The sequence below is a fragment of the Cygnus olor genome, chromosome 6 (genome assembly GCF_009769625.2).
Source record: "Cygnus olor isolate bCygOlo1 chromosome 6, bCygOlo1.pri.v2, whole genome shotgun sequence".
In the NCBI taxonomy this organism is placed as follows: domain Eukaryota; kingdom Metazoa; phylum Chordata; class Aves; order Anseriformes; family Anatidae; genus Cygnus; species Cygnus olor.
Window position 1 is genome coordinate 13,013,999 of NC_049174.1, and position 106,327 is coordinate 13,120,325.

General features: G+C 47.4%; 1 protein-coding gene and 1 long non-coding RNA gene across 9 annotated transcripts; one reads left to right on the forward strand and one right to left on the reverse strand.

Moving 5' to 3' along the window:
- Positions 1 to 36,065: 36,065 nt before the first annotated feature.
- LOC121071885 lies at positions 36,066 to 41,272 on the reverse strand. Its single transcript, XR_005820838.1, has 3 exons — positions 41,134 to 41,272; positions 36,305 to 40,117; positions 36,066 to 36,157 (listed from the first exon to the last, which is right to left on the reverse strand). It is a non-coding gene; the product is annotated as an uncharacterized LOC121071885 (long non-coding RNA).
- Positions 41,273 to 42,883: 1,611 nt separating this feature from the next.
- On the forward strand, positions 42,884 to 100,189 carry KLF7 (Kruppel like factor 7). Of its 8 annotated transcripts, none has more exons than XM_040560838.1 (5): positions 42,884 to 43,342; positions 72,732 to 73,344; positions 90,895 to 91,018; positions 97,898 to 98,292; positions 98,934 to 100,189. In XM_040560838.1, the coding sequence occupies exons 1-4, from the start codon at positions 43,145 to 43,147 to the stop codon at positions 97,947 to 97,949; spliced, it is 987 nt and encodes a 328-aa protein (XP_040416772.1). In that variant the 5' UTR covers positions 42,884 to 43,144; the 3' UTR covers positions 97,950 to 98,292; positions 98,934 to 100,189. The 8 variants fall into 8 exon arrangements, with proteins under 8 accessions (XP_040416772.1, XP_040416774.1, XP_040416771.1 ...); XM_040560836.1 differs by having other exon boundaries at positions 43,180 to 43,444; XM_040560837.1 differs by having other exon boundaries at positions 42,892 to 43,342; positions 97,898 to 100,189.
- The last annotated feature ends 6,138 nt before the right edge of the window (positions 100,190 to 106,327 follow it).

The window sequence follows — 106,327 nt, forward strand, 5'->3', positions numbered from 1 at the left end:
TCAAGATGGCACTGCGCAACAACGTTTGGAGCTCCGTTGTTTTGAGCAGCTGGCCTGGCACACGCTGTCCCCGCCAGACACCGCTGCGCGGCCGCCGCTGTCGCTCACCGACACCACCACCCTGTCACCGCGACCGGTGCTCCAAGCAGCACAGCTGCACGGCCTGCGTTACTGGGCTCCGGTCCGGTCGTGTTTTCTCAGGAAGGCTGAACAGATTTTATTCAGATATATAAATGCATCAAAAATTAAAAGAGATGCTGCAATTGCAGGTTTACTGTCTGATTGTTTTTGTTGATTACAATCATTCTAAAGTGGTCTGAAATAAACCACATTTGACATATTTAAAAAAGGCAGTTCAAGTTAGGCAGATGGTGTGTTGTTTTACTGATGGCACAAAATATGTCTTGGGCCACATCTTATTTTCCGCTTCTGTTGTGCTTTTTCCTTCTGACCTGTCTGCAAGCAGGAACTCCAAGGTTGTGAGAGCCTATGCGAGGAAATATCAATAATGAGCAGAGCAAATGTAGTCATCTGAGTGTCTCCTGTTTGATTCATGCTTTTCTTTAACTGTTTTCCCATTAATTCTTTCCTCTTTGTGTTCATGTTCGTGTTGCATCAGCTTCCTTTGCTCCCCCAGTGACCAGCATCACACATGTTGTCTACACATGCCCATTTCCCAGAACTGCCTTGCTCACCCTGGAGCAGCAAGCCTGAAGGATCATGGCAGTAAGTCCTTAAGAGAATAAACTCCAGTCCTCGAAAGGCAACTGAAAGGCACTAAGCAGACTTAAGTGAGCGGCTCCCACCAGCAACGTGGGCTGCACACTCAGCCAGAGCAGCGGGAGCGCTGCTGATGGGACCAGATCACAGCTGGTCCCCGAGCTACGCAGGCAGGCAGCTCCTTGCGTGGCTCTGATCCTGCTGCCCATTTAAGGCCAGGCCGATCCTCTGGCATCCCGCTGCCCCCCCCCAGCCCTGTGCTCACACGCAGCTCTCAGCTGTGCTCTCAGTCTCTGTCAGCTCATCCCTGAGTTTGCAAAGGGCAAAGTGCAGGGGTGGCTGCTCCAGACGGCGTAGGCTCCCCGTGTAACACACAGCCGAAGAGTGCAATTTATCTCAAACTAGAACAGATGCCTCAGATAGGTCAGATGCCTGGAGTCATTTGAGATTGCACCAATGTTATGTTTCTGTGGTATCTTCATCTCTTGCCCACGGCCGAGGCTAAGACCATATGTGGACCCGAGCTGGCTTCAGTCCGGACTCACACCGGTGCAGTGGCAGGGCTGGGTGAACATCTCGTGTGCAGCTGCTCTGAAACCTTCTGGCAGCAGTTTTGCATGTTCCTCTTTACTTTCCGGGGTTTTTGTTTTTTGCCTCTCACCAGATCTGAGCAAAATCAGGACACTAAGCAAAACTGGAACTTCTTTGGAAGTGGGAGTAAAAGTCTGAGCCTAAACAAAACCCTTCCCTCACTGGCATCCATGCATTCCTTTCACTGTGGCCTCATGGGGAATTTGAATAAAATGGGACAGTAATGATGTGCCAATTACCCACAAAGTCCAAGAGGAAGAGATTGACGTGGGGAGCAAACTGGGATGCTCAGCAGTTTTCCTCTTCATCAGCAAAACTTTGCTTGATGATGAGTGAAACCCAGCCAGATTAATTACTTTTTTTAACGGTTAAGCCTCGGGGGCAAATGAATTAGCACTGCAGCTGCCAGGCAGATTATCCTGGGCAGCGGGCTCCTTGAACATGGCATTGCAGGTTGACTGCCCGTGGCCCAGGGCCTGTAGAGGCTAATGGGTGACACAGACCCAGCAGGGCTGGCACCTGGCTGTAAGGTGCAGCAGAGCCACAGCGAGCAGAGCCGCTCAGAGCAGTCAAGGCTACTGATGCTGTTGACACACAAGACAACACTTACTGTGGAAACACAGAGATGCGTGCATTTTCAGCCTTCTGGTCTACACACTGCTGTGAAGAGAGCAACACAAAGTATTTTCTACAGGACACAGCCACATCCATGACTGATTTATAACAAAATAGTCTTTCAGGATCAAATCCTCACTGCTAATTCCTATAGGACCAGTGTGGTCTGGCAGTACAGGGGTCAGAGAGAGGGTGTTTGGTACAAGTATGGCTTAACGTACTGCACAAGTATTGCTGGGGAGGCAGGGAGGCAGAATGTGCTCCAGGGCTTCACAGCCACATTTGCTAATGGATATTCTCCCAAGGAAAGAGACAAAAGGAGAGTGTTTGCAAATAATGAATGTGGGGGTGGGCAGATGTTACATTAGGTGGTTAGCAAAGTGCCCAGCACATTTCAGTGTAACAGGTATCGCATTGCACTTTCCATCCGATGCAAATGTTGCAGCTGATTTCAAAGCAGATGCAGGGGAAGGCAGGGGGTGCCACCATGCCCCTGTGATGGACACGGCCATTCAGGAGCACTGATCCGATGACGAGTTTTGGGGCAGAAAATGAAGTTAATGAAGTAGTGCTATTCTGAAACCCAAGCAAAGACATGTCAGTCCTCCATTTTGGTCTCTGCGTCTGAGATGGATGGAGGCTTAGCTTCCAACTCCCATACAGAGCAGTCTTCTATCATTTTATAGCCTCTCAGGACCAGCTAAAACTGCTTACTCATCAGGATAAGGACAAAGCCCTACAGGTTTAGTATCTGCCAGGGAGCATAAGATTCACTGGACTCCCTGAGCACTTTATTACAGAAGTAGGTCTAAATTCACAGTTACCTCAGAACAAAGTAACCAAAAATAGAAATGGTTTTTCAACATCATCCCACTTAAAGTTAATGAACTGCAGCTCAGGTCTGCCCTCCCTGCTCTTGGACATTCATCATTGCTAAAAGTAATAAATCTTCCAGGCCAAATACAGGCTTTACAAGCAGGTAGATTGCATGCTCAATTAGCCCAGGGAAATTGTTCGCTTGGCTTAACCCCTGCCGTTTGAAATACAGAGTCCTGCCGCCACGCCGGTCACATTTCTCCCATGGATGGAGCAGCCCAGGAGGGGAAATCCGGCGTCCCCAGCCAGGGACACGTTGCTCCTTGCTATGCCTCGCAGGCTGCTCCGGCAGGACTCGTCCGCTCTGGTGGCAGCATGTCCCCGAGCTGAGTGTGGTGCCAGGGGGAGAGGTGCGGAGTGTATGCTATGCATCCCCCAGGCAGCACAGGGCAGGTCTCCAGCAGCCAGGGCCCTGGGTCGTGCAGTTCAGATACAGATGTTGCCCCGCTCTTTATCCAAATATTATGTTGCATTCCCCCACTGAGTCCCCTTTCTGCTAAGCTACGTCCTTTGCCCCCATCTCGAAGCCACTCGGTGATGTATCAAAGGTGGGATTTTGCATGGGTGCAGCAGTGGGGGTGCAGGTTCGCACCATGCCGCTGTTCTTGCCTTGGGATTTACAGATAAACGGCCCCGCAACAGCTTGGTTATCACTGTCATTGTACCTGACAGCAACTCCCTTGTGCCAGGTGTCAGCAAAACCGAGGGCTGAATATCTAAAGGTCATGGGGGCTCTGAGGAGCATCTCGTGTTTTCAAGTGACGGACTGTCACACGGAAGGAAGAGCTAAAATGAATTGCTGACCAGCGAGGGGCTTAGAAATGCTGCAAGCACATCCTCACACTCCAAACCACTGTGACATTTTTCTTGTCTATTAAGCTCTTTTATCACATATTTCATGGCTTGTGGGCATACTCAAAACCCTTCTGTTGCTTAAAGAACTAGAAAAACTGATGAACGATATTGGCAGTGCTTACTAAAGAACCAGGCATGGCAAACGTGAGGAGGATGGGTCTGCAGCTGGGACCCCGTGTGCTGGGATGTGCTTCGGGGTGAGGAAACACCAGCCCGAGGCGAGGGAGAGGAGCTGGGGCTGCCTGGGAAGCCGCCTGGACAGGAGCTTTTCCTTCCCCACAGGAACAGGATTTTATCTGCCACACAGGGAGTAAAAAGCTGTCAGAGGAGGCCTGGTGGAAGTCAAAGCTGAAATGAAAAAGCACACCAAGTCTACTGACTGCTGTTGGACTGAAATGGGGAGGAGGGGTGGAAATTTTCATGGAATAATTCTTGGAAATATCCGCTGATTTTTGGCCAGCTTTGGTCCTGAGTGCCTGCATTTTAACCTAAAGTTGGCTGCTGGGGGTTATTGCTCTGCTGGTAAACGCCGCATTTCTATCGGCACAGCCTGCTGGCTTTGAGTCAGCTCCTATCATATAGAAAACATTATTTAGAGTGACTTTCACACTTTGAAAAAATAAATCTTACACCTCCCTAGCTGTCTTTCTGCCATGCGAGAAGCTAGCAAACACTCATCTGGTGAATAATTTTGGTGGTGGCAGGAAGACGGGAGCTTGTGTGTGTGGTGTTTGGTTTTGGGATCGCTATCTCACCATCTCGCTTTAATTTAACAAATGTCTGTGTATGTTGAGCTGCTCCAGTTTTTAGCATGTCCATTCACTATAAAGTCAGGTCGCCGGAGTTGTGGGAAGGAGTGGGAGGTTGTTGGGAAATGAAATACCAGTAGGAACACTCAAAGGGTAGTGCAGGTCAATCTGAAGCAAAACAGGCAAAAACCAGGGTGGGTGGAAGAGCAGGGGAATAATTACCATTGTCTTCCTTAGTTTCCCATTACGAGCATGTGCTATCTATTTTAATGTAGCTGCACGAGGGAACCACGATTCCTTTCACACATGCCAGGGCTCTGGTCTGTCTCTCAGCCTGTAGTATCCAAACAACAAATTGGGCTCCCAGCTGGGCTGTGTTTACCAGCTCAAAAGGAACTGAATTTCTCTTCCAGCCAGAAGGAAAGCATTGTCTGACAACACAAACTGAGATCAACACGCTCTCTCAAACTCCCTGCAAGTGGGCAATCTTAAGCATCTGGGTGTCCAGGTGCCGAAGCAGCTCTGCAGGCTTTGACTGTGCCCTGCAACTAATGGCACATCCCCATTGTCCCTCACCCATCCCTGTTGTCCATCCCCATCCTCGTCATCCATCCCCATCGTCCATCACCGTTCCCATCGCCTGTCCCATCGGCAGCGTCCAGCAACACCTTTTATGCCAGCACCTTCTGCACAACCAGCTATGCTGTGACCTCTGCCCGGATGCACTGCTTTGAGTGAAGATGTCTCTGAGCTGATCTGAATCGCAATTTAAACAGGCTTGGTTTAAATAATGAGGTTTAGCCTTTTCTTGTATTTGTTCTTGCTTATTGTCTTTCAGCTCGATTCTCATGGACTGCTAACTATTAAAACGTGGTGATTTGTACAACACTTCTACTAACCTTGCTATTATGTGTAGGTGAGAATGAGATACTGTATCTAATCACAAGTATTTATTTATCCAATTACATAACTTATTTACTTGTGTGGCTATATAACATATAATTTAATTTGTTCTATTAAAATAGCGAGCTTTCCTTACTAGATTTGTGTCAAACCATCCGAACATAAATTGGAATTCAAATAAAAAAATCACATTACTTTAAAGTATTCTTATTTAACTATTGATAAAATAGCTCAAATGGGCACTGCGTAAATGACAGTAAAATTGGCGTTTACAACAGACCTATTAGACAGAGGGGAATTGGACTGAGAAAAACAAATTGATTTTTTTTCTACACTCTGCTTGATGTAAAAACTGCACATACGGAAGTGATCTGCTGATTTAGAAAATCCTAATTGAGGGACAAATGCTTGCCTTCTTCCTCCCACCTCTCCGTTTGGGGGTGATCTCCAGGAGTCTGTGGGGACACAACTTGTGGTTGCTCCCGGCGAGCTGCTGCGAGGGCTGGGGAAATGGCCGGGACCCGGGACCATCTGTGTGAAAATCCATACAAGAAAGCAGTGCCCGAAGACCAGCTCTTCAAGCACGACTTGATTACAACGCATCCTTTATTTTTTGGAAGGCTCCAGCTCCTGCAGCTGTGGCAACACACGTTCCCCCCCGGTGCACTGCTCCCCCTAGCCATGAGGCGCCTGGAGCTGGCCAAACAGAGGGCAGCTTTTGGGGCTCCGTGGGCGAGTGAGGCTGTGCCCGGCCGACGAGATGATGTGAGCTTTGCTGGTGTATAAAAGGCCGGTTCTGCTACACACTGGGAATAAAACCAAAGGGGCTGATGCTCAGCTGGTGGAAAATGTTGGTCTATTGACTTCAGATCTCTTTGTCAAGATAACTATTGATTACCCCTCTTCCCTCTCCCTTAATTGGTCAAATTTGATATAAATGAGCTGCCATGCAGAGCTATGGACAAAAGGATATTATATGATAGGGAAAAGCCAAAGCCAAGCATTTGGCTGAGTTTAGGCTGCTCTGTGCCTTTCCAAGCACGCTAAAATTGACAGCATTATCTCTGTGTGCGCGCTAGCACTTTTGGAAGGCTAACGGTGTCAAAACGGCAAAGGAAAATGAGAACAGGTTTGGGAAGACAGCAGAGCATTATCCCCAGACCAGAAGATTTGCGGTTTAATTTGAATAGCTTCAGGTTAGAAAGACTGGCTGGAGGGGAGGTTATGCTGAGAACGGAATCCTTTTGCCCGCTCCCCTCTACAGGATGAGATTAAGGAGGGCAGCAGCAAGGAAGCTGGTTGAGAGCACCACGCAGAGTCCTGAGGTTCGTTAGTAGAGAATATTTGCTCACCTCTGTTTAGCACCAGGGTGTGGGCCATCTCCAGCCCTCTGTCCACCAGACCAGCCTCTGTCTGCCCAATATATGTAGCTTGTGGCAGCATAGCAAGCAAATAAAAAACATTGCAAGGGTCTGTGGCAACAGTTTGGTTTCACTCATGGATGCTTTTAGCGGAGAGGGAGCAAATCCGACAGTGTCTACCCAGACATCTTGCTGAAAATTGGAGTTTCTTGTGTGAAACACATCCGGATGAATCTTGACTTTTGTGAAATGGAAATGGAGCAGGTGCTTTGTGGCTTGCAAAGCCACAGCCAGGTTTGGCCCCCTGCTGATGTCTCCCACCAAGGTTCTCATGGTTGGCAGCAGGCCTCAAGTTAAAGCAGGTCTTGTGCTCCTGAGTGCTGAATTTCAGCCTCTAATTCTCTGGGGTTGCCTTCAGAGCCACTTCCATCATGGCTACAGCATCAACTACAGCATGTCAAACTGCTGGAACTGGTGGAATAAATATCCCAGAGCTGCTTTTGGTTTCAGGAAGATGTAGCAAGGCTTGGCAGCCCTTACGATTACTGTGATTTGTTGGGAACAGGAGGGATCGTGAGCTACATAGCGAGAAAACACTGCAGCACGGTCCCATTTCAGTGCCAGATTTTCACGGGTTGACTGACACAAACATCTCAGCCAGGCAGAAGAGCAAGAGCCACAGAAACCCAAAAATGCAGGAGGAAGCACAATGCTGCAGCATGAACTCCTGTTTCTGTAAGCACGGCACAAGGTGTGTCAGGGCACTCCAGCCCCAGCCCAGGTGGAACAACCTCGGGTTAAAGAGCTGCAGCTTCCCCTGCAGACCTGCTCCTGTTGCAGGAGGGCAGGAGTGGGCTGGAGAGATGGAGCTGTGCAGAGGGTGAGCGCTGTGCCTGGGACAGGGCTGCTCCCCCCAGTACAGGACAGCTTCTGGGAGAGCAGGATTTTTCCTGGTTTTTATTTTTCCTTGTAAATCTTCCAAAACAAGAACTTATGTGCAGCCCAAGTGGAAAGTCCTGAGGTGGCAGCTGGCAAAAAAGAGATATAATGACTGTGTATGGTTAATGACAGATTGTACATAACCGGTGGTGTCAGCTGGATGTCTCCAGCAGACTTGATCTCGAAATGGTAGCTGCCACCCGTTATCTGCAATGAAACAAATGGAAATAACCTTTGTGTCTTTGCCTGATGCCTTTTTTATGTCTCAGATCTGGAGATTTTCCTTCTTCCTGTGGAGCAGACTGTGCTGACTAAAAGGAAACCACTTGCAGCCGACCTGTGAACTGGCTCACGTCGTGGGTGCAGCCTGGGTGCCCCTGGGATGCTTTTTAGGGGTTGCTCCAGACTTGGTGTGCTGTCAAAATGGGTGAAACCCTAAAGACAAAGACAAACTCCTCTACCTCTTCCTCCTTCCTTACTGCCTGTGCTGGCAGTGTGGTCCCAAGGGGACAGTGCTGCCCCGACGTGCTGCTTCAGCCAAATGCTGGCAACAGCAGTGCTGTAACCATGGTCAGACCAGCTTATCACTGTCCCTTTATCTGCCTTCCATCACGGGCCTTACACACCTAGGTCTGTGCTCACAAAGAAAAGAGTAATTTCTTGCTGTGTGTTTTCCCTTATGCAGTCCGTGGAGTCACATAAACAGAGCATTTTCTGACCGAGTCAGGGAAAAAGATGCAGTTCAGACCGATCCAGATCGTTCTGGCTGATACAGACCTTCACGGCTTTGATTTATCTCACCCTTTCTAAAAATAATCCATCTATATCCACTGCGACAACAAAAAAATCTGTTTTGAAGAAAAATCAGCAGACTTTGATGCTTTCCCATTTGCTCTGTCACCGTGAGTGCTGGATAGGAGTCATAAAAACACCTCAGGACTCTCGACACTCACTTCTTGGTGCTGATTTGGGAGCAGTGCCCATCTGGCACAGGTCCCTGGTCCCTGGAAAGGCGCTGGGCGCTCTCCCCGCTGCAGCCAGGATGGGATCCGGCTGCGGGAGGTTTTGGGGTTGGGGGATACCCCAGCACGGCTGTTCCACGGCTCGCGCATTATCAGGGCAGAGCTGAAGATGGCAGCAGGAATTTGGTTTCACTCCACCGCCTTGTGTCCCCTTAGGAATCGTGGCTGGGCGAGGAGGCTGCTGCAGAGCGCAGATGGGGCCAAGTGTTTCAGGATGAACACGTGGAGCAAGCACCAGTCCTGCTTGCTGGGGACTGAGGCTGGGGAGGGGGCACCGCCAGCAGCACTGGGTGCTGGGGTTGTGCCTGCTGTCACAGGCATCACAAAGCCTGCCTGTGGCCGGGCACGGGGTGAGAAGGATGCCTGGTGCTCCGCCAAGCACACAGCTGCCAGCACTTTGCTCTCGAGCCAACGAGAGAGGGGCCAAGGAAGGCAGCGGGAACTTTATTCTGCATCTTAATTTATAGATGTTTCCTTAAGCCTCTCACAGACCTCATCTGTTTGAGAAATCAGGTTCATATGTCATCCGTAATGTCTCCTTCCAGACAAATAGCACCACAGCATCTGCAATTTCCATACGTGTGTTGCACTTTGAAGACAGAGATACATGGGACACTTCAGTGTAGCTTGCTTTTAAGTGCCTTAGGATTTGCCTCATCAACATAAAGGTCTATTCACCGTTCAGCGTGCGCTGGTATTAGTTTGGAGTTGCTCAGATGCATCAAAGGCAGAAGAGCCCTTTGCTCCGGGAAGCTGCTGTCAGTTGATGCATTGCCCGGGTCCTAATTCAGAAGGCAAAAATTGAGAGGAGGACTCAAAAAAAAGAAAAAGAAGAAAAAAAAAAGCAACCCCATAAACTTTACATAATTTCCTGAGTTTCATTCATTTTGCTGTAATTTTACACATGTCTTCACATTAAGTGCTTATATTGTCAGAGGACCACTCAGGATAAGTAATGTCACTCAGTGAGTCACAAATGGAAGCCACGTCGGCTGGCATTGCAAAATGGATCTATAACTGGCTTTTTGTCCCTCGATTTGAAATGATCTAATTCGATTTCTATGATTTATGGTGAGGAGGAGGACACTCGCTGTCCTCCTGCTCCCTCCGTGCACCCTGACTCCATTTCTTCCCCTTTTCTGAATATTCAGAGTTTTGGGAGTAATTAGTCTCTGGAAGGAGACTGAACGTATTTCTTGCCTAAACTGGTCTGTATACCAATAAATGGAAGAGGGTATTTTTTTCTCCTGCCCTTGCTGACAGCCTGAAATAGCAAGTATCACTCATGCCAGTCCCGAATTCGGAGATCATAGTGAAACTGCATTTGTAAGAAAAACGAGTGAGGCATTTGGGGTGAATTATGGAGACCCACAAGAATTTACTGCCGTACCAGGGAGCTGCTGGTTTTGGTGGCTGTGCCCGGGTGCCAGCGCTGCTGTGTGAAAGCCTCCTTGCTGCATGAGCCACCCTTGCGTGGGTCTAGCACAACATCTCCCGTGCCTGGGGGTTCCCATGGGGTTGAGCAGGCTTTGGGTCAAAGTTGCGATGTATAAAAACGAACCATCTATACAATCTCACAAGCTACTGCTTGGGCAAGGAAAGAATCAGGGTTTTATGATATGAATTAGCCAAAAAGAGATGTTGCATCTCAGCATCAAATAGATTAACACTCGGATAGCTGTGCACAGACAGCACGTGGCCAACACGTTGATCTTTGTGGACGTTGTTTCTTCATGTCACTGCAGTCTGCAGTCCTCTCCCATGCCCACACCGGTTACTGCACCCTTCCATCCCTTTAAGCACGGCTGTAAGCACCCTGTTGACTTTGTGAGCCAGGACGCATGAGAAGAAAAAGCACCTGTGCTCTGTTCCCCTAAAATTTGGGCAACATGTACTGCTGGCCATCGGAGGTGGCAGGATGGACCCCGGTGGGTCGCTCTGGCTTCCTGGCACCCTCCTCCCCTTCTGCTTCTAGAGCTCAGGTCATGAATAAATGTATTAACCACATGATAGTCTTAAGCAAACATTTATCTTGCAGAGCAATGGCCGCTGCTACAGGCTGTGGGGATGGATGCTTAGGAAAACAAGTCCATTGGAGCGCGGCGCTGGAAATGAGGACGTTCTCACAATAATTTTTCTTTGGGTTAACAGTTTCCAAATAAGCAGGTGAAATGGCCTGAGGTGATTAAAGCAATAGAGAAGATTAGTTTTGTTACATATAATCACCTTTGCTTCTCTTTTATGCATGGAGCGATTTTCTCAGCAGGATATGTTATCTATTTTAGCGAATGCTTGACTTTTTTTTTTTTAAATGTAAATCAGGTTTTTAATCTTTTTGTGTCAATTTGATCGACTGTAATAGCAATTCTGCTTGGTAGTAGTTCCCCCCTCCCCCAAGCACTTCTGTGCATTTAATTGCCTTAATTGTTCTAATTTGAATAAATCTGGGATCACACCTCGGCTTCTCAAAACTTGCCGAGGACCCGAGGTGTGGGTGCGGGTCCAGGCCTCCCTGTGCCAGCTGTGATGGGCAAGGGCCTCCTGTGCCCACTCCGCCCACGAGCCCACGCCGAGTATCCCAAAGTCCCACACGGCCACCACTATGGCCTCATTGCGGCAGAAGGCTTGCGTTAAGGTTTTATCTCCACTGTTTTACTCCTGCTCCTACCAGGAGCAGACACCACTTCCTCCTTGCTGTTGCCGTTTTCTCAAAGAGGTGAGGTTTTGGGTTAAAAGAAAGTGACTCTCAAAATCTAAATGTGCTTTTTTTTGACATTTGCAACTTTTTCTACTGATCGATCCAGTGCTGGAGCGCTCGCCTCTGCAGGGCTTTCTCTCCCTGCACAGCAGCAATGACCTTTCCCAGCAGAGCTCAGCTCTGCCATCCTCTGCTCTCTCCTCATTTTGGGGATGAATGTGGCTGCCCACGAGCTGACGTTCCTGTCTGACCCCCTGTTCTGCTCGGGGCCATTGGAGCTGCAGGCCCTGATCTGCCACGCAGCTTTAGATTAAAGCCCGAAAGAAGGGAAGGTGCAATTTGGCATCCTCACGTGCTTCACTGGTGAGCCAAAAGAAGAGGAAATTGCCATTAACTTTCTTGCTGGGAACCTGAGAGGTGCAAGCAAACGTCCCCAGTAACATTTATTTTGCGATGACCACTGATCACTTTTCTGTAGAGAGCTAAAAACATTAAGGAAGATGCTGCAGCATCAGGGGACCAACATTCGGGTAGCAGCCCTGCTGATGCCCCGCAGCACAACCTGGGCGCTGGGGTTTGCCGTGGATCGGCAGCCTCCAGCAGAAGCGGCAGCGTCCCTGACCACCTCCCTTGGCTGCTTTTATAGGAAAGTTAAGTCCCAGTGTTATTGGGAAATAAAGAAGGAAAGTGCTAGATCATTATCGGGGAGGAAAAAAGGTTATAGTAAAAAAGGAATTAAGAGAAAAAATAACAAGTTGACCATTATTAGGAAGGGAGATGCAAAGAGATAAGGGACGGGGGGGGGAACAAACATCTCATACAGTATATTAGACTTCAGTGCGGATGTAAGTATAAAATGCTCCACAAGTCCTGTAATTGAGAAAATCCATCAAATGTCCTGACAGCTGTTCCAGCATTTCCAGAAGCGATAAAACTTGAATTTATTTCACTTCTGGAAAGGGGGCAGTATCACCTTCTGGCGGCTTTAATGAAATGCCATAAAATTCGAGGAAAAACTGTGCAGTAAAGTAATAAAAAAGGGCGGTCGGCCGCGGATTGTTTGCTGAAGCGCTGTCGGAGGGGAACGTGGTGTCCCCGCTTCCCACAGCACCGAAACCCCTGACCCCAGGGGGATTTTTCACACCCTGGCCCTGATCCCCACGTCTGGTGCCCCAGTGTCCCCAGTGCTAGTGGTGACCGGCTGTCCCAGAGGGTTTCTTCCAGGCAAGAGTCCCACAGCACAGAGGGAGCCCTTTGCAAAATGTCAAAAAAATTGCAAAATGCCTCCCCGCGCGCAGTAGCTGCTAGGCAGTGAGCTTGTTTTTCTATTTAATTTGTTAATTGAAATTAAATTTGTATTACAGCATTTAACTTATTTGAAGACTCCTGGACACTGTAATTTAGACCTAATTTGTTGGCAGAAGAGCACACCTTTTGCATTTATTTTTCTTTTTGGCTCGCCGTCATCTCTCCCATAATTGCTGGAACGGTTTCCTTCCACTGCCTAATTTTGTGTCGATGCCGCGGGCACCCTGGGATCCAGCGCTGCCACCCCCAGCTGCCAAGCACTGTGGGCCTGGGCAATGTGTTCAAGCAGGAACAGAAGTCAAAACAGCTGAGGGGGATGGAGCCGTGCTGGTGATGCCACACCGGCGGGCACCTCTTGGATGCACGGGGGGAAAGGGCCCATGAAATAACCGGGGGGCACCGGGGGTAGCTGGCACAGGTCTCTCCTGCGGCATCCCAGCATCTGCCAGGCTGCTCCTCTCTGCCCACAGAGAGCACCCAGAGACGTTCCAGGACTTTAAATAGGAATTATTAGAGTATCAGGAAGGGGGATTTCCCGAGACTTTGGTCATTGCACATCAGGAGCTGATATTGAAATACCCATTGACCTGCCCAGGGGCAGCACTAACCCTTGGCCGCAGGGACACGCCGCTCCCGCACGCCTGAGGGAAGGACCCTCCCGATTGACCCCAAGTCCAGCTTTCTGCGTGCAGGTTCCCATGGCAACCAGGCTGCAAAGATTAAATATTTAAAAATATGGAAGTGCTGCTGGCGTGCGAGGCGAATGCAAGTGTGGGCCGCGCTCGTGCCGAAGCCCCGGGGCCGCGCCGTGCCCCATGTGCCCGCAGCGAGGAGGTGCCCGTGTGCCGTGCCGGGTGGGGATGGGTCTGCAGGGGGGTTGCAGGGTTTGCAGCCTCCCCTCCCCAGCTCTGCCAGACACTCCTCTTTCCCCAGGCTCTTTATTCCCCCTTTTTGCTTCCCACGTCATCCGGAGACAACAATGCAGCCCCAGCCAAGCAGAGAGGAGAGGCAAGGTTTGTCCCAGGCTGGGAGCGGCAGGGCTCTGGCTCCAGAGGCCGCATCCAGCACTGCCAAACCCTCCAGAGACCTTGAACCAGAAAACCAGTAATGAAATGCTCGTGACAGTGCTTCCGCCAGCACTGATGTTCTGCTCCGTGTTCCCGCTGGAAAACACATGGTCTTTTCTCTCCCATCAAGTAAGGGTGCCACAGGGCAGGGATTAGGGATTAGAGATTAGGGATTAGGGTAGGACACCACTCAGTGTCTGGGGGACAGGGCCACATATCCTGGTTAGTGCTGCGGTGCCAGTGGGGACACCAAAGCAGGCATGTGCAGAGAGGTACAGGTGGCCCCTCTAGACACAAAGGAAGTTTAATGTGTCCAAAACTTCAGCTCATCTCTCTGGAAAAGAGATATCTCATCTCTGAAATTACTGAGAAGTTACAAAAGTTGAGTTTTTAATGGCACCCACCACACCTATATCCACGTTTAACATTTCAGCCCTGTCTCTAAGGTAAGGAGAAGTGGTGCTCATTAGAACCTTTCTTCTAATTAGCTGCTGCAAACAGATTTTCTTTTATAAATGACTGAATGTAAAGTTATTTGTGTACCTAATTTCTTTTTTATGTTACATTTATTTTTAAGTGTAATTCACTAAGGCTTAACATTTGTAATTCTTGCAGGGGCATTACAACGAACGATGCACATTTATTACAACCCCTTAAATTGCCGCATTTTATTTCCATATGCTTTTAAATTGCTATTGAGCTTGTTTTGTGCTCTTCCCACCGTTAAAGCGTATTTTTTTATTGTACATAAATGGTAAATAATTGATACCTGCCATCTGGCGCTAATCATCCTGCCAGCCCCGTGTCTCCACCCTGTCCCTTTATTCCTTGCTACGTCTCCCCCATCAGCTCTTCCCCTTTCTTCCCCAGCCAGTTTTCTGCAGCGCCCGGCTCCCCGGCGGCTTTCGAAGCGATGCCCCTGGGCACACTCGGCTCGTCCCCATGCCCAAGCGCCCACCCCGGCCGGTCCCATCACGCAGGGGCCAGGAGACCCCCCTGCAGGAGATGCTTGCCCCCAGGCACCACGGGGCTTTGCTGAGCAGCCCCTGTCTCGTTACTTTAAAATTGATGGTATCGTTGCCAGCATTTTCTACTGCGTTAGCAGCAGTGTGTACAGATCTGCATGAGATATGAACACTGAACTGCAGAGCTGGCTTTCTTGCAGTGTAGACTGTGCTGGAGGAAAGCAGCCATACATTCTGGTATTTAATGGCAGCAAACCCCAAGTCTTGGTGGCTCTGAAGGGAAGCAGTAAAGCAGAAGCCCCAGTGACAAGATGATGTGACCACTGCCTGCTCTGCCAAGGAACAAAATGAAGTCCCTCTGACTTCCTACATTGCTAAGGGGTGAGCTACAAGGGTTATGCACGCTAAAAAAAAAAAGCAAAGTGTCTAATTGCCATATTGACATAGGAAAACCCTATGTCTGACTGGAGCTAAAGTGTGGCTTGGATGAGCAAAGCAACCTCTTGCTCTTAGCCCGAATTACATCTTTCCAGAAAACAAAACAAAAAAAACCACCAAACCTTCAGAGGCAAATTCTTGGGATGGAGAATTTCTGTCTAAATGGTTAAAAGTTGAGCAACGCTGTGAGTGACCAAAAGTAAGATTTTATAATGGGAAATGCCAGGGAAAAACAGTAGCCAGAATTATTACCAGCCTAGCCCATAATAACAGCTTGTGCTGTGCAGAAATGTAACCAGCCATGCTGAGCTAATTGTTGGTAAAGCCCCAGAAGCTGCAATTAGCCCCGGCAGGACTCCATGCACGGATGGGACAAGGCAGGCACCTCCTGCTCGGGGGAGCTGGATGTGGCCAAGGGTGCAGGACACTTCAGGGCCCCTCGGGGCACGCAGGCGCTTCATTGAGGTTGGTGTAAGAGAGACGGTGTTTCAGCCCTGCCCTTCTTTCCCACATTTTCGGCAGTCTTGCTTCACCGGGGGACAAATGGTCAGTAATTACAGCAGGGGAGGAAGATCTCGTGAAGTGTCCCCTCGCTATACGATGCGTTAGCTACGTTCAGTCCCGGCTTCCCACTGCCTCCGAGGCTCGGCAGCTTGCTTGCCGTGTGGTGCTGCCCAATCTCACCGCCAAACGGAGGAGCGCGGCAAAGTGCATCAGCCCAGAGCGTGCCCCCACTCCCCCCCACAGGATCCTGTCCAGGGACTTCTTCCTGGGCTGGTGCAGGCCTCCGAAGCACTTAGCTAAATGGCGGCTGCTTCTTCGGGGGAATTTCTTTAGAGAAAAAATCCTGTACCGGAGCCAGGCACCACCAACGTGTGATTGATAGCAAGTGGTGGGGTCTGCAGGCAGCAGCAGGGGGGGAGAAACACTCTTTCACTCCCACACGTTTTTGGCACAAGCACTGGCAGCTCTTTCGAAGCTTTTCCTGAAAGCTGGCTGTCTTGCGGGATTAAAAAATAATGCTGCGTCAACAGATGTGCCTGCACTGAGCAGGTGAAGCAGCAGTGAGACAGGGAGTGAGTGAGAGCTGCAAGGAGCCGGGGCAGAGCAGAAATTAAAAGCTGTTGCCACCCAGTCATCCTTGGGCACGTAGAAGGGAAGGGAAGAGCTGTTGCAAGCTTGCTTGGGGTCCTTTCCCCTGGGTTTTCCTGCCAGAGATGATCTCTTTTTCCTTTTCCCATTCTGGAGATTAATTGGATAAAGAAGAGCTGAGAGCAGAAAAACACCCACCCCAAAAGCAAGAGGGTTTCTGTGCTCTGGGCAGCCTTCCCCATCCCTGCTTGTCCTTGTCCCCATGCCTGCCCACCCACCCACCCACCCCTGCAGCCCCCGCATCCCGGTGGGACATTGGGGATCGGCAGAGGAGGTGGCACCAGCACCACCACCAGGCCCAGCCGCTTGGCTGGGGTGGCCACTGCCCACCCCGCACTTCCTCGCGCCGCCGTGCCTGCGTCTGACGGGCTCGTTAGCGGTGACTGACGTTTCGGGGGTTTTCAGGGCACTTCGGGGGAAGCGCAGAGAGTGGGAAGAGGAATATGTTGACAACTTTTTCACATAAGCCTTTCCAGCCCCCTCATTTTTCAGTCAGCTGTGGAACGAGTCCAAATATCTGGGATTTTAATGAAATTAAAAGCAGTTGGACCCAAAACCCTTCGAAAAATGCCAGAAAATCCACAAACGGCCATTTCCCTCCCATCCTGCCCCCAAACCACATGGGACGGGTGGCCGAGAGCACGCGGGGGTGGCACGGTGTGGCTGCCCTGTCCTCACACCCAACCCCACACCGCCAGGAGTGTGGGGTTTGGGGTGAGCATCTCCCCCTCCTCCGCAGCCGGCTGCCAGGTCCTGTGGGAAGGGCGTTGAGTCCAAAGGGACTCAAGACGATTTGCCACAGGGAAATAAAGCTCTTTGTATTAATAAATAGCTAAAAATGGTAAGCTACAGGGAACAACGTTAGGACAAAGGCCCAGGAGGAACCGTTCTCCTCTCCTCTGAGCCGTGAGGCCCGGGCGCTCCCACCCGCAGTGCGTATCCACCCCTCAGCTCCGGGCTCCCATTGGCTTTAGGGCACGGGCAGACTGACAGCTAGCTCGCCTGGACCTTCACAAAGGACACATCCAGCAACAGCTATTTATCTATTTTAGCTTGATTGAACTGAAGAAAGCCATTTATGTGAGGCACGCTATAGAGGTGCAGCTGAAGGCAGTTGCGAGTTGCTGCTGGATATGGGTACAGCAGCGCTCACACGTGCAACTTCCACCTCCGCTCCTCAAAGCCTCTTGGCCTTTGCACTAGTCTAAGCATCGCTGCTGGTGGCAGCTCTGGCATTATCTGATGTACGATGCAAACCGGTGCGCAGTAAATACCTAACGAGCACACTGGATTTGCCTTGGAAACGGCAACCAAAATTACCTGCGTGGCTGGGAGTCACTCTTACATTGTCACTGCCGCGGCTGCTCACGCTGCGCAGAGCTGGCATGTCCCCGCTTCCGAAAGGCATTCTTATTTCATGCTAACACTGCAAAGGTGCAATCCAGACACAGCTGGAGCTCTGCCTCGTACGAGATATTCAAATCTCAGCCTGCAAATACATACAGCCTGTATTTTCCCTGGGTGTCCTGCTTAGCCTTTAGGCTTCCTGGGTTTTGAATTGACTCTGCCTTGAGAGTGGGAGTTTTAAGAGAGAAATAGCAGGCTGAAAGCAAAAGAGCAGGCTGCGCTGACTAACCATTTGATTTCAGAAGAATGTGGGGAGTACTGAGGGGAGAAGGCAAAGCCTCTGCTTTGTGAGCTGAGCAACAGCAGCCAGCAGCAGCACATGCTTAACATGGATCCCAATACCTACCACCCTCAATTTAAGATTATTAATGTTCCTTAACCTAAACGAGAATGGATGGGAGGATTTTCCCCCAGCACGGATTAGTCAGTCAGGAGAAAACCAAAATTCAGCAGAAATCCTCTTAGTCATTTCTATTGGGGTGAGATTTTCACATCTGAATCTCAGCTGCCAATTTGCATGGATAATCTCAGATTAGTTTTAGTCTGTGGTTTATTTTTTTGTTTTGCTGCTTTCCCCCCTGCCTAAGTAAGCGCACTTTTGCAGTCACAAAGGCGAAGAACAGTTCTTTTGGAGAACGGCTGTGACATCTAAATAACAATGATAGCAAAGTCCATCTAAACATGAGCAGCTCGGCGCTTCTGCCCCCCCTCCATCACTATGCATTATTCATAACAGGACCAAATGTGTCCACTCCCTGGGCAATTACCGGGAGAACGTACTCAAAGACATGTGCGAGTGCTTCGTAGTGAAACGAGCCGTGCAAGCACCGATTCTTTGCAAGGCACTGCTACAAAACCTGCAGGTTGGACCCCGAGGCTGCGGCTGACTTGACCCCCCAGCAGCTCTCGTTACGCATCCATCGCTGTGCAAGAGCGTGGTCATTGCTTTGTGTGCGTATAATACGCGGCTGTTTGGCACACGCTGGTGGAAAAACGTGGTTTGCATCGATTAGCCTTTCTTATAGAAATGCCTGGGACTGAATGACAGGGCATCGGCAAGGTGTTTGAGACTCCTGGTGTGTCATTCAAAGCCAGGTGTCACCGAGGTTTCCCGTACTGCCACCACAGCTGCCTTGTCCTGGTCCTTCCCATCACAGGAGCCTTGAGGAAGATCATCTGCTCGTCTGATTGCCTTCTTGATCCTTCCTGATCCTTCCTTCCATGTAGGCTGCCCTAAGCTGCAAGGATCCTTGGACTAAACCCTTTTTGCATTCATGTACATGCACACTGCTCAGACACAGACCCCACCGAGGGGGGCAGCAGACAGGTTTATCATGATGCGGAGCTTGAGGACTTTTGTGAAGCTGATAAATGCAGACGCTGGAACTTCTCTGGGTGGTGGATTGATGCTCACAGGTGCCACCAAGGAAGGGACTGAAATGAGAAGGAACAGCAAAGCCCTCGTCGTGCCTCCTGCGCTGGGCATTGGTGTGTTTTAGGCAGCCACTTGGATAAGGAAATGGCTCTGCAATTTGGTGAATGTTTGCGAAATATGCACCCTTATTTTTTAAACAACCCCACTTCCTGCATTGCTTTGGGTGGTAAGGCATCTCTTCCAGTTATCCTTGGCTGGGAGGTCTGACACGAGCAAAGATGTGGTGTGGTTTCCGTGCAGATCCTTAATGTAGACATGCTGCAGCACTGCAAAGGGAATTGACTTCAGTGCAAATTAAGGAGGGCCTTAAGTGCTTTGTTGAACAGCAGCCGAGCTCTTTGGTAATGAACAACAGTGACAAAAGAAATAAAGAAACAAGACATGATAGTCTAACGTGGCTGCAGTAGGATAACTGTTGTGATGTGTGCCGGGGTGCGAGATGACACATGAACACCATCCATTGCTGCATGTTGCTGCAGTCTTTCACCAGAGGCTAGCTTAAAAACCTTGGAAGACTTGGCAATTAAACACCTCTAATTGAAACAGAACAATGGCAGGTTTAAACACACAGGTTTAAAAGCATGTTTTAAAAATCATACAGAAATGAAGTGTGCTTTGCCTCAAGAGTGGATTGCGTAGAGGTGGATGGAATTGTTTCTGCACAGTAGTGAGGCTGTACGTAGGGGCAGCAAACACATGCTGCTTCAGTGGGCTGTGCTTGCTCTGGACACCATCGTGCTGGAAGAGAGGGGGATGAAATTCTGCACTGGGAGACGCTGGAGGTGCTGGCAGCGGTGCTGGTGTCCCCTGTGACAGGCACTCAGCTCTGTGCTGGGCAGCAGCCACTGGCAAATAGAGGATGTAATTTATTAATATACTTCCATAATTCCTTTCATTTATGAGAGCCCCAAGACACGCTGCAGCAGATAATCCTACTGATCAGCTGAATCAAAGCTTTGCAAGCAAAGATTGCACACTGCATCGGGAGCAGCGCAATACAAAATCAATGTGGTGGACAAGCGCTCGCTACATCAAGCGTCCGAGGGTGCTGCTGCTTCAGAGCCCTGGTCCTCGTCCAATTTCAAGGCAGGTGAAAACCAAAGATCAGCTGTGTTGCTGGTTTTTGTTCCTAATTAACTGCTGGTCCTGGGCTGGATGACACTTGAGGTGTAAAAGATGCAGCCTGAGCCCTGGGGAGACCCCACACGGCTGCAGCCCTGCGTGGGTCCCACCAGCACCCTTGGTCTCCCCCTCTTGCCCCACGCGGCAGCAGCGATGCTCCGTGGTGGGGAAGAGTTTTGGGGTAAGAGGCTGCACCCACTGCCGAGGCTGCAGCCTCCTGACAGAGGCTGTCGCAGATAGGAAACGTCCTGGTTTTGCTTTCAGCAAAAAAACAGGCCACTGGAGGACTTTTTTTTTAACCTGCCAAGTAAAAGCCTTATAGCTAATATTAATAGGTTTTATCTGATGAAAACATTGCATTCATCAGGCAGGGAAGGGCTTCCACCTCTCCCCACATTAAACATTTGAGGAGACGTTTTAATTTTTTTAAGCTGTCATTGATTTTTTGGAAGCAAAAACGGACATGATCAAGCAGAAATTTTCCATTTCGTTGTAAACCAATTTTCATTTGGGAAAACATTTCATCAGACAGTTCTCGGTTTGGTCTCCTAGCATGTTCCCTGCACCACTCTTCCACGGGGCAGAGCCTTACTGGAGACTGACAAACACACCAAATGAGTGAAGTTGCTTTAACAGTAATAGGAACTTTTATATTCCTTCCCAGACAGTGTCGTCCTGCCGCTTTCGTTTGTGCACCACTGCCGCAGCAGGGAGCTGTTGGTGGAAACCCACACACAGCCAGCCGGGGACCAGCAGCAGCACGGAGCGGGGAGCGATGCCCCGTCCGCCTTCCCTCCCCATCAGCTCTCCTTTTTTTGCAGCCTGCCACCAGCCCAGCGCCTCTGCCTGAATCCTTGGATGCGTTTTGCCATAGTCTCTGCTCTGTACCACCTTGAGGAAAACGGTGAAAAGGTGAGGAGCAACGAAACCGGCTCCCGCATTGTTCGCTTCCAAAGGAGATAGCGAAGCTGCTGCTCCAGTCCGCAGGGGCACCATCTGCCATGAGTCAGCAAGCAGCCAGATTTACTGCCGATTGATTAAATTAGCATTTGTTACAAGCCAGGGACGGGAGGAAGGGGGAAGAAATCCTCTTCACGGCTCTTGAATTATTTATGCCCTGGAAGCCTCCACGCGGTGCTCGGGGCAGGCACAGGCTGCAAGGTCCCCCACACGGGGACGGGCTGGGACCTTGCAGTGCCCCGTGTCCCGTGACTGAGTTCAGCCTTCGAGGTGGTTCAGTGGCCGTGGGTCCATCACATCCCATGGGAGTTGCGCCGCTCCAGAGGGCATTTTGCTCCCTTTATTTTGGCAACGGGCTCTGCTTTCCCCAACATGGCCTGATGGATGGAAGGGAAGTGCCGCTGTATTTTTAATGCCCTGCACCCACCGAGTCTTTATTTAATTGTGCGAGAGCAACTGCAGGTTCCTGTGATGAGGGGAAGGCAGCGCTGGCTTTGCTCTGCTCTGCTGGCAGGAAGCCAGGCATGGGAAAAACAAAGCCGAATTCCCACCAATTTGATGTGAGATTTTTTTTCCTAGGCACTGACGATTAATCTGGATGGAGTCAGCCGGATGCCCTGAGATTTCGGCACAGCCAGCCTCCGCATGCAGCGCCTGAGACACGAGGCGCCCAACCCAGGATGCGGTGGGTCCTCCTGCAGGGGCTGCCGGGCTTGGCTTCTGCGTGGCTGAGAGGACGAGAAAAGGCGGCGATGCCGAGAAACGTGCCGTGCGGGCAAGCTGCTGAGCGGGCGGGATGTGCTGCACGAGAAAATCTATGCAAATCTGGGTGCACAAACCGCCCCGAGAGCAAGGAGCGGGACCGCAGGTCTTTTGTTCTCGTTGCTTGTGCCTGATTTAAGAGCAAGCCAGACCTGACACAAGACAATAGCGCTGACCACAATGTCCATTTATTTGTAGAGTTGGCAGCTGGCCTGAGTAAGAAATAAGGAAACGCTTCCCTTTTTCTCCTATAGACCAATATCCTACACGAAAACACCATCAGGATGCATTTCCTTTTTGCTGGCTGACCATGTGTGTGTCCCACAGCCCCTCAGAGGGGTGAGAAGAGAGCAGAGCGCTGCTGTCCCGGGGCAGGAGACAGCCAGCAGGCCTGTCCCAGAGAATAAATTTAGGTATTTAAACTCCTTGTTACAGTCAGCCATCAGATATTCACAGCAAGAGATAAACGAGGGGAGGAGGGGCAATCCGACTGCACAAGGGCTGAAAAGGGAAATAACTTTTTACAGCCAGCCAATTAAGTTATAAATCTGGTTGCATACAGGATTTATTTAATTTGCTCTCTGGAAGTAAGCGAGGGGGAGGCTGTGGTTGCGAGTGAAGCAGGGAGGCGTGCAGCTGGCCAGGCTTTGGGAAGCAGCACTCGCATCCTGTGGGAGCAGAGCCCGGTCCTACAGGCACCTGGGGAGTGGATGGGGCACATGGGGTGACCACAGTAGTCCCTCTGTCCTCAGGTTTGCAACGAAATGGCTTCGGATTTTGCAGGGAAAATGCAAATTTCATGTCCTCGGGAGATATGAAAATATTGGCCTGGCCAAGGCAAAATCCTGGTGCAGAAGGAGGCTTTGTGAGAGCCAAGCCTGGCTGGCTGCAGGGCAGCTCCCTCCCAGGGCTGTGTGGTGACAGGGCACAGGAGCAGGCTGCGCATCTTCCAGCTGCTGCCAGCGGCTCCGGGCATCAGCAGACGTGAGGAAGGTTCCCCTGTGTCACCCCTGGTGCCCCTCATCACCCCTTCATGTCAAGGACATGGCTTTTTCCCTGCAAAGGTCACGGCGCATCTCCTCGATGCGGTGCATCCATAATGATGAACGGGTACCCGGAGCCCTTTCCGAGCCTGTCCATCCAAATTTCAGGATAACACCATATTGTCAAGCTCCAGCTTTTTGGAGTCACAAGCTGGAGGCACGCCAAGGTGAGCGCAGCTGCTGCTGAAGTTTCCAGTCATATTCTATTTTAATGTTGAGATCCTCCATTTGTTCGGTTCCTAAAGGTGTCCAACAAAGGAAAGTAAAATTTGGGGTCATGCCCAGTGTTCACTTCCCTGTGCTGAATAAAAAGACCTGGAAGTATGTATGTTTACAAAGCTACTTTTGTGCATTATAAATTTGGATCCTTGCTTAACTCAAGACCCTAGGGTGGCAAAACAACTCATAAATGGTTCAGTTACAAAAACGGTAACTATGTGAGCTGAGGGGCAGAGAGGTGACCGGAGCAGGCTGTTTACTATCTAATGTTCCTGTTTGTTTTGTTATTAACATCCACATAACCTCCACAACCAACTGACATTTTGGATAAAAAGCCTTTGTGAAAGTACCAGTATCCCTCCCCCTGCACAGCCTTCACTTCCTTGATACGTTTTCCATAGCCTCACCCTCCATCTGCTTCAGCAAAACACATTGACTATCACTTCCATGAGCTAAAACAGCAAACGGGAAAAGGCTTTAATATTTCCTTGCCACATCCCCACCTTTTCCAGCCCTTGCTGCTGGGCCAAGGCTAGTGCTGGCCCTCAAACACTTGCATCTGTGTTGGCTGTGATGGGAGCCCTGGTGTACACGGAGGACGAAAGCGGTGCAGGGGCTGAGGATGTTGCTTCGATCCAACGGTGCTGAGGCACACCACGACACAATCCTGTGAAATAAGGTGGCCAGATCCTCGCAGCAACTCCTGTAACACCCTTGTCTCCCTTTTCGGTGTCCTCCAGCCACCTGTCTCACCTGGGACAGGCAGCCTTCGTTGTGATCTGCATGCCCATCAGCCCCTTGGGCCCACAACCGAAGCTGGTGCCTATGGAAGTTACCAAAATAAATAACCATACTTCTGGTAATCATAACTGATCCTATAAATATATACATAACAAAGCAAAGGAATGAAGCCTTTCCTAGTCCTTTGCTGCCTAATTCATGCCAAATCCTGTCTCTGCTTCTTAAATACGGAACATATACAGCAGTCAGGTGCCGCTCAGGGATGAGAAGAAAATAGCAAAGGGCAGGGGGGATGCCTGGTTGGTGACCATCAGAGAGGGCAGGAGGTGCAGTTTCTGCAGGTTTGCTGAACCCACCATTTGTCCTGGGTACCCACATCTCACGGCAGAGAGGTCCTGGGAAGGCAGAGGGAGGGCAACATGTACATTAATGGGTGCTGGGGCAAGCACGGATGCTCCAGACCTTTGTTTGCATTTCATTGTCTCCCAGCTCCTTCCCACGCACACTCTGCCGTCCCAGGGCTGCTCTCTGAACCCACCAAAGGTGCTTCTTGGGTCTTAACGCTAATTTTAGCAAAGGTTCTTCCTTACACTGCGGATTTCGCTAGTGTCTCTGTCAAAGCTGCCTTTGAAAGCTTTGCCACTCATGTTCACTAATAATTTATTGCTTGGTTTCTCCTTGTCTTCCTACTGCTCTCCTGGCTCCACCAGTCTCCCTCCTAGTTCATTCTTCTTCTTCCTCACGCAGGTTTGGGAGCAGGAACCAGTTAACATTTGATTTCTTCCCCTGAAGGCCGTATCTAGGAGGCATCAGGGGATCAGAAGGAGCCCAAGTCCCGGGGCCAGGCGCAGCCCTCCCAGATGTCTCACTTGGCTGCCTTTGTGCCTCGGGACGCCCAGCCCCTCTCCCCGCCCCGCACCCACCCCCAAGGGCTGCTTTCCCTGCTGATAATCCATTATCTGCATTTAATGCCTCGCTGACGTCCTTCCCTTTGTCTGGTGGTGAAACCCTGACCAGATGTGAGGCTTCTTCTCTTACTAATGGCAAATCCTTTTGCAATAGCTGGTTGGAAAATGCGGAAACTGTTTTCATGAAGTGAAAATTGAAACACTGGAGACATTTTCCTTCTGCACGCCTCACAAAGGAGCAGTTTTTGTTTGACATTATTTCTACTTTTTTTCCAGAAAAAAATCTGTAGAACCGTGGCTGAGAAGATGGGTTTGTATTGTCAGTGCTCTCGCTGCTGAACATCTCCCCTGCTGTCCCGGCGCAGCTCCTATTTCTCTCATGTTATGTTTCGCCTCTGAAAAAAAACAACAAGCAATGGAAGGTGTTCCACCCGGACAGCACAGGTCTGAAGAATGCCCCAGGCCTTTCCTGGGCAGCTTGGGGATCAGGACAAAAGCCTGCCCTGGGGAAGGAGAGGACAGCTAGTGCAACAAGCCCCTGCCCTGCTGAGGTGTTGCTGGGGGCTTAGGTCTGGCAGTTTGGCCTTGTGTGCTGGGACCCACATCACCTTTCTTGATGAGACAGGTGGTAAAAAGAGAGCCTGGGCCACAGGAGTGCTGAGCGCTGCCAGCAAGACTGGGAAAGAACTGTCCTCCTCACCAAATGCTCGCTCCCATCACTACAGATGTGCCTATCTATGTTTTTCCTTCAGAAGCAAGCATTCATTTCTGCAGCTAGTCAGAAAGTCTGAAAAATGCCAGCCTGAAATGTGTCATCTCCTGTTCGATGAACTGTCGCTGAACCCAGAAAAAAAAAGAAAAAAAGATCTGCAAGGACATGCCTGGGTTCCTGGTGGGCCTGCCCAGAGCCAGGGTTTGAGGAGCCTCCCAGATTTATTCATGACGTTCTTCCAGTTCAGGGGAAATGCAGCTAGTTTTTAAGTTTCAGTCTAATTCAGGAGGATTTTTTGCTTTTGATTTCTGGGTACAATGACATACCCTGTGAACTGGAAAGCCCGTGCACTGGCAAAGGTTTGCGTTAGGGCTGTGGAAGTTCTTGTGTCCCGTCACTTGGGATAAAGAAGTCAGTAAACTCATCTGATACCCCAAAGATTCCAAACAATGCATAGAAAATACCAAATGCAGACACACAAGGCAGTGTGAGCCGAAGCCAAACTGTGTTGCCTGAGAGATTTAATGGGAGTTGGTACAGCAAACGCATGGGATTACGACCACGGCACAGTACAGGGAAGGAAGAGCAGGCAGACAGAAAAGCTGTGAGGGACGGCTGCCAGGAAAGCAAGGGAAGAAACAGAGCGTAAAGGTGTGGGACCATGTACCAGCAAAAGAAGTCCTGCAGCTGTGAGCAGAGAAGTTTTCTCCATGTGATTTTCCCAGGCACGAGGAAGCAGGTCTTTGGGAAAGTGGAGGTTGGCAGCAGAGAGACTTCCCCTTGCCATCATTACCCCTTCCTAACAAGAGCGGCCTGCCCAGCACTGCCTTTTCTGCTCTGTGCCACACCAAGAAGAGGCGACCATACGAGGAGCGACTGGCTTCGATGAAGCCATGCCTTTAGCTGCTGTGTGCAGTGTTTCCTCCTCACACAGTGTGTGGCAAAGCTTCTGCAACTGGCTCTGGCCAAGCTGGTATGGATGGGAAACCGGGGGATGTGAAAGGCTGAACGTACATAAAATAACCACAGGACACAGCTGACAGATAAACAAACAGCTCTCTTACACCAAGGCCTTTCTGGAGGAACAGCAGGTCTCCTGTGCTTCCAGGAGAGAGCTTATTCAGTGCTGGCTACCTTGGAGGAGATGCAGTTGTCCAGATTTTGCCAATTATTTCTCCTTGCTGCCTGTTAGCACAGCAATGCCTGCCATACCACGATCAAGCAACCTGGGCCTGCAGGAAGTTTCCTTCGCTGCCGTCCATGCAGTTGTTTCTCTTTTAATTCCTGCGTCTTCACCGTGACATTTTGTGTTTTCCAGTCCAACAACCCAAGGAGCCTCAGCTGCATCACTGGGATGCTCATCACAGCCTCTGGTGGCATTGGGATCCTGTCCTCAGCTGCTGGACCCAGCAGGGCACACACTGCGTGCAGGGGACAGCCACAGCGTTTCCCCTAGAGCCCGGACTCCACCGTCAGCATTTCACCTTCTCCACAATAAGGAGTGGGGAGAACTCTCGTGTGGGCAGCTGCCATTTTAAGCAGCCTGCCACTTGCTGCTTCACTTGGCACATGTGCTTCCCTCTGCTGTGCATGATGCAAGGGGTTTCTTGTTCTGGGAAGAAACCCTGTTATTTCCACGGAGAAAACGCCCAGGGGACCACGCTGTGTGCTCCGGGAAGTTGCCCTCTGCTCCTGCCCTCAGTGCCCAGCTCAGAGCGGCCTTGCAAAAAGTCCCAGATGCTGAGAGCTGAAATCCTTCCCATGTTTGAAGCTGAGCTCAGCAATGGGACAGGCTCCAGTGCACATGGACAAGGGTTGGAGGTTTCCAAGGGGATGCTCCAGCTCCTGCAGGTTTCCCAGCCACCAGCTGCACTTCTCTGCTTGATAATTGAAGCAAACTCCCCAGCCCAGGGCGAAGGCACTAATTGCAAACAAACACCGCCTCCATCAGAGCAGCTCCTGGGCAGAGGAACAGATATTGGGGGTCTGCATGAAGAAGGGCTGGTGCTGGCACGTGGCCATCGGGACAAGCAGCGCAGTGCTGTCAGGACGAGGGGCTGTGCTGGGGCAACTTTTTGGGGTTCCTCCTTTTCCTGTGCACTGCTCGCAAATTGCTGAGATGTGTCCAGCTGTGCCTGGCCTCTCCCCACCAGCAGGGACTTCGTTTGTTCATGGGCTGGAACCCACCAGGCGAGCAGGGGATGGATCTGGCACGGCTGGCCGGCCACGGGGAAGGATGGCATTGTCACCATGCCGGGGGAAACGCTCAGCCCACTTATCCTTCAACACGCACCTACAATTTTCCCTTTCAATCTCGCTCCAATCTGGCTGCTCCCTCGTGAGTTACTAATATAGAGCACGCAACGGGGCTTCTCCCCACCCAGCCTATGCTCATCTATTTGACTAATTAGCTCGGTTTCACTCGGGGTGGGGTGGGGGAAGTTGGGGGAAGAAGTGATGAAAGGGAAGGGAGGAGGGATCCTGTCCAAAATCTGCCTTTCTGCTCCCTAACTCCAGGCTGGTCCCAGCTCTAATGCTGTATCCAATGCTCTGCAAAACTGGAGGGCATGCTGGCCCCTTCCCTCCTGCCCTGCCAAAACACCTGCCCATGGCAGCAGCAGGTGTTTAAGCAATAGTGCCCCTGCCCTGGGGAAATCACAGCTCCCGGCCGGCCAGCGAGGCGCAGCAGAGCAAACAGCAGAGGTTTCAGATTTGTTTTCCTCCTGCTCCCTCCCGCAGCCTGTCCCTGGGGTGGGTCAGGCACAGACGAGGGGTTTTGGGGTCATCATCCCCTGGGGGGCACCCCCCAGCACCAAAAATATCCACAGCCGGACCTGCGTCATGTGAGCAGCTTTATGAGTCCTTCGGCGGGGAACGAGTGGTTAATTACCATGTGCCACTGCTGTTAACCTCTGCAAATAAGTCTAATTATCGCAGATTAATGAACAGAGCACAGGCACATCCGACAAGCCGTCGCTGAGGGTCTTGCAGGGCCACATTTCATTATCTTGCTGTGCACCACCACCCCGCCGCCCCCACGCTGTGCTCGAGCAGGTCCCTGCGAAATTCGGCCTGGCTGCCCCCAGGCTGCTGCACCCATGGAGGAGCCCCCAGCCCTGGCAGTGCACGGGCTGCTGCCAGCAGTGCTGCTTTGTGCTGTCCCTTGCTGAGAAATGGGAGGAATTCAGCAAGATCAAATTTTGAATAACAGGTTTGTATTTTCTGCCTTTCAGCGTGGGTTATCCATCTCCTCTTCTGGATCTAATGGAAAGGGAGATGCCACTTCTGCCTGGAGCCATCCGACCACACCAAGCAACCGGATTCAATATGTGTGATTGCAAATACCTGGCTGAAAAATGGGATGCGCACAGACAAAGCAGAGGGATGCCAGCACTTCAGCAGCACTGCCAAGGCAGAATGGGAACTCCTTTTTGCAGGCTGAAGACCTAGATGGGTGCAGGCATGGTCCTACAAGGACGCTCACACTTCAAGGCCATCTCCTCCCATAGTTTTATCAGTAGCCCTGTGATATTTAGGTTTTGCTTTCCCTAGAGACCCTGGCTCCTGCAGGCCAAGAATCATCTGAGAGTCCCCTGTTTCCTCTGGGAAAGAAAAAACAAAAAGCTAAAGCATGAAATTAACTCTCGTGGTTGCTGGAAAAAGCTCAAATGAGTCTCACAGACTAAGAAAGCAGACAAAGGAAAAAGAGAACACACTTCCTGGTATTTAAAAACACAAAAAAACACACAATCTTAAGAGAGCCCTGTGACAAGGAAGGCTGGAGTCCTGACACTCATGTGCTGGGGGCCAGTGCAGCAGCACCCCAGCATTGCTTGACAGAGCAGAGCTGCAGGATCGGGCCCAAAGAGGCAGAAACATCAGATGCCAGGGGGTGGTACGGGATGTAGTCTCAAAGAGAGCAGCATTAATAAATTACAAGATTTTACGACCATGTCAGGAAAGCTTACACTTCCAGGATCAAAATAAATAACTTTTTTTTTTTTGGCTATTCTGGCTTATTTTCAACAGTTGCTGAAGGGTTGAAGCTTTGTTATGGTTGCTTACCCAGCAATCAAAAATATCCTTTCAGATTTGAACCAATTATCCCACACTCACCTCGATGAGCATCACCACCACGTAAAACTGCTGTACCAAGGCTCCTGTGCCAGCAAATCAATGGAGCCTCTTCTCGTTACCCAGCCTGAATTTAAAAAGTTGCTACCCCATCTTCCCATGCTCTGAAGTCAGGAGGGATTTGCCTGCAGAGAAAGGAAATCCGCGCCCGGGGACACGCTGCCTTTGCAACCGGCCCCTTATGGCCCCACAGAAGAGCTCTAGCAGCCTCAGCTGTGCTGGATTGAACACTTCCCATCGTCTCCCTCGTGGAGATTTCACTGCTGAACAGCACAAAAACGTCTCCGGCCGTGCTTTGCGCTCCGACACGCTGCCGCATGGAAGAAACCGGCAGATGCAGAGGAAGCTGAATGGGCAAATGAATGTTAAAATAATTGGAGCCACCATTTCCGACTTGATGAATATGTTGCTCAAATTACAGCTCTGCCTTGCAAACAAAACAAAAACCCCAATGAATGTAACATTAATTTAATAATAGCAAAAGTTGTAAATAATGTAACACTCATTTAAATGGTTGCTCATGCAAGATCTCTTGAGAGGAGTGTAAGGGACGCTGTAGTTTTGGGGACGGGATGACACGTTCTGTATAATGCAGTCTTTTATTCTTCGTCCCCTAGGAGCTGAGCGGGGGCAGAGGTGCTGGCAGCAGCCCCCAGCCCTGCCCTGGGGACCCACCCTCCTGCTGCAGCACCACCAGGCCAGGGGGCAGCTTTGCTGCACCTATCTGTGAATAAATAGGGTACGCTTTTCCTCCCGCTGCGATCAACGCGACCATTCCCACAAGCCTTGTGTACAAAGCCCTCAATACCCCATTTCTCTCCTCCTCCTCCACGCTGCACACAATTAAGGTAAAATCCTGCTATTTTGTGTTCCCCAATATACCAAACATGCTTTACTTGTCTAACATACAACACGTTTAATGCACCAAACGCTGTCTCCAATTCACAACAATTAGGGTGAAATTGCCTTGCTCTATTTACTTAAGGAAGCGATCTGTTGGCTTACAGCACGCTCTGCCCCACGCATTGGCAAACCCGCATGCAGAACAATTTCTTGCAAGGAAGCCCCCTTCCTTCTGCACACATCTGTGGGACAGCGGTGAAGGCCAGCACTCAGATGAGCCATCCAAGCCGATTGGTGACAGCCACTACGGGCACAGGATGCTGCTACAGACAGCAGCAAAGCCCACAGCGGCTGCAGCCTCCCACAGGTCACATCCTCTGTGGGCAAGCTTCTCTCCGGGGCCTGACCTTCCCCTTCCTTTTCTTTTCCCTTTTTTCAGCTGTGCTGCGGGTTAAAGGCCATTTGTTTGGAAAGCTGCACGTCTTTCCCAGGACTGTCTCCCACCTCATGGGCATCCCCTGGGGCAGCACTGATGCATCCCCCACGCCCCCCCTCCCTCTGCTTTGGCATCTATTCAAATACTTCTCTCCTTCACCCTCTACCATGAGGTGGAATTGAATTCATGGAAAAACGAGAAATGCCATCCAGGGCTAAGCTCATAATTGCCATCAAACCCAGAGAAAAACAGAACAGAGACATTCGATCTGATTCTTTGTCCCTTCCATTTTTTGAAGTTGCCCTTTTTTTTTCCTTTCTTCCTTTTTTTTTTTTCTCTTTTTAAACTGCTGTAACAGCCTATTACCAGCACCTACAACTTCCTTTCACCAAGGACCTCTGGGTTTTTCCCTGCCTGCTTCCTCTGCTTTATTTATTGACATATTCAATAATTCAGAGAAATCTTATTTTAAATGCACAGGGCAGAACTCGCCCCCAGGTTTAAAAAACAAATCCTGTCACGTTTGGCAAACAGCTACACACAGAAGGCAGACATCAAACATATATATCCAAATATGCAAATTCAAAGAATCAATGGATACGGCATATTCTTTATGTTCGTTTTGCATCCGGAAATAAAGGCTGGCGCACAACATCGGCATAACACTGCTGAATCGATGTCCTTGCGGTAAGGAGCATCCTACAAAACATGCCCCGTGAATAAGCTTTCCTCCCTCGGCAAAGGTCCGCCTGCTGCCACGGGGACTGCTCCTATGCGACCAAAAATGCTCCACGGAGAACTGATCAGCAGGACTGGGCTCTAACCTAACGCGACTTCCTCCTCCTTCCAGGCATCATTTCCGTGCTGGCTGAGGAAAGCCCCAAGGTACAGGGCGCTGAGCACAACTCCCAGCCCACCGAAGCGTGCCCTGCTCCAAGACCTCACTGGGCTGGGGCATGCAGGGCTGAAGCCTCCAGATGGACGCCTGGCACTCACTTGCCCTCCGATCTGTATTGATCCTCTGCAGTAAATTTATCCTGTTCCTCTATGCTATTTGGAAGGTTACCGCTCCCTTTTCGCTGCCTGGAGTGTATTTATTTTTCACCTCTCCCATGCCCAGCACATCGCACAGCCTCACAGTTGACCAGCTCCCTCCAGCCATCACCTGCCATGTAATTGCCACGCTTTGTTTATAGATAATCAAGAAAGAAATGTAAACGCGCAGAGATGATTAAGATATACACAGCTGGTGTCACCAGAAACTGGGAAAAATGAGTATCAAGGATGCATGAGAGTAGCCTGTGCTGCTTCACAGTGACTCATCTACGAGCGTTACTCTCCGCACGATGCCAAAGGCAAAGAGGCTGTATTGCAAAACCGCTGGTTTGTGCCTCTGGGATTTTTTCATACATTATCATTTTCATCTCGCTGCTGTCAGTTCTACAATAAATGTGTACATCAATACAGTAGTGGCAAGCAGGAGTCTGTTTTGAAGAGACGTTGGCATTGTCTTATAAATGTCAGCAGCTGAACAGCACAGGGCTCCGTCACCTGCTACCGCTTCTAGCGCTTCCCTTTTATTAAAAATACATATTGACAATAAAAGCTCTGGCTAAAAAAAAAGAGCCCCTCCCCTCAGCAGAAAGACCTTGCTCTGCTTGTCTTGGAAAATCTTTAAAACGTGCCCTGAGAAGCGACCTTACACATCTTCCCACCTCCTGTGTGCGCCACTGAAGTACGCTTTTAGAATCCGGCCGTAAAAAAAGAGGCTCCTGCAAGCATTTGGATAGCAGGGCTCCTTTGAGACTCCGTAGGAGCAAACATTGGAGCTTTCCCAACTGCTGCATGTTGTCCAACCCACCCTGTGCCCACCCTGCAAGGCTGTAGCTGCAGCAGCGCTGTGTGGGCAGGAGCAGGACCAGAGCTGTTTGTCAGGGCTTTCATTTCCCTACCTGGGCACAGACAGCAAAGAGGCATCAGAGGCCAGGAGCTGGGCACATCTGGAGGGGATTTATCACACCTGGGTCAAGCGCCACAGATGGCACTGGTGTAGTTTTGCTATGACAGCAGTTTAAATGATTTTTTTCTTTTGGACATTTTTTTAAATTGAAAATTATTTTTCAATGTGGGAAACCCTTTCATTTCTAAGCAACACAGAAGAGAATTAAATTTCAAAAGCACCCTGTGAAACAAAGGGGCTTTATTTTAAGTCACTGACTACAACCTCAGTATTTGAGTTTGGCTCTTTTTCACTTCTTTTACCAGGCACCTTGGGGAAAGAGTGCTAGTGATATTTTAGGAGAAATACTCACTGTACACAGCACACAGAGTGCTCAGACTCACTCCTATCTCAGGTGCACAGTGGAGATGCTGTTAAGCAGACAGCAGTTGTGTCTTCAGCTTACACCTGTTTACACCTCTGTACCAGGGAACAGAAAGCTGCAAGTCCCAACTCCTTTGCAGAAACTCCAAGGAAAATACTTTGCTCAGAAAGATAGAAATGTAAGCACCGCCACATAAATGCCAATCACCGCGAATCTGAAACATCGGCCATTTCTAAACTATCTGACTGCAAGTCAAATTGTTTTATGGTTAGAGGAGTGTTTAATACACTATGAACAGTTTAAAGTTAGCATTTCGTATTCAGAGTGATTAATGGCACCATATTGTATTTCAATTACTATGAGATACTTCTCCGTAATAAACGATGGCAATAATATTCACATTAAGTCGATAAAAAGCATCTTCAAAGCGTGATGTATAAGTGCCATTATCACAGCATAATTTGGAAGCATCACACAACAAGTTAGCAGCACCGATAACTGAGTCCCGGCACCCAGAGGTAGGCGCTGGTCCCGACACCCAGGGAGTTCAGCTGAGCGGTCGTTTCTCCCTTCCTGACCACCAGACCTCACGTCCATGTGCCTTCAGCATCTCACAAGAGAAGCGCCAGGCCGAGGTACTGCTTGCGACAGCAAGATGCCATCACTTCTGGGTACAGCTTCATAATCACCAGACTGGGAGCTGATGAGCTGGGGACGGCGAACACGAACATCTTCGAGTCACTTCCTACGCGCTGCAGCCAGCACGAGCTACACGACAGGTCACGCAACAGCCCTTCATCCTATCTTCTTCCACACGAAACCTCATTAACTGGAAAGGGAAATTATTGCTGCCCAGATTGTTTTAACCTGCTTGCTTGCTTTTTAATTGCTAGCACTGATTTAACTCAAGTGCTCAAGAGCATACTGACTGGCAACAGAGCTGCTTTCTACAGCCTCACACCCCAGAACATAGCTGCATTCCCCATTAAGAAGTGAAAATTTAAAAAGAAGTGTTTGGTTTTTTTTTTTTGATTCAGAAACAAGAAAATATTTAATTTTAACAAACAGTGAATTGTTTTGTCTTGGCATCTTAATTTCATTTCACTAAAATAAAAAGACACTTGGTTTAGATGTCAAAACAAAACAGTATACATCAAGATTAGGTATGGTATTAAATATCGTCTAAAGATAATGATAAATTAATAGCTTATGAACAGTATATTTCTAGTTAGTAGAAAATGGAATAAAATGAGCAGGTGGAAGTAAAACATTTTTACATCACAGAAATGACAATTTTGTCTCTATCAAAACAAGACATTTTGACATTAATGAAACAAAACAGAAAAGCCCAAATGATTCACTTTGACTTTCCTGTTGAAAATTATGTTCAAATTGACACATTCTCATGAAACACTTCAATTTCAAAAAAAAAAGCTGCATGTTCTGATGAAAATTCACTTCTTCTGGAAACCTTTGCATCCAGTTCTGCTGAGGAGCTGGGAGAGAAGGTCCCTATGGTTACACGTTGGCATCTCTGCCCCTCTGGTGAGGGATTCGGACCCCCTGCCCAAGACCACACACTCCCTCTGCTCAGGACAGTCCTGTTTCTGAGGTGAAAAGCAAGCAGTTTGTCTCCTCACTCCACAAAAACCAAGGCTCACCCTTTAGTGCCACCCCCAAGAAACGACGAGCAATGCACCAGTAATAGCGGTACTTCAGAGAACTCTAAGAAGCATTTAAAAGAAAAGAAATACATATTTTTCTTTGCGGGTCAGCTTTAATGCATCCAGCGTGGGGATCACAGGAGAGCATGAGAATCTCGGAGGGAGCCATTATCTGTAGATCACTGCCACAGCAGAACATAAAGGCCTCTCCTGAGCTATTAGAGGCAATTGTTTCAATAAGCATTCGTCCTGCAATCAATGCCAAGAAAAATGGTAATGCCCTTTCAGACTCCCTCTGGTCTTGTGGGGAAGGGGTGGCCCTGGGGGGTGGGGACAGGTCCCCAGGGACATGCCGCTGGCCTCTCCACGATGTCCTGGCTGGAGCTTGGGGCCTGAGCAAGGCCTGCTCCTGCCTGGGGCCATCTGAGTACCTTTGGCACAGTTCAAAGGGTTGTGCCAACGATGACAGCTCCCTCCCTCCACAAGGACTGTGGCAATTCCACCCTCACACGTTGGTCATCCAAAGCAGGAGCAACACGTGCAGGAAAAATAGAGGCGCCGTGCACCCTGATGCACACTCTGTCCAAATCCAATATAAAGTGAAAGTTACTGGTGGAAAACAAGGAAACCTTTACAGTTTATCAGTCCTACACAATTAATGCTCATAATATAAGTTACCAATAGTATGCAGCTCTTCTACACAAATCAAACTTGTACTACCTACCGCACAGCTGAGACGGAGGCTGAAGTAGCAGTAAAACACAGGCTGAGTGTCCAGGTCAAATCAGGCTATGCCCTGACCATATAAAACTTGGAGAAGAGAGGAGCGGCATTATTCATTTCTTTAAACACATGTTCCTACTTAAGTCAATGGGAAACTTGCCATTGACTTCAAAGCAAACCGGAGCAAACTCCTGCAGCAGTGACTCTCTTTAAGGAGGATGACTGTGCATCCCCAGTTTTGGCACAGGGCTCACAGCCCTGCCCGTTTATAAAGTCACGATCACACTTAACACTGCAAAAGCTGGGGGACATTTTTTGCAGGAATATTCTGCTCAAATTCATCATGGCAACTGATGGACAACATACCCAAACGTGCACAGAATTCAACAGGTTCATAAAAATGATTAAAAATACATGCACGAAAAGGGGGAAGTCACCACTTTTCTCACCACAGGAAGACAACACCTGAAAAATGCAAGAGGGCAGAGGTTCAGCCCCTGCATTTGTGCTCCCCAGTTGGTTCCAGTAAGCCCGGGCAGCGCAGGGTGGAGGAGCCAGAGGTTGGCGAGCTGGTGGCTGAGGTTGTTCCAAGGTACCGCTGCTGTATGTCACCTCCTGTGACGTCCAGGCCTTTCGCTGTGTCCAGGCCATGCAAGCCCTTGTGACTCCCCTGTCAAAACCCCAATGTCGTCTTTCTGTGTTGCCATGGAAAAAAAGTGATGTCAGAGGCAGCCGGCGTTCACCTGCTTCCAGGAATCTGCAAGAGTTTCTGGAGAGATGCACATCTCCCTCGCTCCTTCGCTCTTCCAAGGCTCTGCCTCTCAGTTTAACTCTTGGCTTCAGAAATCAGCACAAATCCACCACACGCAACTGGCACCTGCCTTTGGCTGTACAGAGCTCCGTCAGGAAGGATTAGCCCAGCATCCTTACCCTCAGCTACCCATAAAGCAGCTCTCAAGGCAGGGGACTGCAAAACAAGGCTCAGATCTCCTCAGCTGCCACTGATCACTTGTATCACCTCTTGCTTTCTTTCCTCAGAAAGAACAACCTCCCAGCTCACCTTCTGCAGGTATTTACCTCCCATTACAGAGAAGAGAAGCTATGCTGGTGCCCTCCATTTTATAAAATGATTTCCCCCACCCCTTATAAAACAATCTCATAACATTCCCCGTGGCTTTAATAATAATAACCAATTACTCACTGGTGGCAGCAATTGCTACGGGTAGAAAGGGCAGGGATGACAAACTGCTGACTACCCTGCTGAGCACTGCCCTGGAGGAAACGACAGCTCAGCAGACCTCTCGTCTCATGAATCGACACAGGGAGCCAGGAGTTTCCTCCCATCACAGAGGGCTCCAAGGGAGCAGGTACAGCAGCTACAGGCCAGTCCCTGGGCATTAATCTGCCATTTGAGAGGATCCAGGTTTATTCTGGGATCTGACTCACTTTGTGACTTTGGACAAAGCTTTGTCTTTCTTGCATTTAACCCATGAGCTCTCGTATTGTGCAACCAACACCCCAGGATCAGTGCTGCTGCCTTTCTACCAGCAGCCAGGTATCCATCTGACCTGACCCCCTGTGCGACACGGGCCAAACGGGTATGAGATGCTCAGCAGAGCCCCATTGGTCCTCAAGGGAAATCAAAGCCAAGGAACAAAAAGCACAGTGGAAGACAGGCCAAGGACAGGCTTTCCCTCTAAACAATATCCTTCCACTTTCCTTTCAGCAGTCCACAGTTGCCTGGCTGGTGAGGGCTGAGCCCCAAGAAGAACTTGGCTGTGAGCAATTCTTCTTACGGACCACAGCTGCAGGGCTTTGGTCAAAGGTCTCTCTTCAGGTAGGGTTAGTGCTGAGAGATGGAAAAATGTGGGAAGCACAACTGGTGTTGGGATGGGAAGGGGCTGCCCAAGGGAAGAACCATTTCTGTCTCGTTTCATTCAACACCAGTCCCCAAAGAGACACTCTTTAGGGGGAGAAATGCTGCAATACTCAGGTGATGTTGAGCCAGCAGCCCGACCAACGAACCAGAGCAGGAAATTTGGCCTGGAGTTGAGCTGGGCTCTGGTCCTCACTGTTTGTACAAGGCTTGGTTGCTGTTGTGAGGTGCGTGCGGGTGCCAAGCCAGGCATTTCGTTCTTTGTGCATGGGAACAGCTGCAGCACCTGTCTGCACCCAGCACGACCCGCTCTGACAAGTGAGCTCGGAGCCTTGATTTTCATTCCCTGCACTCAGGCATTTCCTCATTAATTCACACATCCACGCTTTACTGAGAGCCACATCTTCAGCAGCTTTTTGTAAGGAACGGGACTAGAGAGAAACCCCAAGAGGCTGCGAAAACAGCACAGTAAGAGAGTCTCACAGCTTCCATCTGAAGACAAGCTTTGCTTTGAATGCATTGCGTTTCTTTCATCTGTGACAAGACTAGAAAGAAAAAAAACAGCAATGCTGCTGTAACCCCTGCTTTCTGGACAGCCTTCTCCTTTGCATAGACACCAACTGGCACAGGTATTCCCTGCAGTGCCACCAAAGAGCCACGCACAGCAAGCCCCCCGTGCTGGGTGTGCTACCTGTGCTGCAACGCCAGCTCTTCTAAAAAGAGCTCTTGCTGGCTACAGCAAATACAAACCAACACTTTGTCCAGAGTAATGTGTGTAATAACACAAGCCAGTCCCCGGTTACCAGCTGCTGAACCATTCAAGTATCCTTCTGTTTTAATGTAAGGTTTCCTATACATTTCCTGAGTGTAATCCAGCTCAGTCATTAAAAGGCCACCAGCCCGGAGATTCCACGCACAAATGCGTCTCTCTCATGTCTGGTAACAGCCGCACAGCATCTCCCATGGCACCATTTTGTATTTTCACATTGCAGTGTGCAGCAGAGGGACGAAAAGCCACAGCCTCTGCCCAGGGCTGGCACTTCTTCCCACCCAACATGTGAGGGAATGTCCTGCTGCCCTCGGCAGGACCATCAAGACAACCAAGCCACCACTACACAGGAACCCACCCCACCACACTTCCAAGCACACTTCCCTGGGCTGAGGACCACCTTTTCCTTCACACCTAGCACAAAGGGACCCTATTCCCAGGCCACTCTTTTGGCAGCATTGCTGCACTGCCAGCAACAGTGGCCCAGAAGGGTCTTCAAAGGGGATGCATCAGGTGGAAGCTGTAAGAGCCCAGCCTGAGCAGACATCCAAAACTCAGAGGTCTTCCTTGCAGCTCATTATTATTTATTATTTGTACTGTAGAAGTACCTGAGAGCCTACTAATATGATCAGAGACTGTTTATGTCAGATGCTGAACACCGGCTGAATAGCAATGATAACTGCCCTTGCAAAGAGGTTCAGGAACACAAAGATCACTTTGGGCAAGAGGCGGAGGTCTCAGCTTTGCATGTGCATGCGCTGACCTTTCTCGTCCCCAGAGGCTGGAAGCAGAGGTACAGCCAGGAACTGAGAACAACTTCACTCCTCTAGTGCCAGTCTACTCTTATACGATTTACAGATTTGTAGCAGAATCTGGAGGGTAAGGGGAGTGAGGGGAAGGTTACACAGCCACATCACTTTTCTGAGAAGGACAGACAGGCAGTTAGAGGTTCAGGACTCATACGACAGAAGAATTGGTTAGCTCCAGATGGGTTCAGAGCTCTCAGTAGGACCCAAAGGAATTCACATTTCCTCCCACTAATGCTGTGGTCATACCTACTACATGCTGCTGGAAGCTTTGACCCACCACCGTACTGCTCTGTGCACATCTACACTACTCGCCTGTACAGCACTGCTTTACTTTCTTGCTCTGCAAACTGGGAGACAGATTGATATTGATGCAAACAGCCACAGTTCTAAGATATAAGTGATAGTAAGAAATACAAAACCTTACAGCATGTGAACCAACCACAGCAGATGAAGACTCCTTCCCCAAACTGAAAACTCAATTCTGTTAAGTCCTGAGTGTGCTCAGTGTCCTTTCAGGACAATGGGGGCCAAAAGCCTCCAGGTCAGAACCAGATCAGGCCTGTCCAACTATTATCTCAACTTCCCTTAGAGCATCAGACTTCGTTTTTCAGCTCAGCCCAGAGAACTGAGCTAGCTGTGTACCACCTCTCTGCATCTTCCAAACATTTCAGCAAGTTGCAGCAATGGTGAAGTTTAGAGCTGTCCTAAAAAAATCCTTTTACCTTCCAGCTTGTTCTCTTTACCCATTTCACAACAAATTTGTGCTAGGGCTGAAATGCTGATCCTTACACTTCCCACAGGTCCAGCTTTCGCCCTTTACCTGAGTGTTGTACAATCCTTTGTGCCCTTGAGCCCAGCAGTGTAGTGGCTGTGCTCCTCCTCCACGTTTGATTGCGTTGCTCTCTGGTGGGTGGCGTGGTTGGGCCAGAGCAGGGAGAGTGGCTATCTGCCAGGAGTAAGGTCAGCACAGCCTGGAAAACAAGAGCATGGTACAAATTGCTTCCATTACCTTCGGGTTAGCACAGGTATGTGCTACCCCAGATGCTGAAGCGAGTGTTACACCCAGTGTATCACCACATTCATTTTTTGTCGAGACTTTTCTACTTCTGCACAGCAATAACCCCATTCTGCTTTTTCGGGTGACCTCCAAAGCAGAATATCCAAGACAATAAAAATGCAATGTCTGCCTGGAAACCACCCAGGCAAGCGGCCAGATCTGTAGCCCAGCTCTTCACCTCACGGCTCGCAGCCAAAATCCTGCCCTCAGACAATTCCTCCTGTAGACAGCCAGAGCAGCAGACCAGCATCTGCCCACCGGATCCGGCCATCAGTTATGGTGCAGCCTGGACACAGGCAGAGCTCTTTGCTGGGGAAAAGCAGCTGAGCTCCACCAGAGAACAACCTTCACCCCGAGGGGGGAAGAGAGGCTGCTCCTACAAGCACATGCCTTCAGCAGAAAGTTCAAGATGGACTAACAGAAAGATTTTAAGTGACAATTCAAACCAGAGCTACTTGGTGGCAAGCAGACATGACTCTTTATCACAGTAGAGGGGATTCCTGGGCCGTCTGCACACAGTAACTCATAGGTGCACAGATTTGCAACCCAAAATGACCAACCCACAGCTCACGCAGGCCACTTCTCTCACACCTGCATTAGAGCAAAGGCTTGCCAATCAGAGAGCTAATTAAATGAAAGGGTAGTATGCTTAACAAGGCCAGAATTACAGTACCAAAATGTTTTTCAACCACAGGAATCACAGAATTTGAAGATAGAAGTGTATGCTTAAGTAGCTTGCACCATAAACCTTTATTGCTTTTGTCCTGTTGCCTAGCCGAGGTCAGAAGCAGTCTCTGCATATGCATATGGCCTTATTCTAACAAGCTCTTAAGGAGCAATGCTTTTAGAAGCTTTTTCTGAAACAGGTATTTCTTGCGTAAACCTCTGGGTACAGGAGCTGTGCTACAACACCCAGGTGCTGCTTCTTACCAGCTCTGACCACCTCAGATCAGTTCTCTCCTCCGTCTTCAAGGTGTCCCAGGAACGTGTCACTGTGCCAGCCCAAGGCATGCCTGGAATCGGTAACGACCGCCTGCAGGACCTTCAGCAGCACACGCTGCGCTGACCTTCCCTCTTGCCTTCCCGCTAACATGCGCATTTCCACTTCTGTGGGTGTACTGATGAAAACGATCAGTTTATTATTCACATCCAGTCTCACACCCGGCTCTTCTGCAAAGCTGAAGGTGGGCCTGCTGGAGACAACCGACGGCTCCCGAGGCGAAGGGTGAGAAGCAGGCGTTCCTCCCACGGCCAGCTGCAGGTGAGCTGCCCCCAGATCACCCTGAGCCCTGGCCTAGGGGTCAAAACCATGCATTGACCGCCACCAGCTGCTTCCGTAACTCAAGTGTCCACACAAAAAGCATTTCTGCACAGCTGAGAACATTTAGTTGAAAAAACAGCCTCTGACCAGTCTCTCCCAATTACTGTCTTTTGTAACAGCTCCATTTCCCTCTTCCCCACCACATTTTGACTCCCCAAATGAGGGTGTGGTGCTCGCTCTTTTTATATAAAACAATGTACGAGCGGTGTCACTCAACAGCACCTTGGAGGATCTGTGGCTTGGTACAGCCACAGTGTGGGCAGCAGGAGGCTTATTCTCAGAAGCCTTCTTCAAACGCAACGTTCAAAATTGTTAACATGGGCCCAGTCTTGGAAAAGGCAATTTGTCTTCATCACCAGGAAAGAAAACATACCATGAACTAATTAACGCTGATGAGTTTTGCTGCCTCATATTTTCACATCAATCCGGGCGGGACACCTGGGACAAGCCATGAGTGCAGTAGCAGCACTGCACCAATTTGCGCCAGCTGAGGCCAGGCACTCACCGGGCTGCGGGGGTAGGCAGCGGCAAGCAGACATCTTGGTCATAGGGAGCAGGGAGAGCGTGAAGCAACCCCTGTGAAACCAGGTGGCCTGGCAGCACCTGCTGGGGAGACACCAGGCCCCGTGGGTGTTGGTAACGGTGATAGGTGCCAGACCAGCAGCCTGGTAGCAGGACACAATCATGGCCACAGGGTTGGTGCACCATAGGGCAACAAAGACAATGGATTTATGGCACTACCGAACCCATCTTTTAGACGACCACATGCTCCGTGCCCCCTCCGAACACAACGAGCCCAGCACCACAGCCGCTTTGGGAGCACCACACACCACAGCGACCACCTGAGGCCGCACGGCCAGCCCCAACCGGAACACCAAGGGGGCAGCACCCCGGGGGCAGCGTCCACGGCCCCTCACTGCTGAGGGCGCCCCCACGCCGCGGGCCCGCTTCCGCCGCGGGCGCGGAGCCCCCTCGCCGTCCACCGCCACCCGCCCCCGCCGCGCTCTGCCGCCGCCGCGCGCCCCGCCGCCCCCTTATATAGCGCCCTAAAAATAGCTCGCCGCGCGCCGCCCCGCCAGCCGCGGGCGGGAGGCGGGAGCCGCGCCGCCGCCCAATCCCAAGCCAGGCCCCGCCCCTCTCCCCGCGATCCCGCGCCGCCATTGGGCGGCAGTGACTTCAGGCGCGCCTCGGCCCCGCCCCTCCCGCCCCGCCGTTTGCCTTACATGGTCACGCGCGGCCTGAGTGGGCCGCGAGCGGGGGCGGGGCGGGGCGGCGGGGGCGGGGCCTGCTCCTCCGAGGGAACCGGCGCTGGGGGGCGATGCGGGCTCCCGACAATACGGGGGGGGGGCGCGGGAGCGCGCATGGCCGCGGCGCGGGGCTGCGCGGCGGCGGGCACGAGCACGAGCCCCGGTGCGGCGGCCGCGGGGTGCTCGGTGCTCGGTGCGCGCCCGGCCCCCGGCGCTGAGGGTCCCCCTGCCTCCCTCCCTCCCTTCCCCCCCTTTCCTTTTATTTTCCCAAAGTGTGACTGAAACACAACAAAGCCCCGGCGCCGCCGGCTCCACCATCGGCCGCTTTTCCTCTTTTTTTAAAATTTTTATTTTATTTTATTTTATTTTTTTTATGCTCGAAACCAGCCCCCCCCCCCCCCCCCCCCCCCCCAGCAGAGCGCACAAACACACACACGGGCAGAGAGCGGGGGCCGTGCTCAGCAGCAGCATGGATGTCCTGGCTAGTTACAGCATATTCCAGGAGCTGCAGCTTGTCCACGACACCGGCTACTTCTCAGCGTTGCCATCCCTGGAGGAGAACTGGCAGCAGGTGAATCCTTTGCATTGCTCGGGGGCCGCCGGGGCGCCCGGTGCCTCGCGGCCGCGTCTCCGCCGTCGTCTCAGTTCTTGTTCCTCGGTTCAGGGTTGGTCGGTTAGTATGGTTTTTTTTGTCGGTGGTTTTTTTCTTTTTTTTTTTTGGTTTTGTTATTATTTTAATTTTTTTTTTTTTTCCGCGTGGGTAGACCGTCAGCTGCCTGGGTTTGCCCCCCCCCGAGCGGCACCTGGGGGCCGCTGACACCCGCCGGGGCTTTGCTTTTGTGAGCACCGCTCTCCTCATCTCGTTTTTCGGCTTAGGTTTATTTACTGTTTTCTTTCTGTTTGGTCTTTTAAGCAAGGCTGATCACTTCCAGCCAGTGCTGACAACCGGCATAGATCGATCGTCTTGTGTTCAGGTGTTTCTGTCACCAGAAACCAGGCAGAGGTGGGCAGATGTGTGGGAGCACCAGCGAAGGCTTTAGGCTGAATCCTCCGACTAGGGGGCGAACGATTTTTTTTTTTTATTTTTCATGTTTTCCCGTTTTCTGGAAGGTGGGGAGAAGCGCACACTGGCTGTACCGTCAGACAATGCCGCCTCAGGCTGGTGCCCGTCAGCCCGCGTGCTCGGAGGCTCCGTAGGGTTAACGCGCAGGCAGAGCTGGGGGACTTCTGAAGGGGGAAATCAAGTACTGCCAACGTGTTAAAATGACGATCGGTGAACGAATAACACCCAGGAGAAGAGTAGGTGACAGAAAGGAGCTGTACAAACAAACTGTGTGCCCAAATGCCCAGACCTGTGAACAGCTCTCTGCTGGGATGCCGAGGGAAGCGACGTGCTCGCTCCCGGCCGCAGAGGCAGTGCTGGTTGCTGATGTGGTTTTCTGGCAGAGGGGATGTGTAAACTGGTGTCTCTTTAAAAGAAAAACGAAACGTGCTGGCTGGTAAGAACAGGAGTGTGGCTGGAATGACATGTGCGAGCGCGCTGCCCGGCCCCACAGCACTGTCACTTCGGGAACGAGGAGCCACTGGGCTGCGTCTTGCAGGCACTCACGGGAGTCTTGGCTAGCATAGGGGCAATGTGTGCTAGTTCTCCAGTAAGTGACAGCTTGGGACATTCATTTAATGCTCCTTGCTGGTGTGTGTGCAGGCAGAAAAGCAGACGGTCGCTCGGCAGGGGCTGTAGCTTTGTCATCTGCTGGACTGTGGCTGGGTCTTTAAAGGTTCGCCCTGGTAAAATTGTTTTGGCTCCAGCCTTGTGTGTGCACGCACACCTGTGAGAGGTTTACTGACAGCCGTGGTGTGAACACGTTTGGGATTTCATTTGCGAAATAACCGATCCAACTTTGCTTTCTCCTCCGAGGGGGTGGGGATGCTTTTTGTTATTAATATTCAGCTCGCACATCCATGGTGGTCACATCTGCTTTCCTTTTATAATTTTAACATGCTAATTAAACTGAAGAGGTTGATATAATTTCATTAAGGAAAATAATTTCATAGCATCGCTGTTGTTGGATCAGTTGCATATTAGTAACAGCCCAGGCAGTCCAAAGCGAGATAATCTGTTGACATAGCCAGCATGCTCTAGGCAGTACTGTGCGTGATACTCTGTCTCCTGCTGCCTTCTTTTATGTGTGGAAGAGCAGCAGCTTGGTTTATACCGTGCAACGTACCTACCCTAGCCCACTCTTACTGACACAGAATTTAAACTTAATACTCTCCCGGTTAAACCCCACTGACTCTCCACATATGTTTGGAAAGGAAAAGTTGGAAATAATTTATTACATTTTCCCTTATTTCCCCTCAGATCTTCCAACCAGTGCCCGATGTTTCATAATGCATCCTGTATTTGCAGTTTGATTTTCTCCCCTGTTGCTGCCCGGACCCTCCTTGCAGACAACAGGGGAGCCGACCCGGTGGATGACTAGTGGGAGCAGCCGAAGTGGCTGCACAGAGCGTACTGGCACGCAGGCTTGGCAGACCCACTGACACAGAGACCCCGATTTCAGTCTGCTGAACTGCTTGCAAACATAGCCCAGTATTAGGGATTTGTTCACTTCAGGCAAGCCATAGCAACTTGGGGACACAGGGCACACACGTGTGCATGTGTGTGTACCCGAAGGTATCCCTCAGAGCTGTCAGGGAGCGGTCAAGACCCTCGGGAAGACAGCTGGCAGGGCAGTTGCCAACCCCTGGGGGAAGCACTGGGGTAGGGAAGCAGCAGCTTTAATTCGGGGTGAAGGTGCTTGAAGGGGTCTTGCGTCCCCTCCCAGGAAAACACCTGAGCTCCTTGGAGGCTCCAGAGCAGTGCTCCTGGCAGCAGCCAAGCAGTGTCCCCCAGAGATTGCTTCAGAGTCTCTGAAATGGGGGGAAGTAGTTGTGTGGGTCAAGAGCAGGCTTCCTTGTCTGGCTGTGAGCTCAAGTTCTTTGTGATAGCAGGCTGTCTGTCCTTGATGGGGAGAGGCTGGCTCGTGCCAATTGCTGCTGCTAGGTTTGGGGGCTCTTGTGGTACCATAAATGGTGCAATTGCCCTGCTGAAAATTGTAGAGTGCCTTGGGGTGAGCGTGTTGCCACAGTCCTGTCTGTCTTCCTCTTTTCCTGAGTCAGGACCACGCTTTTGTAGCTGCTGGCCAAGGACTACCCAGCTGGGGCAGTTGCTCATGTTTCCGATTGGGAAACAGCCATCACTCACAGATGGCACTGACAGCACAGGCAGGTTGCTAAATGCTTGCGTGCGGTCAGCTGATCCTCTCTCCCTTTTTCCTTCCTACTACAAGAGAAATGTGAGCAAGTTTGGCATTTACGCTTTTACCAATCAGCACTGGAGTTGGATGAGAGCAGCCCAGCAATATGTGTAACACAAGTGGTTTTGGGGGAGGAAGAGATCGTCATCTCTTCTGTAGGTTTCCTTTTCAGGAGAAAAATACAAACAAAAGACCTCTCACTCCATCCTGGACGTAGTTTACATAGTAAAAGTGGCAATACCTGGAGTGGAAGCTGGAACTGAATCCATGATGCATTTCATGTTATTTTTAAAGCATGTGTTGGTGGGCTTGGTTTTCAGGCAACAAAAGCTTAGCTTTGCTATGTCAGCTCTGAGTGTCCTCCTTCAGGTGAAGCGCTCTGGAGGTCAGGAGGGTTTCTTCTTGCAGTGGAGAGGTCAGGATCTGATGAGTAGTCCACAGCACAGCTTCATCGGGAGGGAGAGAACTTTGTTTGGTCTTTTCCATCAGGCTCGCGCAGCCATGGCACTACGAGAGATTAAAAAAAGGGGTGGGCTGGGCATTGAAAAATCCGGCGCTTACTGTACGCCAGCTGGCTGGTGTCTCAGTATCTGTCTGCTTCTGCCTGGCGCTCCGTCCTCGCCGTGCTGTGAACCACGTGGACTGCTTGCCGTCCCCACTGCTCTCCGTCCCTGCGAGCTTGCTCGGCGATTTATAACCTGCCCAGGGGAAATCCCAGCCCCTGTGTGGCTGCGGCCGTGCAGCGTGAGGAACTGCGGTCCCACGCGCGTTGCTCAGGGGTAGGTGTCTGACAGGGTGTCCCCGGGACTGGGAGTGGGCTGCAGGGAGAGCAGCATGAGGCTGGGAAGTGCCTCGTGGCTCTGCCGAGGGCTGGTTTTGGGGGAGGTGGTTGCAGGGAGTGCAGCCCGTGCAGCTGCATGTGGTCCCACTGTCAGCGTGCCACAGAGGAGCCGGGGTGAGAGCTGGCAGGGGCTGGGCTCGGGGCTTCAGCCTGTTCCTCGTGCTGGGCCCTCACAGCATCATGTGAGGGGTCATTAAAAGATCAACAGCAGAGGGCATCTTCTGTAGTCAGATTTGTCTCTTCTAGGTGCAACACTTCAAACCGCCCCTGCTATCCCGTGCCCTTGGAGGGCTCTGTGTGTGCTCAGAGGTGTGATCAGGAGGCATCTGGGGGCTCTCCTCATTTTCTGGAGGGGCCACAGGGCAGCCTCTAGCACAGCGATCCCTGTGTTGCCAGAGCACAGCAGCACCAGGAGGAGGTAGATGCACAGGGCCGCTGTGTGTGCAGCTGATTCAGCAGAAGTATAAAATCAGCAGGGTTTAAGTGTCACGCTCTGGCTTACGCTAAAAGGCAGCCAGCCTTTCCCACATGTGTCACAGGGCAGAACAGTCCCTATTGGTGGGAATAGCCTTGTATCATTTGCTTGATAACCATTGCCCGATAACATTTCCTCTTGCCTTGGCTGACTCAGTTGCTCTCAGCTGCAGCAAGCCACGATCCTTCTAAGGGAGACGTGCATTTCCTGTAAAGCACAGGATCAAGGAAACCTTTGTTTTGCCCTTGACTGTGTGGTAGAACCTTTGTGTATTTTTAATCAGGTCTTCAGGCCTCATTTTACCCTCTTCTGAAATGACTGAGAACAACAATACAGAGGCATGGTCTTTGTGGGGCTGGGCGGCTGAAATGACCCATCCTGGCAAAGGGCTTTGAGATCCCTGTGCAGTGTGAGAGCAGAGTATCCCAGGGTGACTGATCTGGTAGAACTCTTACATCTCAATGCTGACTTCTGTTTGGGAGACAGCGTCATTTTCAGGCCTATAGGAAAAATTTCCACTGCTACTGGAAAGGCATAAATCACACTGGAGAACATTCCTGCCTGCCCATTGTCTCCATTGTTCTAGTTTAATGGCATAGTTGGCCACTACATAAACTAAACCATCTCTTTTAATATTGCTATTTCATCTTGGTTCCAGTCACAGTGTAACACATTTCTTAAGTGCTTATAGTACATCATGCCTCTTGAGAATAACTTGCAGAAATGGTTGACTTCCAAGAACAGCCACATGTGTACTGCAGCGTATTTCAGACTCTGAGCACCAGTCCATTTACCCATGCAGGCACTCCACTTGCTCCATGTGCTGAAAGCAAGCTCTTTTCACGCTATAGAAGGAGATGGAGAAAGAGAAAGTCAAACTGGAAACTGCTGCCTGTATTGTTTTGTGATTCCTTAATTGCAGAATCTGTTATAAATGATTAGTTCTTGATGTTATGAAAGTGTGGAGCCCTGCAATCCATGTTGCAAACGTTAAACAGCTGATTTTGTGTGTGATTTTTGTGTGTGGCAGGTGCTTTTGAAATAGGGTACATAGTTTTCAGCAATGCACAATCATAATGTGCGTATTAACTAGAAAATGCCTTCTTTTATTTGTTTGGGATGTTTTAACCTTCACACCCCCCAACACACCCATGTCTTCATATCCTATTAAATAGGCAGTGAATAGACTTCAGTGGGTTACATAAAAATTGTGATATATAGCAAGTCTGCAATGCGATACTTCCACGTGGAAATGGCAGAAGGTCTTCAGTACAATGCAGTAATTTCACACTTAAGCTTTCCCAGGTGGGGGAACAATATATTTTTTTTCTGGATAATGTCATATTTTTGAGGCCTTGCCAAATGACTTTCCACTGAGAAGCATCGTCTCCATTCTGCACTGGGACACGTTATAGGGAAGCAAGAAGGAAGCTGTTTGACTCTGTAGCTGCACATGCACAACCGTGATTGCAATTGTTCTTATAAAACAAAGGGGTTTTGCTCACTGGCTGAGCAACATTGGCATTCAGTATGTGAAGTGTAATAGTATACCTCACACCAAGTTCGTCACATCCTTCAGAGGGGAAAAAATACTGGAGGATATTGATCGTCACACTCAAAATGTCATAAAAAATCATTTGTGGGTATTGTAATTGGTGGGAGTTTTCCTATTTGATGGTAAAGCTGAATTCTGGAGAGTTAATAAAGTGTTTTCAAGAGTGGTGCTAAGTCCCTCTTATTTTCCTCTCTGTTTCTCGACTCTCAGGTGCCTCCTGTCCATTCTCATACGTATTCATCTACAACACCCTACTACTTCCAAACTCCCGGCATTGCTCACGAGCTGTGAGTGGCCATTTCTGTGGTTTCTTTCAGGTTCAAGTCGCAGGGATAGCCCATCTCTGAATTCCTCCTCCCCACAGGTCTTCTTTGTACTGTGTGTGACTGCTTCTGACATGGTCCAGACGAGTCTGGATTCACTTGTACTGCTGGGTTCAGCTGATTCTGCAGCAAACAAAACAAACCTGCCAGGGAAAGAGCCTCCCTTCCTCCTAAATGTTACTGGGTAGAGAACAGGTTTGGAGCATAGATCTTCCAAAGGTATATTCCCCAGCTTGATGCTGGTGTATTTGAGACCATCCCAGTTTTCTTCTCTTGACTTCATTCTCAATAGGCAGTACATGTGTTTGAGTGTCAAGAGTTTGGTACTCTCTCGGCTGTGTCTCCTTCCCAGCGTTGCCACTTTGAGTTCAAAAATCGCGTGCCTTGTTCCCAAAACACTGAGATGGTTTTTAAAGTCACAGACCTTTGTTAAGGCTTTTATATCCTTTCTACCTTTCTTGTTTCCAAGCCACTGAAGGGTAGTCTTGTTGTCCTTTATTCTTAAAAACAAAAAAGATGGGCTTTCCAGCAGTTACTTGATTCCAGCAGCATTAAGAAAGTGCTGCTATTGTATAAGCTGGAGAGCTGGCTGGAGTATGGAGATGTGTGCACATGTCAGAAGGAGCCCGCTCGTCCCTGTGCCACCCGGGCTGTGTTTGCACCCCTGGCCTGGCAGCGGCTGGTGAGGACGGCTGCGTGTCCGCTCGTGTTGGGGCTGCCTGGCGCAGCAGGGGCCACGTCTCTGTTCCCTGCTGAGAGGAAATCACCTCAGCCTTTGTGCTCCAGGGCAGTGAGACAGCTTGGATTGCATCAGGACCTTTCCAAGCCTTTCCTTCTCGGCTCTTCAGTCACGAGATCGGCCGGTAGCTCTTCCTTTCACCTGCTGGTGCTGTGAGGATCGGTGTCGGGGGCTCGGGACCTAGGGCAGGGGGACAGGCAGTGCCCCAGGCCTGGGCCATGGGGGCAGGCCCTGAAAGCGCAGGACAGCTCCCACCCTGGGTGCCCTCCATGGGTGCGGGGTTGGCTCTGTGAAATAATGAAAATGAAGAGCCAAAAGGTGGGCTTGAACTCCTTCCTGAGGTCTGCCTTGCCTTTGAGACAGCCTGTGTGTAGCACAACTTTGACCCCATCTCTGAGTTTATAGAAAATGGGTCAAACAGGGTGTAGAAAACTCGGTCAGGAAGTCCAGGATTTATTTATTTTTAATGGTTTTTACTGTGTTTGCAGAGTGCTCTGATGCTCTTAATTGTTTTCAAGCAGGTACCCTCTCTCTCTTTGTTCTCACACATGAAGGATCCTTTCCAATTCAGAGCGATTCCGCTCAGTGCAACTGTGCATTCCTCACACGTGTTGTTGTTTAGAGAACCATTAAGATGCATGTGGTATACTTTACAATGTACACTAAAGAGTCTGAGTCACTTAAGCATAAACAGCGTATTAATGCTTGCTGAAGGTCCTGCAGACATACGCATTTAAGTGTCATAATGGTTTTGAACACGGGGCTTATAGACCGTGTCTGACATGTCCTAATCCTGTTGGTTATTTCCCAGTGCTGTGGACCTGCGTGCAAAGCTAGGGCTTAAATCATACGGGGGGTGTCAACAGCTCCTGCTCGGCAAGGGGTAGAGAAATAGCTGGTGACAGAGGTGAGCTTGGGAGACAATGTGATTGACGGGGGGGCACACAAAGGAGAAGGACACCGGCTTGTGAGAGGCTTTTCTGCGAGGTTCCAATTAGTGTCCTGATTTACAAATCCTGCCCTTAAATCTGCAGCCTCCCAAGGTCAGTTTTAAAGGGACGTGGCATAGGGTTGACGTTTGACTGTGATGAAGGTTTGTAAATCAACATGTTCTGACAGAAACTGCAATCAGTGGAATTATCTCCATCTATATAATTAAAAGAAACAAAACAAGACATAAACAGGGTTTGCGTTTTTTGGACGGGATCATCTTGCCCACCTGCTGTCTGTGCAGCTCTTGCACTGCAGCATTCTTCCCGTGCATCTGAAATAAAGCAAAGTGAGAGCAACTGTTTGGACTGTGCGATGAGGAAAAGGCATGCGGCATGACAAGTAAATTAGATTTGAAAAATGCTTTCACTACTAATAGGCTACTATGCTGCTAGGCATTTGGTTTTAATCCCGATTTTTCAGTGGGCAAACTTCGTTTTCAAGCATAAGGAGAGCTCTTGGGTTTGCAAACGTTTGCGATTTGTACCCCTTGCTGACTTGTCTTGACTCCAGCCCAGGAGGGGAACCGCCATCATGCTGAGTCGCTTTGTGCTGCTGGGGATGAAGTAGGGGCCTGCCTTTAATTGCCTGCCATTATTCTCCACCAGGGCTGGATGGAAAACAAAGGTTCTAGTGAGCAAAGGCCACAGTGAAAGTGTTCGGTAGGTGGAAGAGTAGAAGAGGAGAGAGCTGCTCCTGTCTGCCTGCTTTTTATACTCAAAATGGACATTGGCCACATCGCAGCTCTTAGGTGTGCTGTGAGAGACCCAGGTTTGGATCACTTTCCTGCTTGATTTCAGGTCTGTCCTTCTAGATTACATCTTGGGTGTGTGAAACTTTAGTTGATTGTGTGGTGCTTCCAAAATCAATACATTCCAATAAAACACTTTAGATTAAACAAAAATGATTTTTTTTTTTGACTGGAGATTGTTTAGTAGAAATGTTTCAACCAGGTCTGTTTTCTAGAGGCTTCCCTCAGGGCCGGGCCTTGTTTCTGGTGTGAGAGACTTGGTTTGACTAGCACCTTTGCCTTTGTTGTCCTGCGTCCCTAAAGCTTGATTCATTTTCCCCAGGTAGTATCAGTTTGGCTAGTAAAAGATACTTAGACTCGTTGCAGCCCGTGACTCTGTCAACTTGTGAGCACTGCAGCCACAACACCTCATGGTGCCGTAAGCAATATCTGACCACTTCTGGTCCGTAACCCAGGGGCTGCTCTCCCTCCCCACGCAAGTCTGGCAAGGCGTGCAGGTGCATGAGATGCATAAGAGCAGTGCATTCACGTGCCTCCATCGGCTCCTCACAGCTGCTGGTCGCTTTTCTCCCTCCTCAGCTCCGCTTGTCCGGGACCGCTCAAAAACACTGCTGGCGAGGTGCCGTGCCATCGTCTTGGTGAGGAATCTGTGCTCGCCCTGCCTTGGCACCTCTGGCCCACGTCTGGCTCTGAGGTGCCTCGTGTCCCAGGGTGCAGGGTGAGGTGGGTGGCTTGGGGGCTTTCATCTTTACCTGTGGCTGCACAGTGCTTTAAAGGGTGACAGCTCCGCAGAGCTCGCTGCCTGCTTTGAACTAGTGAAAATAATCCTTCATAATCCTGGTTTGGGTGTTGTGTTTTTTTTTCTTTTCTTTTGGCTTCCCATGTCAGTCTGGAAAATTTATGCTGCTCTGAAGGAAACATTCCACTCATCTGCAAGCTACTACAGCTGCTGTGTGAGTAATAAAGTATGAAAGGGAGGAAGGGAGAAGGGAGAAGAAAGATGGGACCTGGTGTTTCATATGGAAAGCATCAGGCCAGAAGTGGCTTTGTTTCCGACACGTGGACAGTGGAGAGGCTGCATTTGCTGCTCAATGGAAAATCTGTGCCAGTGAAAAGAAACCTCCCTCATTAGTGAGTGACTAGATCAGATGGGGAGGAACTTCAGTGTCTCTAGCTTTTATTTTTAAATTTGTCTGCATTTCAAAATAATTAGGGAGAAACAAGGGCACTGGACTGACTGACAGAGATTACAACCAGTTTGAGCAGAATAGCTCTTTTCCGTCTCCATCTGAGATGCTCTCCCAGCCACAGACAGCCCTCCCCCAGCTGTTCATAAACTGTGCCAGCACCTCCAAATAGTTGTGAACATCTGAGAGTTGCTGTACATCAGGGAAGGTGCATGTTGTTTTTATTTGGTTTTGGTCTGTGATCTTTTGGGATAGTATAATAGTCTGTTTGTAGGCTTTCCTGCACAATCAAGGAAAACAGAAGCTTGCTTTTGGTGTTGAGAAAGGTGCTTCTGATGTAACCAGAAGCCTCTGAGTGTTGTGGCTTTAAGAAACACATGAAAGCAGGGGGGTTGCAGACAAATATTGGGAGGAAGGGGTGTTTCTGTCTGGTCAGACCAGAGGAAGGAGGCACTTAGAGTGTCAGAGGTCTCTGCTATCTTGAAAGACGAGGTAGATTGCTGTAGATTGTAAAGTGCTGACATGACCCAGTGAAAGGGATTGTAAGGTGCTTCTGTTGCAAGTCTGAGAATTTTAGAGTAAGTGGATGTCACCTGGTGTAGTACAAGCACAGCCTAGGGTGGTTTCCACCTACTATCTTAGGAAAACCTGATCGTCCAAGAGTTGAGTGCCTGTTCAACAGGACACTGGGTGGTTACCCTAGGTTGAAGACTCCTGTTCACTGGGACTGTCTTACATGGATTATCTCCATGTAGTGAGAGCTAGATCAGCTGCAAGGCCTTGAAATTTGGCATTTGGTTTGAGCAATCTGTGTCTCTCGTCAGATGTACTACTGTGATAAAATGGGAGTTTCTTTCTGCTTTCCATTTCTTTATGTTTAAGTGGAAAAGATCAAGGAAACCTTTGATATCCATTTCTGAACTGGTTTTTCTCTCTGTAAAAGGGAAGAATAGCATCCCCATCACACGGGGAAGTGCAGATCAGTCAGTGAGTCAGATCCTGGGCTGATGCAGACTGATGCAGATCTGCCAAAGTCACAGTGGTGATATGCGGATTTACGCTGGCCCAGTGTCTACAAAGTCACTTGACACCTTAGAGGAGAATGATCTATACAAATCCCAAATATTGTCAGGATGTGGAATAAATACCAGGATGTGGGCAAAAAACAGCACACCCATTTTAATGATCTGATTAAAACAATATTGCTGCTCTATGGCTCTCATAAATGTGCTTCCAATGGTGTCAGGGGAGGAGATGGTCTCAAGTGCTGTAACGAGAGGGTGCATTTTTTAAAATGTTGCGCAATAGGCTGCTAAGTCGTGCTCTGACCATATCGGCTTAGTTCTGTTTTGTAGTGAGCATGGCCTGAGGCATTGTATAAATGTCGTTTCTCCCCCCACCTTCAGCTAATAAATAATGGAAACTCTACCGGAAATAAATTTTCTTTCCATGAAAGAGTGGGAGGTCTTGAGTGGCTCCCTATAAAACAAAGGATGTAGCATGGTTTGTTTGCTTTGTTTTTTCAAATGAAGAAAACGTGGGGGTGGGAAGGGAAGAGATGTTTCTAAGCTCTAAACGTGCTCTGTGCAACGCTGCAAGGTAGTGTGGGCACTGCTTCCCCCAGAACCGTGGATACCCACCCACCTGTGAAACGAAGACAGATGAGAGAGGTCTCTGAGCAGTCTCAGTGCACAGGAAGACAGAAGGATCCTGCTCCAGTTTACCCTCAGGCTTTCATATTCAGCAGTGGAAACCAACCTGCAAGTGGGTGTAACTGAGCATCTGGAGGAGCCTTTTGTGCAATTCCATGGGCAGTTTCTTCCAGGGGTCAGATAAATGAGCAGAATGGTCTTTTTGACCTTAAAATCAGCTTCTGTAATCCACTTCAAGGCCTTCTTGTAAACGTGAGTCTGGGCTGAAGGAAGGCGCCGTGTGTGCCCGTTTCTAGAACCCATCACGCATGTGCACTGTGCCAGGTCGGAGGAGAGGCCGGATTTGTGGAGCTGGCGGCTTCCTCCCGGCTGGCTGGAATCTGAAGCAAAGCTGTGTCATCTTGTGTCGTGTCATGGACAGCCTCTGGGGCTGGAGTCTGACTGCAGGTTGGCCTCCGAGGTTGAGAAGGGTCGCAGGAGAGCCTCTGTTCAGCAGGGGGATGTGACTGGCTAATTTCGAAGGCAAATGAGGTTTGAGAGCAGGGTGCACATGATGAAAAGGCATTTTCAGCCACTGCCTTCATCCAGCAACAATAAACTGTGCATATAAGCAGATCTGGTCCAGTGCTAATGTCTGAATTTCTGAATTGCTAATTAGCAGTTCTGCTAATTCAGAAATTGCTAATTCAGAAATTAGCACAGAGAAAAAAATGCTGTTAGATCATCAAATTCTTTTGCTCAGGTGCCATTTCTTACTGTATGCCTCAGTGGAGCCTTCTGCTCTCATTGGAAATCCACCTAGCATGAGGCCCTGGAAGCCTTGAAAACATGTGCTAAAACCTCATTAAGGGGAAGAATATCTAAAAGCTTTTTTTTTTTTTTTTTTCTTACCTGAATCTAATTCCTCACACTCCTGTATTCTCTCTTTTCTTTATGAGGACCTCCATTGCTTTGTTTGAGTTTATCCAATTCATAGCTGCATAATGTGATGCTTTTTCCCATCTTTATTAACTCTTTCAAGGATTTGTATCTAACTGTGAAACGAGACCCCTGCTCATTGACTGGAGATTATAATACTGACTGTGGAGCAGACATGATAAATAGGAACAAATGTGCATGTCCCTTTCAATTTTGTCATACTTTCCATCTTCGTGTTCCCTCCAGTTTTCCTATATATCAGATGCTAAGAATGTATCCCCAAAACCACAGTGGTCTTCTCTGTGTTTTATCTGCTCAAGGTCTCTTTTCAGCCTGACTGGATCTCTGCTTTGTATTTAGTGTGCATGCTGTGTTGCTATTTTTTCCATAAATGCATTAATTTGTCTTTCTTCGAATTCAGTCTCAAGGATTTATTTCCTGCCCCTGTGTGGATTTCTTTATATACTGCCTCTCTCTGCTGGCATGACAAAAAAACTTTAGCATTTACTCCTTAAGCCCTTTTCCCTGCTTTTCTTCACAATGAAAGCTTTTTATCAGTTTCCTTAGTTTTCTGATTTGTTTTTATTAAGCATGTTTTTATACTGGGGACTGTGATCCATCAAAGTAAACGGAAACAAAAAAATGAGGCCAAGTTTTTGTTTGTTTGCTTAAGGAAACAGATCAGAACTTAAGTGGGATGAAGTCAAAACGGCGCTGATGATTTGATGTGATGGTAGCTGACTCAGAATCAGCTGGCTGTTGACAGCAGGTAGTGGAAAACCTCAGCATTTGAGGAGTCTAAAAACAAATACAGCCACGGGGCTGAAAATTGCATGGTGATAGTAGTGACGGGAAGAGTAGTGTTGCTGTGAGTTGCTGTCCTTTGTTCAGAAGACAGCATCCATGTGCTGCTGTCTGTTGAAGACCGAAGTTTTTCTTCATCACAGCTCACTTGAAACAGCGCCTTGAATTTCCATGCCCACCCAGCACGCCTCTGTCCTTCCCTTCAGCACCCTTGTGCAGATGCCGCAGCAGAGGAAGGATGCTGGCGTCGGTGCGTGGGGAGCTTGGAAGGCACCATTGGGAGCATAAATCCTGCTAGCTGTTGATGTGGGCTAGCCCTCCGAAGCCGTGGATGTGTTTCTGGGCTCTGTTTACCACTAAGAACCATTCCAGCATTTCCCCGGGCTCGCTGCACCGCCCCGAAGCCTGCAACACGGGAGCCTGGAACGGCACCGGCACCGTTTCCACCTCTCCCTGCGGCCGTGTTGCTGAGTCAGTGCTGGGCAGGCAGCTCGGCGTCGTCCCAAGGCTGCTGGAAGCGATGGAAATAATTTCCCGGGATCCAAGCGGGTTCTGGACCAGGCCCAAGAGAGGCAGGACCGGTACGTCCTGGCCCCGCTGCCTTGCAGGAGGATTTGAGGAAGCCGCTAGTGTAAGGCAGAGGAGCCTGCCTGAGCTGGGGGCAGGCGTTCCCTGCTGTGAACTGCGGGACTCGGTGTGAGCTTGGTTGGTCAGCCTGCACGCTGCACCCTCCTGCTCTGCTTGTCTGCTTTGCTGCCTTTAACCATCGCCGCTCCTTTGAGGTGGCTTGGGCTGCTTGCAAGAGGAGGCTTGCAAAGGAATAGTCTCCTGGTGTTTTGGAAGATGCGTCGTCCCCTTTCCTTCCTGCGCAGGAGGAAAGCTGCTTGCCCCATGCGGTGTCTGCTGGGGTTGTAGCAAAATAGTGGGGCCTCACTAAATAGTAATGAGCTGCACAGCTGGTTGAGGGCAGCAGAGCTGTGCTGGTTTATGCTGGGTTGTGCCTCTGTGAAAACAGTTCACAAAAACTGTAGTCTTTTCCTCTATATTCAGCAAGCCTTTAAGAGAGATTGTCTTTGAAGAGCTTCAGGCAATACAAAGTAACATCATAATCAATGCTGCTGCTAGCCTGGCCAAAGAAATAAAATCATCCTGTGGGGTAGTAACCATTTTTTTTCTTTCCAGAAGTGCACATACCAGGTGTACAAAACTGGGTCTCTAGTCGTGTGTGGGAATTAGCAGCTTTCTCAAGCACAGATGTGGTAGCAAACAGTGCACAGGTCCTGCTGTGAGCATCTTTTAGGCATGTTTGTGTGGAGCGCAAGGACTATAAAGAAATGTGTTCTGTACAATGTGCTGTTGCAGATGTTCTCACAGACCGGCATGTAAAAAGCTAAATGTTTTACCAAAAATTAGGGAGTAAAAATGAAGGAAGGACCTGCTACAATGAGGTACCACGTAGCATCATCCTTATGACTTGATGGTGTGATTGCACTCAGTGGTCCACATTGTGGGTGTATTCTTCAATTTAATAGCTTCCTGGTGGAGCTGAAAACAGAGGGATATGCAGAAAATCTGCTCTCCATCCAGGCACTAATCAATACAAAAGTCTAAGTTCAGAGATAAAATATGAATAAGAAAATGTTGGTAAAGCAGTACTCCTTGTGCGTACCTGTATTTCAATACTAGGGAACAACAGTGAGGAAGGACTTTCTCCTTTAACCACTGTGCCAGTGGATTTGTGTAGTCTGGGGCAGCAAAATTCCCTAGCTGTGCCCTGGTGAGTCAGAGACCTGACACCTGCAGTCTTGCAAGTCTTGCAAAGTTGCCTTTTTGAGGCTCAGATTTTCCAAGAGCGGTGACAGAGCTGTTTCAGCAGAGCAAAATACATATACTTTCATCCAACACCCAGTGTTTTAGAGCATTCAGATGTCTGATGTGATGGCCGAGCTTTGGACAAACAGGATGCTTCACAGCCGCTGCCCATGGAGAGCAGGGAGCTGTAGCGTGCCTGTTTTACAGGCTGGGAATCTGGGACACCCCAGTGCTCAGTTGTCACAGAGAGGGAGCCGAGAGCGGAGCCTGAAAAGGATACCCGTTCCCTGATCTCCATTTTAATTAAATTCTTTTTGCAATTGTCTTCCCTGGCAGTTTAACTGGTGGAATGTGGTCTAGCAGAGGAATTTTTGGCTGCAGATTTGACAGGAGTATTTTTCTGGGCCAGATCCTCGCTTAGTGTAAATGCAGATAACTCTACTAGCTACGATTACAGCACTAGCGATTTACTCCTCCCTCTGAGAATCTGGCCCTGGTTTGCAGACAGTGGGCAGTGTCATATAATTTGTTCTTTTTAATTTTAGTCTGTCTAGACACTTTTACAGCACCCCTTTCTGAGAGAACTCGGTGCCAGCAGCTCTGGAGCAGCACCGCACTTCTCTGGTGAGAGGAGCTTGGTAAACACAGTGTGGAGACAGTGCGGGGTGCTCAGGCTCAGCATTTCACCTTCCTTCTGTAGGATTTGGCTTTGGTCTTCGTGCTTTTGTGTTGGAGAGGTGGCAGAGGGGAATCATGGAAGGATTTCTCCCCTATGGAGGGGGAGTGAGTCTATCATTCCCCTTCCTCCTTTTTCTTTTTATTCTACGTCCAAGCTGAGTGCTGGAGAAAGACATCTGGTGCAGATGCAGCAGTTCTGGGGTGTTTTTTCTTTCCAGCAGTAGATGAAACCTTCTTTCTGTGGGCAAGAAGGCCTTTCTCCTGGCTTTAAAGGCCATTTGCTGGTCCTCCATGCATCACCTGGGGCGGTGCAGGGCAGACCGCAGGCTCCTCGTGCGGCAGGCACAGGGCCCGGCTTTGACAAGAGCCTCACATGCGCTGGCCGTGGTTAAGCAGATGATTAGCTAGGACTGTTTTTCTTCCCCTTCCATTCTCCTGCCAATTCCTGAGCTACTCGGCGGGATTGTCTGTAAACTCTGTTTGCGAGGAGCCAAACAGAAGGGCCACGGCTCTGACCGGGGCTTGGCAGCAGTAGCAATATATATATATGTATATACACCCTTTTACTACCATCCCTTCTGTGTGAATCCAAATCCACTTAGCTCAACCCCTAATCCTCGTAATATTTTTACAAGATTTGCTATTCATAAAGTCCCACCTTCTGCAGTCACATTATTGTTAACTGCCTGCATTTATGTGCCTGTCCCCAGCCCACAAAAGGAAGGGGCTTCATGGCTGCAGAAAGAAAGCCTGAAGGCAGAGATCCTAAAGCAATTAGAAGCAAAATCTCTTCAGAAAAAACCAGCACATAATGCACATGATATTTATGGGTTTCCACCTGAGCTTGATCAATACTAATGAAGCAGAGCTCTCCCAAAAAAGCAGCATGCACGGGAATGGGGAAGAGATTCTTTGTGCAGCCTGAGGATATGGAGAGACACAGCTCCCCTGTGAGCTGCTGCAGGAGTTTGCACCCCTTCCCCCACGCTCGGCAGAGCCTGGAACATACAACTGGCCACGTGCAAGGTATCGCAGTGTTAATAACGCCGCTGTATTGATCAAATTGGGCTGCTTTGTCCCCAGGGACATCTGGGGGGATTTGTTCAGGCTCTTAAGGCTGTGCCTCGTAAAGAGCATTTTCCAGTCCTTTCACTAGGCGACGGGTGTGCTGTGCTTTTTGTCCCAGGCAGCAGGAGCGATGCTTTCAAAAGATTTCATGGTGTCCCACCACCTACTGCCTCTATCTTTTCTGCTCTCACGGCTTCCACCTTATTCCCACGCAGAACTGGCCGTGTCTCAAGCTTAATGTGCAGCAAGGTCCGATTTTCTGCCCTTGGAGAGCTCCTCAAGGCTGTAAGCGCCGCTGGCTGCTGGAATGTGGATAAACACAGGGTTACGGGAACAGGAGAGGCTTCCTCTTTGCTTAGAAAGTGAGCAAAACATTGGTAAGAAAGCGGTGGAGAAGGAAAACATGTGCAGGGTGGTTTTGTTTCCCTCCCTCCGCCTCCAGGCTGATATTCATGACCTTGTTAAAAAGATTGGTCTGCTTCAGAGACTGCACGTGGTCATTTTTAAGTGTAGGGAGAAACCAAATGTGGCTTTTATTTTTCCATCTGATAAATTGCCAATTGCAGGTTTTACTTACAGAACACTCTGAGTAGTCTGAGAAGAACACGATCACCTTGATATTATATTTATGAGTAAAAATGGTATGAGGCAAAGAAAGCTCTTAGCTTGCATGTAAAGACGACTTTTAATGCAGTTTTTGCTTCCAGGAGTGCATTGTTGGTTGTGGTGGGGAAGGGACACATTAGCAGTCTTCGCAGGAGGACTGAAATGCCTCGGGGGACGCTCAGAGGCTTGCAGGGTCAATTTGACTTCATGCTTCTTTGACAGATGTTGCGCGCTCGGCGCTGCAGTGATGGGAGATCTGCAGAACAGGGATACCTGTGGTCTTGACTGGGAAGGGTTAGAGATGTAAAATGGAGGAAATCCCGCTAAGCCTTGCTCTTGCGATGGGGAGCACTATTTGGGATGTTCACACTGCCCTCTGGAACATGTCCGCGTGTTGCTAATTGCTGTGTTGACTTCTGCAGGGACGGAGGATGGCAGCAGTCAGGAGTCGTGCCTGAAATATTGTTCTCTGAACATGTAGGCTGCCGGCAGCACCAGCTAGAGCTAAAGCAGCGCATTTTGGGCCTGTTTCTTTCCCTTTCTGAGTCTTGGTTCCTGGACTGCTGGGACTGAAGCAGATCCCTCCAGCAGCTACCAGCACCAGGGACTTTGGCTCTCGCTCCGGCTCTGATATCATTGCAACTGCCTGGGAAGCAGAGCCGGTGGGAGGAGAAGCGGCAGAGGGCTCCCAAGGAATGTTCCCCACGAGGCAGAGGCTCGGCCTGCGGTCTCTTGTGCTGCTCCTCCTTGCCCAGCATAAAGGTTACCTTTGTATGTTTATAACCAAAATAAAATTGCAGCTCCTGAAAGCTGTAATTTGTACTTGGGGGAACATAATGTTTGTGTTTAGCTGTTGCAGGGATTCTGCCATAGCAGAGTGACAGAAGTCTGAAAGTGTTTGGGCTGACGATAGCTGGCAACAGACCCCGCCTTTGGGGGCTACTAAAAACAGCTTTACTTGAGCAATATTGGAGATAAACAGAATGACAGGGAGAATTGGTTGTACCATGAGGAAGAGGACACTGCTGCTGCAGCAGGAGAGGCTGTCGTTGTTCAGTGGCAGAGCACGTGTTCCTGCTCTTCCCCTTCCCACAGCGCCAGCCAAGGGAGCCTGGCCATGGTCTTCCAGGCCATGACAGTGGAGACTTCCATCCCATCTCCGAAAGACAATAGAGGGAAGGTGGGGTATGCGGCCAGCACACAAAAGCAGGCTTATTGCAGGAGGCTTAAATAGATGTGAAGAAGGAAAATCAGGGAAAAGAGGACACTTAAGGTAAACTAACTGATTTTTTTAAATGTCTGAGTGGGAAGTAAGCCAGATAACATCCACTGTTGGGATTATAATGACTACAATGTGTTTTCTCTTTTCCTTGTTGGTAAACGGGTTATGTTTGTTTCCTTTCTGAAGATGGGTGAGGGACCAGAGCTCCCTGCAGCGTGTTTGGTACTGAGTTGGAGCCATGTGTGGTGGCTTAGTCAGTAAGGCTCCAGTGCTGCGAACGTGTCATCTTCCAGTTCCCAGCATCATCAGCAGAGCCTTTTTTGTCTTGGACAAAGGCACAGTGTCGGGTTTCATCCGACTTACTCTAATAGGATACTTGAGGATGGGGCTGGGAAGCCAAAGGCCACATAAGGGCCTCTCAGCAGAGTGGCTGCTGGAAGCCATGTGGCATTGTCAGCAGAGAGATGCCGGATGCTCTCAGCTCCAGAAGGTGGTGCTGAGTGTTGTGCTCAGGGACATACCTGGAATTAATCTGGGAACTCTCCCAATTAATTTGAGGGGGACAGGTGCCAGCAAAAACTTGAGACAGGGTCTGGCGGTCTTGCGCAGTATTCTGCGATACGTTCCCAGGGAAGTTTGGCCAGGAGAAAGAGTAGGTTTAAGAGAGAGCATGAAAAGGGGCAGTGCCTTGCCTTGCCAGCTAAGCTCCTGCCAAAGTGAAGAGTGTTGCTGAGGAGATGCAGCGTGAAGGAACAAGGGAAGGAGAAGGTGCTGGTGGGAGAATAGAGACTGAGAAGAAGAGCCTCTGGGAGGTCTTTGTGTCAGACAGCTGCTTTGTCACAGCACCCAGCCTCTGCTTTTCACCAGCCTGCTTGCGGTAACACAGTACCACCCTCTGGGACTTGCGGTACTGTAAGTCTCTGCAGACTTGGGATTCGGCAGGTATCCATACAGGGCATTTCTGTGAAGGGTGTCATGATGGCTTATGGTATATTAGATCCTGTAACGAACTACAGAGTCTCACAGGAAAGTCTTGAATTGACCATGGCTGCTTGGATGCTGGGAAGTTGTTTTATCTTCCAGGAATACCAAGACATTGCATTCCTTCTAGGCTATTTTCTGGCTGCTACTGCTATTAATAACTTTGTCCTGAAATAGCACTTTCATATTGCAGCATATTAAAATCCATAACAACTGGGTGGGTGTCCACAGTCAACAGACTGAAGAAAGCGAGCCAGAACAAGAGCCTTGCTGGTGTAAGTCGGCTCACAGAGGTGTGCTGGCTCTCAGCAGCCGCTGATCGGACCTGCTGAGCTTTGCCAAGTCCACAAACAGCAGGGCTCTTGGTGGCATCTCCCGGCTGTCCAACCTGTGCTGCAGCTGCTAGCCCTACAGCCTGCTGCAAACCTCTCTGACGCAGGTATGGTCTCCTTCCTTCCGCAGGGAGGAAGCAGAGCCTGCTCTAGGTCTGACAGCGCACCTTGAGTTGCTGATGATATCCACAAAAGGCCATGCCATGTCTCCTTTTTGTTTCATCTGATGCATTTTGGCGATGCAGATCTCCTCAGATGCCTGTGGGCAGCTGCCTGTGTTACTGCTGAGTGGATAGGCCAATGCTGGCAGGCTCTTTTCCAATGTGCTCCAGCAAATTGCCTTAAAAGAGAACTGTGCTGCTTTTATCAGGGTGTGTGGCAGCCCAAGTGCACTGCCTGTGAGATTTGAGGCTGGTTCTAAGTCCCTGATGGCTAAAGTTTTGGAACAAATGCCTTGGTAGTGCAGTGTAGAAAATAAAAGCAACGGAAAAACACCCTTGGCGGTGATGGAGCACCCTTTAGAGGGCGCCTGCTTTTGAGTGAGAGGGAAGTTTACCTGCAGTGGGATGTTCAAGCATGAAGACTGTTGTTTCTGCACACTGATGATGAAAACTCTGGTACAGAAGTGGTAGTAACCAGTTTGTGAGTACCTCCAAATACACTGCTGGCCAAATTAAGAAGGAGAGAGAGAAAAAAAAAACAACAAGCATCAGGATGTCTGAAGATGGTGGTGTTTTTAAATTCTTCCATTAAATTTTTCCATTTGGGTCACATTGTTCCTAGTAAAGTAGACAAGATTTGTAATATAAAATAACCGTCTCCAGCCGTCAAAGAACATGTCAAATTCTGCTTCACGTAAGCCAGAGTTAAATGGCGCTAATCAAGAGCAGAATTTCATGGAGTTTGAGTGTTGGCAAGGTCCTCAGCTGATGTAAACAGGAACAATGAAATCAGTGCTGCTCTGTGCTGATTTACCCCAGCTGAGAATCCGGTTGTGCTTCCATCGCTTTGTTTCTGGTCTGAGGTTTTTTCTCAGTGTGACGGTGAAACTCGAGGCTGCTGTCTTCTCTTTTCCTTGCCCAGACTGGCATATTTATCACCGCAGCACATGCATCTTCTTGTTCTTGTAAGATAACACATTGCCCAAATGATTTAAAAAAAGAAAAAAGCAACAAATGGCTTTTTGTAAAAGTGATCAAACAGTTGCTGTGCTCCCATTAAAAGTTTAAATTTCTGCCAAGCAGCCCACTGCTCCCTGCATGGCTTGAGGCAGACTTTGGTCCTATATGTTTATTATGGTTTAGAAGTGCTTTAGTATGCTCTTTTATTCTTTTATTCTTTTTTTGTTCTGACCTTATTCTACAACATATTCCCCTCCTTCAGCCTGCTTCCTGTTTCCCAGACAGGTCCCCACCTCTTCCTCCCTGCAGCCAAAAATAATACAAAAGGGAACAGACAAAAGGTTTTTTGAGCCATGAGATGTGATAGTGAATGGGCATCATGTGCAGAGTAGATTCAGTAGTCCCAGCAGACACATACTGATCATACAAAGTTAAGGTGAGGAATGGCACGTATTTGGGTTAGGAATTCAATGTTATGCACACTCTTGTTTAATATGCTTTTAGGTCAGAGCAGAGGTGACTCACAACCCAGAAATCCCTCTTACGAAATGTACCGTATATCGAGCGTAGCGATGACACCTCTTCTTCAGATTCGACTTAATTGTGAAGAATTGTGATTGTGAATATGTTGTTGCTTGAGCCTGTGTACACATTTGTGTCAGCTGCTGAGGAGGAAATGTTAAGCTATCTGTGATGTTAATGAAACATCTCTAACTAGTACATTTTTTCATTCATGGTCCAATCCGGAGTAATTACAAGGGATCCAGTTCTGCTGTGTAACCCAACCGCAATACTTCATAGGGATGAATCTTAATTGAGGATCAAGACCTAAAATATTGCTCTACTTTGTACGTTTCACAGCCGTCAGCATTTGCTTTTGCATATCCATTTCCTGTGAGAAGTTTACCACACTCTGGGGCATGCTTTGAACCTGATCCTTTGATTTCAGTGGGAGCTAGAACTGGCAATTCAAGGAGCTAATTGTCCCGTTTTGCTATTTATAATGCTAAATTAAAGCTGCTTCCAAACGGGACAGCAACAGGTTAAGTACATACTTGATGAAGTTTAGAGGAAAGTTAGCAGTGAGGGACACTAGCCAACTCACTCAAAGCCATCCAAGGTTGTTATACAAATAAATGATCTCTTCAGAAAGATTTTGAAACACACTTAGGTTATTCTTTATTCTATTCTATTACATTATTATTATAATTTCTCAAATGGTTTTTGTATGGCTACCTGTGGTGTGGACTGCATGGCAGCAGACAGTGCATGCGCTGATGTGTAAGCACACATGGGTTTTATCGTATTTTGATACTAGCACAATGGACTGCCTCCACTTTTGAATTCTTGATTTGGCCGTCCTTAATCCTTTGCTGATGCTATTTTTTTGCTGTTGTGACTGGTTGCAGATATTTTTTTCTATCTTTATTAAACAGTCAAAAAACAATAAAAGCTCTCCAAAGCCCTGGTTGAGTGTTTGCAGATTTCTTTCATCCATTTTTTTATCTAGATGCCTATCAAATTCAGCCATGCTTAGCTGCAGTCCTTTGTTCAGTCTCTCACAACCAGCACACTGAAACTCTCTATGCTTAGAGCCCAAATACCACGGATTTTTAGTGAACAAATATAGCTTGTCCATTTCCAAAAATAATTGTTAGATACAATTTATTTCATTGTCACTGAGTTTGGCAACAGATCTTGATTCTGACTCCTTGGGTAGAGTTACAGGTTACTCTGTCTGAGACATTTGTTTCACTACCCATTTATGCTGGTGAAAATCGCTAATTTATGGCAAAAGTGGGTTTGATCCTTTGAGCTTCAGAGGCCGATCAAAGCCTTTGATAACCCTGGTTACACCATGCCCCAGAGCAACAGGAAAATGGCTTGTGTTTATGTGGAGGTGGTGATTCTGCTCTGTCAGTAAATCTGCAGACTTTTTACATTAAACTGTATCTTTACCGAATGTGGTTGAGGCTTCTGACTTCAGCATCTTTTATGTGCTGAAGAAAAAGGCTGTGAAGAACATGCAGGGAGAAGGCTGTCTGGGTCGTGATATGGGAGCATTCTTTGGGAGTGCTTTTGTGCATGAATAATAGTGAATGGCTTGGTTTGGCTAAATACATTTCCTTAAAAGTTGGTTATTTGTGCTGACACCAAGAGGAAAAAATGGACGTGGGTCATAATTATGTTGAAGAATTTTGCAAACAGAGCCTTGGGTCGTGCATAGCATATTCACCAGAAATCACAGAGTTCAGAGGCTTGCCTGGCCCAGACTCTGCTGGCTGCTGAGACTCAGCCAGTGTTAGAGAGGACGAGCCTGTCAGCTCGAGCATATGGTGAAGTTACCACAGGAAAACCAGGCTTTGCGTGTCAGCTGATCTTTGCTGACCATGTGTGTGCCTGCTTTTTGCTCTTGGCAAGAGCCTGTTGGGTAGCTGAGTGTATAGTTAACTTGGGTTTGCCGTGTATATATGGGGGAACGTGCATGCAGATATTTGCCGTGAGTTAGCTGTCAGCAAGTGGCTTACTGTTGTACCTGGTTTTAGCTGTCTTTTTCTTAATGAACTATATAACGTGGGTAGGATGTGCTGGCACATTACTAGGAGCTTTGTCTTAAATCCTTTGCAATAGAAATTATTTGCTATTGCCTGTCTGAAACTTTTTCTTACTACTCATTCATTTCAGACTGCGGTTTCCCCATTTTCCCAAGTGTATTTAGCAAAACTACTTATTTTAATACTAAAATTCCGTTTATTTTATGCTGTCCCAAATGTTAAGCTTCTGATGTGCTGCAGCTTTTGACAACTAGCAACTGCCCAGTAAAGGTTGCCAAGAGGAAAAGCTGTAGGTTTTGGCAGCTGGCTGGGAACAGATGACAATCTTGGAATAGATGGACAAGAATATTGGGGTTTGTTGTTGTTCAGGAAGTAATGAAGGATTTCGGCAGTGGGAGGAAGATACATCTTTCAAGCCTTGCTTTAGGGTTAAGGACAAAAATGGCATGACATTCCAGGGAAGGCAGGTGAGTTTTGGACCTCTTACTCCTCTGAACGTCAGGGCTGCCCCACAGTATCGTGTTCCATATCTGGAAACCAAAATGCAAGTGGCGCTGTAGCTCAGAGCTTTTGCTGTCCTGCTGAAGAATGACAGACTGACACCAGATGCTGGACTTGGAAGCAACCCATCGTAGTTTGGTCTGAGTGAACCATGGTGACACTCACCTTAGAATGATTCTTTTGGGGTGCTTTCAGGTTGGGGAAATTTTCTCTTCCTTTGTAATCTTGAGACTTTCACAGTTATGTTACGGATGAGGCCCCTTTTTTATGTGCCAGTGGAAAGTGATGGGGTCATGATGGAGGTTGGAATTTCACCTCAGCTATTGCATATATAATTCTGCTTCGCTCATTTCAGTTTTGCTGCTCAGAGAATCCTTTCAAGTATTGTAAACAGAGCTGGTAGATCAGACCTGCTTGTCAACCACATTTGACATTTTCATTCTCTGTCACAGCCTGATCTAAGTATCCAACTTCTTAATTAGGTTTTGGATAACTTCCAAGATCGGTGCTTGATGTCCCATTTTATCTGCAGTAAAATGGCACTTAGAAGTAACTAGCACTTCCAGATAAGAACTTCCCGATGTCTGCTGGAAAAATTCAAAATCAAGATGTTATAAAATACTTCAGCATCAATAAAACAGAGAAACCCACTGAACATGTTGATTAGGTGTCTTCCCCAGCTGACCTCAAATCATTTTAAGTGCTGGGGCTTTGTTTTACCCTTGACAGAACTTTGCTGTCACCACGCTGTTCTGTCTTTAGCTCTGCAAAATGCCCAGGAGGTTGAGTACTGTAAAGACTTTCTGCTGGCTGCAGTTAGGTGAGTGCTAACCTCTGCTGAGAATGGCACATGTGTCACGTCTTACTCTCAGAGGCATACACTGTGTTTCTCTTCTGCCGTATTTCCTAACAAGTAGAGCAGTGTTGCAGTTGTTGTCATGAAGTGTCTGAAGGATCTGGTCTTGCATGTGGAAGTGTCATGGTGGATTCTACTGCTCTACACGCCCCAGAGGCCTGAGGAGGGGAATGAAGAGATGCCATGGGTTGAAGGTGTGTAGGCAGGAGACACACAATATTTTTATTAGGTGATGAAAATGTACCTCTTCTTGGAAAGTGAATATTTTTGCAATTGTATCCAAAACTGAAAAATCCACATGCCAGACTGCCATCCTTTGGTAGCTGGCTTTCTGCAAGTACATGGGGTTTAGCAAAGTCATACGCTATTATTTGTCAGCCATGAATCATCATTTCTTTTAACTGGCTAAATTGAGGCGCAAGGTGCAAAGAGCACGACCCTTGTTAGTCAGGGCAGATGGGTTGAAGTGGTTGGGTCACTTTTTATCCCTAGCCTGCAAAAACAGCTTGACAGCGGTCAGCAGTCTTACATATTGTCTTCCTGTGTCCCTGAAGGGAGCCATCTTCCTCTTCCCATTACATTTTTTGAGGCCGTTGTCATTGCAGATCCTGTGAGCACTGGGTGAGAAAGTTTAATGCCCATCAAGTTACCCGCAACGTATCAACCTACAGTACAGTAGGACTTAGTTTGAATGTGGTGTTTATTACATCTGTTATTTCAGTCTCCCCCTCTCTTGCATGAGTGTCTGAGGAGAAACTGGACATCCGGAAGAGTTAACGATCATGACAGGAGCACCTCACTCCTGTCTTTGGTAACCTTGGGCCGCTTTCCTCCCAGGCCGGTGGTGGAAGCAGAAGATGTACAGAGGTTCCCCAGTGTCTGAATCTTGCCATGTGCGTTCATATCTCTGTGGGCAGTTGTCAACATCCTGCTGCTCCCACACAAAATTGTTAGGTTTTGCTGCACTCACTGGCAGATGACTTTGTGGGAGTGGAGACCAGAGAACCTCTTGACGGCCCATAGGGCTGGAACGGAGGCCTTGGTGGTCTCAGCCTGAGTGGTTTCACCAGCTCAGAGCTCAAGACAAGGGGGTGAGCTTACTTGGCCTAAAAATCACAGGTCTTGCCAGGACAGGAGTGAAGAAAACAAGCTGTTTTCCAAACGCTGCCTCGCCGCTCCCTGGGTGATTTGGGCCAGAGTGAGGGGAAGGTCACGTAAGGTACTTGGCACATGCCAGGGAGTGCATATGGGGAAAGAAGCTTTGTTCCTGCCTGCCATCCCTGCCCTCGGCCACGGCAGCAGCAGGTAGGGCCCTAGCAGGGAGCACAGGAGGGGCTGTGGCCTTAACCCTCATCGGGCTTTGTCTGCCATGCAGCTGAGCCGGAGGCCCTTTCTGGCTCGGCGTTGCCAGGCTTTTCCCCCCTGTTGACTTAGTGGAGGGATTGAGGGGGGCGGGAGGGAGGGACTTCATTGTATTGTTTCTTTTCCTTTGAGTTGTTTTTTTTTTTCCCCCCTCTATGGGGAGATGGGCTTGATCCACTGGTTTAGGATTTCTGAGGCAGAAGGCAAGGCATGACCAGCTGGTGTCTTGAAATGGCACAGGTGCAATGGCTGCGGGAGGGGGGAGCCAGGAATAATTACAGGTTTCTGAAGCATCAGGCTTTGCCTGAAAAGGGCTCATCGAGAAACTGCTCTTTATGGAAAATTAATGGTGAAGCTGGAAAAACTGTCAGGCCTACTATTGTTGTCATTGGGGTAGTTATGCCTTAAAGCAGCAGCACCTCCTGCTTGCCTCCACGGGCGCGTGGAGCCACAGTGCAGCTTTCTGGTCCCAGCCATTGAAATCTCTTGTCACTGTCATCACGTTTAATGGCCTTGAGTCCCTCTCTCTCTTTTTCCCTTTCTATCCCTAATTTGTGATTATGCTCACTCATCACTTTGGAAGCCTTTTATTTATTAGGCCCCTAGACCTGTTTCTGCCCCACTGGATGAAGGCTAAGTGAGCCAGAAAGCCCAAATTACACAAAGTGGGGAATTCAAAAGCATCACCTCTTTTGGTACACTTGTGGGCGTCAATCCTGAAAGATTGTGGGGCACATTTGGAAGGCTGCCCCTAAAGCCTGTTAGGATTCACCTAGGGAGAGACCAGATCCCCAGCTAAAGCCATTCCCTGGTTGCAGAACTGCCCTTTAAGCAGCAGCCAGGCTTTTTGTGTCTGTGAGAGCAGCTCTCCCTTGTTACTGTGAGCAGCCCCAGCACGGTGGCTTTCTGCTGTGCTGGTACCAAGGTTTCTGCTTGGGAGCAGTGTGAGCAGGGTCAGTAGGTGCTGGTCCCCTGGGGACAGCACTGGGGCTGTCTGTTCCCTTCTCAGGAGCCTGTTCAGAAGGACCTTCAGGGGAGAGGAGACTCGTAAATAAAGCTGAAAGCCTTGTCCCCTGTCCCTGCCCCCAGAAGGAAGTCCTTGGTACTGGGTTAAGGTGGGCTCAGGGCGAAAAGCTTCTCCTGCAGTCACACGAGCTGGCAAGGTCAGTTAACAGCAGCATGCGGTGCTGTGACACTCTGCTGGGAAGCTTAGTGCTGGTTCCCGTTGTTCCCAGCTTTCTGCTGCCTGCAGGAAGCGGGGAAGCCCTGGGGGCAGCCTGGCGGACATGTGGGCCGGTCGCATTGTTGCAGCAGGAAATAGGAACCCGTCCAGAAAAACCCAGCTGAAGGAGCGGTGGGTAAAGGAGGGAGCAGAAATAAACCGTTTCTCATGACTCCTGGAGCAGGCTGCTGGAGAAATGAGCTGGCAGCCTCCAACAGGAGCCCCAGCAGCTGGCTGCAGCCTGCTGGTACCAGCTCCCAGGCACTGCTGGTGGGGCGTGCTGGAGATCTGATTTCTGTGGCTGTACCTCCCCTTGCTGAGTGTCAGGAGCACTAAAGCTTGATGACTTCATCTCCCATGTATTTGACAAAAACAGCTCTTCAGCGATCCCGTTTGTGGTAGGTGAAGAAGTGAAGAACCCTACTAAGTTAGGGTAGGCTGGTTGTATGGTGGTTTACTTAAGGCAAAGGTGCTGATTAGTAAGTGTCCCACCTGCAGGCACATCGCATGTACAGTGTCATGTCTGTGAAAATAACCCCCGTGTCTCACTTGCATATATTGCCATTTTATTGCTTTTTGTCCAAGTCCATCTCTACAGCTCAGATCTATAATCAGCTATTATTAAAAAACAAACCAAAAAGAAACAAACAAAAAACACAGATAGCAGTCTGACAGATTACTTTTGTAACTCTGGAAGCCATCTCACCCAATTGTATCTGCAAACAGCAGTGTTGCTTCCAGGCTACATTAACAGGAATAATCTTGAGTTACACGGTAGCTCCCAGAGAGCTGTGAATGGGGCCTCTTTACACTCTTATTGACGTTTGTACCCAGAAGGCAGGAGTCTCCGTCTCACCTCCGGTGATAGGAAGTTTTTGTTTCTTGATCAGATGTTTGGCTTCCAGGTTGAGATGTAGTTGGACCATCAGCTCCCGTAGGCTGCACTGAATATTTTTGCCTAAAGTCCCTTCTTTCATATCTCTAGAAGTGTTCTCTTAGGAGTAGTTTTTAGAAGTTTCTAAAAAATCTGAGTTAGAATGTGTGTTTTTCTAAGCCCTGTAAAATTGCAGTGATGGTATTAAACCAGCTATCCTTTTGGGCAGCAAGGAATGAAAAATAGCACTAATAAACTCCATTAAATGCTCTTGAAACTACAGCTAACCATTTTCTATAAATAATAAAAGTCTATAATGTTGGTTATGGAGAACACTGCGCAGTGTGAAGGTGCCTGGAGACTTTATTGGGCCTCCGTATATGAGCTCAGTGCACCTCATACAAGGTACATTCAAGTAATAGGCTCACCCCATCCTCGTGCTGATGATCACTGCTGTGGAGGTGCAGGAATGCATTTTTATGTGGCAGCTGCTTGCCTGCATCATCACCTACTTTTTAATAAGTTGTGTGAGTGTGCTGGTGTGCAAGTGTGGTGTCCTGTATACAGGAAATCCTGCTTGACCAGATGTGCCAAAAACCCTCTAAGAAAGGCATTAGGTCCCTTTTTTCTTATCACATCTTCTCTCAGCCCTTTCAACCAAGCTATGGTGTCACTGGAAAGTTTTCTGTCTCCTCCTTCTGTTTTAAAATGATATACTTCAGAATTACGCCATTCCAGAAATAGATTGAGCCCCAGCCAGCTACGCTGGGTTAAATATGCAGTTAAATTTAATGTTTGGAAAGAAAGAGGAGGAAAATATCTGGAGAGGTGACTTTTTGTTTTTATAAGGCCAGGAGACTGGGCAGATTGAGTAGTTGCATGTGGAGGTGACAGTTGGCCAGGTTACACTTAAAATTGGAAGGGGCCTGGTGTCCATGGGACAGTGTGCAGATTTCCATGAAAATTTAGTGGATGCTTTGTTGTATCTTCACTTCTACCATAATATCTGCTACCGTACACAGATATTCCCATACCCTGTCTCTGAGCAGCTTCAAACGAGTGCAAATCCCCATGTGTGCCAAAAAGTCACCATCTCGTAAGAAGGTGCTGGTGCGCATGAGTGTTGTCTCTGAATGGCTCTGGACCACGTTGTTCTCCTGCCCTAGGTGGGAGCTATGCTGTAATCTCTCTCTAACATCAGTTTCTTTCCCTCCCCTCTCCCTTCCCCTCCTGCAGACATGCCTCGAGTTGGAGCGATACCTTCAGACTGAACCACGGAAGATCTCTGAGAGCTTTGGTGAGGACTTAGACTGCTTCCTTCATGCCTCCTCAGCTCCAGATGCGGAGGACACTATCCGACGGCTGGACCCCATCCTTTTACCGGTGGAGACGAGTACGTGTGACAAAAGCTCCAACATGGACATTATCCTTTCACGGGACAAGCTGCTGTCTGAGACGTGCCTCAGCTTGCAGTCCACCAGCTCTTCCACAGAAGGCTACACAGCCGTCAACCAGGCCCAACTCAATGCAGTAACCTCGTTAACACCCCCTTCCTCTCCGGAGCTCAGCCGCCACCTTGTAAAAACCTCACAAACTCTCTCAGCAGTGGACGGCACGGTGACATTGAAACTGGTGGCCAAGAAAGCTTCACTCAGCTCCATGAAAGTGGGTGTAGCGGCAGCAACCACGGGGACAATAAAAAGTGGGCAAAGTGACAGTGAACAAGGAGGGCCAGGGGCGGAAGCGTCCCCAGAAAACAAGAAGAGGGTTCATCGCTGTCAATTTAATGGGTGCCGGAAGGTTTACACAAAGAGCTCCCACTTAAAGGCTCACCAGAGGACTCATACAGGTACTTGTGTAGGGTACTTCTCTCATCTTGTCCTCCTGCCACCTAATCGTAACCATCTCCTTTTATTCTCATTTAGAAAAGAAAAAAAAAAAAGCTCTTCCGAAAGTTCAAGCCTGTATCTGTGAAACAGGGCAATGGAAAAATATGGTAGGCCAGCAAATGTACCCCCTTTTCAACAGAACGGAGGAGTTCACTGCCTACCATTAATATGTTGAGCTTTCATGTGTCTTATGGGGCTTGGTGCAGAGTAATTTTAGGATACCTAAGGGTTGTAGATGTATCATTCATGTTAAAACTGTGGGCATGCCAATTTGGGTTTTCTGCACTCAGATCCCCAAGACAGCTTTAAAAATGTTAATTTTAGTCAAGTGTTAATTGCTTCAAATAGAAAATACCGTGGGTAGGTTTTTGCTGCCTTTTGTATGGGGGAAGGGAACAAGCATATTTCAGAACGGAGATGTGCGGTTTAGGAATAATGTTTGTGTGAGAGGGAGTGTGTGTGTAGATGCAGATGTGTACAATACAGATGCATGTACACTTGAGATCTCACTATTTCGGGATATTCTGGTGACTAAATACAGCATGTGGTCAGGAGACTCTTTGTGCTGCCAATGCTACAAGAGCAAATTAATCAATGACATGGAGTTTGGATGGAATAGTGTGGATAGAAAGGGTATGGGATGTATGGAAAGATATCAGGCAGTTATTTTGGGTAGTATTGATTAATGTTGCATATAAGCTTTACTGTGTAAGCATCTTGAAGCGTACCAAATTGGCTGCAGTTTGGCTGTTCAGCATCCCTACTCTCCTGTCATTTGTTCATAGTCCCCAGTAGCTTTTCAGCTGGTATTCATTGGCAGTAATAGCTGTGCAGTTTGCTAGTGTTGCTGCTTTGTTCTAGGCTTCACATGTGATGAGAGATGATAAATTCCCATTAGCACTATCTTATCATGTGATTATTCTTGTTTCCAGAGGGATTGCTGTAATCAGTTTTCTCAATTTTACTGTAAAATGTGTGGTCTCTTACGATAACTGCACATTTAATTCACGATCTTATCATGCAGGCATATTCCTAGAAGCGAGGTTGTTCTTGCAAGGTAGAAAATAACATGTTGGACCAGTGCAGTAAATCAAACAAATGTGTGGGTTGTTAAGAGAGCTGCATCCATCATATACTAGGCAGCACTGTAAAAGTTACATGGTGTGAGGTATAAATCATGTTACGACATAAAAGGCCTTGGTTTTGATCTTTCAATATGGGCTTTCTAGTGCTTTTACTGGGGATAGCCGCCTTACCAGGAGTGACCTCACTTGTGATCCAGTGATTTGAAAGCCAATGGAAGTAGTGCAGTCATTTTAAAACCTGCAGTGATGTGGGCAGGAGACTCCTGTGCTGCCAATGCCACCGTGAGCTTAACCCACAGCAAAGCAGGCTCTGCTGTGGTGTCCAGGAGGACATCCCAGCCAAGGCCTTCCAGTGGGCAAAGGGGCTCCCATGAGGGCACAGCTCCAGGGTGTGAGTTGTTGATGCAATGGCCTTGACTGTTTGGATGTGACCCCTGTGTTCCTCCTCAAGCTGGAAGTGATGAGTCTTACACAGCTTTCTGAAGTTAGCCAAGGATGTGACATGTTCACCTAAAAGGGGTGAACGTGTGGAATTTTTTATGTTTTGGTCACCCAGTAGGTGTGAAGGGGGACAAGGAGTCCTGAGAGAGCTCTTGCAAATACAGCCGCTCTTGCAAGACCTCCACCATGGGAGTTCAAATCTTGCAAGATTTTGCATGCTTTTGAACCAAGTCTTAGGTCCATCTGAATATTGTATCTTTCTGCTAGGTAACATCACCATGTCAAATACTGTGTTTTGCAATTAATTCATGACAAGAAACATTTCTCACTGGCACCGTGATACTTTTATTGAATAGCCTTAGTTGGTGTGTATGTGTGTGGTTGGAAAGACAAGTCCACCTTTACTGGCAGATGTGGGAGACCTGCATCAAATGATGAGACTGCAGCTGTGCAGGTGCAGTGCCCAAATGTCCCGCTCCCATCACCTCACCTAGTGGGTTCAGCTATCCCTCCGAGCTTCCCAGTTAAACCATCAGTAGTTCAACCAGTCTGTAAACCATTTACTAGTTTACAGAGGTGTTCTTGTTTTCATCCACCAAATTCAAAGAAGGTAGCAAAGGTTGTTAGGAAAAAGCAGGCAGGTAAAAGAGAAGAGGCAAGAAACAAACCCAGATGAGGAGCTGTCCCATCCTGTCTTTGCAGTCGTACAAGCATCCTTTACCTGGTTACATCCCAGCTGTCTACAGCTGTGTAGAAAGGATGGTTTCATTTGCAGCGTGGACGGGATACAGCTCTGTTGTTAAAATTAAGCTGAACTATTTGAGGCAGAACCTGGGAGCAGGTAGGCACCTGACTCCATTTCTCTCAGTGGAAAGCACCTAGGTGTTCAAAGGTACCTGAATACCATCTTGGGAGCAGTCTGAGTCAGTGGTGGGGAGGGGCCTATGCAACTAGCTTATTTGGGTCCAAGCACCAAGTCATTTGGACCCCTGCATCCTGTTTAAGTGCTCTGTTCCCTTAAAACCCACTGACCGTGAGTGCCATAATTAGAGCTGGTACAATCAAGTCATCGAATCTGTTCGCTCTGACCTCAGCAGTGCGGCTTCCCTGCAGGGAGCTCCTGAGCTTCCTGTGAAAGAGAGGGACAGAGAGGACTAGCCATGGAAATTTGGGACTGAGCTGTAAATGGCAGGGCTGCCTCCTTTCCCATGCCTGCCCTGGGGCTAGGGCCGAGCAGCCCTTGTCTCCATCGGCGCTTTGTTTTTCCGCGGCCGCCTTGGAGCTGCAGGGAGCTGCGTGTGCTGCGGGTTGAGAATGTGCCCAGCAGCGCCAATGGCTACTAGCCACTTGGCTTGCTCACTGGCTGAGCCAGAGGGCCTGAAATGATTGCGAGATATTTTCCTTTGGCTGGTAGCTTGTTAGTGTGTCATGCAAGAGCAGTCTGCCAGAGTGGGCCCTGTGCAAAGGGGTGGGAGTGCCCTGGCAGACAAAGAGCTCTCAGTGTGGGGCTCGCCGTCCAGAGGCAGATGCGGGCCGGTCACCCAACTTCCATGTGCAAAGTCCACTCGCTGGATCAAAGGGATTTACTGCTCTGCAGGAAGACAAGAAAGCCATGGGCTGGGGAGCCGGGGGGTGGAAGGCAGCGGAAGGAGGTTGCATTCCTTTCGTTCGTATGTAACGCTGACCAGACAGACGCTGGCTGGCCTTCCTCACAGCGTGATGAGCCAGACTGGGCTGGAGGCAATACAGACTGATAGCAGCTTGCTGGGTTGGAACCTGGCTTCTCCTGGGGCTTTACTTCGCTGGGGAGCCCAGGGACAGTCAGACCCCACACTGTGCATGGTGCTGTGCAAGCTTCCCTCGTTATTCTCTCGCGTCTCCTCCATTAGAGAATTAGGACAGTTCTGGAAGGCCCATCAATGGTTGAACTGGTTATGAAACCACCTTCTGGACGACCTTTGGAGAGGGAAAAACTATTATCTGTGTGGGAGAGAATTTAATCTGGAAGGGAAAAACATTGTCTGGGTTGAAAGGGAAATGAAAATATTTGATTGGATTCGAAGCAAGCTGGGGCATCTAAAGAGAAGGGTACATAAAGGAGCTCAGAGCAGTGGTGGAACTATATGTCTGTCAGAAGGCAGCAAAGAAGCCGTTCGGGAGAAATAGCAGCTGTGCCTGTAAACAGGAGGAAAAGGTGAGCTGTAGGATTGGAAAGGCTGTGCTGCCAACATGGGGGTGAGGTAAAAAAAAATAACAAAGGAGCCACCAAGACTGGTGCTGTAATCCAGCCCTAATACATTCTCTCACACTTATTCATGGAGCAGACATCAGTGCAAACGACAATGTCTCTTTTGAGAAACAGAAATTTTAGTCCAGCCTTCACACGTGTGGAGATGAATTGCCAATGTAGAGGAGAGTGGAGAGGAAAGGAATTAGAATGGGCCAAAGAAAATGTATAGTCATCGGTACTTCCTAAATTAGAAAACAGGATATTGCTGGCGAGTGTCGGGATGCAAATACGTCTAAGGGGGAGCTGGCCTGCGACCTTTGGAAAGATTAGTCATGGGGAAGTCATTGTGTCCCATGGATCAAAGACCCATGGAGAAGATTTCTATGTCCCGATGAAACAACTCACATCAGCTTTCCTTGCAGTAATGTACATGGGAAGGCATGAGGTGGCATGGGTGCTTCATGGCCAGAGATAAAGCATCACAAATAAACTAACTGGGAAATCCTGAAGATTGCAATAATTATTAAAAAAATAAGCCATAGAGTGTTTCGCTGGGGTTTGCATTTTGTGAGTGTCAGAAGGTTTTGATTATTTTTTTTTCTTTATACATCTAAAACCAGGATCTGATACAACCTAAGATCAATTCTTAAAAAAAAAAGCAGTTGGGCACCTCACATCTTTAATTAGGTTTCTAAAGCCTAAAACAAGTGGGAGATGCCCATGTAAATAGATAGTACGAGTCTACATATTGTCTGAAGATAGCATTTATTTAAGTGGAGTTTGTTTCACATTGTCATGATATCTTATTGTAAATTACATAGTTCTTTGATCCAAAGTGCTGGGTGAGAGTAACAAGAACAAATAAATCCACCCTGCAGGAAAACAAATTACTACGTTTGGAAGAAAAAAGCAAGACATACACAAGAGTATTAGAAGAGCATTAAAGAACAGGAAGGTTTTTGAGGTGGGATTTAAACTGACAGAGAAGAGTCTTCCAAAACTGCTGGGGCTAGAAGAGGAAATGCCCAGAATCTGGAAATGATTGGAAAAGCGCAAATTGAGCTGGGAAGGCTAGATGAAAAAAGAAGAAGATTAATTTGAAGTAAAGGAATAATAGAGAAAATAAAATCTGTCTGTGCCAGTGATAACCCGTGAATGGGAAGCTGCAGTGCTGTGTTAGTGTGGTGCCACCAGTGAACACAAAGCCAAAGATGAGAAAGAAAATACAAACAGCCAAGCAAAGCACCAGTTCTGTAAGATTCTGAATAATGAGTTAGGGAAAAGCATTTGGGAGAACAGTATAGCTACAATGGGAGGAATGAAAGCCAAGGCCCAGGATTTTTTTGTTGTTGTACAAAGAGAGAGATCCACAGCCTTGGAACAAGTCCCCAGCTCTGCGTGCAGGGCTGAGACCAGCAAGGGGACACAGAGGGACAGAGAGGATGCTAAAGCTCCCCTGGCAGCAGCTGGAGCAGCAGGTGAGTTAGCTGCTGGAAATGAGAGAAGGGAGTTGGGGAAGGAGAGGGGGTGTGAGGAAGACCTTCGTTCATGGCTGGATTTGTTTTCAGTTGCACTGCCAAATTGGAAAGATGTGTTTTCTTAGTTTTTGTTTTTGTTTTTGTTTTTAATCAAAGCTCGTTGAAATAAGCCCAACCTGATCACAAGCTCTTCAAAAACTTTCTCTTTTTGAAGCCATTTAACCACTTGGCAAGTTGGGAGAGGAGTCTTGTGATTTCAGTGCGGAGGGCCAGAGCCTCACATCACTACTACAGTGAGAGCTTAGGCTGAGGAAACAAGCTTTGTGAACGCCGCAGACAGAGGAAGGATGGGCTCTGCCAAAAGCAGCCCTCGCCATTTGAAACGCCCGGGCTCAGCCATTGCTTGGTTGCCAGTACCTGCATTCTCAGTCCTCTGTTTCTGCTCCATCGTTTGCAATTCGGTAGCACAGGTAGGGAGACAGTCTTACTGTTTGGGTTTGGAAATGTAAATAGGTATTGTTTGGTTGGTTGTTTATGTGCCATGTGAGATGATTTTTGGCACAAGGGAGACCTAGAAAGTGCTGTGTGCTGCCTGCTGGCAGCTGCAGAAGGGAGAGTGCAGGCACCTCCAAGTGTTGGGGCATGCTGCCTCAGTAAGGCACAGAGAAGCCCCCTCTAGTTTGTCATCCTGCGTTTTCTTTACATCCATCCCTGAGCCCCTCGGAGGCACCCAGCAAAAGGGGTGAAGGATATGGCTCACAGAGTAAGACCTCAAACTAAAAACCCTCAGTTGCTTTCTGCCAGGGTCCCTTCGTGTTGCTGGTGTCCCGCACTGGATACAAATGGCAGGTTAAGGATGAGAAACTTTGCTTTGAACAAAAGAAAAAGAAAAACACCAGCACTTATGAAATATTTGAAGTCACGCCAGGCCTGAACCAGAGATGTGTGGGTGGAGGTGCCATCTTAGGCTGAGGTGGGCTTGCTGGAAGAGAAGGGCCTGAGCAGCCTGGGAGAGCTGAAGCACTGGGCAGGAAAAGCCAAGTGTGCTGCCACATGTCTTAAAAGCAGGCTCTAGGTCAGTCCTCTAAGCGCAGTGGGGGTGTCTGAGTCCAGGTTACATCTGGGCAAGTGCCCAGGAGCCTGGGTGGAAAGTGTGTGGGGCAAGGGGCTTGGTCCCAGCGCAGAGCCTGCCTTTCACATCCCACATACCCCCGCACCGGCAGCAGCAGCTTTGCACGCAGGAGCAGCTGAGCTGCAAGGCTTTGTCTCAGCTGACCTAAAAGCAGTGGGGGTGTCCGTGCTTCTGCCAAGAGAGGTCCAGTGCCAGGTAACACCGTGGCCACTGCGGAGTAGATGGTGCCCTTGGTATAGCACAGACCTTCACTAACACTGGGAATGATGTCTGAAAAAAATGAATTTCAAGGTAGGTAAAGAGCAAGCATCTGATGCCAAGACTGTAGGGTGGATTTCATGTGTCAAACTGTCTGTTTCTGTTTTGCTGGAGTTCAGGGAAAAACTCTATTTGTGTCTTCAGAAAACTTTTTGTCTAACACCGCTGCCAAAAGCCAGTTGGTTACCAAATGTCAAGCAGTAAATTGTAGTGTACTGCTGTAGAGTGAAATGAACATGAAACAAGGACTTCAAGCGAGGGGAGTTTTAAAGACTGGTGCAGCCCTGTTAGAAAGGGGAGGACAAAATACTGCATGGGACCCTCCTTATCCACAGTCTCTGGGAGTGCCCAGAACCTTTGTTTCACTGGAGACCCCAAATCTTTCTGTTGGCCAGCTTTATACGTGTTAGAAGGCATAATAAGAACTGGAAGCCTTTAAAAAATGTGCGGGCCAGTTCTCAGCCCTAGCAGCCCCATCTGGAGATAGACACACGTGCTGCCTTGGGCAGATGTGCTCCTGGGGGTGCCTGGCCTTTGAAACCTGGGACCGAAAACTGGGGCTTGAAGAACTGAAAGCTGGAAAAACATTTACAAGCGTGCTAGCTAAGCTAACAGTGACGAGCCTGTGCTTCCAGATGAAAGCGGATCACCAGCCGAGTTCTGAGAGAAAGGTGTCCCCGTTGCTTAACTGTGCACATTCGGAGTTTAGTGGGGACTTTTTCCTTGCTCCGATTCCTCTGGACTCTTATCACCGACAGAGGGAACTTAATAGATTAGTTGGACGATTTTGCAATGTCATTCTAGTTTTTTATGATGACTATAAGTGATCATTAGTACACTAGAAGCATGTATTAGTTCTTGGAAATGAATGCCATAAAAATACAGGCGTGCTTATCTGCATACACTTTTGTTCGATATATAAGTGCATGGAACCTGTTACGGTTAATTTTGCATGAACTTCCATTTGGGCATCTTCTTGTTGGTCACGTGTAACTCTGCTAAGCTTTTCCCTGAAGCTGAATTTTTCCACATTTGGTATTCTTCCAGCGTGGCTGCTGTTTGTTATTTTAGAAGTTGGAGGAAAAATACTTGTTTTTTAGGAGAATGTGGCATGTGTGTTGGGGATGGGCAGAGAGAAGAGAGCTTTTCTCAGTGTAACAAGTTGAGCTAAAAACTTGGCCTCTGTAATGGAAAATAGCCTTTGAGTAGAAGACCTTTATCTGTGAATATCTGGGTGAAAATTAACTGGAATGGACTAAGCTCTGATCTGTCGTGAAATGACTTTTGTATGAGTGTGGTACACGTGATGCGATTTTATTGTTAATTCTTTGTGAAACCCAGAGAATCCCAGCGGTGGTTTCTCCAGGTGGTTTCCTGGGCTTTGTTTGACTTTGGACGTGTATTAGGGAACATATTCCATACAGAGGGTGTCTTTATTCTCTAAAATTTTCCCTCTGAAGATGCAGCGCCACCCAGCAATGGGGTTTTGTAGCACACTTGCGTCATTCCTCGTTTACACTCATCCGGCAGCATGGATGACCTGGGGGATTTCCAGCTGGGTGCTTCTGTCTCCCCTAGAGCTTAGAGCTTCTGGAGTCCTAGCTCTGGGAAGGTGATCAGCAGTGCAAACTTTCCCAAAATGCAGATGAGTAAACTTCCTAGCTGGCAGAGTTCATCACCTTTACTGGCTGCCTTGTGCTCTGGAGACCGGGCCCCTTGGTTTGCCTGGCAGCGTTGCTGAGACCTTTTGACCGTGATGTGCTCCACGAAGCAGCGAGCTGGAAGCCCCCGAGGAAGGCAGCGGCAGGAGGGACGTTGTCTCCTGCCGAAGCATCGCCTGCCTGGCCCCACTGCGCAGCCCGGCCCTGGCACAGGGTGTGTTTTATAAAGCCAAACACACGGCTTCCCACCCCCCCAAATCAAATATAGTACCTGAATGAATGAAAGCATCCTGGGTCTTGTTCCTTTCTTCTTTTTGTTCTTGACAAAACCAGGAAACAGAAAGGGATATGTTTTATTTTCCCCTTGTGTTTTATTCCCGTGCTGTCTCTGCCAGTCTGCATCCCTGATTTTTCAATGGCAAAGGGGAGAAAAGGAAGAGACATAAATAGCAAGAACCATCAGCACTGCAATAGTCTGAGTAAATGAAAAGCCACGTTCGTTAGCAAAAATATGGAACAAAAATAACTTAAAATGTTAGCATTTGGGACAGGGAGTGTCTCTTCCTCTTCACTTGCTTTTTTGTCAATTCTGGTCACTGATAAATATTTTTTATATTCTGCCTGGGATGTTACCTTTGCTTTTTGCATGAAATTTCTCAGAAACTCTTGGCCTAAAATGCAAGTGTCCGAAGAGCAGACCTTTACTACACTGCTCTGGATTATATAAATAGGCGCCAGGGCCCATAAAGGGCTCTCATCGCTGCTCACCCTCTGGTATAATTTACAAAAAAACAAAGGGAAAAGATCTATTGCAGGGTCCTGGAAAAATCTGACCCGGTGAACCGCTGAATTTTTCTTTCTTTTCATCTGCTGCTTCTGCTGCTGCTGCCTTGCCTTGCATCTTCGAGCTCGCAGAGCTCTGCTGCATTCGAAACTAAAAACCCTTATTAGAGGAGATTTTTTTTAAAGTTCTTGCTACTCCTCTGGGGACCAAAGTAATGGCAGCTTGAAGCAGCGGAGAATGTGTAATTAGGGCAAACAGCGATGCCGTGCCTGCCGGGGAGAAGCAGGAGGCAAGGAGGGGATGCGCAGCAGCCCGGCGTGCACCGGCTGTTACTAGGAGACCCCGGCACGAAATGTGGGGCGTGCAGGATGCTGATGGGCCAGCCCGGCGCCTGGGTACCAGCCCGACCTGCTGCACAGCTGTTCCTGCCCTCGCGTTGCCAAGCAACTCCAGCCTTTCCTTTCTTTCTTCCTTTTTTTTTTTTTTTTTTAATTTTAATTTTCTTTCCCCTCTCGCTCACTCGTTCCGGAGGCTTAATTGGGTAGCCTTGCTGCCGGGGATGCTGCCGGCTGCCCGCCCCGTCCTGCTGCCCTGCTGCCGTCCCCCGGGCCGGGCTGGGCGAGGGCGCGCCGGCAATTCAGGGGGCACAAGGGTGGGCTGTGCGATTCAGGGGGCACAAGGGTGGGCTGTGCGCCCCGGCTGGTGCTCAAGGAGGGAACAAAAAGGAATATTTCCATTTCTTGGAGCGTTGCCGCATGCTTCGCTTTGCTCTGCATTTCAGCTAGGCAAGCAGGCTTTTGTGTGTGTGCGTTAGGTGCTTGTGTGTGTGAGCAAGAAATAAGGCTGCAAAAATTCATTTGTTTTTGTGTCCTGAATGACTGCCTGCAGAAGACTGCTGCCGGCTTGGTAGACAAGCTTTGGCAAGGCCCCTAGGGACTAGTCCGGAGCTTTGAAGCTGGTGGAAAGACTGATTGGACAGTGGGTCTGGTTCTTAACCTCTTTTCGCCCATCTCTGATACAGACACGATTAGAGCCATCTCTCTATAAGGGCACTTCTGACCTTTTTGGATGAAAGGAGCTGTACATCGTTCACGGCAATGTACTGCTTTTACACTTGATCATCCCTGCCCGTCTATAAATAGGTACAACCTTCTCACATTGTGTTTTTCACAATCCTGTCACATTCCTCTTCTGCCCTGTACTGTCTACTGCCAGCTTTTCTATTGTGCTTTGTCACACTTTCAAAGGCTTTTCCATCTTTCCAGCAGGTGGCAAAACTGTGAATAAAATGCTGTTTTTCCTTTTTTCTCTTTTGGGGGAGAAAGCATTGGTGAGCCACTTAAGACATTGACCACGGCCCCCCTTGCCTTCCTTTGTAATAATAAAAATAATAATTACCCTTTCTATTTCTCCAACAAAAATCAATTAGGAGTATATTGAGGAATGAAAGGCTCCAAAAAGTATCTGAAATTGATTTTTATAATTAGTTTTACTGGTTGATGGGTTGCATGCACATACACTTAGATGGTGGCATTGACTTCCAGAGGATGTGTGTATTAAATAGCCTGCTCTTCCTTTTTGCTAAAGAAATGAACTTAGTGACATTAAAAGGAGGGTGATGTTGTTGTGCACTGAACTGCAGCAGCTCTCCAGCTTTTCTGTAACCACACCAGCAAAGCAGCTGTCTGAGCCATGCATCCGATGGTAACTTGCTGAATTTAGCGTGGAAGTGGGGCCATTCAACAAGCAGGGCTCCTCCTCTGTCTCCTATTTGGGGGAGTGTGCGTATGCGACATGGGGGGACAGAGACAGCCGTAAAGGAGACCTATTTGGTTAGGAGATTGCATTTTTTCCGGAGTCCTTAAAACTGAATTTCCTTCTGCAACGTGCTGCTGTTAAATATCACGTAGCACTTTCCATATGAAGAGAGGAGTGACCAGTAACATTTTCTGTTGTGCCATGTGATGTGTGCTGATATTCAGCTAATTAGAAGAATTATGGCTCAGCTTCATTGGTATGCCACGTATGTAGCTTGTAAAGCTCTCAGGGACCCTTAGAGATGAAGAGTGCTACATAAATATAAAATATTGTTAATGTGATGTTCCACATTAGGCTTCCCATTGTGCCGTGGCAGACTTTTGTAATAAACTGCAAAGCAAATACAAACGCCTGCCTGGCATTTCTCTGCAAGGCAAGCTGGGGGGCTGCTTCTCACCGAAAACCCACCGGCTGCCGGTGTCTCCGCGGCGTCCTTCTGCGTGGCACCGTCCCAGCACTGACACCGCTGCTCGGCGCGACGGCACGTTCCCAGCCACCAGCTCCAGAACAGTAGGTCCCAGAAGGATTTCTCAGAAAGGGTGGCGAGGAAAGTTATTAAAACACTCTCTGAAAAAGCCAGTGGGACTACGGGGTTCTTCACACATTTTCTTTGCACAACTCAGGCCCCCGGAGCATCCTTATGGGAGAAATCCAGGCGAGAAATCTTGCATTTAATTCCTTTTTCAGTTGTAATTTGCAGTTTGTCTGGTTCTCCAAGAACGCCAGTCTCAGAGCAAGCGTAGCTAAAGCTGTCTTTCAGGACATATTTTTAGACATTGAGGCTTTTAGAACTAGTTTCATTCTGAGTAGTATTTTAATCATGGATTTTAAAAATGGAGGAGATGCTTTGTGTTTCTTTCATAAAACTTTTTTTTTGGGATCTTGAAACTACATGTAAATAATTCACTGTGGGTTAGAACACATGGCGATTTTTCAGGGGGTGTTCCTGTTTTTTTAAAGACTTTCACATGCTATTTTTATGTACTTACATAACATATTAAGGAGCTGTTAAAGCATAGCATAACAAACATCTTATTTGACTGGCCTTCAAAATGTGCATGCAGACAGGATTTGTTTTATTCCTCAGTTTCTTTAAGCCTTTTTGGCTAACTCAGGCATACTGACAAAAGGAGGCTCTTAACTGTACCGTGTTTTAGCAGTAAGGTATACCAGCAAGGGTTTTGACGGGGATTCTCCACTGTTGATCTGTCTTACTGAAGTTATTGCAGGACCACGGGGCTTAAACTGCTTGCTTATTTTACTAAGCATACTGTAATCAGGATGTATTTGTGCTGTGGTGTTTAAATTGGGATTCATGGGGAGGCAGAAGGAAACAGATACACAGGATAATCTTAATATGTTTGTTTACTTTTAATTCCGTAAAGATACAGGGTGGAACTCGAGCCTTAATGGGCATTTCTCCAGTGACTGATGAAACCAGGGTTTCACCCTGCAGTATTGCTTGATCTTATCATGCACATCCCAAAATCTGTAGGGTTTTCTTCTAAAGTCACCCCCCCCAAAATCCAGGAAGTAGGGAACAAACTCCTTTCTCTGTTTGTGTGTGTGTATGTGTGTGTGTTTGTTTTTAATAACAAATGTTTCTAGTCTTCAGGGCTGCAAAGAGAAGTTTAAAATCATGACCCTGGGTTATCTCCAAACCAGAAGGCAAATGATCTCTCTGTCTTACTGTCTTCATCTTGAAAATCTCATTATTTTTGTGGGAGACTGGACTCATAGACTTTTTAAACCCCTAGGGTTGGCAATAAATGCTGTAAAATGTAAGATGTATAATATCCCTGGCTTCCTCCTTTTGTGCTGTAATTTTCTGGTCATGACAATGTCCGCAGCTGATCCTGTTTATGTTCCTATGTCTCCCATAACCATAATATTTCTACTAACCGGTCGCTGTTGAAACTGCCACTCTGAGATGTCTGCAGTGAGCAGACTCTTCTTACTCCTTGTACGAAAGAAATACTCCCTGCACCTAGATGGTTCTGGGGAATCTAGGTGGCAAGGACAAGGGGTCTCAGTGTTTTGTGCTGTTTGGTGAGAGACTCTGTATTGCTGAGGCTTGTATATGGTTTGCAATGTATGCATATGGGAGAGAAGACCTGATGGTCTCCATTTTGTGCTTGGAGAGCAAAGATACAGCAGCCTCTGATGGAGCTGCTCCCCTGTACAACCAAAGGAGAGAAATTCACCTCCAGCTTCGGTCTGACAGGGGTCAATGTGTCCCACTCCACACACGCCTTTGTCTCTTCATTAACGTCAAAAGGAGCAGCAGGTGATTATTTCCGATGATGTTTTTCGGTATGTAAAGTTGCATGAGATGAAGCTCACCAAGTGTATCTGAGGCTGGAAAACGACCTGACAAGTCCAAAAGACCAGTGAAGTGGCATCACTGGTGTTTTTTTTATAACTGGGTGCTTAATATGTAGTCTTGCATTTGTCTTAGTCACCAAAAGTACAGTGACCTGATTTCAGGGTTACCAAAGTCTTGTGGATTTTTGCTACGATTGTCATAGATTTTAGCTTCATCATTGTATGTTTCCCCAAAATTTGCAAAATTCTTTGTCCTCCAGTTACGAGACTAGACAAGGGTGGATGAAATGAAGAGGGATGGAGGGCCAGCCTGTTACTGAAGTGTACTTTGGGGGGAGTTTTTAGAAGGAGAGCTAAGTTGAGTGAGATGCCAGGAATAGAAGCGGAACAGAGAGCTTCTTCCCCAAACAGCCCAATCTCAGGGTACGGAAATATGCTCTGGTAGCATGAAAAGATAAAAACGGGCTAGGGACTGATCAGTAGCTTTCAGCATAGTGGTCTGTGCACTCACAGCATCTGTGGGCTGCTCCTAAGGCACCCTCAGCATGCAACTAAGGATGTGTCCATGTGAACGTTTTCTGTAGTTCAGAAGTCCACTTTTGGGGTCGCTCTCCAGGTTGCCCCCATTCACAGCCAGAAATAACACCCCTGAAGCACGTGCAGCAGGCGTGCTGGGAAGCTTGACCATGGTTTCCCTCTGCAGCTTGCCTTTTTGGCTCTGCACTGCTCGCCAATGTGATGCTGCCTCGAGAAACCAGTGTGGTCAGCAGGTTTGAAATCACTACACGGTGCCCTCCACCTCACCACTGCTCTGGGGCACTTCTAGGATTTTTCTGTAAACAAGTGGTATGTTGTGGGAACACTTGTGCTTGTCTCAGAAAACTGCATAATCCGATGCTTCAAAGTGTGCCCATGTCGCTGGCTCCCTGCCCTGCCCAGGCGTGCGGGTGGGTGCATGGAGGCTAAGCTGGCCCCGTGGTGTGGAGCACCTCCTGAACTGCAGCAGCAGAGCCTTTAACAGCTGCACATCTGGGTATCAGCTTCTTTTTAGATGTGCGCTGGCTCCTCTGTGGAGTGCACAAGGAAAAATGTGGGTTTATGGATTTATATAAGCACTGCACAGCCCCTTGTGTTGAGTAAAGGTGACTTAAAGATTAGAGCCTCCTTCCTGGGAGTGGCTCACAGGCACCAGGTTTAAGTGCGGTTTTTAATTTTGAGGAATTAGAGCCTGGAAAAAGTCAGTATGGCACAGCTCTGTGATGTTCCCATTTTTAATTGGATTTTGAAACTCACAATTAATTTGTTAGAAAGGGGGAGATCCTGGCCCAGTAGAACAGAGTGGGAGTTTTGCCATTGCCTTCAGCAGAGGAGGATTTCGCCATCTACCCTTTTATTCTCGCTAATCCTCTACAACAACAGAAGAGCAGCCTGGCACATGGAAATGATCCTTCCCATTTCTTCTGCCTGCCATTGCCAGTAGTGAGGTAGGAGGGGCTTCTCCCCCTTTTCCATTCCCACGCTTCCTCCTGACACACACCTTGGCAAGAGAGCTTTCATTTCGTCTGCGGGTGAGACGAGAGCAGCCATTAGGAAGCAGTTTGTTCTTCATCCTCACGTACAGAGACACAGAGGTCTTTCACTTTGTGCCCTCTCGTGTTTTTGAGTGGCTGCGGGAGGGTAGGGTATCTAACCTTTCTGAGGTCTCTGGGTCAAGGAGCCTGTCTGACATGGCTTTAAAGGTCACCGTGCTCCTTCGCCTTTATGCCGTGCCACGCAGAGCTCTGCACGGCAGCGTGCTGCCTGGGAGCACAAAGAGGTACTTCTGACATGTCGTGGAACGGGGCTTCACTTACAGAGGAAAAGCATCCGAAAACAAAACTCAGCTCAGGGCAGCGCAAGGCCAGATCAGGAACACTTGAGAGAGGAGACCCTGGAGCAAATAATGGAGATATGTGGCATCCCGTGGATTTACCAGTAATCACACTTGGCATTTCTGTCTCTCGTAACCTATATATAGCACTGTACATTTTCAAAGCTCTTGACAAATGTTAACAAGCCAAACACAGCTTCAGTCTTAATAGTCCTTGTTTCATAGAAAGCCCATGATGTTTTTCCTTCACCTTTCTGCTCCGTAGGCAGCTGTATTGTTCAGGCTGGCTGTACCTGCCAGATCTGGCTGAGCATTCATCCTTTGCCTTCTCTTTACAGCGTGTGTAGTAAATGCACTACAAGGCGGTTTGTCTGCCTTGCTGTCTCCACTCTAAGGTAGGCACTAGAGAGCGTCAGAGAACCAAGGAAGCTGGATTATTACCGAGGCTCATTTATTGACAGCTTTTAAAAATAATGCAGGAACCGTTCACATGGAACCGCTGCACCATCAGAGACATGACCAGGGCCGGGGAAATCCTTTTCCTCTGACAAGGGGAGATCGAATGCAATGTGCCAGGTAGGATGTCGCAGGCTGTCGAGGGGACAGTGCTGAAGCAACTGCAGTTCTGGCATCTGCGACAGCACTGGTAGCAGTGTTTGAATTACAGCTGAGTAACCAGCACAGAAACAAGACACCAGCACTTGGCTCACTAACAAGAATTGTCTTCCCCTTTTTTTTTCCCTCTGTGAAAAAAGTTTTTTTTTTTTTTTAATAAAAATATGGAAGCCTGCAGAGCTGACCAGACAGGCACAGTCTAAGTGGGACAGGGTTATTATTGGCTCAGCCCATTGTCTTGTTGGGCACGTCCCCATGGTGGATTGTGGCACACAGTAGAGACATCCAGGCTGGCCTTTCTGGTTTTGGGGTCTGAGGGCATGATTCAGTATTTTGGTGAAGTCTTGCCTGCTGCTGCCCCCTCTTCACCCAAATAAATCCTTTAATTGAGTTACTGTGCTGAACAAACTTCTCAGAATCTGGTAAAATGGCTCGACTCCAGTTAACAAACACATCAGCCTGCTGGGGCAGGGGACCACAGTGCAGCAGAGCTGCCTGTGCAATGAGAAGTTTGTGGAAACTCACTCACCACAAAACAGCTTTTTAAAATGTATTTTGATGCAATTATCCTGCCCTCTTCACTTTTCTTGCTCTTTTGGCCTCTCCAATTTGTCACTTTGAAATACATAGGGCTCCCATAATCAGATCTCACTCCTTTACCTGCTGAATAGACACGCTAAATATAGAAATCTGCCTCTCTGCACTGAGAAATTTATCTGCTGTGGCCAAGTAGAGAGGTCAGAAGTATTGCAACTTCAGTTTGGTCAGTGACATTTTTTTTTAAAGACTGCCTTCTTAGCAATTTTAAGAACAAATAAATAAGTCCCTTCTCTGTTTATAATTGCTGGCTTAGTAGCTTAGTAGTGAAAGTGATTTCTTGTCAGCATTTTAGCTCAACTCCCTCCTCTTCTAATGCATCCACACTGTGCTGACAGTGTGGGCAGCAGTGACTTTGAGTTTATACAGGAGGAGAAGCACTGTAGCATTTGTTCTGGGGGGAGATGATAAACTTGCATGTGCATGAATACATGGGCACTGAATAAGAAGAGGGGAAGCATGAGACCTTGGAAGTCTCCATCAGGAGGTGTGAAGGACTCATGGATGTTACACCATGGATCCACAGAGGCTGGTCTGTGTTAGAAGATAGGTAAATGTGAACACAGAAGACCAGACTCTTCTGACATACCACTTCATTGCTTCAGTGGTACGGTTAATATTTTGGGGGTAGTATAAGAGCTGATACAGGTGTAGTGCAAAAAGACTGAAGGACCAGCTCATTTAAAGAAGAAAACGTTTCTCCTCTTGCACTCCCTGTCCAGAGGCGGTTGCTGCTGGGGGTGCCCAGGTGGCGGTACGACCGGCTCCCACCTGCGGGGCTTTAGCATGGGTACAGCCACTCAGCTACCACAGTAATTCAGCCTGCAAGCACAGAGCAAGCTGAAAGGATGACTGAAAATCAGGCCCCAGCAGCACAGGGGGCGAGGTCTGGGGACATCCTGAGGGTTTGTTTGAAGAGCAGTTGACGGGTTTTGTTAAAAATGGGAAACTGGATGTTTTAACAGCTGTAATGTTGGAGCTGGACCCATCCCCAGTACAATGCATCGTAAGACCTAAGTGGTTTGCATCGTGCTCTGGCCATGAATCGTGTGACTCAATGTGGGTTAGCATGCCCATCGTGCTCTGGCCATGAATGACTCGATGTGGGTTAAACTACCCAAGTGGGAAAGGGGCGAGGGGGGCGGACACAGGACTTCCAAGTTGAGTGCTCGGTAATGCTGCTGCCGCACTGACTCTTCTCTCCTCCCCTCTGCAGGTGAGAAGCCTTACAAGTGCTCGTGGGAAGGGTGCGAGTGGCGTTTTGCACGGAGCGACGAGCTCACGAGGCATTACAGAAAGCACACGGGTGCAAAGCCCTTTAAATGCAACCATTGTGACAGGTAATGCTGCCTCCTCACGCGGTGTTTGAGCAAAATGTGGCTATTGTGAGCGGCACGGAGCTGCCAGCTCCCTGAGAGCAGAGGCCTGGCTCCCAGCAGAGAGGCCTCTCCTGGCCTCGCGGCCCACTGCCTGAGTCCCTGAGCCACAGAGGGCACAAAGAAAGATGTGGGACTGGGTAAAGGTCTGACTGAAACGTGCCAGTGTCTGTTGTAGGCACAGGATTCAATCCATAGGACAGCTTTTTTAATACTCTGTAAGCAGAGAGGATGTCCAGAGGGCCCCAGACCACTTCACTGATGGACCTGCCAGCAAAATATCTTCACAGCTTTCTGTCTCCTGGTCTTATGAACCTGGTGTCCTCTGAAAGGCAGAGCTCCCTCTCCACCTGCCCTGCTTCATGGGCTACCCCAAGCACCACTGCTGTCTGCTTGCGTTTCAGCAGGGTGGTCCGCAGAAGCTGACAGGCCTCACGAATACATGGGTGTATGAGAGGGCAGATGGGGTCTGTGTGTGGCTGTTGTGTCACAGGTGCCCAAAATCTACAGAACAGTCTGGGAAAAGAGCATTTAATTTCTGTACAAAGTTACTACATCATTGTCTTCTCTTTCCACTGAGTCGAGGGCTCAGTGCTTCCCTGGGTGAAACTGAGAGTCAAAAGAAGACAGCAAAGTGCTTCATTTTTGAAAGCACAGGAGTATTTTAGGCACGTCTGACAATTCACATTCATGGGATTGTTTTGAGTAGGATCAGTGATTGCTGCGAATTCCTGCTAATGAGTGAATCTTTTCCTCCAGTTCTAAATCTTACCCTTGGTGTCTATTTGATGTGGGAAATACTCTGCCCCTTCATTTTGTGTGGGCACAGATTTAAAAGCCTGGTAGGTGCCTAGAGCCAGGCTTCCTGAAGAGCCTGTCATGCAGCCATCCTCCAGGCACTCAGAAACATTTTGCTGGGGGAGCTGGGCACCCAGCAGCTCCCAGTGAGAGCAATGGGAGCTGCTGCTCACTGCCAACCTTTTTGCAGTCCTCGCCGCTTTAGCTGCTGAATGAATGATGACATTGTCTGAAAATTCTGGTTGTCCTTGCTTGGTGCTGGTTCTTTTGAAAGCTGGGTTCTTTGAATTCAGAAGCAAAACCAAAAGAAAAACCTCCTCCCCATCCCCAGTCCCAAATGATAAGAAATTAGGGTGGAGCAAAAGCAATTACCCCTGTAATGACTCTTGACAGCACTGACAGGATCAAACAATGAGCACTTCTCCCCCTCGTACCCCCCCAGCTGGAGACTGGCAGTGCCCTGGGTAAAACCTGGATCCAGTATTGAGTAATCAAATAACATGCTTGCATCTGAACATGTTATCTGGCTAATCTTATTTATATATATATTTTAAAAGAGACTTAAGAAAATTACCCATCTTTTTAATGCAGCACTAAGGTTCTCTGCTCTGATAAGAAAACATTTTGTAATACAATAAAGGCTCTAGGAAGCCTCTGGGTACACCAGACCAGCAGAGAACATGCGTGGAGAGAGGATGTGTGGGACATAAACAAGGGACCCCATACTTTTATGGGAAGGAAATTCGATCATTTTCACATCCTGCCTTTCCAAGAGCTTCATCTCCTTGAGCGCTCTTCTCCCCTTGTCTCCCCTCTTCCTGCCCCCCCCCCACCACCACCACCACAGAGAGCTTCCTCTTGGATTATCTTTTGTTTTATCCCTGGATTATCTTTTGTTTGCTCAGAGTTAGGGACAGGATAAACCAAGTAGGGACCTCTGGAGTTCTGCTTTTGTATAAGCACATTTGTGAAGGAGGACATTTATGTTCTCTGTTTCGAATGTAAGGCATTGCCTTTCTCTTTTTCTCTGAAGAACAGAGTAACCACTCCCAGCCCCACAAGCACACAAACACAAGCAGTGCAGAACTGCAGAGTTTCTGTGTCAGGACAGACAGTATTTTTAGCAGAGGTTTAAGAAATAAAATAGGTATTTTCAACTCCTCAGTCTCTTTCAGTCCTTTTTTAAGTAATCATTCTTCTCCATCTACATATTATCCTTGCCTATCTATTTTTTTTTAATTTGGCAGCCAACTCGGTTACTGAAGTCAAGAGATATATTTTTGCAACCATCTAATACTTCTGCTCTTCAGCTGAATCTGTAGATAAAAGAAAAATTATATTAATAAGACTGCTGGGATTTGTGCACTCCATGCACAAGCCATCTGTGTGCGGCAGTAGGAGTCAGGTTTGGGTTTACTTTTCCAATCAGTTGCAAGCCTATGGAGTGCCAGTGTCTGTTCTTTTGGCCCACTTTGCCATACCGCTGTTTTTCCTTTTTTCATTCATTCATCTGTCCGCTACTATCTATTGGAGATGTCACTTCAAGCAAGTACTGAAATGTGCATAAATCTGTCCCTAGCCATTTAGGCAGAATTTAATGCTAAAGATGCTCCTTCCTGAGCCAGGGCTCCCAGCTGGAGAACAGTGGCTCCATATCTGAACTGCTGCCCTCTCCTGCACCCACCATTATTGACAAGAGTTGTGGTCACTCCCTCAGACATCCGGGCTTGCTAAACTTTAAGGAGCCTTTCGGATTTACTTTTCACAACATCGACATTGCACAAAATATATTGTTTTGTTCAGAACGGAACAGCTCTTGTTGTTGTTCAGAAGGGAAGGCCACACCTTGGCAATCAGAGCATGAAAGCAGGGATCAATATAACAAAGAAGGAGAGTGTTGTGCACATGGTGTGGCTGCAATTCCTTTTTAGTCTGTTTTCAGATGCAGTTGTGTCTCGGACCTCCTGGCCAACATCAAAGGGGTATTCATGTCCCCTGTGTACAGGACAATTCTAAAACATAAGAGATGAGAAGGCTTGATTCTCTTCTGCTGCTGTCCCCAGCCTTATCCCAGCCTGAATGCCATTCACCCCACAGATCACATAGTTATAGCTGGCAAACCACCACTGGTTTGAGTAGCACCATACGTACAGCAAATGGTATGTGGTTTGGTGGCAGCAGGGGAGAAAGGAGAATCTGCTAAAGTGGTACAGAAAGCAGCGTACAAGTCCCTCGTGCCTTCCAGACACCCAGGGTATGCTGTTTATTAGCATTCCCCAGGAGTTATGCTCTTCAGGAACACAGGTAGGTTATGTTCCTCACACGGTGCAAGCCCTCAGCACTCCAGGGGGAAGAAGATGACAGGGCAGTGGCACTTGCTTGTTCTGCATAAATACATGTTTAGGAGATAGCAGCTCAGTTCCAGACTATTGAGGTATATACTCCAGTGTAAGTGTATGTGCTTGGTGTCCTCTCTGACAGCAAGTTAAGAGCATGCTTGGCTGAAATGCACAAATTCCACAGTGGGAAATCCACAGCTGGTAAGAAAGATGGCTGAGCAATGTATTCTCTTACCTTCCCTCTTTCTCCTGTGGAGGCTTCAGTGCTGAGCAGTACTGTGTTGCTAAGGAGATAGAGCAAAAAGAGAAGGGAGAGAATCATGCTTGGGAGTAGGGAATTTTTGCATTGTGCATCACTGTATGACTTTCAGAATTAGGGTGTCTTAATCTAGCATAAACTGTCCTTCCTAGGAAGAGCTGGATTAGGGGAGGGATGATGGGGAAGACTGTGATGGCCCACATACCACATGCAGTGCTGCTCTAAAACTGGAAGAGGCGCAGAGCCAGGGATGTGGGGCAAAGTCTTGCCTCACAGACAGGACTAGGGACCAGCAAGCTGCTGCTTCTTAATTTTGTGGAGAAAGGAGTTTATCTTGTCAGTGTATCCTGTGGAGCCTCCCTCACTCTTAGCTCTTGTTCCAGAATGGAAAAAATATGCCCACTGATCAATACCTTTTTTTTTGGACAGCATGTTTTAGCTGTATCATTTGGTATGGACTGTTATACTGTTGAAAATAAACATCCGTATCCACCAGCCTTACCAATAGCTACAACTAACCAAATCAGTCAGCAGGAGGATGTGAAAAATTAGCATTGTACCGTTTTATTAGCTATAAATTAGCTAAGAATGGTGCCATTTTATTAGCTATAAAAATATTATAGGGCTGAAAAATACACTAGATACTAATACTATGGTAATTGATGTGAAACAGTATTTTGGATTCGTATTTTTAACAGATCTTGCTGTGTTGTGACTCAGCATACTTTTTCCTGGGATGCATTTATCATAGAGACAATCAGAGAGGAAAAGCCGTGCTTGGGTGGTGGTCTTATGACTAGTCCTAGACTAAAGTGCCAGCTGGTGCATGTCTTTTTGGCAGCCACTCAAGCTGTTGTTTTGTTTTGGCAGCCCCTGTAGCCAGAGCGTGCTGCTTTCTCAGTTGAGACTGACGGGAGAGATGTTGGTCCAAGGGTGGATTTTGGCACCCCTGGGCTAGAAAATTCTAGCTGTGCTGAGCCTGCTGCACTAAAAGCAAAGTTTCCATTGTCAGTTCCTCATCTGTCTCACTGCACTTCATGCAGGAGCTTGGAGGAATGCAGCCATCAGCCCATTTTGAAGTCTTTTTAATTTTTGCCACTCCAGAAGGGTATTAACCCCTTTATAAGCTGCTACGAATCAGTAGAGAACAGCTGATTGGAGCAGAACTATGCTCATCCATAGATGATGAGAGTTTATTTTTTCTTGTGAAAGTTGCCTTCATACAAGGCTTTCTTGTCTTAAAAATTTACCTCTTGGTGACTCATCTCTGTATATAGGTAGAGATAGACTGCATGTACAGGGGAATGCTGCCTGCCAGTGAGACAGAAAAGATTCCCTAACTATTTTAAAATCTCTTCATTTCTATAGGTCTTCAATTTCTTAATTATTTTTCTGCTTAGGGTGTTTATTCTCTTGGTGCTTGCTTTTAGATTGAAGGCACTTCTGTTTTTTTGTTGTTGTTGTTGTTGTTTGTTTTTGTTTTTTCCTTTTTTTTTGACTATGTAGTTGAATTTGTTCTTTTATGTTCTCTCTGAAAAGTAAAAAATACTCAACTATTGCTTTTTTAGAAATAGATTCAGTGCCTATGTATGAGCTATCCAGATTCTCTCAATAAGCCCTTCGGATATTCTAACCATTGGTGGCTCTTTCAGACTCTAGATCTGTGGGGCAGTGAAAAGACATTGCAGGCAAATTAGTTCTGGAAGTAGCTTCTAATGATGCCCTCAGAGCCTACAAAAACATTTTATTCAAAAGCCACGGATTTGTGTTTTTGTATAATATTTATAATAGATGTTTTTTCCTCTTACTAAAAATAATTGTGCCAGTGTCTTTTGGTTTAGGGTGGAAAGAAGACAAGCCAAGATTTGCAGAGAGATTGGAAACCTCCCGTTTCTGAGTACTCAACTCGAAGTCCATAGTAGAAGTTCGAATTTTGAGAGTGCCTCGGTGCTGCCTCTCTGACAGCTGGGCTCCATTTCAGGGCTTTGGGGTAGGCAGCCAGAACCACTGCGGGCTTGTCCTGCAGTTTACTCTCTAGTGCCATACATATCTTTAATGACACTCTGATAGTGGGTGTGAAACGGATTGGTGCCTTTGATCCCATTTCTGTTGGGTATGAAGTTAAATAAATGTTCTTGCTTACTGGCAGTTTTGATAAAATGGGGTATATATCGAATGACAGGGAAGAAAAGCACCTGTCCTCCTCAGAATTTATTCCCCTAGTTACTGACAATATCTTAGTGCTGTAAAGTCACAGATTTTGGGCTGCTGTTCCTGCTGCAAGGAGTGCCCTGCAGCAAGTCTGCTACAAGACAACTGTTCTAGAATAGTAATTCTTGATTAACTCTTTTTGGGGCTGCTCTTCTTTGGGAGTAAGTGTTTTATTCTGAATATTTTAACCCACTTCCCTAGTGGATTAAGTAATTTCAAAAGAAGGCAGTCATAAGCCTTTGGAGAGGGAGTTAATCAAGAATAGATGCTTCATTTCAAATTCATGCCCTACCTTATCTTCAATTAACTGCATGTTTAGACCAGCCCTAAAACTCAACTAGTTCTCTAGGGTTGATGCTCTAAGTCTGTCTCATCAGTATCCATCTACATGTTTAGAATATCAAAATGTTATGTTGTGTGATGAGATGGGTTAGTGGATGAAGAACAGAAGTTGAAAGTGGAAGTCCTGGCCTTTTTGCCTTTTTTTGTTTGTTTGTTTGTTTTACCATACTTCTTGTGTTATTTACAATATCCTTGCCTTCTCTGTGTCTCAATTTTCACACTTACAGGATAGGGATAATAGTACCTTGTCTTCTCTCAACATCATTTAGGGAGATAGTATTCATCAGCATCCACATATTACCAATGATATTCCCAATGGAGAGAAAATGAGAGAGATGTAGCCTGAAGGATTTTCAGCCCCCAAGCATTGAACTATTTTCCTTCTGATTTGTAGTTAAAAATGGGAATTTAGCTTTCAAAACTGGCATCTTATGTTGGTGTTTGTTGCTGGTACCGGGCACTTGAAAAAGCTATATTTTTCTTTTTTTTTTTTTAAATTTTTAATTTTTATTTTTAAATTGTCATTTCTAAGTATTTGAGTAAAACTGACTTGTTTTATTTTTTTATACACACACATACACTGAATATTTGATTTTAAGCTACAGGTGCATGGATGAGCACCCTTCCCTGAAGTTTCACTCAGTGAAAGAGGAGGAGGGAAAGGAACAGAGAAGGGACAATAGTCTATTTAGTTGCTGAAAGCCAGTATAGTTGGCCATCAATGGTTAGTTATAGTTGTGAAGCGCACAGGGTTTGGTGTTGATCCATCGATAATCTAAAGAATGTCATTAAACCTGGATAAGTATTTCCTCCTGTACATAAAGAGGGAGGAGCAGGAACCCTGTTTTCCCAAATTCTGTATTTATTTAATTTCCCACTTGGTTTATTTTGCAGGTGTTTTTCCAGGTCTGACCACCTTGCCCTCCACATGAAGAGACACATCTAAATATCCATCAGCTTGTTATGGATGTCATCTGAGCTAAGTGTTGTGAGATGAAAGTGGAACTCGAGTAATAACATGCTGCCTTGCAGGAGAAGAGAACTTGATCACGTGTAATCCTCTGTACAGAGACCACACGCTTGCACGGTCATGCACCCAGTTATACTTCAATACTTACATCAGTTCTTTATGCCTTGCCCCAGCTGGATGGGAGAAGATGCAGGCGAGAAAATGGTATAGAGGTGAAGTCAATGAGAAGAACAATTGCGTACAGTACTTTGTCTCTCTTGGATTTATTTCCTGGTTTTGCCAATGGAAATCAAAGAAAATGGAGGAGGCTTCTCTGCAGGTGGACGGCAATAGGAGGGGCTTATTTAACTTGCTTCTCAATGCAACTTAATAGGAGAATATGTCGTCTTGAAGTTGCATATTTGTAGCACTAACTTTCTTTTTAAATAGATGGGGGGAAAACAATGACCTAGAAAACCAAATCCCAGTTTGGTAGCCAAAATTAACCTCTTGGTTCGTTTGTTCTTTGTCTGAGGATTCCTAATGTTCAGTGCGTCAGACTTTTCACAGACACTTTGACCTGTCCTGGTTTTGGTTCTTCTTCCTAGAACTGAGCTATTGAGATCCTTTTAAGTCAATACCAGTGGCCTTAATGGCAGTAGACTGTGGAGTGACACTTGTGACACAAATATCCTCTCTTTGGCCTGAGTTTATGTAGACTTCACGGAGGACTATATTTTGTTGGTTGTTTTTATTTTAATTTTTGTTTTGGCTATTGCACAACATATGCACTAGGGACTCTGGAAGCTGCTGCCATGATGGCTAAGTGGCCAAGGGATAAACCCTGAGAAACAGCACCTAATATCTCTGTAGGCCTCACCTTATTGCCATAGCTAGGACTTCTTGTTTATTTGTTGAATGAAAACTTTAAAAGCTTATTTGGAAGCTTAAACCTTCTTTTCTCTTTTCTCCACGAACAAGTGATCTTCAGAACTCCTTGTCTTCACCTGGATATCGGTCTGGGACTGGCCACACCACACAGGCATGACTACAGGATTCCTTCCACATCATGTGAGCACATTAGCCACAACTCACAGTGACTTAGAGATGAATTATGTTGCTTTTTCTTGCTGTTCTTCTAATAACCAATTTAAAACATTAGACTTTTGTTTGTGTAAGGAGCACCTGCAGACATTTTTATTTAAACCTGATGTTTTTTGAACATCTTACACTCAAAAAAACACAAGCCAAAAACCCTGCTCCAGTCTCTGAGTGGGAAATCGAGAACCTCTTCCAAGTACAAAGGCTTCATTCAGCATTAGCCTTTTAAAGAAATTATCAAAGTCCTCCTTTTCCACTCATCAAGTTGATACTGTAGCCCACTCCAATATGAAAAAAACATAATGGTGTGAATGGTGAAGGAAGGGTTGGATTTCACATACAACAATGAGGCTTTTCCAAATGATTGCTCTAAAGTATTACTAACCTAGAGGTCCATTTTGGCCTACTGTGTGAACCACCAAGGAGAAGTGGAGTCTCATGCTCACCCTTCAGTCCTATTGATAATTTGATTTTGTTGGGCTCGAAGTGGATAAAAGTCTTCATTACAAAAGAAAAACAAACAAAAAAAATGTATCTTACTATAACTCGCATTTGAAACTATTTGGCACTGGCCCTGACTCCAAAGACTGCATTTAGGACCATAAAAATGGCCTATGCAAGCAGGCAGGTGGTCATTAGGTTGTATATTTTGTATATTCTTGGACCATCCCTACAAGATGTGTCTAGAAACGAAACAAAATGGCACATGGTCCACAAATGGTTGCTGCTCTTTTATACTGTATTAGCCAACTGCCCTTCTTTGACTGTTTTGACTCATTGACTGTTAAATATTTCCCTTAATTTATGTTTTGGGAGGTAAAACTGTACTCTTGGGGAAAAAAGAACAAACAAGAAACTCAATAGGTGTTTAAGAGCTGTCACCAGGATCCTTGGCACTTGAATTCTCAGCATTTTGCAACCTTTGGTTCCAGTGAGAGATTGAATTTACTCAAAAGATGCTGTTTTTCCTCACAGTTTTCACAAAACACTGTGACTGTCAATTGAACACTTTGGGGACAGGGGGGAAATATGATGTCTGGCCCATATGGCATGAAATATGGACCAAAATCTAACCATCTTTTAGGGGCAATGATGTAACATTCATGATAAGAAAGAGAGAGAGAGAGCAAGAGAGAGTGTGAAGAAAGAAAAGAAAAGAAAAGAAAAGAAAAGAAAAGAAAAGAAAAGAAAAGAAAAGAAAAGAAAAGAAAAGAAAAGAAAGATAGAGAGAAAGAAAGAAAATTGAGTTTATTCCAAAGATTTAAAACTAACCGTACTATATATACATATATATATATTTTGTATATATATATATATATATATATACAAAAATTGCGGAGCACTGCTTGCTGACAATCTCGTATTTCTCTACTTCTGTGTTTGCATACTTCTACGGCCATTCCATCCAGCTGTTCCACTGGGACTGAGGGCCCTAGAATCCAATTTGTGTTGGAATATATAGAGCATCCTGCCAGATGTCTAATGGGAACTGAAACCTCAGCTGTGTGAAACTGTAGAGCATCCAGTCAGTGCATTAGATTAAAAAAAAAAAAAAGAGGATAAGAAAATCCTAGAATTTCATTAGTGTAGCATCCTAATGTATGTGCTCTCAAACTCACTACTACAATACTCATTGGCTGTGAACCTGCATAAATATCCTCCTTTGACCTCTGGACACACCTGCCTTTAGATATGCTAACAGTAGTCTACAAAGAATAGTTATTAAATGGCAGTTTACATACCAGGCTCTATTTAAAAGGGAAAAAAAAATTAAGCAAGACTGCTTCTTTTATTCCAGTTTTCATTTGTGGTCTTGTTGACGTCTTATTTAAATATGGCAGAACAAGGGCCCCATAGAAAGAAACATACTGAAATGTGTGATTATTTTGTTCTAGAGACAGGCCTACAGTTAAATCCTGGATTCGTATAGCCAAATGAACATAGAGGAAAAGAGGATAAGAGCCTTAACCAGATTTCAGATTTCTCAGGCTCTTTTTGTTGCAGGTCTTGAACTCTGAAGCCAAATTCTGGGCTTTGGGACCATCGCTTCTGCTTGTAACAGGAGGTATTTTTCACCTGTATATGTTGTATACTCCGTCAATCTCTGCACTTCAGTTTCTGGGTGCTCATATACAAGTGTCTTAGTCATTACTAAAATTTTGAACCATAGCTTGTATTTTGTAGATGGAGTCTCCATTTTGGAAAAGCCTAATTAGTGACATGTTCCAGGAGTCATTTTTTACAATTACAAGTTTTGTTTCTTTGCAGATATTTCAAGCTGTGCACTTCAAACCAGAGCAATCCAGTATAGCTAGATCATTTTTGGGCCTGTGTCTCCTTGCTAAAGTTGTACAGACATCTTCTATTTATAAATTATGAATAGAAACAGGCTAATAAGGAAAGGCTAATCCTTTCTGTAAGGCTTCTTTGGAAGCAAAAGCCTAAATAGATGATTTGGTAACAGTTGAGGACAAAATTATTGAGCTTTAGAAAGGAGCTTAACATTGTTTCCTTCATGCTAGATTTATGTCTGTTTGCAAAACAGAAGCCACATTTTTCTGGCTTTTCTGAAGAAAGTCAGATGTGGTTTCCAAGGCCATGGAACTGTAGGACGAGAACAAACTGAGACAAATGTCCCACAAAATAGTATACATAAAGGAAACAACTAAATCAAATATAATATTTTTGTGAGTAGCTAAATAATATTTTGGACCAGTGTAGTCAATCATAGAATAATGCAGGTAGAAAGGGACTGTCCAGAGGCTGTCTCAGCCAACCTTCAACTAGAGCTGATTGCTCAGGGCCATGTCCAGTTGATTTTTGAATACTGCCAAGGATGGAAATTCCACAGCCATTCTGTGCAAGCTGGTCCAATATTTGACTAACTTTGTGGTAAAAAAAAAAAAAAAAAAAAAAAAAGGACAAATCTGTATGTCAAGGAGGAATTTCCCATGTTCCAACTTGTGTTTGTTGGCTATTCCACTGTGCACCACTGCAAAGAGTCTTCATCTTCTCCACACCTTCTCTTAGGTATTCATAGGCAGCAATAAGATCTACCCTTACCTTTCTCTTCCTATTGATTAACTGTGTCTCTTAGCCACTCTTCATCCATCATGTGCTCCAGCCATCTAATCTCCTTGGTGGCTCTCTTCTAGACTTGCTCCAGTATGTCAGTAATTTTCTTGTATGGGGAAGACCAAAACAGAACAGAATCCTAGATCAAGGTGTACTTTATAAGTTACAGTGTTGAAAAATCATTTAGAAAGTACCAGTATCAAGATTTTTCTAGTAAAATTTTCTGAATGTATAAAATTATGCTTATGGGAATATGCTTTTTATACTGCCAGCTTGAGGCTTGGCAAGCAAAATTCTGCTTTTCTAACATAATCTTCACTTTTTTACCTTAAACTAAAAAAACGTATCACTCATACTATATCAAACATGGAGACACATGAAGTTGCATTTTAGTCACTTTTTAGAACAAAACAACACTTCAGTGCATCTTTGTTCTGCAGTTTTTTCCCCCTTAGGAGAAGAGCAACCTAAACCATCATGTGTATTTTATAAAGAATAGTCTAACAGGAGATTCCAGAGTAGAGTGTTTTTCATTATCTCAAAGTTGCTCTCTTTCAATAGCCAGTTCTCAGTCTAGAAAATGATTTCACCTGGATAGTCTAGGCAAATGAACAAAAGAAAGCTTATTTCCAGGACTGAAATCCGGGATTTATTCAGTGCGTTGGACAAGGCCCTGAACAGAGTGATCTAACTGAACTGTTTTTTAAGCTGAGGCTTGGATTAGGTGACCTCCAGAGGTACCTTCCAACATAATTTTTTCTGTTTCTGTGATTCATATCAGAGCTCTGTCTGATTAATTATGTGTACTGGCTCTAGTTCTTCCCACACTGTAGAATGGGTCCGTAGGGTTACTCTCAAACTCTGATAGTTTCATCCATATCAAACTTTATAAGGTTTCTTCATGAGCAAGATGTAGAGAGGTAAAAATCTTGAGGAAGAAGAAAAAAAAGCTTAGCAAAGCAGTTTGAAGGAATATCGTACCATGAGATGTGTCACAGTTGCAGAGGCCAAGCAAATATTACAGAAACAAGTTTGCTAGCCTGGAAGACCCATGCGATGTCTCAAAAATGGTTCCCGGTACCTGAAATCTTAGCCAACTTACATTTCTACAGAGGTGACTTTTTTTTTTCAATTTGACTCAGATTTTTTGGAATTGGGTTTACTGCTTTTTTAAAATAGCACATTTTCACTTAATACCTGGAAAACTCTGACTAAACACAGATAGGGAAGAAGAACCTGAATGCAAGAGGAGCCTCCAGTCCCTTGCTTCTGGAACTATTTTACCTTCAGGAGTAAAAAGGATAATCACTAAGATGTATGGCTAAAATGGAGTTGAAAATATGGTGGTTGCAGTGATTGAATGTGTCTTATCTGTGACCTTTTGGTATTTATAGAATCAGGTTTTCTCCTTCATTTTTACCTGGCTGTAGACAATTTGGGCTTTTTAGCTGTCCCTAACACAAAGGTTGCTCTTCTTATTTAACATACTTTGTTTATCTGTGTACAGAAGAAGTCATATGTGGTGCTTTTGACAGAACTGATCAAAATCCAACATGCTTAAGGGTTTCCTTTTCTCTCACCTTCCTGTAATGTATGTCAAGATCTTTACATTTAAAAAACAAAAACAGAGGAAAACTTTGGACGTTATTTTATGTTACCAGGCTAGCACCCAGTGGATCAAGGGCTTTTATTCTTGATTTTAATTGGGACTTCGCAAATCCTGTCATTCCATCCAGCAGGACTGTTTTTAAGCTTTCATATTTCTGGGTTATGCTTTCAACCCAACACTCTTTTAAAGTACTTTTTGCTGATTTCAGATAGAATTGCGCTTGCAAAGTTCCTCACATATCAAGAACAAAGACAATGCTTGACTAACTATGGCTTTGACTTGAAAAAATGAAAATTATTTCTTCCCAAGATTTTACAACTACTCATTGATAAGTCTTGCCTGTCTTTCATTAGCATTAAACCTACACCTTCTTGAATGATCATTTCCAGATCAAGCTTGGATATTCTTCTTCCTTGTGTCACACTTGTGTCTTTTTTTATTAATAGTTTAGGGATGATTACTGCGGTCTTTCTCCTCACAGCTCTACATTGGCTTCAGTGGCAAGATTTAGCATAGCAAGAACTGGAGGGTCTGGCCCACCAGGTACTAAGATCTCTCTCATAAAAGCTGAGACTTTCCTCCTCCCTTAGAGGAATAAGTCCAAGACATACTTGTACTATATAAGTTATATATATAATGATGTAGTTGTATATATAAATTATATACATAAAAATGTGGAGATAGGGGGGTAGGCTGCCTTTATCACCTCAAAAATAGGTTTCCCTACCTGAAAACTTTCAAATGCAGGTGTCATTTTCAAACAGGGTTTTATAGTTTTCCTTAATGCTTGTTAATGGCATTTTTGGTGTGATAATTCAAGTTGAAACGCTTCACAATTTTCAAAATGAAAGCTTTGATGATTTTTTTAAGTGCTTTGGTCCTAACTTCTATATACTGCCAGAAAACAGGTTCTACACTGTTTCTCTGTGTGAGTGTGGAGGTGCAACCGTATACACTCACACAGAAGACAAAACTGAGCTACTGACTTACAGTGTGTAGTAACCAACCGTGCCTATTGCTTTGATTTAGGGAGGGCACTTACTGTTGCCACTGCATTTTAGGAATCATGTCAGCTTCTGTAGGAAAGTTTTCAACAGTCTGGGAAATACTTGTTGCTGTGTACTGTGAATGAGTAGGCTGCAAATTGGGGGTTGGGTGGGGAGGTGGGAAGGGAGGGGGATGAGGGCTTAGCATGTACACACTAAAAGTGAACTAGAATGGACAGAAAGGTGACAATTTTAGCCTTTATTGTTGGGCTCTCGGGGAAATAAAAAGCTAACATGCAGTCCCTGAAAGGCCTGATGGCTGAAGGGCTGATCTTTACTTTATATTTTGCAACATGCCTTTTTCCCATCCCTCTGTATTTTAAAACCCAGGCCTGTCAGATTCTGGAAGTAGATCAAAACACTGGTTTACACACTACTGTGTTACCAAGGCCATGTCTCTACCAGGGAAGTTGCCCTATGTTAAAATATCAGTCTAGTTAAAATCACTTTGTAGATGCATCTAGTATTTGTTTGCCTGGACTGTGTTTGCATTGGCATCATATGCAGTTAAGATAAAGTGTAAGAAATGGTTCAACCAATTAAGATACCTCGACAAAAAGGTTCTTGCACCAATTTAAGCGTATGGTTTTGAAATCACTGCATATAAACCATGACAGCTTTTCTCTTAGAAACAAGGCCTTAGTTTAGCATGTCTGCTCATCTGATTGGAAAAATAATAAAGCAGGCTGAGATTTATTTTTTTTTGTCTTGCTTTGCAAAATGTCCCGTTTTCTTTCTTATCCTTTAAAACCTTTCTTGCTCTCTACTTCACATTAGATTTTTGTTTGGGGGATTTTTTTTTTAGCAACAACAACAACAACAAAAGGATGAATGCTCCCTATTTAAAAAAAAAAAAAAAACATTGCTTGAAGGACTTTCATTTTGCACTATAATTTTTCTTTTACCAGATGTGTCTGACAAGTGCATTTTGGAGATGCCCTCGGTCACGTTCTCTCAGGCCTACTCTGGTATTTCTAGTATATCACAGAAGTACCCAATCTTGTAGCCCTCAGTTCTGCCTTTTTTTGACATTTTATTTTTTTTAAGCTTTTTATATATATATATATAAATATATTACTTTGTCAGTTTTTTTGCTGTACAAAAAGTCTTAAGATTTAAAAATATTATTTGTATTATATGATGGTGGTATGTTAATGTTACAAAATTATTAATGAAGAAAAAATTTATTTTTGTTACTGGTCTGTTTCATAATTCTTTTTTAAATTGGTATATTGTAAGATATCTATGCAAAAATGTTATGTGACGCATTTTTATTTAAGAATGTAATATGTGTAATAAACAGTAGAATGTGTTTGGCCCGACAGTGTTTAGTGTGCCTTGTATATTATTTCTTTATGAAAACCTCCGTGAACAGCGAAGTAGCTTTTGAATACCAGTTAAGGCTATGGTTGTGTAAAAACACATATTGGTATAAAATAGATAGCTTATGCTTTAACTTAAGAGAATCACATTTTTGAATTTAAATAATATTTTAAAAATGTATTTTGTAACAGTTCAAGTGTTGTTTATATTCATGTCGTAAC

Coding starts and splice junctions, on each gene's coding strand:
- KLF7 (XM_040560835.1), top strand. CDS start 43,145: ATGCTCGAAACCAGCCCCCCCCCCCCCCCCCCCCCCCCCAGCAGAGCG. Junction 43,445..72,731: donor CCTCGGTTCAGGGTTGGTCG/GTTAGTATGGTT, acceptor CCCCTCCTGCAG/ACATGCCTCGAGTTGGAGCG. Junction 91,019..97,897: donor AAATGCAACCATTGTGACAG/GTAATGCTGCCT, acceptor TTTATTTTGCAG/GTGTTTTTCCAGGTCTGACC.